Genomic DNA, 144,179 nt, shown 5'->3' on the forward strand with positions numbered 1-144,179 from the left:
AGGAAGTTTTATTTTACTTCCCTCTGGGAAATTTTTTTTTAAAAAGTAATTAAAAATATTTACCCTCGTTTGTTGCAAATGAACTTAGGAAAATTCTGATCATTCTATCATAAAAGTACCATAAAATTACAGATGCTGGTTCAGTGTGGATAAGAATGTTGATATGCCACCCAGCTTTAAGAAAACTCGCTCACAAGCAATCCATGGATTTTTTGTGTAATAGAATATTCAATCCTCTTTACAAAAGATATGCTTCAAGATTAACACCCTTTTAGGAATTATAAGCTTCATAAAAGCACAGGATGTGAGGAAGGGAGAATACCTTAAAATGATCAGATTTAACTTTCGGGTTGAATGGATAGAGAAATTGATTACTGAAGAGTTTAACTTCCTTTACCCAGCAATGCACATCAGGTATGGGCTAAGACTACAACATAAGAACTATTGTCTTTAAAAAAAATAAAAAAGAACTATTGTCTGACCTTGAATTCAAAGCTCTTCCTGGAAGGTTTTATGTGAGCTTTGTATGATTTTATTCAGATTCTAGCCTTTCCAACAGGCAATTCAATTAAACCAGCATTTCACAGGGCTCTGTGAGTATGAGTGATTGCTATTCACAAGGGGCTTTGGGAATGAATGGAAAAGACTTGAACCCAGACTTTCGCTGCAAGAGGCAATGTGATAAGTTCAGAATGGAGCAGCAGACCACTGGGTGGAAGATCACACAGTGGAGATAGGTTGATTTGGAGAAACAGCACGACAGACACAGCCCGTAAATGGTCTCCTTTAAGTGAAGGCTAGTGAGCAAGCAGTACTCTGAAACAAGAACAGTGTTCTTGATAGAGAAGGAGGAGTCCCAGTTGCAGAGATGATTTAATCTATGGACAGAGATGGGAAAATGGGCTTCCATTAGTTAACCGTGAATGACCTGGTTTTGCCTTATGCATACAAAGAGTAATGAGGAAAAATGATGGAGATGAAAACTAGGTGAGAAAGATTGTTAAGAAGTTTAACCTAGTCTGTTAACTCTTTATTCTACAACTAACTCAGAATAATGTGTATTAGTCTGTTCTCACACTGTTAATAAAGACATACCCAAGACTGGGCAATTATAATGAAAGAGGTTTAATTGGCTCACAGTTCCACAAGGCTGAGGAGGCCTCACAATCATGGTAGAAGGTAAGAAGGAGAAAGTCACATCTTACATGGTAGCAGGGAAGAGAGATAATTTGTGCAGAGGAACTCTCTTTATAAAACCATCAGATCTTGTGAGACTTATTCACTATCATGACAACAGCACAGGAAAGACCTGCCCTCATGATTCAATTACCTCCCCTCCACCCCTGTCCCTCCCACCACACGTGGGAATTGTGGGAGCTACAATTCAAGATGAGATTTGGCTGGGGACACAGCCAAACCGTATCATAATGACTATGTAAACTACTGGTTAAGGCTCTTGAATCATTCCTGAGGATGAGCTTGACTACAGAATTTAGGATGAATGGAAGAAAATAAAGTGCAATCAGAGTGAGTTTATTTGAAGCACTGGGGAACGCTCTCTCTTTTCTAGATTTCTAAGTCATGATCTTATATTTACATGGCTCTAGAAGCTGGTGAACTATCTTAATATTGAAAACAGGAAGCTGGGAAGGGAGATAGAAATAAAAGCAACACAAACAACAACAAAAAACTATTGGCTTTTTAAATAAACTACATTGTCAACAAACCTGCTTGTTCAAAGAAATATTAAGCATCAAGATTTTAAAAATGAGACTTTCGTCCTGTAAGAGCATCTAAACAAGAATCTATCTTTACCTTCAATGTAACAGAAATATAATTATAGTCAAGTGTTAGGAATTGTTTTCCACAAAATGAATACTATAAAAATCCAAGTTAAATGTTTTATGTTTTAGTCAAATAAGAAAGATTAATTGAATGCTGAATGTGGTGGCTCACACCTGTAATCTCAGCACTTTGGGAGGCCGAGGTGGGTGGATCACTTGAGGTCAGGAGTTTGAGACCAGACTGGCCAACATGGTAAAAATCCATCTCTACTAAAAGTACAAAAAAAAAAAAAAAAAAAAGAGATAAAAAAGAAAAGAAGAGAAAAGAAAAATTAGCCAGGTGTGGTGGCAGACACCTGTAATCCTAGCTAATTGGGAGGCTGAGGCAGGAGAATCACTTGAATCCATGAGGCAGAGGTTACAGTGAGCTGAGACCTTGTCACTGCACTCCAGCCTGGGTGACAGAGTGAGACTCTGTCTAAAAAGAAAAAAAAAAAAGTTAAAAAAAGAATGCAATGGCTAATTTGTAGTAAATCATTCTCAGTGTTTTGTGTGTGACTGGATATCAGAACTAATTATTTATATAATTCATATAATAAAATGTTTAAATATACTATACTGAATAGCTTGTATATCCTCTAGTTTATTATCCAAGATGTCTTCCTCTCATAGGTAACCAAATTCTTGAAATGCATACTTGCATTTATGTATGCATATGCACACGTATATATGTGTGCATGCATTCACACATACATATAGACATGCACATATATGTGTATATGTGTACAGGCATACATATGTATATGTATATGTACATGCATGTATAATTGCATATATCTATGCGTGGGTAAACACATGTGAAATGGAATGTGCATGTACTCTTGTTTACTTTATAAATTTTTTACTTTTAAAGGAACATTATACTCTATGTTCTCTTAGGAACTTTTTTACGGATTAACATGGTTGTTCATGTGCATTTATGTTTGCAAGTAGTCATGTAGTAATGATAATTTATTTTCAGTGTTTTATAATACTCCATTATACAAGTAAAACATAGACTATGTATTCATTATTTCAGATGCATTGAGGTTCCTCTAGGTTTTGTGCCAGTCTCTAATGTTACTAAATCATGTTTTTGCTACCTTTCTGGTACATATGACCAGAGATTTCTCATGAGTATATAACAAGGTCATAGTTTTGACAGGTGAATTCTTTGGGAATGCAGAAGGTGTTGGAATAATGCTTTTAAAGTGCTGAAGAAAATTTATGTTTTCTATAACCAGCAATAATATATTTGAAAGAGTGAATGGGAAACAAAGGTGCTCTTATATAAACACTGATGGAATTTTTCACTGGCAGACATCTATAAGAAAGGAAATAATAAAGAGAATTTTTGATAATAATTCTACATGGATATAGAAAAGCAGTAGAATACAAAGGAAAAGCAAAAGGCTAATAGATGCATATATGTCAACAACTATTAATTATAAAATAATAATTCTGGTGTTTTTGCACTTCAAATTTATTGAAACTAAAAATGAAAGGAAGATTAGCACCAAAAGAGGTAAAATAGGTAAATAAGTTTGGAGAGTGTGGGGTTTTAGCTGCATTGGGAAAATTGTAAATATAATATTTTATGTTAGAGGTTTACACATCTAGGATGTGGGCTGTAATCTTTAGATTAACTATAGATCATTTCAAATCTACAAAATGTTAAAAGAAAACACAAATAAAATAATAAAAAGGTATCTATATAAAAGATGTCTAAAAAGTGGGAGCAAAACAATATAAATTAGATGAACCAAATAAAAAAGAAGTTATATGATTTTACAGACAGAAAACAAAACAAAACCTCATCAGCAATTACACTAAATATAAATGGACTAAGAACTTCAAGCAAAATATTTAGTTTGTCAATCTGGATTTAAAAAGAACAGCAACAAAAAGTAAGACATTATACTGATTGAAAAAGTGTGTTTTAAAAATAAAGGCACAGTTTGAACGTAAAAGTGTAGGAAAACATATCATTAAATCCATAACCAAAAGCTAGTATCTAATAGGAAATTATGGTAATCCTGTATTTGTGTGCATCAAATTATGTAGCTCTGAAATATATACATAATAAATATTAAAACAAAATTTGAAAGTCACAAGTGTACAATCCAATGAGAAAAGGTACATAAAGTGTTCAGAGTTGTTTAGCCACAAAAGAAGCAAATAACAAATGACCAATATGTTCATGGGAGTAATTCACTTTTTATCACTGTATACTTTCCAAGGTGAGACAAAGTCACTGCAGTGTGCTGAAGGGAGACTGAAAAAAGCTAGATCTTCAGGTCAAGGAAGTAAAACATGAAAGTTCTTAGAAGAAAACAGAAAACAAGAACAGATAAACAGATCACTTCTCAGGAGGATAAACATGAACAGTTCTGGCAAAGATTTGTAATACATATGGTCTTATGATCAGACGTTTTTCACAACTGAATATTCTCTCTCTCTTTTTTTCTCTCCCTGTGTGTTTCTCTTTCCCTCGCTTCCTCTTTCTTTCTCTTTCTCCCATTCAGAAACAAAAGACAAATCTTTATAGAGGCAACATTATAAAGCCATATGTTAAGATGTATATGAATAAGAAACAGATATTTAAACAGATATGTGTCTTCTATGAAAAATATATACATGTATGCATATATACACACACATATGCACATATACTTATATGAATACAAGCAGATATTTGAACAACATATGTCCACTATGAAAAATATAATGTATATACTTGCATATATACATTTGTGTGTGTGTGTGTGTACTCCTTTGCTCAATTCTAATTCTGAATGTCTCCACATGAGCTTCATTTGAATTTTAAAGAGCCCATCACTCTAATGTAATAGTTGTTTAAAATAAATGATGAGAAAGTATGCAAAACAATAAAGGTGTCTTTGATGGTTTGGTGAGAATGGCTGCTTGTCTCCAGATGATTGAAATAAATAGGGAAATTTACTGTCATTTCCTAAGCAAATTTCCTCTCCTGCACTAAGCCTTAGGGATAGACTGATGCTGTGTAAAATACGTCTTTATTTTTTGTTAAGGCTTGGAAGCCTCTTAGGAATCTCACTTGCCTGTCCTGCACTGCCCACCACCTCGGCAGGGAGCCACAGTCCACCAAGAGAAGACCTGTTGTTTCTTCAAAGGATCTCAGAGCTATGTAGGCTTGCTTGACCTTAGAAGAACATCCTGTGGTTCTGGAATCCTGCCCTTCCTCCGTCCTGCAGTATATGCCACATATGCACTGGGTGATGCTCCAAGGGAAAAAAGTACTGGGAGCTGGTTGTCAATTTTCTGTATGGCTGTGGATGCTAGAGATGGTCATTCTTCACACCTGTCTTTGTGCTGTCATTCAAAATGTGTAGCATTAAGCTGTGTTTTCCGTAGCCCTAGCTGTGTCTGACTCCTTCACCATTTGCGGTTTTACGGCCACTGTCCCCTCTTTCCTAAGAAAAGTTTATGTACAGTTTGCTTCAGATTTTTTTTTCTTTTTTGCAATCTCTGCTCTCCAATAGGTTTAGCAAAGCTATCATGATAGAACTGATCAACTTGGAAGAACAAATGGCTACACAATTTTCTTTTCTTTTCTTTTCTTTTTTTTTTTGAGATGGAGTCTGGCTCTGTCGCCCAGGCTGGAGTGCAGGGGCCGGATCTCAGCTCACTGCAAGCTCCGCCTCCCGGGTTTACGCCATTCTCCTGCCTCAGCCTCCCGAGTAGCTGGGACTACAGGCGCCCGCCACCTCGCCCGGCTAGTTTTTTGTATTTTTTAGTAGAGACCGGGTTTCACCGTGTTAGCCGGGATGGTCTCGATCTCCTGACCTCGTGATCCGCCCGTCTCGGCCTCCCAAAGTGCTGGGATTACAGGCTTGAGCCACCGTGCCCGGCCCACACAATTTTCTATCTGAACAGGAGCCATCACTTCTGCAAGAGACATTCAATAAAAATATGTAACAAAATTTCTGTATATGTGATAATTGTATAAGTGTGTATGTATGTATGTATCTGTTTCTATGTATGTGTGTGTGCTTTTCACTGTATTTAAAGGTGTTAGAGGTGCTAAATACTTGGATAAAATCAATTTCGAATTTTGACTCAGTCAGTGCTCTTGAGCTAGTTCCAAAATTTCTCTAAACATAATTTCAATCTGCTCAATATATAGTTATTTTCAGAGATCTGCTGAGAGTTTAATATTTCATTTACTGGCATTTGGAGAGGATCTAGCTAATAGTAAGTCATCACATCAATTTAGCTATAATTATATCCTATGCTTATCATGGTAATCAATCACAATAGCTTTATTCATAAAGCTGAGATCATCATCCTATATGTAACATTCCAGATGTAATCCCAACAGAACAAAATTACTCAAATGTGAAAAATAACTCTTAAAAGTAATATGTTTTCAAGAGCAGACACAGTTTTCGGGTGTCTTATTGTAGACTAAGTAGAATACAGTGTTACAAAAGGCATTATAGATAGAATAAACTCACAACTTAAAGCTTTTAAACTGGGCTGACCCCAATGAAGATTAACCCTTTTATAGAGAGAAAAATCTGGATGCCTGCCATAATTTCTTGAAATTCCAAATCTTTACAACATTGCAATTATTTTTACACACACACATGCACAAATGTGAGGTGTTTTACCTACTGAAAGTAGTCTCATAATTTATATGATTCTCTCTTGATTCAAAATTACTTAATGTCTGTATATTTTCTATCCAAAATTTGAGACATCAGGGAAATTACATAACAGCAAAATAAATATTCTTTCTTTCTTTCTTTCTTTTTTTTTTTTTTTTTTTTGAGATGGAGTCTTGCTCTGTCGCCCAGGCTGGAATGTAGTGGCACAATCTCGGCTCACTGCAACATCTTCCTCCCTGGTTCAAGCAATTCTCCTGCCTCGATCTCCCGAGTAGCTGGGAGTACAGGCATGTGCTACCATGCCCGGCTAGTTTTTTGTATTTTTAGTAGAGACAGGGTTTCACTGTGTTAGCCAGGATGGTCTCGATCTGCTGATCTTGCGATCCGCCTGCCTCAGCCTCCCAAAGTGCTGAGACTACAGGTGTGAGCCACCATGCCCAGCCAATAAATATTCTTTCTTTAATATCAAGCCCTAGATGTTAATGAAATTTGTGATAGAGTTTGAGATAGACACAAAGTCGGTGAATCTGAATAATACATTAATTCTTGCAGTGGAAACTTTACTTTATTCTATAATGTAGAATTTTAAAAAATGATGTTTAAATAATTGTAGTTATTTTTATTTTGTGATTTCATTTAATATTCTTGATAACTGGGAAGGGATAATGGTTGCACTCTGTTGAATGAGCATGTTGGAAATTGAAAGTGTTGCCATCAGGTTTATCTAATTCTATCTGATTTTGTGGGAAAAAAATATTGTTACATGGGCACTTAACACTAAGCCCTTCAAATTATATGGAAAATGTATGCATGTTCAAAAGTACATTTTGGTAGACAGATAATATATAGGTTTCTTCTCACAGGGAATCTTAACACTCTCTCCCTGTGATGGTTAATACTGAGCGTCATCTTGGTTGGATTGAAGGAGGAAAAGTATTGTTCCTGGGTGTGTCTGTGAGGATGTTGCCAAAAAAGATTAACATTTGAGTCAGTGGCTGGAAAGGCAGACCCACCCTTAATCTGGGTGGGCACCATCTAATCAGCTGCCAGCTTGACCAGAATATAAACCAGGCAGAAAAATGGGAACAGACTACACTGGATTAGCCTCCCAGCCTACATCTTTCTACCATGCAGGATGCTTCCTGCCCTTGAACATCAAACTCCAAGGTCTTCAGCTTTGGGACTCAGACTGGCTTCCTTGTTCCTCATTGCAGATGGCCTGTTGTAGGAACTTGTGATAGTGTGAGTTAATATCCTCAATAAAATTTTATATATATATATATAATACAATGTATATATTTACATATATTATATATAATATATATAAAATATTATAGATATAATATATATATAAAACCCTCCCAAATATTAATGTTTAATAGCCTATGGCATCTTACAAATTTTTCTTTGTGTAAGAGGATCTAGTAGTAGGCCATATTGAATGAACTTAATTTTGAGACCATCTTACCACAAAAACAACAAAAATAGTCGAACTTTAAAGGTCTACTAGAAGGCAAGGTTTTACTTTTCTTTTTTAAGGAACTCTGTAATCATATATTCACTAAACAAAAATATAGCATTTTAACCAATCGGATGTTAAGAAAATGGAAGCAATACAATATCCCATGGTGAAACATGTTTATATTCCATTATATTTCTATGGCTACCTTTTTAAAACTTCACAGGGGAATATTAATATCGATTTGCAGCTGTATTGGCCTCTCTTTGTGGCATGGGATATTTTTGGGACCTTCAATTTGTTCTTAAATTTTATATCTGTATTCCAGTACAGTTTTGGAAGCCTGCATTGAGTACAAGCCACACCATCCAATTATCATTCCTTATGAAATGCAACACTACCTGTGCACGCACAAGTACCATGAGCAAAGCCAAATTAGTATGACATAAATAGACTCAAAAGGACTCTAGCAATCTTTTTTTCCATGGTAGTACCTACTGTTGGCTTCACAACCTCCCAGAGATTGTATATGGAGGCATACGATCTTTTACTTTATTTTTTAATGCATCAACATTTATATTGAAGTCCATTTTCTTAAAAAGAAATAGTTCTATGACTTCTAAAAGAAAAAACACTTTTTACTCTTACTTTTGGTATAATGAACTCTAACCAATACTGGTCTAAAATCCAACATTTTAAATCGTTGGTTTTTTCAAGTATGAAATTTCATCAACCATGTATTTTACTGTGGGTGATTGGGATAGAGAAGTCCAGTTGTTTCCTCCGACTTTTTAATTTAGGAAAACAGAGCGAAACAATATTAAAAAATCTTCTGTCTCTTTAAGCTACTGAAAATAGAGACTATTTTGTGTGTGCATGTGTCCCTGGAAGCTTGGTGTGGGTAGTTTCTGGACAATAAGATACTGGCAGAAAGGCTGTGTGAAGCCCCAGGGAAGCTCTTGAAGGGTTCTATGTGCAATCCACTCTGTATCAGCCATTTCCTTCCTGGCAAGAATATAGGCATGTTAGCGAGCATCTTACATCATGTATGAAGACAATTACAGTGTTGCAGTTTTGCCAATGCACCACAATGCAGCAGTCTCTCATGAGGTATCACCCAGAGTTATTTGTCTCATGGCAAAGAAAATTAAGAAGTGTGGACACAAAGGGTGAGGTTGGACAAAAGTTTAATGAGCAAAGAAGAAAGCTCTCCACAGCAGAGAGGGAGTCCTGAGTGGGTTGCCCACTGTGATGCTGGGGTCTGGGATTTTTTTTTTTTTTTTTTTTTGAGATGGAGTCTTGCTCTGTCACCCAGGCTAGAGTGCAGTGGCATGATCTCAACTCACTACAACCTCCGCCTCTTGGGTTCAAGCTATTCTCCTGCCTCAGCCTCCCGAGCAGCTGGGATTACAGGCACACGTCACCATGCCCGGCTAAGTTTTGTATTTTTAGTAGAGGCGGGGTTTAACCATGTTAGCCAGGCTGGTCTTGATCTCTTGACTTCGTGATCCGCCTGCCTGGGCCTCCCAAAGTGCTGGGATTATAGGTGTGAGCCACTGCACCTGGCTGGAGTCTGGGGTTTGTATGGACTGGGAAGGTAAGGAATGCGCTGATTGGCCTTGGAGAAAGCATTACTCAGCTTGGCCCAGGAGTAATCAGCAGCTGAAGTAATGACTCATAGAGGCTGTTCAGCTTGGCCTGGGACTTTGGCCCGGGACCAGTCGGGAGCTGAAGTGAAAGCTTAGCAGGAACTTGGCCTGGGACCAATCAGAGGCTACAGTGATGATTCATGGAGGCTTGTCTCACAGTCCAAAGCATGTTCAAAAAAGTAAAGGGAAGTGCTTACCAGAACCCACTGGAGCCACTGTGTATAGGCCTACAAAAGGAGAAGAGACTACTTCCTGTAAGCCTGCTGGTTATACAAAGGACAAAGGCGTTTCTATGTTGCATCTTTTTCCCTTATCAGTGTAGCTGGGGGCGTGTCTTAGGCACAAAGATCAAAGGCATTTCTATGTTGGGCCTCATTCCTTTATCTGAGTGGGCCAGAGATTTCTGCAAGTTTCCTACCTGTGCCTGCAGCCTGGTTTTACAGGCTGTTTCTCTGTTTAAAGGAGTTTTACCAAGGACCCACCCTAACTACTTAACTTTTCTCTCTCAACAGCTCAAGTTAAAGCTGAACAGCAATTCAGGAGAAAGCTGGATTCCAATGCCATGAATCTCCCACCTAAGTCTTGGAAACTTGCATAAGAAATAAAAGTCTTCTTATTTATTAAGGCATGTGTTCTTGGCAACTGCTAATTAGTGAAAACTATTCTTAACTTAAGGTTTCCAAATCTTTTTTTCACCATCTTAGCACATACAGTCAATGATAACATTTCTTCACCCCAAATGGTATAAACTGATGAGATTATGAATGTTCTCAGGCTCCTGGGATAGAGCCGATAGCCATACTACTCCCTGGCTTGTCATCACAAATATTCAAAGACTAAATAACCAATAACAAAGAGGATACATGACTCCCAGTGTGGCATGAATAGTGCTGAGGAAGCTATGTTCCAACTAATAGGATAGCTGTTATGAGAAATTACACACATATCAGTTAAGTTCTATAACCTTCATTAATTAGCAAAACCAAGATTGGAAAAATAGTCTGGATCTACATAAGGATAAATGTTGTTTTTGAATAACAGAAACATATTGAATAACTTTGACCAAGAGGCAAGGATGTTACAAAAAAATTATTTTAGGAATATTAAAGTCCTAATAGCATGAAGAAAGTATTTAAGGTGAGAAAGAATGAAGACTGTTGTGGGAGAATAGACAATAAGCATCAAGTGTCTAAATTAAAGCAGATATAAAAATGAAAGAAGAGATTTGAAAGACACTGTAAAGACTTTTTGATGGATAGGTTGTAAAAAGTGGCCAAGTTTTAAATGTTCATGTTTTATTCATGAATTACTAGGAGCATGAGTATAGCATTAAAAAACAAACAGTAAATACAAGGAAAATAGCTTGTTTAGAAGATAATGACTTCATTTAGAATCACTATTTGAGATGATTTCAAATTGTAGTATATCAAGAATGTCAATGGAAAGACATAAGTTCTCAAAGAACCAATGAATATTAATATATGTATTTTCACAGAGGCAAGAGTCAAAAGCACTAGAGAAAATTGAACACCAGAATCATGATTTCTTTGTTTTTTTCTTATATTACTTTGCTATAATTAACTGAAACTTCATAGAGAAAGCTCCACTTGAGCTGGTCCACTTAGACAGATATCGATAGAACTACATAAACTAAAGAGATGGTATGTATTTATATGTATGAGGAGATAGATGCCATGAGTAGATAAATAATTAATAGATAGATTGATAGGTAGATAGATAAAGTGGATAGATAGAAGATAGATCAATAGATAGATGTATAGATATGACAGATGAATAGATTGAAAATGGATAGATAGCAAGAAACATAAATAGATGGGTAGATAGGTAGATTAATAGATGATAGATGGTGATAGATGATAGATAGATAGATAGATAGATAGATAGATAGATAGACAGAAACATAAGAAAGATAAGTGGATAGCTGGATAATGAAAGAAAGAAACATAGATGAAATAGATGGATAGATAGATGATAGACAGATTTGGATAGACAGATTAGGATAAATAACAAATTCGTATAGTAAGTACAGATAAATTCGGATGATAGACGGACAGATAGATTCAGATAGATAATGGATAGATGTAGATAGATAGATAGATAGATAGATAGGATGGATGATTGGATAGATTCAGATTTATTTGGTAGATGACAGGTAGATAGCTAGATAGCTAGCTAGATAGAGACAGATGAGCAAATAGATTGACAGCATACTTAGGCAGATAGATAGGAATATGACAGGTAGAAGATGGAAAAGAATGTTAGATGTAGAGAATTAGATAAACAGCCTGAAGGAATGGACAGATCTCCAAATAAGAAGGTGAGTTACATCTCCAGGTTGACTGAACCAAAGTGCCATTTTCTAGATGTGGAGGTTTCAGGTCTCTGCTGTTGTTGTAGGTAAACAAGCTTATGGAAACATGAGGTTATGCAAAGGTAGTTTTAGTTTTCTAATTTTTTTAATCATATACACTCTTTTAAGAGGGTAATCAGTCATGACCACCTCAGAGATTTCTCCATCTGTGCCTATTCTCTGTATTACAGTTTGGATCTTCATTCTCCAGGTTCTACAAGTTTGAGAACTGTAAAGGAGGTTCTAACTTCCAACCTCACAGGCATTTGTTCCTCAGGTGGAGTATTTTTGTAATATTTTGATAATTATTTGAATAGATGGAGTCTAGAAATGCTCCTTTAGTCTTTCCAACAATTTTGTAAACAACAGATACCCTGCAGTAATTTCCTTCCTCCTTAAAATATTAAACTGTAACATATTTGTTGCTGTAAATTTTAATAACACAATATTTGTTATTGGTTATCTGTGCAGAAAACATATTTAAGGGCGCCCATGTGGAATATATTATCTGAGCTTTTAGCATTTGAAGGCTTTGCTGGGCTCGTAACCTTTGGATAAAAAGGAATACTTGAATTTCAAGACAAGTAGTAGCAAAACAGTTATTTGTTGAAAGAGTACAGTTGAAGATTTTTATATCATGGACTTATATAAAACAATGCACACCAAAAATTGGATATGCAATTACTTCCAAATGCTTGTAGGAAATTATGCTCCAAAAGCATTCATTCTGGAAAGCCTTATTGTCCTTATCTGAAAAGAAAGGACAATATTACTGTGAAAATGTAGTCAAAATTGCATACACAGCAAAATTAAAGGCATGAGATTTTATGAACATCTGTAAGGCAATAAATTTGAAATGAAGGCAAAATATTCTCAGAAATGTATAACTTTTAAAATTTATACCAAATATAAACAAAATTTGACTGGATCTACAACCTTTAAAATAGTTGACTTGTAATTTAAAATGTTCTTGCTGTGGCTGTAATATTATACTATTAAGCCCAGCTGAAACATTCAAGCTACACTTACCTTAAAATTATAGAAACTCTTCCACAAAATAGAAATTGGGCAACCCACCACAATTTCATGATTCTAGTGAAAGCTTTTTGCCTGCATACACCAGAATTTTATGCTTAAGAAAATTATACATCAGTCTCATTTTGACTGTACTTTGAGAGAGTGGTAAGTAAAATGTTAAATCACTGAAACAAACAGTGTGTGAAGTTAAGGTTATGACATAAATGACTGCTTCATCTGTACAAAATAGTTTTATTGCAGAGGTCTTCCTTTCCATTTTGCCTTTTACAAAATTGTTCAGTTCTCACTTCCATTTTTTTTTACATTATTTTTACATTATATGGTTTTCTAGGTATGAAAATACACTCCAGTATTATCACCTTGCAGGAGCTATGAGATTTTTGCCCTCAGTCACAGATGGTTTATTTACCTTACCTCACCATTGAAGCTAGTCATTAAGAATTTCTAATTACCCAGGGAGTTCCATGCCAATCCCTCCGCTTTGTCAGTGATAAAATCTGCAGCTCTCTCATCCCCACACCAGAAGCAGAAGATAAGTGGTGAGAGATGCAACAAAGAAATATTTTAAAATGTAAACTGTGGTCTAAGCCAAAGCACAGAATACTATGTAGTCATTAAAAGATACACTTTAAAGAATTCATGACTCTGTTACAGAAGCAGAATATAAAGTAGCCGGTACAATTTGCTCTCTCATTCTCACTGTCATCTGAAAAAAATCTCTCTCCTTTTTTTACTTTCTTTCTTTTTTTAAAGAAGGATCTTGCTCTGTCAACCAGACTAGAGTACAGTGGCATGATCACAGCTCACTGCAGTCTTGACCTTCAGAGCCCAGGTGACCCTCCCACCTTAGCCTCCCAAGTATCTGGGACTACAGGGATGGACCACCACACCTAACTAAATATTTAATTTTTTTGTGGAGATGGGGTCTGGCTATGTTGCCCAGTCTGTTCTCGGATGATCTTCCTGCTTCAGCCTCTCAAAGTGCTGGGATTACAGGTGTGAGCTACAGGTGTGTCCACCCTCCTCCTCTTTTCAGAGATCTTTCTATGCACACATGAACAGGAATTGTCTCCAGGTAGTGAGATGTGAGGTAACTATGATTTTTCTATTTATATTTCCCTAAATTTAAAAATGTTCTGAAATGTAACAGTATTTCAAAGTGTATTATAACATATAACGATAATATTCACATTAGAAAATGTTTAAGTTCATTCCCAATGAAATATTAGAGTTGACCCTACCAATATGGTAGTTGATATGGCGAGACTTTGTGTACCCACCCAAATCTCATCTTGAATTATAATCTCCATAATCCCTACAATCTTCATGTGTCAAGGAAGAGACCGGGTGGAGGTAATTGAATCATGGGTGCAGTTTCCCCCATGCTGTTCTCTTGATAATGAGTGAGTTCTCACGAGACCTGATGGTTTTGTAAGTGTTTGGTAGTTCCTCCTATGTTCATTCTCCTTCCTGCCGCCTTGTGAAGAAGGTAAGCTTCCCCTTTGTCTTCCACCATAATTGTAAGTTTCCTAAGGCCTCCCTAGTCATGCTGAACTGTGAGTCAATTAAATCTCTTTCTCTTATATATTACTCAGTCTTTGGGCAGTTCTTTATAGCACCACTAGTGCAATGGTAAAGTTGAACTTTTTGGTGATTTCCTAAACAAGCTTTATTTCATGCTAAATTATTTTCCTTAATCTCTTTAGTCAATCAAATACTTCACCGATATATTTATGTACTTATTTAACCAAACTCATTAGAAGTTTCTGAGCTATGAAGACATTAATTACATCTACTCAGAATAGCAATGACTTTGTCTGAATTTGATTTTAGTATCACATGGAACGGAGGATGGTCAGTGAGTCTAACAAAACGCAGGCTTCATCCGACACTTGGAATCTGACATTCACTCTATTCTAAGTATGGCATGACTGCTGTATGGGGTTTTCATCCTTTGAGTAGTATAAGCTGCAATTAGCTGTGTTTAGAATGTCTTTAAGACACTTTGCCAGTCATGGAGTGATACTGCTGTTATTTGTGAAGCATTCATTTCATTGTTGTGTAAATAAACGAAGACTACTGAAAGGACAAAGAGAGATCGTTTATTCCAGGTTTGCTAGAGCAAGAGAGGCACCCACCGTCACTTGCATATGGTATTCAAAGGCAGGCAGAGAAGGCGGAAAGTTTTACAGTGTGAAAACGAAAGGGCCCCGGTGTGCCCTAATTGGAGGCTGTTGGTGTTGGGAAGCCCTAGGTGGCTCACTAGAAAATGAAGCATCCTGTGTGATTGGTTGGAGATGCGTATCTGGCTTTCTGTGTTTCATCCTGCTTGAGGAGCAGGGGAGAAAACTAGGGAAGCTGTCAGTCATTAATCAAGCCCTGGTGGTTCGGGGCTGCTACAGAGATGAGGGTAAAATCAGCTCCTCAGAAATGGATGATGTTGAACTTTGCGGACTGATCACTGCAGATTGTGCTTCAGAATTCTTTTTTATATATGGTCAGGACATTGTCTCAATATTCAGTGTCTTCATTTTAAAGTGCAAAGTTCCACTGGTGTAGGAAGGAGACATGTACCCTGCAATGTGCTTTGAGTGGCATCATCACAACACAGCTATGAAACATTGGCATTCTTTCTGGACTGTGTTTTTATAGTCAGGACTGAGATATTAATATGGAATCATTTCATGGCCACACGCTCCAGTTATCTATCTCCAAATATAATACTGGGTCTGCTTATATCAGACATGATTTGGATGCTTAGAGAATTACAGATTTCTGGCCCTAATATTGGAAGGGTTCCATCATACTTGCATACCTCCACGTATTACTATATAAACTGCTTGAGACGCAATGCTATTATGAACTAGGCTCTAAAATTCAGCTATTAATACTAGTTCCTCAAATATAATTCTACTATTTACTAGGAGGTAGATTTTCCAAATTTTTTTTTCTTTTTTATTTTTATTTTTTGAGTCAAAGTCTCGCTTTGCCACCCAGGCTGTAGTGCAGTGGTGCAGTCTTGGCTCATGGCAACCTCCACCTCCTGGGTTCAAGTGATTCTCCTGCCTCAGCCTCCGGAGTAGCAGGATTACTGGTGCACACCATCATGCCCAGATAATTTGTATGTTTTTATTAGAGATGGGGCTTCACCATGTTGGCCAAACTGGTCTTGAACTCCTGACCTCAAGTGATCAACCTGACTCAGCCTCCCAAAGTGGTGGGATTACAGGCATGAGCCACCTTGCCCAGCCTTCTTCTTAAATGTTTTAAAACTGTCTTAGGATCTATCCCCTGTTATGAAAAATGGAGAAAATAATACTACTTACTTTTTTAGAATCCTTTTGAGGATTAAATGATATATGTGTTATAATCAGAATCTTTTAGAATTCAATATTGTAAAATGCTGAATTTCATGTTCACAAAGGGAAAATAAAATATAGTTATAAGAAAAGTTCCTTTTAAAAAATATGATTGATTATTGGTTAAAAACTAAAGACTCAATGTAGAAAAATTGAAAAGCATGGGAAAATAAAACTAAGCAATATATTCATTTGTAACACATAACATAGTATTTAGCCATTGCTAATATTTCACCACATTTTCTTTCATATATTTCTGTTTACATGGAGACACACACGTACAATTATAGATAACACTGCAGGAAGATGGTCCTGTATCATATCCACTAGCCATGCAAGTCTTTTGTCTCTCTACGTAGAATCAGTTTCCATCCAAGGCTGTTTAAAAAAAAAAATCAGATTCCATTGTCATTCAAGGTGAAAATCGACTCCTTTAAGACAAATACACCACACTGCTAGATAGAGCTAAAATATGGATGACTAAGATAAAATAGGAATGAATGAAGCCAACATCTTTGTTACACAGTCTCTCTCTCTCTTTTTGCATGCACGTGTGTGTGTGCGCGCGCGTGTGTCTTTCTCTTTGCTTTACTTCTTCTTTTGGTTTTTACCAATTAGTACTTCATGATCGACTCTTCGCTTCTACTTGGAAGTCATATGGCATCAAAAGAAACTTCTTGGGGAAGACTATCAGGACAATTTGCTCACAAGTTCATCTATTTTTGGCCAAAGAGGACAGCACCCATCACATGAGGTCCAGCTCAGGTCACGAAGGAAGGAGAGATACTTCTAGTCCACGATCTAGAAAGTGTGAAGATGGCTTTGTATAAAACAGAATCCATACTACTCATTTCTTCCTGAGGTTCTAGTCATTTGGTCCCAGCCATGGTTGGATTTCATCAACTCAGATGTTGGTCATGTCATTTTATTTTTTTAGTTCTAACAATTAATTATGTGTTAATTATTATGTGTTGATTGTTTTGTTTCAATCAGCAAAATTTCCAATGTATGGGTCATATTCTGAGTATAGGCAGTTCTATTTTGGCTTTAGACCATTAGAGTAACACCCTAGTTAATATCACTAGCTTAGATTATTTTAGATCCCAAGGCAGAGGCTATTCGTTCTCTTTGGAAGCCTAAAGAACACGAAGAGCGAATGACCGACCAAGATCTGTTACTCATGGGGAGACATGAAACAAACTTCATTATTCCAAAGAAATGAAGCATAGGCCGGGCGCGGTGGCTCAAGCCTGTAATCCCAGCACTTTGGGAGGCCGAGACGGGCGGATCACGAGGTCAGGAGATCGAGACCATCCTGGCTAACACAGTGAAACCCCGTCTCTACTAAAAATACAAAAACTAGCCGGGCGAGGTGGCGGGCGCCTGTAGTCCCAGCTACTCGGGAGGCTGAGGCAGGAGAATGGCATAAACCGGGAGGCGGAGCTTGCAGTGAGCTGAGATCCGGCCACAGCACTCCAGTCCGGGCGACAGAGCGAGACTCCGCCTCAAAAAAAAAAAAAAAAAAAAAAGAAATGAAGCATGAAGTGGAGAAGTGAAAAGACAGAGAAAAAATCACCAGCTCTATCAGGTATAGCTGGTTAAATGACTGTTGAGAAAAGAAAAAACAGTATGAATCAAACAGGAAATTGATGGTGTTTGTAAGGAATGAATGATGCGTTGTCAATGTTTGTAGACATGACATCTATTTTCTCTCCAGCCCCATCTCTTAAAGTACTCCAGTAAGTTCATCCTATCTCCACAATCTGGAAGAATTCCAATCCATTTATGGGGATAATGATTTATAACAGAATATATTTGACCAGAAAGATGAATATCAAGTGAGCACAGTGGCTCATGTCTGTAATTCCAGCTCTTTGGGAGGCCGAAGTGGGCTGATCACTTTAGGTAAAGAGTTAGAGACCAGCCTGGCCAAAATGGTGAAACCCCATCTCTACTAAAAATACAAAAATGAGGTGGGCAGGGTTGCACGTGCCTGTAACCCCAACTACTTGGGGGGCTGAGGCAGGAGAATTGCTTGAACCTGGGTGGTGGAGGTTGCAGTGCGCCAAGATCAGTGCACTACAGCCTGGACAACAGAGCAAGACTGCATCTCAAAAAACAAAAAACAAACAAACAAAAAAAAGAAAGGTGAGTATCAGTTTTTGGTCAAAACTGTAGAATCTGCAAAGAGATTAACAGAGTGATAGAAAGATCTCCTTGCTCAAATTCAGACAAGGGACTTGAATCTTTTCTATGAGTAAGGTGAAGTGACCTGGGCGCTATGTGCAACATTTCCTAGGATTGCAGGAATCTAGTGCTCAACAACAAAGATCATCATGGAAGAAAGAGATGATATTCTGAATGACTAAAAGATGACCAGGGGCTGGGCATGCTGGCTCACACCTGTAATCCCAGTGCTTTGGGAGGCTCAGGTAGGAGGACCCCTTGAGGCTAGAAGTTTAAGGCCAGCCTGGGCAACATAGGGAGACCCTATCTCTACAAAAGTAAAAATAAAAAAAAAAAAAAAAAAGTTAGGCAAATGCAGTGGTGTACCCCTGCAGTTCCAGCTACTCAAGAGGCTGAGGAGGGAGAATTTCTGGAGCCCCAGAGTTGGAGGATGCAGTAAGCCCTGATCATGCCACTGCACTCCAGCCTGGGTAACATAGTGAAAACTTGTGATGTGGTTTGACTGTGTACTCACCCAAATCTCATCCTTAATTATAGCTTCCATAACCCCCATGTGTCATCGGAGGGACCTGGTGGGAGGTAATGGAATGGTGGGGGTGGGTTTTCCCCAGGCTGTTCTCATGATAGTGCATAAGTCTCATGAGATCTGATGCTTTTATAAAGGGCAGTTCCCCTGCACATGCTCTCTTGCCTGCTATCATGTAAGACGTGCCTTGCTCCTCCTTCACCTTCCACCATGATTGCCAGGCCTTGCCAGCCATGTGGAGCTGTGAGGCTGTTAAACCTCTTTTTATTTATAAGTTACCCAGCCTTGGGTATTTCTTCATAGCAGTAAGAAAATGGAATAACACACTCTGTCTCCAAAAAGAAGGAAAGAAATATAGAAAGAAAGAGAAGGAAGGAAAGAAAAAGAAAGAAAGAAAGAAAGAAAGAAAGAAAGAAAGAGAAAGAAAGAGAGAGAGAGAAAGAGAGAGAGAGAGAAAGAAAGGAAGGAGGGAAGGAAGGAAAGAAGAAAGAAAGAAAAAAGAAAAAGAAAGAAAGAAAAAGAAAGAAAGAAAGAGAAAGAAAGAAAGAAAGGAAGGAAGGAAAGAAAGAAAGAAGAAAGGAAGGAAGAGGGAGGGAGGGAAGATGGAAGGAAGGAAGAAGAGAGGGAGGGAGGGAAGGAAAGGAATGGAGGAAGGAAGGAAGGAAGGAGAGAAAAGGAATGGAGGAAGGAAGGAAGGAAAGAAGGAAGGAAGGAAGGAAAGAAGGAAAGAGGAAGGAAGGAAAGAAGGGGGGGAGGGAGAGAGAGAAGGAAGGAACGAACGAAGGCAGGCAGGCAAGCAGGAAGGAAGGAAGAAGAGTTTAGAGACCACAGAAGAGATGAGCAAAGCCGGGATGAAGTTAAGAACTGGAAAATTTGTCAGATGAGAATATTTTGCGATTGCCTTTCTTTTAACTGAAAGCAAAACTTAGAATGAGTATTGTTTATGAATAAGCACATGTCTTTGCCCTTCTCAGGATTTCTAATTCTTCCATCCCTCAAGCTTATTTGGCTTTGCTAAATTAGACCTTCCTGAGCCCTTCTAGGCAGAAGCAAGGAAGAAGAGAAGAGAACTCTAAAAGGGGCAGTGGGAAATGCAAGATTGGATTCTCACTACGTCCCATCGTAAATAGTCCTCTCTGGCCAGTATGTAAGGCACCAGGTGCACAGATGGTAACAGTAGATTACTGAGAATGAAGCAAGATGGTTTCTTCAATTTGTTTCAACTGTACCTGATAGAGGGCATTCATAAGGATGAAGTAGAAGTTAGCAAATATATAAGTGGGTCAAATGCAACCTCTGCCTTTTATTTTTTGTAAATGAAGTTTTATTGACATACAGCCATATCCACTCATTAGCATTTTTCAGTGTCTGCTTCCTGCTTCAGTGTTAGAATTGAGTAGTTACAACAGAGATCTTATGGTTTACCAAATCTAAAATATTTACTATCTAGCCGTTTACAGAAAGCCTGGCACCAAGGCAAAGGACCTGATACCCCACTGTTCATATAGATAACATCTTTTATTTTTCTAACTCTGTGGTACAACCAAGCGTAATTTGGTCAGGCATCATCATTATATAATAACACTGGGAAGCAGTGCCTACTAAAAACTATGACACGGTATCAGGGAAAAGATTTTTCACAAACTAGGTGGATCAGGAATTTTCTGGCTCATCCCTGTAATCCCAGCACTTTGGGAGGCCGATGTTTGAAGATTGCTTGAGCCCAAGAGGTTGAGACTAGTCTGAGCAATACGGTGAGAGCCTGTGTCTACAAAAAGTTAAAAAAAAAATTAGCCAGATGTGGTGGTGAACACCTGTATCCCCAGCTACTTTGGACGGATAGGTAGGAGGATTGCTATAGCCCAGGAGTTCAAGGTTGCAGTGAGCTATGATAGCACCACGGCACTCCAGCCTGTTGGACAGAGTGAGACCCTGTTTCTTAAAATAATAATACTAATTTTCTGAGTCATGAGAAAAAGTCGTTTCTGTTTGGAAGGAATGACACTGCAACTTTCAACTGATGAACATGGGTTGTCAAGCATGACTTTTTAATTTCTTTGCCATAATTATATGGTAAAACCAAAGCTTTTACGTCCATTGATCAAATTAAATAAAAATAAGATGTATATAAACAATGAGTAGTCAGGGTGGAAAAATGTTTCGAAGAGCTGGATTGAAACTTCTAATTGACTAAACACATCTGAAGCTTACCGATCACAAAAGGAAGTCTCTTTGCCTATAGAAACATTAATACACTCAATTAAGTGCTGTCATCAACACATGCTGATAAAATGTTTAAAAAATGGTATGATGCGTTTAAAATATTTAATAACAGTGTATGATGAATTCATAGAAGAATATCAGAAAGGATATAGTAATGATTTACATGTTAATAAAGGAAATTTTTGTAACCCACTAAATGATAAAGAATCCATGTCTTGTTGATTTTTAGGCTGTTAGTAGGCTTATGGTTATTACATGAGACAACACAGAATCTGTTCTATGAAAAGTAATAAAAGGTAATCAGAGGAATATATGGCAAAAAGTTATGCATCTAGGATTGGGGGTGAATTGGTGAATAAGTACTTAAAGTGGATGACCCGAACAATTAGGTTGGTGCAAGAGTAATTGCGATTTTTGCCATTGCTTTTAATGGCAAAAACCACAATTACTCTTGCAACAACCTAAAAACTTTATGTAGCAGAAAGGCAGGTGACACAGGCTAATTTCCTTGCAAACACACTGCTCACTGTACCTCCCAATAAACAGATGCATTTACTTCCTAGGGCTGCTGTAACAAAGTACTGCACACTGGATCACATTAATCTGACATTCATTCTCTCTAGTTTTGGAGGCCAGATGTGTCCATCAAGGTGTAAGCCTATAAAGGCTCTAGGGGAGGATGCTCCTTGCCTCTTCCAGCTCCTGCTGGTTACAAGCAACCTTGGTGTTCCTTGATTTGTGGCTGCATGACTCCAACTCTGCCACCATCTTCACATTGCCTTCTCCCCACGGAGTTTCTGTGGCTTCATGTGGCATCTTCTTAGAAAGACACCAGCCATATTGCTCTGAGACCCCTCTCCCTCCATTATGACCTCATCTCAACCAATACCATCTGCAACAAATCCATCTCCCAATAATGTGCTGTTCTGAGATTCTGGGGTTTAGGACTTTAAGATATCATTATATCAACCTATAATGACATACTTAGGATCTTTGAGAGCATTCTTGTTTGTATAATTCCTTCCCAGATTATCCCTGGTTAAGAATTGCTTTAGCACATCAACCCAGAATGTATAAATTTATGAAGCATAGCTCTGTGGAAATATCTCATAAGCTTGGTTATAAAATGGGGATGTGCCATGCACTAAATGAACCCTTGCTGTCCAAGGTAACTCTGCAGTATGTTATTTATAGATGCCACTCATTCTTCTGATTCAGGGTGTATGGTCATTGTCAGAACAAAGACCAGGAGAACAATGTGGGATGCTCCAGCCTCTCTTTTCTTCATGGCATGTCCAGGTTGCTTCAACTCTTAACATTAGAAGGAAACGTCAATACCTGGGAAGCTCTCTGATCAATATTTGTGTCCTCTATGTTAGTCCGAAGGTGTGGCATTTACTCAGTTGAGAAATAGCAATGACTTGGAAAGGATGATGGAGAGGATGGTGAAGAGGAGCTAGACTTTAATGACATTTCACTCAGAGGTGGAGCTGAAGGGATGAGCAACTGTTTAGAATGCAGTATTGTATTAGTTTGCTAGATTTGGCATAACAACATGCTGTGGTCTGAATGCCTGTGTCCTCCCAAGTTCATAGGTATAAATCCTCACCCCCAAAGTGATGGTGTTAGGAGGTGGGGCCTTTGGGAGGTGATGAATCATGAAGGTGGAGCCTCATGAATGTGATTAGTGCCCTTCTAAAGGGACTCCAGAGAGCTCCCTCGCCCCTTCCACCCTGTGAGGAAATAGGAAGAAGGCGCCATCGATAAACCAGAAAGCGAGTCCTCACCAGATGCTAAATTCACCATGCTTTGATTTTGGACTCCCAGCCTCCAGAACTGTGAGACATAAATGTCTGTTGCTTACAAGCCTCTCAGTCTATGGTATTTTCTTATAGCAAATCAAATGAACTGAGACGCAAAGTACAGCAGGCAGGGTGGTTTACACGATAGAAGTTTGTTTGTTTGTTTGTTGATAGTTTGGAGGCTAGATGTCCAAGATCAAGATGTCGGGAGGGATGGTTTTTCCTGAGGCCTCTCTCCTGGCCTTGTGCTAGTTTTATGAGTGACAGGCAGCAGTTACCTGACTTGCAGGTCCCAGAGACATGCTTAGAGGACTGTTTTTAGAAAAGAACAGCTATGAAAAGAGACAGTGTGTTCTCTTTCATGTCATCCCTGAGCTTCTGAGAACCTGGGCGGAGATTCCAGCAGGGGAATGCAGCTACTCATATGCCCTTGACTGAAGATTGGTCTTCCTCTATTGGGGATGGTTGTCCTTTTCCATTAAGCATGCAGCTTTGGGAGGGAGGCAGACCCATGGAGTGGTGAGGGACAAAGAGGATAGCCACCTAGCCAACCACATCAGCTGAATCAACCCTGGAGATCAATGGGGTCACAGATGTTGCAGCCACATCACCCTTGCATCCATGCTTGGGCTTCTGAAAACCAACCTTCTGTCCATTTATACCATTTCAAAGGTGAACAATCTAGCAGCAACAGGATGTATGCGTATGTGTGTGTAGGTGAGTGTGTGCCTGTGTGTAGGAAGAATGGAGGAGGAGAGAGAAAGAATATCTGAAATAGTGTTTACCTGATGTTAACAATAGTAATTTTAGGGCAGTACATTATAGGGAAAAATTCTAAAGAACTTAAAAGTTTTATCTCTGTTATTGTGTGTTTGGACTTTATTATTTGTAGTAAGCTTGAATAAACAGAAAAAAAAACTACAGCATGTTCTTATTTACAAGTGGGAGCAAAGTAATGTGTCCACATGGACATAGGGAGTGTAATAATAAACATCAGAGATTTAGAAGGGTGTGGGGATGGGAGTGGGTGAGGAATGAGAAGTTACGTAATGGGTATCACCTGCATTATTTGGGTGGTGAATACACTAAAAGCCCAGACTTCACCACTATGTCATATATCCACATAGCAAAATTGCACTTGCACCCCATACATTTATACAAATAAAAATAAGAAAAATAACAGGCAAATGGAAGCAAGAATTCCTGCAAAAAATTTAGAAACTATTTTCAGTGTCTTATGTATCATCCCAACATTTCCTAGGAGCCACCTATGCCCCAGACATTAACCTACCTCGCAGGTACCATGGGTTGTGATTTTCCATAGGAAACTGTTGGAGGAATTCATCTTCCTTTCACTTAAAACCTAATTACTGCTGCTGGGTGCAACTTTCTATTCATCACAAGGGGTTTTGGGGGATGCCAAGGCTTAGTTTCAGTTCCTCCAAATGTACATCCCAGGTTCTATGGCTTGGAAAATACAAATAAGGGTTTCTAGTACCTAGGAGGTGAGTCTTTGTTATCTCGTGATTATCATTTTTTTCAAAGAGTCATGTACTGTTAAGCAGGCAGCATTCTTTTTTTTTTTTTTTTTTTTTTTTTTTTTTTTTTTTTTTTTTTTTTTTGAGGCGGAGTCTCGCTCTGCCGCCCAGGCTGGAGTGCAGTGGCCGGATCTCAGCTCACTGCAAGCTCCGCCTCCCGGGTTCACGCCATTCTCCTGCCTCAGCCTCCCAAGTAGCTGGGACTACAGGCGCCCGCCATCTCGCCCGGCTAGTTTTTTGTATTTTTTAGTAGAGACGGGGTTTCACCATGTTAGCCAGGATGGTCTCGATCTGCTGACCTCGTGATCCACCCGTCTCGGCCTCCCAAAGTGCTGGGATTACAGGCTTGAGCCACCGCGCCCGGCCAGCAGGCAGCATTCTTAAATTAAATATTTTATTCTTATAGATTTAGGAGTTATAAGCACACTTGTGTTATACAGCTATGTTACATAGTGGTGAAATCTGGGCTTTCAGTGGACTCATCACTTAGATAGTGTACTTTGGACCTAATGGGGCATTTTATCCCTCAAGCTCCTTCTACCCTCCCACATTTTGAAGTCTCCAGTGTCTACTATTCCACTCTCTATGTCCATGTGTACCCATTGTTTAGCTCCCAATTATGAGTGAGAACGTGAGGTATTTGACTTGCGGTTTCTGCATTATTTCACTTAACATACAGTTCTATCTGTGTGGCTGCAAAATACATGATTTCATTCTTTGTTTGTTTGTTTGTTTGAAATAGACTCCCTCTCCGCTGCCCAGGCTGGAGGGCAGTGATAAGATCTCGGCTCACTATAACCTCTGCGTCCTGGGTTCAAGAGATTCTCGTGCCTCAGCCTCCCGAGTAGCTGGGATTACAGGCAAGTGCCACCAAGCCCGGCTATCTTTTGTACTTTTAGTAGAGATGGGGTTTTACCATTTTGGCCAAGCCGGTCTGACACTCCTGACCTCAATTGATCTGCCCGCCTTGGCCTCCCAAAATGCTGGGATTACAGGTGTAAGCCACTGTGTCCAGCACAATTTCATCCTTTTAAATGGCTGAATTGTATTCCATTGTGGATGCACACCACAAAAATGTGGCACATATCCAAAATGGAATACTGTTGTCCATTGATGCTCACCCAGGTTGATTCTATCTCTTTGCTGTTGTGAATAGTGCTGTAATAAACATACTAGTGTAGGTATCTTTTTGATATAGTGATTTCTTTTCCTTTGTGTAAGTACCGAATAGTGTGGTCACTAGATCTAAGAACAGTTGTATTTTTAGTTCTTTGAGAAATGGTCATAGAATTTTCTGTAGAAGTTGTACTAATTTACATTCCCACCAACTGTGTATATATGTGTTCCTTTTTCTTCACAGCCTCATCAGCGTTTGCTGTTGTTTTATTCTTTTTTTCCTTTTTGATAATAGCCATTCTGACTGGCGTAGGGTGGTATCTCATTGTGGTTAACAGGCAGCATTCTAAAGATGGAAACAATTTACCTTGCTTTTAGTGTTGCAATTATTTTAATACAATGTGTTATTCTTGCTTTATTACCTTTTATTTCATATAGCTACATCATAGAAATTAATAAGAATGCATCCTCAGGTATCTGCAGTTTCCATTTTCCACGTTTCTCCCTTCACACCTCTCAAGAGTGTTCATCTGACTATGTAATGTATTCACTTATTATGTTCATTATCTATTGTCTGTCTCCCACTTGTAAAGTGTACACCGTTAAGAGTAAAGTGGTTTTTCCCACTCTGGTCATTGTTGAATGAATGACTATTCAGTTCTGAAAATATGGTTCATATGACACATTTTAATTATGTTCATTATAATATCTGTGAATAAACCATATAAGAATATGATCAAGCTAGCTAAGAAAATGTAGCAGACATTGGAATTTGTTTTTAAGTGGAGGCATGTCTTATGCCAGCTAACATGTTTTCGGAAATAATGATCATTGGTTTTCTAGTCAAACATTTCCAAATATCGTTTAAAAATTAACTTTATTTAAAGTCCCATTCCCTTAAGCCAGCATGTTGCTTCATTGGAGTGAGAGAAATAAGACTTTTTTCAGGGCAGAATTTCCAATAGGCCTTTTTAAAGAAATACCTACTTTTATGCAGCATTCGTGATCTCACATTTTTTAGAAGATTATTTCCAAATGTATAACTTTCTTTTACTGCTTCTACTCAACCAAAAATGTACATTAAAAGATACATTTTTCTGGGACACTTGTCCACATTTCCCATAGCCTTCACTGAAGCATAAACTTATAGGAATGAAAAACTCTCTTACCAAGCAAGCCTGAATTGGTAGGAAAGCATAGGAATTTCTGCTATTTATAGAAGAAAGAGCTTTCTCACAAGACAATTAGCCAATGTAAATATTTGCTTATGTAAATTGTCTGACCTTTCATTTACTCTTGGGGCCTAGACCTTTGAGTCTGAGTAGACTACCAGGAGAAATACAGATTTTATCTAAGCAGGAACTTAGATTTCCACCTTCTATCCTTTCCAAGTAGTTATATATACACGTGTGTATATATATGTGTGTGTTTATATATATAAAGGTATATATACACACATATATATACACACGTGTATATACACACATATACACACACACGTGTATATACACACATATACACACACACGTGTATATACACACATATACACACACACGTGTATATACACACATATACACACACACGTGTATATATACACACTATATACTATATATATGTTTATACAACATACATATGTATGTTGTATAAATTACCTACAAGTACCATTTCTATTTATTATTAACACTTAAAGATGTATTTAGAAATATTATTTTTGCATTCTTCATAGTCATAAGAATACAATACTTGAGGCTGGGTGTGGTGACTCATGCCTGTAATTCCAGCACTTTGGGAGGCCGAGGCCAGTGGATCACCTGAGGTCAGGAGTTTGAGACCAGCCTAGCCAACATGGCAAAACTCTGTCTCTACTAAAAATACAAAAAAATAAGCCGGGCATGGTGGTGGGCGCCTGTAATCCCAGCTACTTGGGAGGCTGAGGTAGGAGAATCGCTTGAACCCAGGAGGCGGAGGTTGCAGTGAGCCGAGATGGCACCATTGCACTCCAGCCTGGGCAACAAGAGTGAAACTCTGTCTCGAAAGAAAGAAAGAAAGAAAGAGAGAGAGAGAGAGAGAAAGAAAGAAAGAAAGAAAGAAAGGGAAAAAGAAAAAAGAATACAATTCTTGTCTAACAAACTGATAAAGAACCTAAGTTTTGTTTTTCGTTCTTTTTTTTTTAAAATAAAGTGAGAATAACCTACACGCAGTAAGGACAGCAGGTTGTATGGAAATCCATTAATGCTAGAATAGAATATGAAAGTTTTCCTAACTAAAGTTAAAGTGTAAAGTTCTGAAAGCTAACACAGCTCGCTTTATGTCTAAAGTTACAAAGTTCAGGGAGTGATCTTTATCATCTTCTGACTTGCCAGGGGGAAAATAAGAGAATTACATAAGAAAGAGTTCAAAGTGTAATGAGGTCATCCTCAATAAATGTTTTTCAGGCTAAACTTCAAGACATTCTTCAAGGTAAGATCTATTTGAGTGTGAAATTGCTTCCTGGGGACAGTGGAGAGAAGAGACCTAAATGATGTCATTTAAAACTATTGGAACTAGCCCTGGAGAGAAACCACTCTTAGGGGCTAATGGTCACTTATGTAAGGAACATTTCTGTTCTCCAGTGCTATGATTATCAAATCCCAAGCGTTTGACTATTAAACTGTGTAGAAAGTGCAGCATCAGTGAGCTGCATTCAATAGTGCAGAGGACAGGTTGCTAGGTAACTTTTTCTAAACATTTGAAATTGAAAGAGAAAGCAGAAAGGATGACCATTTTCTAATCACCAATGGCAAATAGGATTCATTGGTTCCAATTAGTACTCCTGAGTGTTTTAACATCTGGATTTCTATCGTTTCTGGGCTTGTCCACCATCTGGGAAGCCAACTGGAATCGTTTCATGTTTCAGTCTATCCACTGGGCTATTGGCTATGGATGCTGTCTAATTTTCCACTGTCAGGTTAAGAACCAAAAAAGAGGTTGAGATTGTCCTAACGATTTATAGGTGGTGATAGTGTGTGGCATCTAGTCCCCTCCCCTAGTGTCTCCTTTCCACCTGGCTGCATTTAGTTTTGCAATCATTTCTAAAATATTAGTCCTTTGCTATAGATGGTTAATTATTTGAAACCCAAGTTACCACTTAGATGTATACCATCTTTAAATGATTTGGGAAAAATGAAATTACTCTATGACTTCATAAAAAGATTTCTTTTTCTCCAAAATGGTCTCTGCTTCCTAAAAGACCCATCATTTTCTGGAATTTTGAAGGGTGAATAGGAATGACAAGCAAGAGTAAGAAAAATTCAGGTGTAGTGAATTTTCTTAGTAAGGGCTTTCAGAGAAAGAACATAATGAGAGAAAAGAAATTGGCCTAATTGCACTAATTGAGTACATCCAGGTGGGGACTGCCATATTGCTTTGTTGGGTTTCCATAGGTAGAGAGCAATGATATCGTCAATTTTAAATGTTAATTAAGCCCATTATTCATTACACACATACATACTCTTATAGCATTTTTCTTGCTGTTATTCATGTATTTTACTGATTTTCTGACTGATCTGATCTGTAGATAAGACTGTGTGTAGAAACAAGCTCTCCACCATTAATTTGAATGTCATCAGTTTTCTTTGAGTTTAGATATATTATTAATACATCTCTTCTCCATGCAATGTCATTCAAAAATATACTTATTGGTGATCTCAGGAAGAGAAAAAAAGTTTCTGTTATTAGTTCTACAAAACAATTGTGAGAATCTTAAAACATGAGGAAAAACTGTCTTGGTTTAAAATAGAATAAGAAAACATGAATTATTAATACAAAAAAGGAATTCTTAAGTAGATCTGTTTACCAAATCACATGGCCTGCTGATGGCCAAAGAAAGAAAGTAAGCTAATGACATAAAGTTAAAACAAGTAGGTCACTGAGTAAGCTTAAAAACTGGTCAATACATGTAGTCCCAGCTCGGGATGCTGAGGCAGGAGAATGGTGTGAACCTGGGAGGTGGAGCTTTCGGTGAGCCAAGATAGCACCACTGTACTCCAGCCTGGGCGACAGAGTGAGACTCTGTCTCAAAAAAAAAAAAAAAAAAGTCAATACAGAGAAGTTGGGGAGAAGTGGGGATGGCTAATGGGTACCAAAAAAAAAAAATAGAATGAATAAGATCTTGTATTTAATAACACAACTGGGTGACTATAGTCAATAATAATTTAATTGTACATTTTAAAATAACTCAAAGAATATAATTGGATTGTTCATAACACAAAGGATAAATGCTTGAGGGGATGGATACCCCATTTACCACGATGTGATTATTACGTATTGTATTCCTGTATCAAAATAACTCATATACCCCACAAATATATATATCTATATACCCACAAAAAAATAAAAATTAAAAAAACAGTAAATACAAAACATTTAGACAGTAAAACAAATTATGAGTAAATATATTGATTGTTTTCATAGTTTTAAATCTCTGGATGGAGGAAACAGGGTGAAGATATCATGTAATAAAAACAAGTTTCATATAATCCTTTGAATATGACGGAAATAACTTTGGAATAGTTACAAAACCTGGAGTGCAAGTCAATTCAAGCATGTGCTTAGTCTCTGTCATCTTTTTCTAGGCTATTGCAATAGGGAACATAGTGAAGTCAGCCCTGTCTTCAAAGCTCATCCCACTGTGTTCCACCCTCCATTAAGTTTTTAAAGCATATGTAAGAGTACATTACTTCCTACCACTCCAACTGTCTACCCAACTTAAAACCCTCTAATTATCTAACACTAGTTATCACCCAGAATACAAATCCAAGGATTTTTTAATTGGGCTTTATAACATGCATCATTTGGCCCCTACACAATAATGAGTTTATCTTATTAGAGTTGCTGCTGGATAAGCATGTAGCCATCTTCCTTCTTTTAGGGAAGGAGCCTAGGAGAGTCAGAGTAATGTCATATTAGTAGTTCTGCTCCATCTTAAGACTAGCAAGGAGCATTCCTTGCTAGTCATGACCCATGATCTTAAGATATTTATGGCTAAGAAAACAGCTTGGTAGTGCCAGCGAGAACAAACCTCCACAACAGAAAGTTCAGCTGTCCCCAAACCCATAACAATATATGCTTTCAAGATGATTATAGTTATGTTTTGCTGTACTTACATGTGAAAAAGTCAAGGATAGTTTTCCTTAAATCAATAGGATAATACATTTTGTCATGCTATCAGCCCACCTGCATGTTAGCACAGCTTAGTTTATTCTTTGCATAGACAAGACCCCTAGTTAAGAAAATCTTAAAACAAAGACAGGGCATTCCTCCACTTGTTTGCTGAAGAGGCCCTATTCTGTAATGCAGTACCTTTTAATAAGTCATTTCTTCTCACTGCACTCTGTTACTCACCTTGAATTCCTCTCTGCGTGAGACCCAAGAACCCTCTCTGGGAGTCTGGCTTGGGACTCCTTTTCTGGTAACGCTTCTACTTTTGGAAAACCCCCATCACCTGCTGTCATTTTCCTTTCAAATTTCATGATTGAATAATTTCAGCTCAAATGTCACTTTCTCAGACTTGCTTTGCCTGACTATCTGTTACAGAGTAACCCTTGCAGTCAATATCCCATTATACTCTCCTGTGTCTTATACAATATCACTGCCAGTCTCTGAAATCATCTTGTTTGTTTCCCAGCTGCACATCTAACCTGCATGAGAGTGGTGAGATTAAGAAGTATCTGTTGAATCATTCAAAAGTACATGCATAAAACATTGAAGATAGTATTTTGATTGAGATCGGATAATTGTGTCTTTCAAGAAATTGGTCAGTTTCACCTAAGTTTTTGAAGTATGAGATTTTTTGTAGTATTCCCTTGATTCTATGTTTAATATCTGGTTGGTCCTTAGTGATGTCCCCACTCTTCTTTCTGATAGTGATTTGTTTGTACTATTTTGTTATTGTTTCCTCATTGGTAATATTACATGGATAATTAACCATTTAATTGTGTTTTAGTTTTTTTATAGTGTCAATCTTTTAATATTATATCTTTTTGCTTTTGTGTTTATGTTTTTAATTTCTTTGGTTTCTTGCTTTTCTAATTATTGTTTCTTTCCATTTCTTTGCTTTGAGTTTAATTATTCTTCTTTCTCTAGTTTATACAGGTGAGATCTTTTTGCAGAACAGAAATTTTTTTTTCTGCCACGAATATTTTCACGTTGCTATAAAGAGCTGCTTGAGACTGGATAATTTATAAAACAAAGAAGTTTGATGGGCGCGTGGTTCTGCAGGCTGTACAGGAAGCATGGCTGGAGAGGCCTCGGGAAACTTATGATCATGACAGAAAGTGAAGGGGAAGCAGGCAGGTCCTACAAGGCCAGAGCAGGAGGAAGACAGGGAGGGAGGGTGGTGCTATCCACTTTTAAACAACAAGATCACCAGATAACTCACTCACCATCACAAGAACAACAAGGGGGAAATCTGCTTCCACGGTCCAAACACCTCCCACCGGAACCCTCTTTCAACACTGGGGGTTACAATTCAACATGAGATTTGGGTGGGGACACAAATTCATACCATATCAGTCTGTGTGTGTGTGTGTCTGTCTGTCTGTCCGTCTGGTGTTACAAAACAAACTAAACATGAAAAAGATAACTTAATTAGAATCTATATGATATTTTAGACATCCAGTATTTTAACAGAAAAATACTACATGCAAATCATCTGTCATTGATGCCAACATTTGCCATCTGGTTGCTGGATTTATTTCTGCTATATAGTCTGGTATACAGCAAATACATATATTGCAGAAAGATAAGTAGCACCCTCCCTGAATACTTCCTGTGACCTATTCCTTAAATCTTATGCTATCCCGACTAGGGGGTGCTCAAAAATGCCTGAAGGCCTGATATCTTCTTTCCTGTTCAACTTGACTTTTTTTTTTTTTTGGAGGTGGGGACAGCATCTCACTCTGTCATCCAGGCTGGAGTGCAGTGGCATGATCTCGGCTCACTGCCACCTCTGCATCCTGGGTTCAAGCTATTCTCATGCCTCAACCTCCCTGGGTCTACAGGCGCATGCCACCATGCCTAACAATTTTTTTGTATTTTTAGTAGAGAGGGGATTTCACCATGTAGGCCAGCCTGGTCTTGAACTCCTGACCTCAAGTGATCCACCCACCCGGGCCTCCCAAAGTGCTGGGATTACAGGCGTGAGCCACCGTGCCCGGCCCTCAGCTTGATTTTTAAGTAAATATAATTGTGCGTTTTCTTGTATACTTTACATCATTTGTAAATTTAATTTTTACTCACTACAGTAATATCTATTGGATATTTGTTATGTGTCTGACATGCATAAACCATTTATCTATATTATGTTTTTTATTTCTCACAACAATCCTTTGTACACATTAATTACTTTCCCCATATTCTGACAGAGGAAAATGAGGTGATTAAATAATGTGTCTACATCATAATACATAAAAGCAGGGTGAATTGGGAGTACAACTTGCACCTAAGCCATTGATCATGACATGAAAGGCAGGGAGAGAATAGCTAGGGGTAATAGTCTGGATTCAGTGTGATAAATTAGCTAGTAGAAATTCCTGTAGAGAATAAAAGATGTATACTGTGGATGTGGTCTGGAAACAAAGAGATGATGACTGAATACAGTTCATTACAAAGGGATCCTGATAAGATATTTCAACTGCATTAGGTGGCTTTTCCTGAACTTCCCATCACTCCTGGCAACTTTTATGTCTCTAATTTGTTACTAATGCACTTACTGTGTATCTATATCGACATAATGCACAAATTATCCAAAATATGTGTTAGACATCTTCCCACTGACAACACTCCAGATTAATGGCCAAATCCCTGTCTTCCTAAGATAAGCTACAGTTGTCTTTTATAATTATCTTTACAATAATAAGTTTTCTTTTTCTGATTTCTCCACTTTTTCTGATTTTTTCAATTTTCTGAGCTTCTCTTTTGAGTTCTTCAAAACAAAACAAAACAAAATGCATTCTTGCTTTACTTTTCCTTCCTTAATGTGTCTGCATCAGGATACTTTCTTCTTATTATTACTATTAAGATTAGTGTTTCAATTCCCAATGCAAAAAATTAATATGAAGAATGAAGTTAATCTTTCAAAATTAGTTCATAAAAATGTTTTTAAAAAAAGTAAAGTGGGAGTAGTTATTTCAACAGAACAATGAGACTCTGTCACTATGCCAGCCTCTGGTTAAAGTTGCAATAACTGAAAGCATTGATATTTTTAATCCAGACGAGAAAATTAAAGAGAAAAATCTAACTATAAGAGATTTGGCTGTGACAATAATGAGTTCGAATACTTCAAGCAAGCATGAGCAATTCTCGGAGACCATCTATCAGCTCTTTAAGTGTTAAGTGTTATAAACACAATATATTTTGACAGCAATTACCTTCTGCTCCCCCATCGTGTGTGAAAACGAAGTTGCATATTATCAAAACTGACACATCTAAGTATATGTGTGTGCTTAATTCTTATCTAAAATACTACTTTCAATATTATATTATTTTACTAGAAAATTGAAAGCCTAGTAACTGTCATTTTGTGTTTGCTTTTTATTCTATTTAATTAAAGTTAATGGTATTCCGATTTATTTTTGTTTAATATTAAAAATACATATGAGAGCATAAAACTCAGTTTGTTCTTTTAATGATATGAAAACGATTTAAATAGACTGGCAAATGTTTTCATCCACACTGAAATACAAAATACATTGTTTTCATCCATTTAAATACCTTCAGGCATACAGGGGAAGATAATCCGACGCAAAGCATTATTTGCTTTGCTGACTCCAAAGAGTGAAGAACATTCTTACTGGTGATGAATAATGACAGAATGACTAACAATAAATGATATGTTGAATTTCATCAACTGAAATGATTCTATGTCATTACTCACAGTTTCATTTATAAAATTCTGATTTGAGATTTAGGTAATATTATTATTACTATTACTTTTTTATAATTTAATAATAGCTTTTGAGATACTAGAAATGCCCTTAAAAATTTGTGAAGTCACTAAGTGTGTAAAATAATATTGGAATTTAAATAAAAATAAAGAAATCTAGATTTAGGGAAATGATACCTACTATGAGTTAGTAAAATGTTTTTGATCATAGTGAAGGGGGACTAGGTTGGAAATAAATAAGAGTAAAGAAAATAAGTAGGTGGACAAATAGATAAATGGATGTATTTACGTATTGACAGACAGGCAGATATGTTAAATATATAGATAACTGATAAGTTGATAAGTAGATATGTAGATGGATACATATATAGAGAAAGACAAACATAGATAGCTAGATAACAGATGACAGATATATAGACAATACATACATACATAGATCTATAGATACATAGATAGATACATAAATAGATAGATACATAGATAGGCACATAGAAAGATGAGATATATGATGATTAAGTAGATAGATATGGTAGGTGATAGCTAGCTAGCTAGGTTAATGGATGGATAGAAAAATGGACAGACAGATCTAAAGATGGATAGATAATTGATAGATAAGATAGATAATAGATATGATGGATGAACGAATAGATATAATAGATGGATAGCTAGATAGATTTATATTTAAAGAGAATAAATGGATAGATAGAATATGAATAGATAGGTATGATGTTTAGATAGATGATAGAGGCCCAGAGTTAGGGAGATAATAGAGAGATAGGTAGATAGATAGATAGATAGATAGATAGATAGATAGATACATACATACATACATAGATACATAGATAGATGCATAGATAGATACATAGATAGATAGACAGATATAGGGATTGATAGATTGAGAGATAAGCAGAAAGAGTATCTTTACCTACTTTACTTTTTGCTAATTTTCTTGCCTCCTCCACTAAAATATAATCTCTGTAAACGAAAGAATTATGCCTGTTTATTCACATCCATACTCGCAGACCATATGGCAGTGCCTGAGAATAGTTGGTGCTCAGTAAATACTTGTAAAATAGTTTAGTACATGGTAATCAAGAGTTAGTCAACAAGAGAGTGAGGGGTATTTGTGTCCCCTCACAGTTTGGGACACTGCCAATCTCTATGGATGCGAAACAAACATCTTTCTTAGGACTCAGAAGTTCCATTCCTAGGGATAGATCCAACACAACGAATGGAGAGTCCACTAAAAGATAAGTGCGCACCATACGCTGGGCAGAGATGGGCAATGGTTCTCTTCTGGTGCTTTGTTAAATACTGTATACGGCTCCTGTTCTCCTTCAGCCTTATTGATTGAATTTTGTATTCGAATATAGAGTATATCTCTCAGGTTCTTCAAGTCCTGCCCAGGCTCCGGTCCTTCCTGAGAGTCCATGTCTCAGTTTTCTTCTTCCCATTATGTTTGTTCACAATTACCCCTCAAGACTAAGGAACAGGTGACCGAAAATATTTAGGAGTTCTGTCTCTGTGCTCAATCTCCTGCTCTTCAGAGCTTTATGCAAAAATATTCCCCGTGACTTTCTTTATTTTGCTTCATTCGTACTTAGCATTTGGGGGATGTGTCAAATTGCTTCAGCTTTTGAAATTTGCATGTTCTCGTGTCTCCTTTTTTCTCTCTTTCTTCCTTTCTTTCCTTCCCTTTCCTTTGTTTCTTCCTTCATTCTTTTCTTTCTCTTCTTCCTTCCTCCCTTTCTTTTCTTTTTCCTTCCTTCCTTTCTTTCTTCCCCTTCCCCTTCCCCTTCCTTCCTTCCTTCCTTCCTTCCTTCCTTCCTTCCTTCCTTCCTTCCTTTCTTCCTTTTTACCTTCATTCTTTATTCCTTTCTTTGCACTGGATATCACTCTGTCACCCAGGATGGCATACAGTGGTGAGATTATAGCTCACTACAGCCTTGACCTCTTGAGCCCAAGTTGTCATCCTGCCTCAGCCTCCTGAGTAGGTGGGATTACAGGGACACATCATCACTCCTGGCTAATTTTTATTTTTTTACTTTTTGTAGAGATGGGGTTTTGATAATGTCAACCAGGTTCTCCCTCCTCAATTTCCCAAATTTCTGGGATTCCAGGCATGAGTCACCACACCCAGTCAAAATTTTCTTACTTTGAAAAAAATGACTCTTTGCCTGGTGATTTCCTTTGTTCTTGTTTTGTTGTTGTGTTGTTTGTTTGTTTGTTTTGTGTTTGTTTTTGTTTCTTGAGACAGAGTCTTGCTCAGTCACCCAGGCTGGAGTACAGTGGCATGATCTCGGCTCACTGCAAACTCCACCTCCTGAGCTCAAGCGATTCTCCTGCCTCAGCGTCCTGAGTAGCTGGGATTACAGGTGTGTGCCACCATGCTGGGCTAATTTTTGTATTTTCAGTAGAGACGGAGTTTCACCATGTTGGCCAGGCTGGTCTTGAACTCCTGGCCCCAAGTGATCTGCCTGCCTCGGCCTCCCAAAGTGCTGGGATTACAGGCATGAGCCACCACATCCAGCCTGTTGTTGTGTTGTTGTTTTCCTGGCCAGCGGATGGGCGAGCCTGAAGTCACCCAGGCAATTAATGTCATGGAAACAGCCCTCAATCCATGACAAACAGGGAGTTGGTAGATATACACCCCTATCTCCTTTGCTCCTCGGTTGAGTTAATTCCAAAGTTCATCTACACTGGATTCCAGAATTTCACAGACTGTGCTCCACCTACCCCAAGTGGATAAGAATATGAAAATGTACCTATTATTGACTTCACTTGAACTCCTGTGTCCCTCCACTGCAGCACTGATGGTGTTTCCTGGAGTGATTTTTCAAGCTACTTGTAAAAGAGATGCCTTGACTCAGGACGGTTTTCTGGGAAAAGTAAACTATGACTTTTCCACAAAACTCTCACTTTTCTATATTTCTATATTTTCTATATTTCGTCAATGGTAATTGATGAAAATAAACATCTCTCTTTGATTTAAGCATGCTTTGTAGAATATTTTTAGAAATATTCTGTATCTGACTCATTTATGTAAGCAGCAAAATATTGCTTTGTGTTCCTTCTGATTTCTCCAAATTTTAGTTAGGAACATGGGAAATACTGGTTTCTAACTTTAGGGAGATGTATTCAATAAAATAATCATAAATTTAAAATTGAAAAGCATGAACAAGTACCTATTTGCAATCTCAGCACAGAAATATTAACTTTTTACACAAGATATTCAACACTTTCTTATGAAATAGGCTTTGTGTTAGATGATTTTGTCTAACTGTAGGCTAATGTAAGTGTTCTGATAACATTTAAGGTAAGCTAGGCTACACTCTGATGTTCAGTGCAGTAGGTGTAACATATATGGTTGAGGACATATTTCATGCAATTATAGGAAGATGGCAGTGTCTTTACAGAAATATCTTGGAGAATTTTCTTGAAAATATGTTTAGCTCCATGTTAAGGGAACAGAGTGTTGGAAAGAAAAAGGAGGCCTGCTGATTACCTGCCTTGGTCAAGTGTTGGTATTTACATTTTGCATTGATAAATACATGCATACATATGCCACTGTCATTGCATAATCAAAAGAGAATAGTTTATCAGCAAATGTTTGGAAAATGTTCTTTAGAGATGGCAGTTAATTCCCTTCAGACTAATAGAGGCTTCCCAGAATATTAAAGTAAAAATAGAGGCAATTGTCATGAAAGCAGAGAATGTTCAAAGAAATCAAACACCAGCTTTATTCTGTAAATAAAAATTTAAATATTAAATAGAAAATGATTTGTTTGAACTGGGAAGGTCTACTGTGTGTATATTCCGCATTTAGAAAACTATTTTAATTTCCTTGCATTTCTACAAATTTGAGACAATTATTTCAGTTTAATTTAGAAAGCAGAGATGATGAACGGATTAATTATGCTGTGAAATAATCTTCTGGAAATTTATTTAAAGCAGCAAGCTTCCCTAAAATGTTTAGAATAACGCTAGGCTAGACTGTTCAGAAGGACTTTTTATTAGAACATCCTTGTACTCATCCAGAAGTGATGTGTCATTTGCTCCAGAGTTTTGCTCTATGCCTAAATTACCAGTTCAGTTTTTCTGTCACATGGGTGTCCATTGAGCTAGCTAACGTGTTTTGACTGTTAGTGTTTCAATTTAGTTTGAAAAACTTTCCTTTATAATGGATGCTGAATAATACTTTTTGTCATAGGTTGTTTTGCATAAAGAACGTATTACTGCTTGACTTTATAAGAATAGTTACATAGAGTCATTAAATGTATTCCTCAGCAAAGAACATTTTCTGTAAGTAAGAGTCTATATCAGCAGTGCTAATGCCTGTCAGCTTTACTGAGGTCACTACGAAAATCAGAAACTCTACATTTCTCATGCTGATTCAATGTGGAGGTTGTTTTCACACCAGCAGCTCTACAGGGTGGGGAACCTTAGGGTTATTCATGTGTGCTTATGAGATGGAAACAGCAAAGAAACTGTATTAGTCCACTTCACACTGTTATAAAGAACTACCCCTGCCTGAGACTGGTACTTTCTGTAAGTAAGAGTCAACACAAATTGTTATTTTAATTACATTTCAGAGGTGGTACTGAACTGATATTATTTAATATGTTTGATGGGTTTAATAATGATATTTCCTGAAATGAAGCAATATCAATTGTAAAAACTTTGTTTTCACTTCGTAGTCATTAAGAAATTACCCAGCTAAGGCAGTCAGTTATATCCGATAATCTTGGGGAAAAATTCATACATTAATTAAATCAAATGACATTCTTATCACTTTACAAATTCTTTAAAAATTTGATTTCCCTATTTCTTAAACCACGGCTTTTCAAAGTACAGTTTCTGAACCAGCAGTATACACAGCGCCTTCTGTCCTAAGTCTGTCCGGCTTTGTTTATCACCATCGACAAACATGCCCAGGTTGAACTGCCACACCAGTTAAGTTAGACAGATGCTAAAACAAGTTTTTGCACAAAAGCATAGGCTTTATAAATGAGACCTTAATTATATATGCCATGGAAAATTCCACCTTCTACAATGAAACTCACAAAAAATGATGAGTATGTGAGCTGGGGATTTGTGAATTAGCTTGATGTAATCATTCTACAGTGTAAATATACATCAACATATATTGTACACCATAAGTATATACAATTATGTTTGTCAATTGAAAAGAAAATATAGGAATGTTAAGAATTACTTTTATAATAGATTCAATGTCTGATGTTATTATATGATTTTACTGCCACAATTAGTAAATTGGAATGATTTGACTTTTTACTTTCTCTGTTAGATACTTAAATATAGATTACGCTGTTCTCAAAGAGCAGATCGCCCTGGGACTACTCCCGTGAACAACCAGAATTTCACTTTTTAGATAGATTTATAGACCAGCCCTATCACCTGGCGTTGCTCGCAGGAATCAAGGACCTTCAGGGAATGAATAGAATAGGAATGCAATAGAGAATGCAGGACTGGAACTCATTATTTCAAAATTGTAATGGCTTTTCATTTTGAGAAGTGGCTTCTGATATGGTTTGACTGTGTGTCCCCACCCCAGTCTCATCTTGAATTGTAATCCCTGTGTGTCCAGGGAGGAACCTGATGGGTGGTGATTGGATCATGGGGGTGGTTTCGCCCATGCTGTTTTCATGATAATGAGTGGGTTCTCGTAACATCTGATACTTTAAAAGTGGCACTTCCCCCTTCAGTCTCTCTCTCTCTCTTCTGCCACCATGTAAAACGTACCTTGCTTCCCCTTCACCTTCTGCCATGATTGTAAGTTTCCTGAGACCTTCCTAGCCGTGTGGAACTTTGAGTCAATGAAACCTTTTTTCTTTATAAATTACCCAGTCCCAGGTAGGGGTGGTTCTTTATAACAGTGTGAAGTGGACTAATACAGCTTCTTTGCTGTTTCCATCTCAGAAGCACACATGAATAACCCTAAGGTTCCCCACCCTGTAGAGCTGCTGGTGTGAAAACAACCTCCACATTGAATCAGCATGAGAAATGTAGAGTTTCTGATTTTCGTAGTGACCTCAGTAAAGCTGACAGTCATTAGCACTGCTGATATTTGAAAGTAAAAAGATAGCTCAAGAAAATCAGAAACATTTTGGTTAGAGATATTAATTTTCCACTACTGCACCTATTGAAATGCACAGTTATCACAGTTATTTTTCCTGAAGTTTGTTGCTATTGTTTTGATTTTGGACTCCCAGATACTGCAAAGGCTTTCAGATGCTCTGGGATCTTATTAATTCATTGCAATATCCCCTTACTATGGGAATGCCATTTAATCTTCGGTTTGCCTTTCTATATCTGGTGGTTAATAGAGACACATTTCCAAAACAGATTGTATCAATGATTTGAGTCTGTAGCAACACCAAATTGGGGCTTATCCCTAAACCAGGGTTGTGCTCCATGTCTATGTTTTCACTGTTCTTTATTATTGTATGCCTATGAGGGGATGTTCTGTCACTCAAATGTCAAGCATGAAATCACTATGAACAGCCCCATGCACTTCATGAGACCTCCCACTTCCATTGTTTATTGCCCACAATTGGGGAATTACAATGGATTGGTTTTCAATATTTTATGCATTCATTTGTATGTATGAAAGGTCATGTGAAATATATTCATTTGTATTTACAGATTCTCAAACATCTCCCTAGAAGAACATGCTTTAGTCAGGAATGTAATGTTTCATGAATATTTCATGACCCTATGTTCAGGATTTTTTAAATGAGTTAATCAGAGTTAATCAACGAACTTTAGCATAAATCATCTTGCTTTTCCATAAATTGCTGATGAAAATAATTGCAAATAAAGCTGGAGATCAAAAATCTTTTTTTTTTTGGACGGAGTTTTGCTCTTGTTGCCCAGGCTGGAGTGTAGTGGTGTGATCTTGGCTCACTGATGCCTCCACCTTCCGGGTTCAAGTGATTCTCCTGCCACAGCCTCCTGAGTAGCTGGGATTACAGGTGCACGCCACCATGCCCGGCTAATTTTTGTATTTTTAGTAGAGACGGGGTTTCACCATGTTGGCCAGGCTGGTCTCGAACTCCTGACCTCAGATGATCCACTCGCCTCAGCCTCCCAGAGTGCTGGGATTATAGGCGTGAGCCACTGTGCCCAGCCAGGAGCTCAAAATTCTATTCCAGACTTGATGTTCTCATGTCTGTCTTCTGAATGCCAAGGATTATTTTATAAATGGGCTTCTTCCCAAACATTATTATTGAAAATGTTGGAGCCTAGAAACTTATTCTCCAAAGTATGGCGTTTTGACATGCTGAAGCGAAGAAGCTTCAAAGTCTCTCTGACCTGTCCCCACACCCCTCGCTGTCTCTCCCAAAGAAGCCGAAGTTCCTTTGTCTGCCTAAGATTCAGAGCCACCAAAGAGAACAGTTGTTCTTTCTACACTTCTCTACTACTCATCATTTATTGCAGAAAGAAAGCCAAGGTGTGACCACACCTGAGGAAACCTTTTTATAATGACTATCTCTAAGATCATTTAAATTAGGTTACCCAAAGAGAAGTATTTATAAGTTATCTCTGTTCCCCATCAATCATATTCAATTATTCTCCCTAACAATCACTTATTTCCCCTCCACAGAATTCCTTTTCTCCCCTTCTCATAACCTTTTTAATATAGTTTGGCTGTGTCCTCACCCAAATCTCATCTTGAATTGTACCTCTCATAATTCCCATCTGCTGTGGGAGGGACTGGGTGGGAGATAATTGAATCATGGGGCCAGTTTCCCCCATATTGTTCTCATGGTAGTGAAAAAGTCTCACGAGATCTGATGTCTTGGTGAGACTTTTTAACTACTATGAGTCCATTAAACCTCTTTTCTTTATAATTACCCAGTCTTGGGTATATCTTTATCAGCAGTGTGAGAAAAGACTAATACACTGTTCTACCAGGATCCAAGCCCGCATTCTTTCTACAGCCTCAAGACTGTATTTAAGCTTCTGGACCTCTGTGGGATTTGAGGTCTTCATTCTGAAGGCTTCCATGTATACACATTAAACAAATTTGCATGTCTTTTCTCCTATTAATCAATCTACCTCATGCTGGTGATTTTTTAGCAAACCTTTTGGGGGCCAAGAGCCTATAGCCTACGCACACACACACACAAAAAACATGTTTACTGTTATCTCTGGCCCTGCTTTTGGGACCTGGATTTTATTGAAGATTTGAAAAATTGAAAATGTTATTTACATCAGAACCAAAAGTGTGCAAAGGAAAGATACTCAATGTCATTACCAACCAGATAGAGTAATTGAAGGCAACAGGACCCCAGGTTTGGTTATTGTGATTTCCTTAGAATTGTGCATTCTCTGTGACCAAGAACATTTTTTTAATAGAGAAAGGATTTTATGTGAAGTACACTCATATTTCAATTTATCCCCAAATGGTTTTTTGACCACATTAATCTTCCAACATTTTGCTTTAGTCAATGCAGAACATTAAAAGAGAGTGATTTTTTATAGACTCTATCAGACATTTTTTCTTTCAAGCATTCCATTTTGTTACTATAATATTTTGTTACAAAGATAAACTGTAATGAGATAACAACTACTTTGTAAAAAAATTAATTTAAAGATTAAAAGAAACATCTCAACCCTTTGACTAAATTCATCAGAGACAAATGTTAGAAACCATGTTTCTCAAATCAGAAAATTTGCTCTAATCAAAGAGCAGATTTTTACACAGAGAGTTAAATGAGAATATACAACCATGCGCTGAAGTTTCTGTCTGAGTCTGTTGGGGCTACAGTGACAAAATGGCATCTACTGGGTGGATTATAAGCAGCAGCAATATATTGCTTACAGTTATGGAGACTAGAAGTTCAGGGTCAAGGTGGGACAGATTCAGTGGCTGGTGGGGACCCACTTCCTGGTTCATAGATGGCATCTTCTTGCTGTCTCACAACACGGTGGAAGGGGCAAGGGAGCTCTCTGAGGTCCATTTTACAGGGACACTCATCCCATTCATGAGACTCCACCCTCATGACCTTATCTTCTTGCAGAGACCCCAGTCCCTAATACCATCCCCTTGGGGGTGAAGATTTCACCACAGGGATTTGGAGGGAGACAGACATTCAGTCCATATCAGTCCTGCTTCTCACATTTTCCCATTGGCTTAAGTTGTTTCAATTTCTTGGGGATGAATGATGCCTATGTGTGGTTTATAGGCACAACTGCTTTCACGTTAGTGCTTAGGGGTGACTTTAGCTACCTCAGCTCTGGTTTTAGGGGGTGGAGAGACTTGATGCTACTTCTCAGTTTTTTGCCTTTGTTGTTTTTGACATTTTTAGCTTTATGAAGTGTAAATAAAAAATAAGAATTGCATATTGTATTAGTCAGGGTTCTCTAGAGGAACAGAACTAATGGGATAGATGGATACATAAAGGGGAGTTTATTAAGGAGTATTGACTCACAAGATGATGACTTCACAAGGTGAAGTCCCACAATAGACCATCTGCAAGCTGAGGAGCAAGGAAGCCAGTCTGAGTCCCAAAACACCAAAAGCAAGGGAGCCGACAATGCAGCTCTCAGTCTGTGGTCAGAGGCCCAAGAGTCCAAAAGCTGAATAACTTGGAGTCCAATGTTTGAGAGCAGGAAGCATTCAGCATAGGAGAAAGATGTAGGCTGGGAGACTAAGCCAGTCTAGTCCTTCCACATTCTTCTGCCTGCTTTTATCCTAGCAACGTGGCCAGCTGATTAGATGGTGCCCACCAAGATTGTGGGTGGGTCTGCCTCTCCCAGTCCACTGATTCAAATGTTAATCTCCTTTGACAACACCCTCACAGACCCACCCAGGATCAATACTTTGCATCCTTCAATCCGATCAAGTTGACACTCAATATTAACCATCACACATATACTTACAGTACATGTTATGTTTTTATATATGTGTACATTGTGAAATGATTCCCACCATCAAGCTAATTAACATGTCCACCAGCTCACATACTTATCTGTGTGTGTGTGCGTGTGTGTGTGTGTGTGTGCATGTGCATGTGTGTGTGTATGTGATGAGAATATCTATTCCCTTAGCAAACTTCAAGTACGTAATATAGTGTTTAGGCAGGATAGGTAGTTAAGAAACTGACCATGTCCTAGGGATGCAGCAACTGTGGGGACTGTACAACCAACACAATAAGCCTCAGCATTGATACTGTGATTGAGCTCATTCAAGCAAAACTATCTTCAGTAGGGACTTTACCCTGTAGAGAGAACACCCACTTTGATTTTTCCTATCATCAAATGACCCTTGGCTCATTATAATAGTAAAATATATAACCATGGGTGGAGATTTAAGATGCTAATTAGACCTGCGATGAATGAACAAGCATGTACAGGTACTGGACATGTGCACTCAGAGGACCACTCGGAATATGCTTAGTGACAACACCTTTTCCCATCTTCTTATGAATCATCATGTAAGACTCCCATAAAGGGAGTTTCTCTAGCAATAACCAATACTCTCTCATCCTTAAGAGTAGCCCACCCTGAATCCTCTCTCTATCGGATGTATTGTCTATGCTGCACTTAACTTTCAAAATATCTTTTCCTTTGCAATAAATTACTCTATGCTGTATCTCCTTTGCTGTGTGTCACTTGTTTAAATTCTTTTCACTAAGAAGACAAGAACTGAGGTCTCACAGCGGCCATCAACAGTGTTATTAACCAGAGTCACCATGCAGTACATAGATCTCCGGAATTTATTCATTAGGATCTTTTGGCCAGCATCTCCCTAAGTCCCCCTCTCCCCCATAATCTCCATTCTTGATTCAGTCCAGTGAAATCCACTTTGACTTCTGGTCTTCAGAAGTCACTTCAGGGTCATCTCTTTTGCTTCCCATCCTCGAGGTGCAGAGTGTCCCTGTGTGATATGGTGGCAGCTGCAGCTGGAAACAAACACGGTGCTTCTCTTCTATTTTTTAGGCACCCTGCACCTGGAGACCCACTTATCGTGTGGCTTCAAGACTCTTTGCAAAGCCACAACCAGAAACACAATATGAGCCTTTGCAATGTGCTGTTTTACATCGCCCCTTGTCTCCTGTCCTCTGTCCTGACCCTAAAAACAGACAGAGAAAAAAGGAATAAACACACACTCACATGTTGAATGCAATAAAACAGTGATGACCACAGTCTTAGCTAGTTCAGACTGTTTTAACACAAAACCATAGACTCTGTGGATTATAAACAACAGAATTTATTGCTCACATGGATAACTTTACTTGGAAGGGATTCTAGCAGTATATGATTTTAGAGCAGAAAAGGGATTGTTGAAATGCATTTCAATCCCAGCAAGAGCCAAATAAACTAAAGGTCAAAGAAAACTGTCTGGCTCACAACAAGGGAGGAACAATTCAATCAAGGACTAATAATACCCAAGACTCTGTTTTTCATATACTATGATGTTTCTGTTCCTTACTAGGGATAAACGTCTTAATAAACATTGTCAGAATTATTAGTTTTGGGGGGACGAGGCAGGATCTCACTCTGTCATTCAGGCTAGAGCACATTGGCGTGATCATAGCTCACTGCAGCCTTGACCTTCTGGACTCAGGCAGTGCTCCTGCCTCAGCCTCCCAGTAACTGAGACTACAGGTGGGTGCCACCACCACTGCCTAATTTTTTAAAAAAATTGTTTACAGAAACAGAGTCCCACTGTGTTGCCCAGCTGGTCTCGACCTCCTGCTCAAGCAATTGTCTTGCCTTGGCCTCACCAAAGTGCTGTGATTATAGGAGCCACCATGCCCAGACTCAATGGCAGAATTATGCTGTTGCCCAAAATTGCTTAATTCTTTATCAGTTTATTATGAGAACGAAGTCCTTTCTCCATCTATCAATATTCTTTTCATGTATCTAAGGGGAGCCTTCTCAATTCTAAAACAATAGCACCTTCACATACAATAGTATAATCTCTTTTTGGTTAATATAGCATAATAAATCTTGCAAACATATTAAGCTACTGGAGTGAAGTCTTATGATTTTCATTATTTCTAGTAATTGAGTCCATATTGATCGCATACGTGAACACAATAATGACTTGTGGCCAAATAGGATAGTTGTTCTTTGCCTGAATTCTCCAATGCTGTTTATCTTTTTAAGACCTAATTTGAATAGCTCCCTTAAAGTCTAATTTATTCAGTGGAATGTTTTAAATGGGATTAAATATGAATTAAGTACTCTGCCAGAATTATGGGACATTTTAGGCTTACACAGTACAATGCTAATGAAGTAGTATTTTAAACCTTTCCCTTCTGGGTGCCGACTTATTTAAATTTGATATTGCATGTAACCATTATGAGATTAGATGCTATATTTTGAAATTAGCTCTGTTATTGTGGCAAATGAATATTGCTTGTAACTGAAAATTAGAGGTTCAGAGGTACACATTGATTAAACAATTTAAAACAATTAACAGTGGATCTTCAGAACATTGTAAGACTTAATTGCATTATGAAAATTAACCCATCTTGTATGCTAATATCTCACTTTATCAAATGATTATTGAATTTGGTACTCACCTTGTTGATCTTTTAAGTAATAGCTGTGAAGTGATGGCAGCAATTTACTGAAGTGATTGAAATTAGGGGTAGGTATTTTCAAGAAAAACGAATGCTTTTGGTCACCAGGAGGGTGCCTGCACGTCACACAGGCATGTTCATTACTCATGCTGGACATCACGTCCGAGGGCGATGATTGCTGTACACATGTGAACCCAAGACAGTGTGCTAAAATGACATTTTTATGCTTACACAGGAAGAAAATGAGTATATTTGGTGGTTTATTGGATTTATGGAACAAATGTTTTTTTATTCCGTAAGTGGAATGTTTTCACATGCATCACCTCATTGATTCCCATGCACATGTATGTGCATACATGCACACACACAACACACACAACACATTAGTAATGTGACCTACTCTTAAAAAACACATAATTCATGACAGACATAAATATGCATACATGATGGTTAAATTGAGATAATCATCATTTTCCAAAGGAATATTTAATTTTCATCTTAGGAAATATAGATAGATCTAGAAGTACATAAAAACACAAACAGGGAAGGTGAAGAAAAATATATATGTGTAGATACATCATCATCATTGGTAAATAGTTTCCAATTGAAACCTTTTATCTAAAACGCCTATGCCAAAATTGAATTTCAGTGAATTAAATTTTGTGGAGTGGACTATAGTAGGACACTCAGACAAAATCTTACTATATCTGAGAACCTTTCTTCTCTACCTATCTTATTTCTTAATTTTACTTTCAGATGAAAGGTTTAACTTGAATTTTCTCTGCACTGTTTATGCTAGCCTGCATCTATTCTTTTTTGTTTATTTTCTTATTATCTTTCTGTTTTGTGGTATCTTTGAGAATTTGTGGGGGAGACTTCTCTTCAGGTCAGCATAATTCTCAGTTTCTTTATTTGATTATAAGGATTATATTAATAAACTTATATTATGGAATTATATATCATCTTTTTTTGATGCTAGAATCTTTTAAACCTTTATGCTTTATATCAATTCATTAGATGTGAAAAACGGTACCTTTGTTCTACATTCTTTAACTGAAAATATCTAGAGGTGTTTTATCAGCTTTCATAGAAATACACACCAACAAATATGCACAAAGAATTATACTGAAGATTTAAAAAAAGCTCGTAGCTTTTGGCAAACTGTTATATATATATATGTTTGCAATTTGCCATTTCCATTGATTTACACACGTCTCCTAGTGCATAGCAGAGTTGCTTTGATTTTAAACTGGATGGGTTGAAACTCTTCGACACCTACTGTGAGTGGGCTGCGAGAGTGAGTAAGTAAGAGGAATGCGTAGAAAGAAAGAAAATGGTTACTAGCCCATGGGGAACATCCAAGAAACCTTAGCTTTTATTCTATATCTCCTTTCCCTCTTACTCTAACTGGTTCTCCTATCATCCTACGCAAAGTGTGGCAGAGTGTATTATTGCAAATATGACTTGACCCATCATTACCAGAAATTTCCCATGCAAGAATGATACTTCCCATCCCATTGAAGCCAGGCATGATCTTACTTACAGCTTGCTCTGGTCACTGAAATGTGAGTGCAAATGACCTACTCTGCTTCCAAGCAGATGTGCTGGGAGCCACTGCCTTAGTTCAGCCTACTTCTTACCGTTTGCTCTGCAAGAAGAATGGCCAGGTCAAAGATGTACACTCATCGTTCAGCCTGGGAAGGTAGCATGTGAAAGGCAAGACACAGGACAGGAGTTGACCTGTGGCTAACATGCATTCTGCAAGAGAATAAAATGCATTGTCCTGGGATACAGTGATTGCTTTCTAGCAGTTTTTAGTTATAGTGTAGTATTGAAGAGCTGGAAAATACAAGTGAATATTCTATATCACATCCCATGCTATAGCTTATGGAAACATTGTGCTATTTATGGGATTTTTAGACTTTTGTTCTGAATTCTTATTTGCTAAAATTGCTGGGCAATTTGCCTGCATAGACACTGCATTCATTTGTTCTCATGCTGCTAATAAAGACATGTCTGAGACTGGGTAATTTACAAAGGAAAGAGGTTTAATGGACTCACAGTTTCACATGGCTGGGGAGACCTCATAATCATGGCAGAAGCGCAAGGAACATCTTACATGGTAGCAGACAAGAGAGAGTGAGAACCAAGCAAAAGGGGAAACCCCGTACAGAACCATCAGATCTTTTGAGACTTATACACTACCAAGAGAACAGTACGAAGGAGACCGACCCCAGGATTCAATTATCTCCCACTGGGTCCCTCTCACAACATGTGCGAATTATGGGAGCTACAATTCAAGATGAGATATGGGTGGGGACACAGCAAAACCACTTCAGACATCTTTGAACTACAGTCATGGTATGTTGGTAGGGTATACAGCAGATCCTCGAATGCTCTTTTATTTAAATGTCATTTTATTATAACATTGATGAGAGGGGGAAGAAAGTTAATTACAGGTAGGGCCACTGTCCATGTGGGTTTTGCATGTTGACCCCATTCTTTGTGGGTTTTCTCCAAGTGTCCTGGTTTCCTCTTGTATCCCAAGGATGTGCACTTTAGGTTCATTGGTATGTCTACACGGTTCCATTGTGGATGTGGGTGCCTGTGAGTGTGCCCTGCAATGCAATTGCATCCTGTCCACGGCCGGTTCCCTCCTAGCACACTGAGCAGTTGGGAAAATCTCCAGCCACCTGAGACCCTGAACTGGAATAAGTAGATTGGAAAATAAATGAATGTATGAATACAAATTATTGTAAAATAAAATTTTTTAAGTCTGTGATAATCATCCAAATGGACAACAATTACCTCTGTGGTACAAAATGCTTGGTGAGCTGCTGTATTTGTGATCATTTGCTTTTGAACTGCGTGGTGGTGGAGGAAGAACCGCCTGACAATTTTCACTTGGCAAACATTTATTCCTTGAATTAACCCACCACACTAGGACCACCGTCACTCATTGGCTCACTAAAAATTGGGTGAATAATTATCTTTTTTATTAATCTTTCTTAAATGTATGTTTATCTCACATATATTTCAATGTTTCATATTACAAGTGTAAAAGGTCTTTATGTAGAAGTTTGGTGATGTTTTGGAGACCAGAAATATGCCTTAGGAACTGAACTCTTGCTTATATGAATTACCTTAAGATAAAATTGGTTTCTTTTTTCTTTCTTTTCCTTTTTTTGTGACAGGGTCTCACCATGTCACCCAGGCTGGAGTGCAGTGATACAATCTCAGCTCACTGCAGCCTCTACTTCCTGGGCTCAAGCGATCCTCCACCTCAGCCTCCCGAGTAGCTGGGACTACAGCTGTGCACAAAAAACATTTTTTGTAGAGATGAGGTCCCACCGTGTTGCTCACACTGGTCTCGAACTCCTAGGCTTGGCCTTCTAAAGTGCTGGGATGACAGGCATGAGCCACCACACCTGGTCAGAATTGGTTTCTTTATACATTGTTTGGCTTAAAGCCTCAGTTTCCAGGAACCTGTTCACAATTTTAAGTGAAGACTTCATTGTAACCCTGAAAGCAGAAAAGGAGAAAAAGCTGAAAGTATAAACAGAGCCAAGTGTATGCATTTTATAAATTTTGATAGATCTGCAGAAATATCCAAATATATTGCAAGCTGATAAGAATACCAAAGGGGGCCGGGCGCGGTGGCTCAAGCCTGTAATCCCAGCACTTTGGGAGGCCGAGACGGGCGGATCACGAGGTCAGGAGATCGAGACCATCCTGGCTGACACGGCGAAACCTCGTCTCTACTAAAAAAATACAAAAAAACTAGCCGGGCGAGGTGGCGGGCGCCTGTAGTCCCAGCTACTCGGGAGGCTGAGGCAGGAGAATGGCGTAAACCTGGGAGGCAGAGCTTGCAGTGAGCTGAGATCCGGCCACTGCACTCCAGCCCGGGCGACAGAGCGAGACTCCGCCTCAAAAAAAAAAAAAAAAAAAAAAAAGAATACCAAAGGATATGGAATTAACCTACTTCTTCCTACAGAATGGAACACACTCTCTGTTTACATTCCTGTTAGGTGTAGTCACCTTGAAACTTTCCTAGGGGTGTAATCACCATACACATAAATACAAAGGATGGAAATCATTCTCATGGGGCCATTTTCCAGGACATTCCTATGAAACATGATATCCAGGCACACTTAAGGCAGTTACGTGACTCTGTTGTGGTTTATTAAGATTATCAAAGCAATAGAAGATCAGAGAATAAAGTGTCCAATAAAATCACTGTTTTCACGAATAGCTTACCTCAGTATACTAGATTAAAATATGAAGAAGTCAGTGGCCACTTATATAGCGATTAAAGTAGTTGTATCATTAAAGTAAAAAGGTTTGGCCAGGTGCGGTGGCTCACACCTGTAATCCCAGGGCTTTGGGAGGCCGAGGCAGGCGGATCACGAGGTCAGGAGATTGAGACCATCCTGGCTAACACGGTGAAACCCCGTTTCTACTAAAAAACAGAAAAAATTAGCCAAGCGTGGTGGTGGGCGCCTGTAGTCCCAGGTACTTGGAGGCTGAGGCAGGAGAATGGCATGAACCCAGAAGGCAGAGCTTGCAGTGAGCCAAGTTTGTGCCACTGTACTCCAGCCTGGGCGACAGAGCAAGACTCCATCTCAAAAAAAAAAAAAACACACAGTAAAAAAAAATTAATTTGATATTAAGTTGGCTATTAACAGATATGAATTTGTGCTATTATAAATTATATATAAAAATTATAATATACAAATAAAATATACAGGCTATATTAATTCATGTATCAATATTTAATAATATAATGTAAATTAATATAGTATTGGGTTGGTGCAAAAGCCATGGCAGTTTTTGCATTACCTTTAATGACAAAAACCACAATGACCTTTGCACCAACCTAATAAAATATTGCAATTTTAATTAGATGTTACAAATTATGTATTGACATAATTTATCCTTTATTAAAATAATTAACTCTTAAACATCAATTTATTTCCATTTTATTATCCCACTTGTTTTAAAACCTTTTAAATGCCTTAAATTTCTAAGCCCACTATTCTGCAACAAATTTACTCCATAATAGATTAGAAATAACAAAACACAAATATGTATAAATACATGATGTGTGAGTGCATATACTGCAGGGGTGAGTTGTATCATTGGACATATTTTAGCAGTAGTTTATTTTCTTTCATTTATTTTTCTATCTTGAGACAGGCAGGGTCTTGCTCTGTTCCCCAGGCTGGAGTGCAGTGGTACAATCATAGCTCACTGTAGCCTCAACCTCCTGGGCTCAAGCAATCCTCTCTCCTCAGCCTCCTGAGTAGCTGGGACAATAGGTGCACACCAAGATGACTGGCCAATTTTTTAAATTTTTTGTAGACATGAGGTTTGGCCATGTTGCCCAGGCTGGTCTTGAACTCCTAGGCTCAAGTGAACCTCCTGCCTTGGCCTTGTCAGGTGCAGGTTTAGAGCATGAACCACCATGCCGGCCTAACAGCAATTTCTCTCTCTCTCTCTTTTTTTTTTTTTTTTTTTTTTTTGTTGAGACGGAGTCTCTCTCTGTCCCCCAGGCTGGAGTGCAATGGCATAGTCTCGGCCACTGCAACCTCTGCCTACCGGAGTCAGGTGATTCTCCTGCCTCAGCCTCCCAAGTAAATGGGACTTAGACAGGTGCGTGCCACCACACCCAGCTAATTTTTGTATTTTTAGTAAAGACGGGGTTTCACTATGTTGGCCAGGCTGGTCTTGAACTCTTGACCTCTTGATCCACCCACCTTGGCCTCCCAAAGTGCTGGGATTACAGGCGTGAGCCACTGCGCCCAGCCCCAGCAACTTCTTATATATCACACACCTTAAGTATCACCCAAGTATATATTACAAGAATATATAAAATTCAAAGGTATAATTAGTGAATACTAAAACACCTTATATATGTAAACCTCCACTATCTATTTATTTGTAAAATACATTCCATGATTAAGTAGTGGATATACAATAATCAGTGTGGAACTCAGCAAGGACTCCCAAAAATAAAATAATGAGAAAAAATGGTTTGCCATTCTTTGGGGTTAGGTTGAGGCATTTTCTTGACAATCACAGGAGCAGTGACTTCAAAATTAATGTTAGATACATGAGGCATCATATCAGGATTGGCTAAAATTTTAAATCGTAAATAATTATTTTATTAAATAATGCTCACATCTCACATTTTAAAGCTACATATCTTTGTGAGGTTCATAAAACTAAGTATGTTTGGGGTTTTTCGGCCTGCTTTAAAATTTTTAAGTATAATTCTTCAGTCATTCATATCCATTTAATCAAGAGGACCTTCTGGTTTAGGTCGATTAAATGATGCATTTGAAACAAAAACTGCTACACATTGACTAAAATGATTGATCGCCTAGTGAGTAGGGGAGCCAACATGTCAACCCTGCCATTTCTATTAATTGCTATCCCAAACCAGGAGTCATGTCACTTTGCTACGGCACATAAAGATCCTTAGACAATGAAAGACAATGGGTCCCAAATGCCCTGTAGCTGGAGAGAAGGAAGTCACTCAGCAATGACTGACATACCGAAAAGAAACATGATAGGAATCGAGCAATTCCCAAAGAGTCCAGATGCTCCAAAAAGATGTTGGAGGAGATGAATAACCCATTTTATGAACCAAGTCCCTGGGGTGCGTATTTTCTCCTTTTCACTGCTTACCAGAAATGGGTAATCTTAGCTAAATGTCAATAACACAATGTTATAGGGGAAATATGGTGATTTTCCTGGAAATATCCTGATTTTCCTTAGAACCCTCAAATTGCTTATGGATAAGTTTTAACACTGAAAATATCATTTATATATTTTATATACATTATAGTTTATATACAGATATATATTATTTATAGAAATGTTACATAAAAATATGTTACATAAAAAAAGTTACATAAAATATAAGTATTTTTACACAAAATTTTACATATTTTACCTAAAAATAGTTACATAAAAAAATGTTACATAAAATATAAGTATTCATATGTATTCACTATATATAAATATATGACATCTATAAATATATATTTACATATAGTTCACTATCTATAATATGTATAACATCTATAAATATATAAATAAAAATATATATACACATTTTTATACATAAATTTTCTATTTAAATGTATATATTTATAGATCTTATATATAAATGTGTAACATCTATAGATCTATAGATCTATAGGTGTTATAGATAGATAGATATAGATATAGATATCTATAGATCTATAGATGTTATAGATAGATATATATCTATCAATATATAATAGCTATAGATATTATATATAACTATATCTATCTATCCGTATCTATGTATAACATCTATAGATCTATAAATGTTATAGATATATCTATATACGATATATAACTATTATTATATATTTTTATGTATGATAAATATATTTACTATATAGATATATTTACAGTAAAATATACAAATGTTATATATAGTAAGGCTTATATATATGTAAGGAAAAATAAAATTTAAAGACCCCTCTAACCATCTGAATGGATCCCTCCTCTTGGCCAAGGTCACTCCAGAGTGACCTGAAAAACTGGTTCAAGCCATGATGGAAGAGGGGGTAGACATGCCTCATTATACCCCTCCAGCATCAACATCAACACAGATCTTAAGTTAAGAAACATATATAATCTACTCTATCTCTGAGGCCTGCTACCTGGAGGCTTCATCTGTATGACAAAACCTCGGTCTCTACAATCCCTTATCTTAACCCAGATATTCCTTTCTACTGATAATAACTCTTTCAACCAATTGCCAATCAGAAAAATGTTAAATCTACATATGACCTGGAAACCCCCACTTCCAGTTCTCCTGCCCTTGCAGATTGAACCAATGTACATCCTACACACATTGACTGATGTCTTATGTCTCCTTAAAATGTATAAAACCAATGTGTGCTCTAACCACCTTGGGCACACGTCATCAGGACTCCCTGAGGCTGTGTCACAGACATGTCCATAACCTTGGCAAAATACACTTTCTAAATTGACTGAGACCTGTCACAGATATTTTGGGTTCACTATACATGTATGTATAAATGCAATTCCTATAAGAAGGTATCACTAAATAGGGTATCAGAACATGATTTCCAAGAAGTATCCTCCATTAATATTGGTGTTCCAGCCACAACAATCATTCTAAAAAATGCCCAAGACTGTCTTCTATCAGTGGTGAGAGCTGAAGTTCTGCTACAGCACCTGCTTGGACATGTTGGCTTTCCAGCATAAAGAATCTTATTTTATGAATTTCTCACGACACATACAGTAAAATAGCCATATTAAGGATTAAAGGACATGTCTTTTTATTGCTCAAATTCTCTTCTACTTTGTCTTAGAATATAAAGCAATTCTGATATGCGAGTGAATTCCTAGCATTGCTGAGTAGGAATGAACTGTGTGTATTTTACTTGGAATCTCCATTTATTGAGTTCATATTGTATGTCCATCTCTTTAATGAACTTCCAGATAATCTAAATTGCTTTCCACAATCATTTTTGGAGTTAGTGCTATAATCTCTAATAAAGTAATGGGAAGACTTAAGGTCATGAAGATCCCAGCACCTAGCTTATTCCACATTTCCAGAAGTTTTAAGGCTGTTTTCAGTATACCTTTAATAATACCGTGATGGGGTATTGTTCTGTTTTAGTGATGGTCCATTTCTACCAATGTTTAGTCCTAGATTTTTAAACAGTGTGAATTCTGTACTTATTCCCAAATTCCCAGTCACTCTTGTTTTGTTGGTTTGTCATAGTTGTTGTTTTCTTCTGTCCATATTTCTCTTTTTGAAGGCAAATTGCACATGCAAACATGACATATTCATGTTTCAGACTGTGGCAATATTAACCGTAATTTTTACTCTCCCATTGAAGAGTGCATGATAAGGTTGCCAACAGTTATCAAAGAATTTGTCCAGCCATATTTTGTAAACAGTATCCACTGGTGGTTTATCCAATACAAAGAGAGTATGGATAGTGCCCTTCCATCAGAGACACTTAAGAGTTTATTAAAAACATTGACATATTCTGTTGAAACTCAGGCTGGAAGATTTGACTACTATAGCATTCTTAGAAATGGCCCAGGCGCGGTGGCTCAAGCCTGTAATCCCAGCACTTTGGGAGGCCGAGACGGGCAGATCACCAGGTCAGGAGTTCGAGACCATCCTGGCTAACACGGTGAAACCCCGTCTCTACTAAAAAATACAAAAAGCTAGCCGGGCGAGGTGGCTGGCGCCTGTAGTCCCAGCTACTCGGGAGGCTGAGGCAGGAGAATGGCGTAAACCCAGGAGGCGGAGCTTGCAGTGAGCTGAGATCCGGCCACTGCACTCCAGTCCGTGTGACAGAGCGAGACTCCGTCTCAAAAAAAAAAAAGAAATGGTCAAGTAGTCAAAGCTTTTGGAATGTTAAATATTGCAAGAGTATTTGGCCTTCTACAGTAAAACGTTTTATCATTCAACTCTCCAATGGAGGGTTCTCTGTTTAAATTGATTTATAATATTTACATGAGAAAGGCAAATTATGTATGTCAATGATCTGTTCTGATCCTTCACTCCAGAATTGTGCGTTATTTCTTTGCTCTATACATAAGTATTTGCAAACTCTATGTTATTGAAAGCAATTTTGGCATTTGTTCATTTAACCTCTCAAGTAGTAAAATCTCTGGCCTATTCTTTGGTAGTAATGAATTTGATTCTCTGAGTTTGGAAGATTAAAGGCAATCATTTGTATTTCAAATGCAAGGGAGCCCCTATTAGCTTCTCTTGACAAACACCAAAAAGGGCAATCTTACATCAAATGTCGTGGCCCTTCAGTTTAAATAGCAATCACAGAAAAAAAGCTGTTGATTTCATCTACAAATAGTGAAATCTCAATGTGGATTAATATTTCTGGTTGAAAATTGTGGCTTTTCTATTGGACCTATGACTGGTATCATTTTATTATAATAGATATGAGTTTTCAAAAACATGTTTTTAGAAAAAAGTACATTATTTTTCAATTTCACATTTCAAGACTGATTTACAAAATTCAGTACATGGATTTAGGAAGCAAAGTTATAAACATCAGATACTTCAATCTATACCAAACCATTAAATCTGTTAGTCTGTTTCAGTACATATTCAATTGTTTCCTAAACTATAGGTAACTTACACTGAACTTGACAGTTCAATGTTTCCTTCACCTTCTATTCAAGTTCCACCAGTGATGGATCAATGTTAAATAGATTTTAAATATAAAGTAGGTATTTTCAGAAAATAAAGATATAATCAAGATCTCTGTGCTTCACCTAATTCACGGCTAAGGTTGCTCATGGGTTCTGGGGCAAAACACACATAGCCCAAAAAATAAAAAGACTTTGAATAAAGAATGTAGTGAACAAGGTCTGTACCAACTGGCCACATGAAGCAAAAGAAAATAAAGTTATTTGACAGTAAGCTCTAGATTAAAGAAAGGAGACCAATTTCAGAGTGACAGCTTCCCACTGACATAGAATTTTAAAAATGCACAGGCTCAAGCCTTAAAGATATAATTAATATTTTTTCAAAGTTGTGTTTGGAGAATGTGATTTTTAAGTACAAGATGCTAAATAAAGAAGTATCCACAGTGGTAATGAAACAGAAGAAAATGGACATCACAGGAAACTAAATTATTCTAGAAGATTGAATGCAGGGATTATCATAAAACATAAGAAAAAATTATGTGTGCTATGAACAAGAAAACATGGATTGAAACATCAAAGGCAGAGACAGCAGAACCCAAAATGACATATAAAGTATAAATATTCCTGTAAAAGAAGCATAATCAGTTGGATCAGGAGTACAGCCAAAGATTTATAGAATAATACATTCCTGACCCTAAAAAGTCTTTCTGACTTTTCAGAAAAAGAAAAAAAAAAGATTGTGTGGAGACACCTGTCCACCTGTCTCTCTCTCTCTCTGTCTCTCTCTCTCTTTCTCTCTCCCTCTCTCTCTTTCTCGCATACACTTACATTAACAAATTCTAACAGCAGAGAAACCTTTGAAAGGAGTTAGTTAAAGATAGGGACACACACATACAAATTGGTGTTGAGAAGCACAACGGTGGAAGCTAAGAATCTCTGGAATCATCTTTTAAAATAGTTGAGGGTCAAAAATTAACAGCCAACAATATTAAAACCAATTAAGCAGGAGAAAATTAACACTTTTACACTGCTGGTGGGAGTATACATTAGTTCAACCATTATGGAAGACAGTTTGGCAACTCCTCAAATATCTAGAAGCAGAAATACCATTTGACCTAGAAATCCCATTACTGGGAATATGGGTATTCCATACATAGACACTTGGTTACAGCTGGTTTTAGACACTCCACAGTGGTTAAGAGGACAGGAAGCAGTAGTACTAGTGGCAAAGGGACAGACAGCCAAGGAAGAATCCCGCTGCACCCGCTGAGGGGAATCGGTTCCTAAAGTCCTGTCTGACCCTACATCAGAGGATTCATGGCAAGAAATGGCACCAGTAGCCCCCCGCCCCGGCTTTTACCAAGAAGGAAGGCCTCCCACTCCTGAGCCCACTGCGCCCAAGCTTCCACAAGGCCTACATACCCCTAGGCCACCCAGAGTAGAAAAGAAAGGATGCGAGACCTCAAGAGAAACCCCTCCTTAGGCAGCCTGTTTGAGGCCTAGAACTGGGATACAAATGCCCCTGAGAGAGCAATGGTATACTGGGGTAGACAAGGACGGGCATATGGTGGAAAGGCGTGCCTTTGTGTATCAACCGTTCACCTCTGCGGATCTCCTCAGTTGGAAAAACAATACCCCATCCTATACCGAAAAGCCTCAAGCTATAATTGATTTGCTCCAAACTATTATCTAGACCCACAACCCCACCTGGCCTGGTTGCCACCAGGTGCTGATGTACCTCTTTAACACAGATGAAAGGAGGAGAATGCTCCAAGCAGCAACTAAGTGGCTGGAAGAACATGTTCCAGCTGATTACCAAAACCCCCAAGAGTATGTGAGGATCCAATTATCAAGAACAGACCCCCCAGTGGAACCCAAATGAAAGACGAGGTACGCAAAGGCTAAACTGGTAAAGGGAAGCCCCTCTGGAAGGGTTAAAGAAGGTGGCTCAGAAGGCTACAAATGTTAACAAAGTCTCTGATGTCATTCAAGGAGAGGCTCCATGTGAGCCTCTCCAATTATGATAGCCCGGCACAATTCTATGAGAGACTATGTGAGGCCTACTGTGTGTGTACTCCCTTTGATCCCGATTGCCCTGAAAATCAGTGCATGATTAACATGACTTTAGTTAGTCAAAGCGCAGAAGACATTAGAAGAAAATTGCAGAAACAGGCTGGGTTTGCAGGCATGAATACATCACAGTTATTGGAGATAGCCAACCAAGTGCTTGTGTATAGAGATGCAGTAAACTGCAGAGAGAACCGCAGAAAGAGCGAATGCCAAGCCCAGTGAAATGCCAACCTGCTAGCTGCAGCTATGAGAGGGGTCCCCCCAAAGGGGCAAGAGAAGGGGGGCCCCAGGAAAAATACGCAGTCTGGCTGTCCATGCTTGCAGTGTCACCAGTGTGCTTACTGTAAGGAAACAGGACATTGAAAGGACAAGTTCCCCCAGTTGAAAGGGAAACAAGGTGACTCTGAGTAGGAGGCCTCAGAAAGGACAAAGAGGCCTTGTTCAATCTGGCAGAAGGGCTACTGGACTGAGGGGGACCGGGCTCATGTGCCCCCAAAGAGCTCGTGGTCAGGATGAAAGTCTGGGGCAAGGACATTGAGTTTCTTGTCAATACTGGTGCTGAACATTCAGTAGTAACCACCCCGGTTGCTCCCTTATCCAAAAGGACTATTGATAGAATCGCAGCTACAGGGGTTTCGGCAAAGCAAGCTTTCTGTTTGCCCTGGACCTGCAGTGTCGGGGGTGCAGGTCATGAAGTGATTCACCAGTTCCTGTACATGCCGGACTGCACCTTGCCTTTGCTAGCAAGGGACCTACTTAGCAAGCTGAGAAACACCATCTCTTTTACAAAGCAAGGCTCTTTACAGCTAAAGCTACCTGGAACATGAGTCATCATGGCCCTTACAGTTCCTTGGGAGGAGAAATGGAGACTCTTCTTAACTGAGCCAGGCCAAGAGATAGGACCAGCTCTGGCTAAGTGGTAGCCAAAGGTGTGGGTGGAAGACAACCCTCCAGGATTGGCAATCAACCAGGCCCCAGTACTCATAGAAGTTAAGCCGGGGGCCCATCCGGTCAGGCAAAAATCAGTACCTAGTCCCCAGAGAAGCTCTTGAAGTTATCCAGGTCCATCTCAAGCGCCTGAGGGCCTTTGGAATTATAGTCCCTTGTCAGTCTCCATGGAACACTCCCCTCCTGCCTGTTCCCAAGCCAGGGACCAAGGACTACAGGCTGGTACAGGATTTGTGCTTGGTCAACCAAGCTACACTGACTTTGCACTCAACGGTACCTAACCCGTACACGTTTTTGGGGTTGCTGCCAGCTGAGGACAGCTGGCTCACCTGCCTAGACCTGAAGGACGCTTTCTTTAGCATCAGACTAGCCCCTGAAAGCTAGAAACTGTTTGCCTTTCAGTGGGAGGATCTGGGGTCAGGTGTCACCACTCAGTACACTTGGAACTGGCTTCCCCAAGTATTCAAGAACTCCCCAACCATCTTCGGGGAGGCACTGGCTCGAGACCTACAGAAGTTTCCCACCAGAGACCTAGGCTGCGTGTTGCTCCAGTACGTCAACAACCTCCTGATGGGACACCCCACGGCAGTCAGGTGCGTCAAGGGAACGGATACCCTGCTCCAGCACCTGGAGGACTGTGGGTATAAGGTGTCCAAGAAGAAAGCTCAGATCTGCAGACAGCAGGTACATTACCTGGGACTTACTGTCTGACAGGGTGAGCGCAGCCTGGGATCAGAAAGAAAGCAGGTCATTTACAACCTACCGGAGCCTAAGACCAGAAGGCAGGTGAGAGAATTCTTAGGAGCTGTGGAGTTCTGCAGGTTATGGATCCCAAACTTTGCAGTACTGGCCAAGCCCCTGTACAGAGTCACAAAGGGAGGTGACAAGAAACCTTTCGAATTTGGGTCTCAACAGCAACAAGCTTTTCATGAGTTAAAAGAGAAACTCATGGCCAGGCGTGGTGGCTCACTCCTGTAATCCCAGCACTTTGGGAGGCCAAGGCAGGTGGATCACGAGGTCAGAAGATCGAGACCATCCTAGCTAACACAGTGAAACCCTGTCTCTACTAAAAATACAAAAAATTAGCCAGGCATGGTGGCGGGCACCTGTAGTCCCAGCTACTTGGGAGGCTGAGCCCAGAGAATGGCATGAACCTGGGAGGCGGAGCTTGCAGTGAGCTGAGATTGCGCCACTGCACTCCAGCCTGGGCGACAGAGCAAGACTCCGTCTCAGAAAAAGAAAGAGAGAAACTCATGTCGGTCCCAGCACTGGGGCTGCCTGACCTGACAAAGCCATTTACACTGTATGTGTCAGACAGAGAAAAGATGGCAGTTGGAGTTTTGACCCAGACTGTCGGGCCCTGGCTGAGTCTGGTGACCTACCTCTCTAAACAGTTAGACAGGGTTTCTAAAGGTTGGTCCCCCTGTTTGAGGGTCTTGGCAGCAACTGCCCTGCTAGCACAAGAGGCGGATAAGCTGACTTGGGCAAAACTTGAACATAAAGGCCCCCCGTGCTGTGGTGACTTTGATGAATGCCAAAGGACAGCATTGGCTAATGAATGCTAGACTAACTAGGTACCAGAGCTTGCTCTGTGAAAATCCCCGTATAACCATTGAAGTTTGCAAAACCTTGAACCCCGCCACTTTAGTCCTGGTATCAGACAGCCCAGCTGAACATAACTGTGTAGAGGTGTTGGACTTAGTTTATTCTAGCAGGCCGGACCTCCAAGACCATCCTTGGACATCAGTAGACTGGGATCTGTACTTGGACGGGAGCAGCTTCGTCAACCCACAAAGAGAGAGGTGTGGGGGATAAGCAGTGGTAACCCTGAAGGCTGTCACTGAAGCCAAATCATTGCCCCAGGGCACTTCAGCCCAGAAGGGCGAACTCATTGCTTTAATTGGGGCCGTAGAGCTAAGTGAAGGTAAGACTGTAAACATTTACACTGACTCTCAGTATGCCTTCTTAACCCTCCAAGTGCAAGGGGCATTATATAAAGAAAAAGGCCTGTTGAACTCTGGGGGAAAGGACATAAAGTATCAGCGAGAGGTCCTGCAATTATTAGAGGCAGTGTGGAAGCCCCAAAAGGAGGCAGTCACGCACTGCAGAGGACACCAGCGAGCTTCCACCTCCATTGCCTCGGGGAATTCCTAAGCTGACTCAGAGGCTTGAAAAGCAGCATCCAACCCCTACCGGGCATCAGTCAAGCAGCATCCAACCCCTACCAGGCATCAGTCACAGCCCCCTGCTCCCTCAGGCACCTGACCTTGTACCCACTTATTCTAAAGAAGAGAAGGACTTTCTCCAGGCAGAGGGAGGGCAGGTGATAGAAGAGGGATGGATCCGGTTATCAGATGGAAGAATAGCCAGCTGTGCCACAATCGCTAGGAGCCGCAGTCGTACTGGCTGTGCATGAGACCCCCCTACCTAGGCCAAGAGTCATTTGAAAAGTTGTTAGGCCAGTACTCCTACATCTTGCATCTGTCAGCCCTTACCAAAACAGTGGCACAGCAGTGTGTCACATGCCGGCAGCACAATGCCAGGCAAGGTCCAACCGTCCTGCCCAGCGTACAAGTTTATGGAGCAGCCCTCTTTGAAGATCTCCAAGTAATCATCACCAAGATGCCCAAATGTGGAGGTAACAAGTATTTGCTAGTTCTAGTGTGTGCATATTCTGGGTGGGTGGAGGCCTATCCAACACAAACTTGGAAAGCTTGTGAAGTAACCGATGTGCTTCTGCAAGATCTCATCCCTAGGTTTGCACTGCCCTCACAAATCAGCTCGGACAATGGGCCAGCATTTGTGGCTGACTTGGTACAGAAGACAGCAAAGGTATTGGGGATCACGTGGAAACTACATACCGCTTTCCGACCACAGAGTTCCGGAAAGGTGGAATGGATGAATCAGGCTATCAAAAATAATTTAGGGAAAGTGTGTCAAGAAACAGGATTAAAATGGGTACAGGCTCTCCTTATGGTATTGTTTAAGATCAGGTGTACCCCTTCTAAAAAAACAGGATATTCCCCTTATGAAATATTGTATCATAGGCCCCCTCCCATACTACGGGGACTCTCAGGCACGCCTCCAGAGCTAGGTGAAATTGAGTTACAGCGACAGCTACAGGCTTTAGGGAAAATTACACTAACAATTTCAGCCTGGGTAAATCAGTGGCTCCCTGTCAGCTTACTCTCCCCAGTTCACCCTTTCTCCCCAGGTGATCAGGTGTGGATCAAGGATTGCAACATAGCCCCCTTGCCTCCACGGTGGAAAGGGCCCCAGACCATCATCTTGACCACTCCCACAACTGTAAAGGTAGAGGGAATCTCAGCCTGGATCCACCAGAGCCGAGTAAAACCTGCAGCACCTGGGACCTGGGAAGTGAGACCAAGCCTGGACAACCCCTGCAAAGTGACTTTGAAGAAGACAACAAGCCCTGCTCCAGTTACACCCGGAAGCTGACTGGTCCATGCATGGCTGAAGCATGAGGAAACTCAGCGTGGGACTCATTTTCCTTAAATTTTGGACTTGCACAGTAAGGACTTCAACTGACTTTCCTCAGACTGAGGACTGTTCCCAATGACATCAAGTTACTGAGGTACAGCAAAAAGTTGAAACAGTCTTTCTGTTTTATAGTTATTATGAATATACTGGAACTCTAAAAGGGACTTGTTTGTATAATGCCACCCAGTACAAGGTATGCAGCCCAGGAAATGACCAGCTTGATGTGTGCTATAACCCATCTGAGCTCCCTATGACTACAGTTTTTGAAATAAGATTGAGGACTGGCAACTGGGGAAAAGCTGATACGAGTAAAGTAATAACTAGAACAGAAGAAAAAGGAGTCCCCAAACAAATTATCTTAAAATTTGATGCCTGTGCAGCAATCAACAGTGACCCATATGGAAATAGAATAAGATGTGGCTCTCTAGATTGGGAAAGAAGCTATATAGTAGAAAATAAGTATGTTTGTCATGAATTAGGACTGTATAGTGATGAATGTAGTTACTGGTCCTGTGTCATTTAGGCCCCCTGGAAAAAGATGAGAAGGACCCTGCCCGCCTTCAAAAAGGAAAGAGTAACTCTTCCTGCCCTAGTGGTCATTGTAACCTATTAGAACTACTAATTACCAATCCCCTTGGTCCCTGTTGGAAAACAGGAGAGTATGTAACTCTAGGAATCAATGGAACTGGACTAGATCCCTGAGTAAATATTTTAGTCCAAGGGGAGGTCCGCAGGCACTCTCCCAAACCAATGTTTCAGACTTTTTATGATGAGCTGAATGTACCAGCACTGGAGCTTAAACACACACACACACACACACACACACACACACACACGCAAAGAACTTGTTTCTCCAGTTAGCAGAAAATGTAGCTCATTCCCTCAATGTTACTTCCTGTTATGTGTGTGGGAGAACCACTATAGGAGACTGATGGCCTTAGGAAGCCCGAGAATTGGGGCCTACTGATCCAGTTCCAGTCCAGAAGGCCCAAACTAGCAACTTCTGGGTCTTGAAAACCTCAGTTATTGGAAAATACTGCATAGCTAGAGAAGGAAAAGACTTCACTATCCCTGTAGGAACACTCAATTGTCTAGGGCAGAAGCTGTATAATAGCACAACAGGGACAGTCACCTGGCGAGGTCTAAACCATCCTGAAAAGAATCCCTTCAGTAAATTTCCTAAAATACAGACTGCTTAGGTCCATCCAGAATCTCATCAAGACTGGACAGCTCCCGCTGGACTATACTGGATATGTAGGCACAGAGCCTACACTCAGTTACCTGATCAATAGGCAGGGAGTTGTGCCATTGGCACTGTTAAGAACCTGCAAGTTACTCCCCTGTATGTTACCCATATTTCTCCAGTTACTAAGAGGCTTCGTTACCACCTTAGTTCATCAAAAGACCTCAGCACAAGTGTATTACATGAATCACTATGAATCTGTCTCACAGGAAGACCTGGGTAGTGAAGATGAGAGTGAGAACTCCCACTAGTGCGTGAGGTTCTCAAAGCAGGGAATGAGGAGAGAGGCCCTTTCTCTTACTGTTTCCTGTCTCCGAAGAGAAGCAGGAAGTAAAAGCTGAAAAACAGCAGGAATGAAGTCAGTGACAAGACCAAGAGGCACCACTGACCAGACCTGAGGTTAAAGATTAATCCCCCACTCTAACCACATGTGCTATCTATAGATCTCAATCTATCACAACCCTTTCACGTGTACCCCTTAGAGTTGTAAGCCCTTAAAAGGGCCAGGAACTCTTTCTTCAGAGAGCTCAGTTCTTGAGATGCAAGTCTGCTGACGCTCCCGACTGAAAAAGCCTCTTCCGGTGTCTGAGACACCCTTCCAGCGTCTGAGGGGTTTTGTCTGTGGCTCGTCCTGCTACAATTCCTACTACTAAGCCATAAAAAGGAATAAAATAATGTCTTTTTTAACAACTTGGATGTCACTGGAGGCCATTATTCTAAGTGAAGTAGCTTAGGAATTGAAACCAGGTACTGCATGCTCTCACTTATAAGTGGGAGCTGAGGTATGGGGACGCAGAGGCAAACGTAGTGTTATAATGGACGCTAGAGACTCAGAAGCGGGAGGCTAGGAGGAACATGAGGGATCAAAACTACCTATTGGGTACAATGTACACTATTCTGGTGACAGGTCCGCTAAAATCCCAGGTTTCATCACCATATGATTCAGTCATGTAACCAAAAGCCTCTTGGAGTTCTAAATCTATTGAAATTAACACACACACACACACACAGAGAGAGAGAGAGAGAGAGAGAGAGAAGCAAAACAGGATGAAAGTGACATGCACACAAATGCCCCCAACTCCATGGTCTCACTCAACGCTTATCTCCTTCTTTACAAATTCATAAAAGGCTTCAGCTGTCTCATTTTCAGGACCAGCATCCAGGGGATGTGGCTTCTAGTCAGGTGTTCTTTATGTCAAAATATATAAGAAAAAATGTCCTTTAGGACTCATTATACTGGCATTGAGTCCTTGGGTGATAATTAGAGTAAGTAGGCATGACAGAAGAGGAACCAGGAAAGAAGTTATTGAAAGAACAGTCCAGTAGAAGAGGTTGGGATTTTCTTATTAAGAATTTTACAAAAATTGTGTTGTATTTGTATATATAATACACACAATAAAAATCCAGGTTGTTATTAGCACTGTAAAAAAATGCATTCATTCCACCTCAATCGTTGAAATGGTTGAGCCATATATCTGGTATATTATATTTTTAATATGAAAAGGATGAGACATATGTAATACATGAGTTCATAAATAACCATTTGTGATGTCGATTCTAGAAAAATAATACCTCTAACACAGCTTGATTCACCTGCACTCCAAGTTACAGCAACTCGACCCTCCTTGACTCAATGGCTGAAGCCCCCAGAAAGTTGTATATAAGTGAAGTTTGGATGTACTTGGAAGAGCAGCAAGGAAATTTACATGGAGTGCTCTCCTTCATGGATGCCATAAAGATGAAAAATGCAATTCCGGGGAATCTCAGGGTGAGGACAGAAAGTGGCAGATTATGGCTTGGAGATTTCCTCCAGAGATGCCGGAATGATGGAAAGTGAGTGAGCCTGACTTCTGTTATCCACAGACTTCCTCCAAGAACTTCCATAGGCTGCAGATAGTGTTCTCTATTGATTCATGGTCCCATGGTGCTTGAGATCATTTTACCTGTACCATCCAAGAAGGCACAGCCATTTAGAATACTCTAACGGCATAGCCTAAAATCCAGTGAGTCAACAAAAAAATGAGTTCTTCAAATCAGGAGACCCGGGAATCAGAAACACAGACGACGTTCCCAGCAAACCAAGCTGCTGCAGAAAACAGATGGCAAGTTGTACAAACAACAAAATGTTATTAGTAACAATAACATTAATATTAATAATAGCAACAGCATATAATAAACAACTATAGCACTTAAGGAAGTTCAGCCTAAAAGCTATTTTCTGAGTTAAATAAAAATATTCTAGGTTGGGCACAGTGGCTCACTCCTGTAATCCCAGAACTTTGGGAAGCTGAAGCAGGAGGATCACTTGAGCCTAGGAGTTTGAGACTAGCGTGGGCAATGTGGTGAGGCCCTGTCTCCACAAAATTTTAAAAAAAAAACAAAAACTATGTGTGCTGACACATGTCTGTGGTCCCAGCTACTCAGGAGGCTGAGGTGGGAGGATCACTTGAGCCCACAAGATTGAGGCTGCATTGACCTGAGATCACACCACTGCACTCCAGCCTGGGCAATGGAGCAAGACTCTGTCTCTAAAAAAAAAAAAAAAAATTCTAGTAAAAAAAGCACTGAACTAATTAAAAGGATTTTCATTGTTGACATCTAATTTAAAGGTCTGCAAAATCAAATGTGCACGTAGCTCAACAGAGAAAGAATGAAACCCTGGAGAATGATAAACCAAAATGGATAAGGTTATTATCTATGAATGTGTTATGTAATTGTCAAAATAAAGTTATTGGAAGCAAGAAATATACCATAAAGAAAATTATAAACCAGACAGGCTTTAATGCCCTAAACTGACTCATTGAAAATTTAGGAGTTGGCAGAAAAATAATTTAATTATATAAAACTAATTTTATGAATGAGAAAGACAATAGGAACTAAACAGTTTTAGAGACATTCAAACTATAGTGAGAAGTAGCTGGAATTGTATTTGCAAATAGTGTTAGAAAAATATATGTACTTGCATATGAAAGAAGTGCTATTGTTAAGAGATAGAAAAAAAGAATGGAATATGTTCAAATCCTACCTAAGTAAAAATAAAAATAAAAGAATAGGGTAACTTATACATTATCAAGAGAGAATATGGATTGAATAGTAATTGAGCCACAACAGCAAAATTGAGGAAGAAGAAAATGTTAGATTACATATGACAAGAAAACATGCTAAAATTACAATTAAGGAATCAATAAAGGCAATTAACCACTTGGAGAAAGTATAACCTATAACACCTACAAAAATTTGTCTGGCCAGGCTCAGTGACTCACACGTGTAATCCCAGCACTTTGGGAGGCCAAGTTAAGAGGATAACTTGAGCTCAGATCAGCTTGGGTAATATGGCAAAACCCCATGTCTACAAAAAATACAAGAACTAGCCAGGTGTGGTGGTGTGTGCCTGTAGTCTCAGCTATTTGGGAGGCTGAGGTAAGAGGATCACTTGAGCCAGGGTAGTTGAGGCTGCAGTGAGCTTTGATGGTGCCACTGCACTCCAAGTTGATTGACAGAGTCAGATCCTGTCTCAAAAACAAAAAAAGTGCCAAAAGTTTGCTAGTAGGATTCACTTTAAGAAATAATGGTTTTCCCAGAAATAAAAGATAAGATCTCCAGAAAAAAAATTTAATTCTCAGCACATTAAATAAAATAGACTCCCATCAGTACATCATGGTGAACTTTTGAAGCAAAGATAAATCATAAAATTTGTCAGGGAAAAAAATGACATCAAAAGATTGTACAGCTAAATGGCCTTACACTTCTGAAGAGCAACACAGAAATCAGGAATTCTTCAAGTCTTCACATTTCTGAGCACAATAACTGCTAAGCTAGAAATACTTACATACTTAAATGCTTTTAAATACATGGATTGATTAGAGCATTCTTTGTTCAAGAATCTAGTGAATATGCCATTATATTATAATAATCACTATAATATTATAATCACTATAATATTATATTCATTAAGCTGAGATTACTTGCTTATGATTATAAATTTACCTTTATTTTCTCCTAATGAATATTACAAGACTTTCAGAAAATTTATTCAGCATTAATTCTTTGAGCTGAGATTCTTTCTTTTGAGATATAAAAGTTATTCAACTGAGGTTTATAGTTATATAATAAATATATTATATATAATTAAATATAAATATATATAATATATTTAACTATGAATATAAGTGTATAACTATAAATCTCACTTGAATAACTTTTATATAATGAATAAATTTATAAGCATAAGCAAAGTAGTATTGTTGAGAGATTAGTTCTGTTTGTGATCACTTCTTGCAAAAAGAATAGCTAATTTACTAATTATTATATTTATGAAGAAATGAGATTAAAATGTTTTTATTAATTTCATGTTATGCATTAATAACTATTTTATCTTCTACAAAATATGATTAGAGTTTGTTTAATTGTGGAAACTGTTTAAGTAATATATAATATGATCTCCAGTGTACAAAAATTTATAAAGAAGGTCTGAGAAATTAATAAATTATAATATTCCCTCTTGATAATCTGTTTATGCATACATACAAAATAATTGAAAAATGAGTTTATTATCCAATCCACACTATGGCTCCAGTTTATAAGTTTATGTAGTAACTTTATATCTCTGTTGAAAAAATAAACACCCCTATTCTTTGCAACTTAATCTTCAATTGAAATGTAGATCCAGAATTCACAAGGAACTCAAATAACAAGAACTAAAAACCATATAACTCTATTAAAGAGTAGGCAAAGGACTTGAATAGCTATGTTTCAAAAGAAGATAATCAAATGCTTATAAGCATATGAAAAAATATTCTAATAATTAGAGAATGCAAGTTAAAACCACAATGGGATACCATCTCACACCAGTTAGAATGACTATTATTAAAGACAAAAAGTAACAGATACTGGTGAGGACACAAAGAAAAAAGAATGCTTACACTCAGTTGGTAGGAATGTAAATTAGTACAACCTCTATGGAGAACACTATGGAGAGTTCTCAAAGAATTAAAAATAGAACTAGCATTTGATCTAGCAATCCTACTACTGGGTATTTACCCAAGAGAAAGAAATCATTATATCAAAAACATACCTGTACTCATATGTTTATCACAGCACTATTCACAATAGAGAGGATATGGAAACAACCCAAAGGCCCATCAATAGCTGACTGCATAAAGAAAATGCATAAAAAAGAATAAAACCATGTTTTTTTACAGCAATACGGATGGAACTGGAAGTTGTTATCTCAGGTAAAACAACTCAGAAACAGAAAGATGAATACCACATGTTCTCACTTATAAGTAGCAGCTAAATAATGTGGAAACGTGGACATAGAATGAGGGGTCCCTAACCCCCAAGCCAGGAACCAGTCAGTACCAGTCTGTGACCTGTTAGAATTCGGGCCACATAGCAGCCAGAGAGTCAGCAAAACTTCATCTGTATTTACAGCCGCTCCCCATCACTTGCATTACCGCCCAAGCCCCACCTCCTGTCAGATCAGCAGCGGCATTAGATTCATAGGAAGGTTCACCCTATTGTGAACTGTGCATGTGAGGGATCTAGGTTGTGTCCTCCTTATGAGAATCTAATGCCTGCTATCTTAGCTGGAACAGTTTCATCCTGAAACCATCTCCACTCCCCCTACCGATCCATGGAAAAATTGTCTTCCACAAAGCCTGTCCCAGGTGGAACAAAGCCCCCAAAAAGGTTGGGGACCACTGGTGTAGAACGATGGACACTGGAGGCTTGACAGGGTGGGAAGGTGGGAGGTGGTGATGAATGAGAAATCACTTCATGGGTACAATGTACCTTATTCAGGTGGTGGCTACACTACAACGTCAGACTCCATCACTACTCAATATGTCCATGCAACAAAGTTGCACTTGTACCCCTTTAATTTATACAAATTAAAAATAAATGAAAATAGAAAAGCAAAAAAAGATATCCCAAAATACAGATGAAATATTTATTTCTGGTTATAAGAAAGCCAGGAATAGTTCCTCCAGTATAATAAATGTAAAGTGTCAAAGAGCTATGGCTATGTAAAGCCTACTTGTCAACAGGTGGTATCTGGATACTCTTAAAAGCAACAATTACCTCTCAAAGTTTATTTAGTATATCGGTTTCTGTATTTGTTGGTAATTGGAACGTAATGACATCTGTATAGATGTACCTTATACTATCTATTGGTTTACACTTCTTTTCTTTCTTTCTTTCTTTTTTTATTATTATACTTCAAGTTCTAAAAAATGTGGCACATATACACCATACAATACTATGCAGCCATAAAAAAGGATGAGTTTGAGTCCTTTGTAGGGACATGGATGCAGCTGGAAACCATCATTCTCAGCAAACTATGGCAAGAACAGAAAACCAAACACCACATGTTCTCACTCATAGGTGGGAACTGAACAATGAGATCACTTGGACTCGTGAAGGGGAACATCACACACCGGGGCCTATCACGGGCAGGGGGGAGGGGGGAGGGATTGCATTGGGAGTTATACTTGATGTAAATGACGAGTTGATGGGTGCTGACAAGTTGATGGGTGCAGCACAGCAACATGGCACAAGTATACATATGTAACAAACCTGCACGTTATGCACATGTACCCTAGAACTCTTCAGCAAAGTCTCAGGATACAAAATTAATGTGCAAAAATCACAAGCATTCTTATACACCAGTAACAGACAAACAGAGAGCCAAATCAGGAATGAACTTCCATTCACAATTGCTTCAAAGAGAATAAAATACCTAGGAATCCAACTCACAAGGGATGTAAAGGACCTCTTCAAGGAGAACTACAAACCACTGCTCAATGAAATCAAAGAGGACACAAACAAATGGAAGAACATACCATGCTCATGGATAGGAAGAATCAATATCGTGAAGATGGCCATACTGCCCAAGGTAATTTATAGATTCAATGCCATCCCCATCAAGCTACCAATGAGTTTCTTCACAGAACTGGAAAAAACTGCTTTAAAGTTCATATGGAACCAAAAAAAAAGCCTGCATTTCCAAGACAATCCTAAATCAAAAGAACAAAGCTGGAGGCATCACGCTACCTGACTTCAAACTATACTACAAGGCTACAGTAACCAAAACAGCATGGTACTGGTACCAAAACAGAGATATAGACCAATGGAACAGAACAGAGTCCTCAGAAATAATACCACACATCTACAGCCATCTGATCTTTGACAAACCTGAGAAAAACAAGAAATGGGGAAAGGATTCCCTATTTAATAAATGGTGCTGGGAAAATTGGCTAGCCATAAGTAGAAAGCTGAAACTGGATCCTTTCCTTACTCCTTATACGAAAATTAATTCAAGATGGATTAGAGACTTAAATGTTAGACCTAATACCATAAAAACCCTAGAAGAAAACCTAGGTAATACCATTCAGGACATAGGCATGGGCAAGGACTTCATGTCTAAAACTCAAAAGCAATGGCAACAAAAGCCAAAATTGACAAATGGGATCTAATTAAACTAAAGAACTTCCGCACAGCAAAAGAAACTACCATCAGAGTGAACAGGCAACCTACAGAATGGGAGAAAATTTTTGCAATCTACTCATCTGACAAAGGACTAATATCCAGAACCTACAAAGAACTCAAACAAATTTACAAGAAAAAAACAAACAATCCCATCAAAAAGTGGGCAAAGGATATGAACAGACATTTCTCAAAAGAAGACATTCACACAGCCAACAGACACATGAAAAAATGCTCATCATCACTGGCCATCAGAGAAATGCAAATCAAAACCACAATGCGATACCATCTCACACCAGTTAGAATGACAATCATTGAAAAGTCAGGAAACAACAGGTGTTGGAGAGGATGTGGAGAAATAGGAACACTTCTACACTGTTGGTGGGATTGTAAACTAGTTCAACTATTATGGAAAACAGTATGGCGATTCCTCAAGGATCTAGAACTAGAAGTACCATATGACCCAGCCATCCCATTACTGGGTATATACCCAAAGGATTACAAATCATGCTGCTATAAAGACACATGCACACGTATGTTTATTGCGGCACTATTCACAATAGCAAAAACTTGGAATCAACCCAAATGTCCATCAGTGACAGACTGGATTAAGAAAATGTGGTTTACACTTCTTTTCATTCAAGCCAGTGGTCTTATTTTTTTAAGTATTTAAAAATAAGTGGCAGATACCATTACATTCCATTGTCCAACACTTTAGCATGCATACTACTTATACTTGCTTATGGTTCTTCTTGTTTCATTTTAGGTTAAATTTGCATACCTAAGTAACATGCATTATCCTGGATATACCTGCCCAAAACTCTTGACAAAGGCATATACCTGTATAATTTAAACCTCTATGAAGGTGAAGAACTCACTCAGCTCTTTCCTGCAATACTCAAGTCAATTCTCACTCCCACCCAATTAGGGAACAACATTTTTTTTCACCCTAGATATTTTTTCTCTCATTTGTGTAAATAAAAATATGTGGTTTGTATTTTTGTGACTTCTTTCTTTCAACATCATTTTCTAAAGATTCGTCAATGTTATTGTATATATTAGCAGTCCATATTTTTCTTATGTGGATATCAGTAGTCCATACTAAATACGCCAAAGTTTTTCTTTCCTTCTCCTATGATGTCTGGAGTGTTTCTAGTATTGGGCTTTTATGAATCAACCTGCTACAGACGTTCTTACACAAATGTGGGTACATTTTCATTTTTCTCAGGTAAATATTTAGGAGTAGTTCTTCTAGGTCTTAGAGGGTGTGTGTTTGTAGGAGTATAAGACACTGACAATTTCTGTCATTAAAATGTGAAGATTATGTTGTAACTTTCTGTATTTATGTAACCTTCTATTATTCTATTATTATGCATAGTGTCCTTTCAAGTTAAACATTGTGCAATCTCTTATCAGATTTTTAATATTTATAATCCTCTAGTTCTTTTACTAGAAAATTCATTGTGACAGCCTGCTGGTCACTTCACAATCTGGATATATTTTAATTAACTTTCTGTTTGTTCATACACTTTCAGCCAGTTTTATTTCATGTGACATAATTTTATATACAAGCCAGTACATGCTTTTTACATCAGGGGACATATCAAGTTCATTTTGTTATGGGAAAAGATACTAAGTGTTCTAATTTAATACAAACTGCCTCACTTCCACCGTGTTCTGTTATGCCATTTACGAAGTTGAGTAAGTTTTGACAACCTTTTAACATAACTGTACTTGAAAGTATTGTTCCTAGGAAACTACTCAATTTATCAGCCAATGTTAGAGATGAAGCTTCTTTGAGACATCAATTTAGTATATTTTCTGCTAGATAACGAACTATTATGACGTGTGTGTTTGAGTGTGTGTGCACGCTTGTATGTGTAAGACCAAGAGAGACAGAGAGAGGAAGAGAAAGATCAATTACATGTGAGTGGTAACAGCTTTTGAATCCAGGAAAGTTCTCTTTTAAAAATTTTTAATTTTTAGTTTTTGTGGGTCCATAGTAGCTGTATGTAATTATGGGTACACGAGATATTTTTATATAGACACACAATGTGTACTAATTACATCAGGGTGAATGGGATATTCATCGCTTCAAGCATTTATGCATTGTGTTATAAACAATCAAATTATACTCTTAATTATTTTAAAGTATAAAATTAATTTTTTTTTACTATAGTCACCCTGTTGTGCTATCAAATACTAGGTCTTATTCATTCTTTCCAAGCATTTTTTTGTAGCCGTTAACCATCCCCACCTCTCCCTCCACCAGCTACTACCCTTTCCGGCCTCTGGCGACCACCATTCTACTCTCTGTCTCCATGAGTTCAATTGTTTTAATCTTTAGCTCCTACAAATAAGTGAGAATATGCGATGTTTGTCTTTCTGTGCCTGGGGTACTTCACTTAACAGAATGACCTCCACTTCCATCCACGTTGTTGCAAATGACAGAGTCTCATTTAGGAAGTTTCTCTTACACATCATTGTATTTCCAATGTTTGCACAGTGCCTAATTTGGTAAATATTTCTAAAAATCATATGATAACATGGCATAATTACCCTTCAAATCAGTTATCTTGAAAGATCGAATGAAGACAAATCATCATCAGTTATCGTCATGTAAGAAGCACTGAGAAGCCGTGTGGTCCAACCTTTGCTCATTCATTTCTCTCTCCCTCTATTTCTATTCTTTTTCTCCTCCTACTCATGTTCTCCTCTTCTATTCCTTCTCCTCCTCACCCTGCTCCTTCTTTTCATTCTCCTCTATGAGTAAAATATTCAGCAGGTGCTTCTGAAACTTTTCCTGTAACTTCAGGTACGCCTGAAGATTTGCCCCTTGCTCTATTTATTTTGCACCAGTAACTCCAGAAATTGTTGGGTATTTAGGCATAACATATTCAAGACAAATGAGAGTCCAGCTGAGGGCAACGGAGTGGACAAACACCTGTGTGTCCTTGATGAGATCAAGTTATGAGTAGTTGGCTTGAATGAGCTGACCTTATGACTGGGGTAATCACTTACACCCAGGGTGACTCCAGGAACATCTGGACATAAAAGATGAGGGTGCCCCACAGCTGATTTGGTAAATATTTCTGACTTCAGATCACCTGTATTGAGGTGGTGGTTTCATGCTTAGCTTAGTCTTTTGGGAATACACATGTCCCAGATGTGGAATGACGGGGATATTAAAAAGTTTCTATGAGCTGTCATGGCATTGCCACCTATGATAAGCTGATGCTGTTCACAATTGTTTTGTTCCCTTTTATATTTTGTTCACTTGTACTGGCTGAAGCCTATTGCATCTGTTGGGTTTTATCATAATGAAATCAAAAAGATTACTGCTGTTCAAGCAGAATGGACCCTGTACCAGACCAATAGGTTGTAAAACAATTAACCAATATTATATAATTTATATGTGGGGGGAGATAAATACAATAGAGTAATATAGAATAGACATCATGAGTCAAAGATCATTAGCTCCAAAAATAAAAGATGTGCATTCTTTTAAATAAAAATTTACAATGAGATATACTTTAACTACAGATATGAACATTATAGAAATGACAAAACTTGCTAACTTCATGCTAAAAAGAATAACACGGCAATATAAAAATCACAACAGAAAAACCATCTTATCATCACTATTTACCAGTGCATGTCTGTTTGTTGATACGTATATAATTTAGCCATAGTTTAAATGTAGGTACGCTTATGATTTAGGCAGTTTCCATCAGCAGCATACAGATATAAATTACGTCATGTACCACGTAACAATGTTTTGATGATAGAACACATAAATGATGGGATTATAATGAAGCTGGAAATTTCCTATAGCCTAGTGACATTCAGTCATTGCAACATCATAGAGCAACACATTACTTTTTCTGTTTAGATTTGCTTAAATACACAAATACCATTGAGTTACAGTTGCCTACAGTATTCAGTGGAGTAACAGGCTGTACAAGTGAGTACCCGGGTAGCAAATACGCCATACCATATAGCCTAGATGTGTGATTAGCTATGCTCTTCAGGTTTGTATAAGCATAGTCTATGATATTTGCACAAGAACCAAATTGTCTAAGGACACATTGTTAGGCAATTGTCAGAATGCCTATCTGCATTCTGTCCTTTAGTGATTGATCTCATTTTTAACCCCTATCTGGCTGAATTAGGTAACACTGCATTTCTTTTGTGAATTCATCCAACAGATATTCTGGCACACTGTCAATTTTCCTGTACTATTGAAAAGGCTAGTGAGAGAGTTGTGAACTCCAACTCTTTTTGACTGACAGCCTACTGCGGGGAGAGGTACATTAAAGAAGCAAATACATCCATCATCAAGCTAAGAAATTTGAAAGGAAAAAGTAACCCCTTAAAGATCCATTGGACCAAAGATGTTTGAACTCAGAACTGAAGAAAGAGAAGGAACTTGCTCTGGGAAAACCTGCAGGGAAAGCATTCCAGGCAGAGAAAACTGTTGCTATTCCCTGGTATCTAGGGAAGAGGAAAGGATTTGGCCTCCTCTGGTAACACACTATGGCATCATGCCAAGGGAAGGCTTGGGGCCACAGGGCAGCCACTATCTATTGCAAAGGGTAGGTCAGTTGCAGCCTAGTATCAAAGGATCGTCTCTTCAAAGGGAAACTCCCTTATGCACATGTGTAGTAGCAAGGAGAGTGCAGGTAGAATCTGTTCCCCCATGAATTGGCCAATTCCAGTGAACTGTAGAAAGAGCTCATTCTGCAATACCAAAGCAAGATGCTAGTAAATTGGGAAATGCAATGTTCACCTCCAAGCTTTGTAGATATTTATATTTCTGTGGGTAGAAAGGGAAAAAAATCAAAGAAGAAATGACTTCATATTGATAGTTTTTATTTAGTAATTATTTTACTTTCATGAATCTTTATTTATTAAATCTTTATTCAGACATAGGATAATAATCTACCAATAGTTTTGGTTCAGGTACATTATCTTCTACTATGCACTGGAGGGTTTGGGTTCTGTTCCTCCCCTACCCCTGCCAATAAACCCAGGATTCAGTACAATGAGGTCTAAGGGATGAAATTAAGGCATAGTCCATTGATCTGTTTATTTTCATGTATATCAGAATACTCAAATTTTTGAATTGCCATAGTTTGAAAATAAGATATAAAATATCCAGTACTAAATTAGTCTGAAAGACAATTAAGGACTATGTTTCTTCTTGGATAAAAGTAAGTACAACTGCAGCAGTGTTTCAGAAAACTTATAGCAAAAAATAATAAACCCATTATCTACCACTGTAATTAATCATTTCATTGAATTTCCCTTAATCAAGCATCAATATTGACCTTTGGTAGCTTTATCCTTATGGTTTGATCTATTACACTTGATATTTTCAAACATGCTTTCTGGAAAAACAAGCATTTATTTTATTTGCTAACGCATTAGGACTAGGTTTATGTGCTGAATTGTGATAGTTAATTTTAAGTGTCAACTCGACTGGATTGAGGGTTACCCAGATAGCTGGACAAGCATTATTTCTGAGTATGTCTGTGAGAGTGTCTCCAGAAGAGACTGACATTTAAATCAGGAGATTGAGTATGGAAGATCCACTCTCAGTGTGTGCCAACATCACCCAGTTGGCTGAGGGCTCAGATAGGAAAAAAAAAAAAGGCCAAGGAAAGTATAGTCAAACTCTCTCTCTCTCTCTCTCTCTCCCTCCCTCCCTCTCTCTCTCTCTCTCTCTCTCTCTCTCTCTCTCTCCCTCTCTCTCTCTCTCTCTCTCTCTCTCTCTCTCCTTCTCTGACGTCCTTCCAGAGCTGGAGCTGGGACACACTTCTCCTGCCTTCTCTTTCTCTCTCTCTCTCTCCCCTTCTCTGCCTTCCTTCCAGAGCTGGAGCTGGGACACACTTCTCCTGCCCTTGGACATGAGAACTCCAGGTTCTCTGGCTTTAGAACTCCAGGACTGTACAAGTGGCCTTGCAAGTTCTCAGGCCTTTGGCCTCAGAATGAGAGTTACACCATCAGCTCCCCTGGTTCTGAGATTTTCACAATTGTAATCAACCACACTCCTGGCCTTGCTGGTTCTCCAGCTTGCACATGACCTGTGGTGAGACTTCTCATTCTTTGTCATTGCATGAGCCATTTCCCCTTATAAGTTCCCTCTCATATTTCTATATCCATGCTTATCAATATCCATCTTCATCTATATCTGTAATCTATGTATCTTTTTTTTTTTTTTTTTGAAACAGGGTCTTGCTGTGTCACTCAGACTGGAGTTCAGTGGTGTGGTCTCGGCTCACTGCAGCCTCAACCTCCTGGGATCAAGCCATCCTTTCACTTCAGCCTCCCCAAGAACTGAGACTACAGGTTGCACCAACACACCTGGCTAATTTTGTAGAGACAGAGTTTCACCATGTTGCCCAGGCTGGTCTCCAACTCTTGGGTTCAAGAGATCCTCCTGCCTCAGCTTCCCAAAGTGTTGGGACTATAGGTATGAGTCATCACACCCAGCCTGTATCTTTATCTCTACTTCAGTATCTATCTACATATCTGTCCTTCTATATCTATATCTGTATCACCTATCTCTATATCCTATTGATTCTGTCTCTCTGGAGAACTCTCACTAATGGAATAAAGTAACATATTTACTAATATCTTTGTAAAATATTCCAATGCGTTCATTAATTTGAAGCTGTCCTTCAACCCTGCTCCAACTTTTTCACACTGTCAGACTCTTTATAAAACTCCTTTTGAGTCTTGTGACACCTGAATTTGCTTACCTTTTTCTTCTTTTTCTCCTTCCCAATGCTGTGTAAGTATCAGCACTCTTTTTAAATCTGCTATGGTTTGAATATTTGTCCACTCCAAAACTCATGTTAAAACTTAATCTCAGGCCAGGCACAGTGGCTCACGCCTGTAATCCCAACACTTTGGGAGGCCATGGTGAGAGGATCACTAGAGATCAAGAGTTCGAGACCAGCCTAACCAACATGGTAAAACACTGTCTGTACTACAAATACAAAAATTAGCCAGGCATGGTAGCAGGCACCTGTCATCCAAGCTACTCAGGAGGCTGAGGCAGAACTCAGGAGATGGAGGTTGCAGTGAGCCAAGATCATGCCACTGCACTCCAGCGTGGGCAAGAGAGAAAGACTCGAAGAAAAAAAAAAAAAAAAACGCCACCAACAAAAACCCTTAATCCTCAATGTGACATGGTTGAGAGATAGGGCCTTGAAGAGCTAATCGGTGTTGAGGGCTCCACCTTCAAGAAAGGATTGCTGATTTATGGATTCATGGGTTCATGGATTGTTGAGTTGTCACAGGGGTTAGGTGGGACTGTGGCTTTACAAGAGATGAAGAAAGTCCTGAGCCAGCACACTCAGCCCCCTCACCATGGAATGCTCTGCACTGCCTGGAAACTCTGCAGGAGAGTCCCCAACAGAAAGAAAGCTCTCACCAGATGCCACTCCTCAACCTGAAACTTCTTTGCCTCTATAACTGTAAGAAATAAATTATTCTTAAATATAAACACCCAGTTTCAGGTATTCCATTATAAGCAATAGAATATGGACTGGTGCACTCACCAACCATCATCTTTCAGGTGTGGAAAAATAAGGCACTGCTTACTCTCCAACCCAAATATTGCCTTCTGCCCAGGAGGCACATCTTTGATAGGCTCCCATCCAAGGTCGGGTGAGTCATGTCTAATTTAGGAGTAATTCTTTAGTACATGTATAGAATTGAAAACCATGTTGGCCAGGCATAGTGGCTCATGCCTATAATCCCTGCACTTTGGGAGGCTAAGGTGGGAGAATTGTTTGAGGCGAAGAGTTTGAGACCCAACTGGGCAACACAGTGATACCCCATCTCTAAAAAAAAATAGTAATTTTAAAATATTTTTTAAAATAAAATGTTTAATTGTAAAAGAACAAGCATTGGTGAGGCTGTGGATAAGTCAGAACACTTGTGCATCACTGGTGAGAACGTAAAATGCTTCAACCATTACAGGTAACAATATGATGGTTCCCGTCAAAATTAAAAGTAGAATTACCACATGACCCAGCAATTTCCCTATTCAAATTCGGGTGAAAAGAATTAAAAACAGGGACTCAAACAGAAAATGATACAAGAGTATTCATGGAAGCATTCTTTAAATAGCTACAAAGTGGAAACAACTCAGGTGTCCATCAGCAGATGAGTGGCCAAACTGTGGCCTATCCATACAGTGGAATATTATTCAACCTAAAAAAGGAAGGAGTCTCTGACACATGCTACCATGTAGATGAACACTTTATTATGCTAAATGGGGGAGTCATTGCTTAGTAGCTACAGCATTTCTCTCTGGGGTAATGAAAGTCGTTTTAAAATAGTCTTGATGGTTGAGCAGTATTGTAAATGTAATTATTACCACTGAATTGTATACTTAAAATGGTTGAAATAGCAAATTTAGGGTATAAGTATATTTAGCACAATAAAATGTTTAATTATCCTTAGCAATAAACAATCTTAGTGAGATCACATTTTCCCAGTTGTTCATGCATTATCATCTAGATTCCACATTTAAAAGTTTTGTAGCTTAAAACAAAGGAATATTTCTTTGTAATTTTTCTAATATAAGTGACTCAGGTTTTTATTATTACACTTATTTTTGTGACTGGTCCATCTCACAGCTACAATGCATCTTAAAATATTGTTTAAAATGACATGTCAGCTTTCTTAAAAATATTTTTAATATTTTATCTTCCCTCTTTTAAGAGATGTGTATTATTTTAGGCATCATTACAAAAAGTAATTTCTGCATATTTCTGACAGCAGGCCATTTAATATCACATTCTTCTTTTTGTCTGTCTTATCACTTGAGCACAATAGATCAGGATTCTAGTCTGTGGATATTCGAGATGAAGGGAAAATATCATTTCTGAGGAAAGATAAAATGTTAGCACCATAAATATTTTCATCACAATACCATCTTTCTGCATTCACCTACATTGTGATTAATGTATAACATACCTGATTATAAAAATACATTTATTAAATTCAAATAATAACTACCATCCTTTCAAGAAAGGTTTATACTTTAGAATTTAATATTCTTAACTATACTACTGATACATTCTAAATGCAAAAGATAAAAAATAAACAGTGAAATTCAATACATTGCAGATGCCTTTTAATATTAGCATAATAATCTTATATGTTCACTTCCATTATTTGAGTAAGAGTATTGTTTTTCTCTTATTTATTCCTAATTAAAGAAGAAACACTAGATTACTACAACATTTTTAAGGAATGGATGGATATTGAGAATTGTTTAAATGATGTATTTACAGTATCTCCTGTAAATAATACATTGGGATTATTGGACCTTGTATTATTCTTAGGGCTACTGTAACAAAGGAAGACAAATTAAGCAGCTTAAAGAACAGACATTCATCCTCCTAGAGCTCTGGAGGCTGGAAGTCCGAGATCAAGGTGTGGGCAGGGCTGGTTCCTCCTGAGGCCTCTGTCATCTTGGAGACACTGTCTTCTCCCTGTGTCCTCACAGGGTTGTCCCTCTGTGTGTCTGTGTCCCCATCTCCTCTTCTTATGAGGTGCCTTAGTCAATTGCAGTCTGCTAGAAAAGAATACCATAGACTGGGTGGCTTATAAACAACAGACATTGATTCTCTCACAGCCCTGGAGGTGGGAAGACTGAGATCAAGCAGGGCTGGTTCTTCCTGCGGCCTCTCTCCTGGGCTTGTAGATGTCGTCTTCTCCCTGTGTCCTCACCTGATGGTACCTCTGTGTGTCTGTATCCTCATCTCCTCTTCTTACAAGGAGACCAGTCCTATTGGATCAGAGCTCACCCTAGTGACCTCCTTGTACTTTCATCACCTCTTTAAAGACCCTGTCTTCAGCCTGACCAACATGGAGAAACCCCACCTCTACTAAAAATACAAAATTAGCCAGGCATGGTGGTGGGTGCCTATAATCCCAGCTACTTGGGAGGCTGAGGCAGGAGAATCGCTTGAATCCAGGAGGTTGAGGTTGCTGTGAGCCGAGATTGCGCCATTGCACTCCAGCCTGGGCAACAAGAGCGAAACTCTGTCTCAAAGAAAAAAAAATACCCTGTCTTTAAATATAGTCACATTCTGAGGTCCTAGAGGGTTAAAGCTTGGACATACAAATTTTGAGGGGGTAGGCAGAATTCAGACCATAACAAAGATAAATCCACACATTATAAATAATTTGTAGAATGACAAGATTATAATATGATCTTTTTGAGTTGATTTGCAGGGATGTCACAGAGACACATAAGTTTGTGTATGCACACACACACTGACACACATACATATAATTCGTGCACATGCACACACACGTTCATATCATCCATGCAGTGCTACAAAATTTTGCTTTTTCATTTTCGTATACAACAAGCAAAGGATATTCATGTTCAGCTATTTTTGATGGACTGTCTGTCCAATGCTGCTGTGCACTTTAAAAGCACACACAGGGAGTGCAATTTGAGGTTCTCAGATGCTTGACCCATTTCTACTCACTAGGATGGACTCATCTGTAGATGTTGCAGAACTGTTGTGCATAGCACTACATGAGCACACCACTCGAATCTTTTATCTCTACTCTCTGAGCCCATGTGCTCATGACGTCATCCTTGGTGCATTTCACAAGCCACTTCCAAAGTATTCCCCTGATCCAGGGGTCCAAGAAATATGTACTGGGTCCTTCTGCGGTTCTGTGCCATGCACTGTGTTGTAGCTGAGTGATTTATTGACTTAAAACTTTAAATAAAATCACCATCTTCATAGCTAAGCCATGTTATTTATCACTATTTTCTAGCGAACTTTAACATAGACCATGTTCTAGATTTTCCTCAGCATCTCAACCATCAGTTGTTTTTGTACAAATTCAAAAGCAGACACTAAATTGGTGGACAGTGGGAAAACACGTCTCTTTTGCAACATATTGATTTCTGACATCAACAAAATAAAATAAACAAAACATCTATTAAGTCATAAGGAACTGGATCCACACATTTTATCTCTGCACATTTCAACCACACAAAATGTCTATCCATCATCTATCTATCTAGCATTTTTGTTTTATTTTTTAAGGAAAAGAGAAACACATTTTATTTTACTTATTTATTTTTCTTTTAACTTTCATTTTAGGTTCAGGGGTACATGTGCATGTTTATTATATAGGGAAACTCTGGGGCATACCCAAGATTGGAGGGTGGGAGGAAGGAAATATCTAGTATCTTTCTGTCTATTAAGTTTATTTTACCAAGTTCTAACAATTATCAGGATTTTGCCAGTTTTATTCCATCTTTTCCATCTGTTTCCGTCTCCCGCAACCTAACTCCGCAAGTATATTAAGGTAATATATGTATTTAATATTACATCTGAGCCACACATCACTTCACCTGCGTATAATGCACAGCGAATCTGCAATAGAGGTGATGTTGTTGTCTTTTGAACAACATCGCCATCTACAGGCAGGGTCAATATCCATTGTATAAGATAGAAAAATCATCCCTCAAATCAGAATTTTAAGTGCGTTATTTAAACATTTAATAATCACCGTCACATCATTGCATGCTGCTTACTCAGTCCTGTGAAGGAGCAAAAATGGTCTCTAATTGTCTATAATTAAATGACCAAGCCAAGGACGTTCCTGCTCTGGGTGATTCTCTGCTTCCTAAATTGGCAGAGCCATTAAATACATGGCACACACTGAGGGTGCAAAAAAGCTGTGGACTGCTCCTGAAACACGCAAAAATGGGATGCTGTCCAAACACAGCGATTCGAACCTGCTATTTGTTTGCGTTTCTTTTTTTCTTTTTTTTCTCTTTTGCTAAAGCATTCTTTTTTTTTGTTAAGTATGTAAATGCCATGTATTTGTATATAATAGTTGGAGTAATCCAAGCCCATGGGCTCAGCTATCTTTTGTGGTGGACTTGGATTACTCCAACTATTATATACAAATACATCGCATTTACATTTGAGGTTTTACAAATATTAACGGAATTTGTGGACAAGCAATTTGGGATCATTTGGGAAAATTTATCATAATAACTCTAGATAAATGACTTGAAAACCAGAGAGATGCAGTTTCTCTGCCTGAGATGTGCAAAGAACAGATATCTATAATTCCTGCAATTTTACTAATAATTTGGTGATTTGTATGTTTTTGACTCCTATATCCTAGATGAAGAGACAATTGTAATAATCATGCCTAATGGTGAGGAGGAAAATTATCAACAGTGGTTACTTTTCATTCTGTCTGTAAAGTTTTGTTGTTTGTTTGTTTGTTTTGAGACGGTCTTGCTCTGTGGCCCAGACTGGAGTGCAATGGCCCGATCTCAACTCACTGTAGCCTCCACTTCCTGGGTTCAAGTGATTCTCCTGCCTCAGCCTCCTGAGTAGCTGAGATTATAGGCACACACCACTCCACCTAGCTAGCTTTTTGTGTTTTTTAGTAGAGACGGGGTTTCACCATGTTGGCCAGGCTGCTCTCCAGCTCCTGACCAGCGGTGATACACCCACCTGGGCCGCCCAAAGTGTTGAGATTACAGGCATGTGCCACCGTGCTGAGCCTTCTCCGCAAAGTTTTAAAGTAAAACTTTAAAACTTGGACAATTTTTTAAAACAGTGTAAGCTGCAGGATACTACAATAGATGTAATCAGAATCTATATCATTGAGTTTTCTGTGGTAATTAAATAAACAAAAAGTATGCACAAAAGGCATGTATTTCTGATATCAAAACCAGTATGAATACTATGCAGCCATACAAAAGAACAAGACCATGCTCTTTGCAGGAGTGTGCCTGGAGCCGGAGGCCATTATCCTTATGCAGCCATAAAAAAGAAGGAGATCATATCCTTTGTAGGAACATGGATGGAGCCTGTAAACCATTATCCTTAGCAAAGTAACACAGGAACAGAAAACCAAATTCTGCATGTTCTCACTGATAAGTGGGAGCTAAATAATGAGAACACATGGAAACATAGAGGGGAACAACAGACACTGGGGCCTAATGGAACGTGGAGAGTGGGAGGAGGGAGAGGATCAGGAAAAACAACTAATGTGTACTAAGCTTAATACCTGAGTGATGAAATAATCTGTTTAACAAACCCCCATAACACATGTTTACCTGTGTAACAAATCTGCACATGCACCCCTGAACTTCAAAGTTAAACAAAAAGTACTACATTGTTAGTGAGAACACATGTATTTCCTATTTCCCAAATTCTGTTTCGTGAAAAATGATGTTAAATATTACATGATACTGAGATTAATTCGCCAATGGTGATACAGCAATTTTTTAAAAGTTTTTACATGAAGGTCTCCATTTATAACTCGTTCATTGGCGTTTAGAAGGCCATTCCCACTGAAAACCCACCTCTGGACCTGTCCTAATCCTGCTGACACAGAACTTAAACTGGGAAATAGAAAGTGTCCAAATATTTCTTTCTCTATTGTGGAATTTGCAATGGGTTGGTTACAGAATTGAAAGTACATTGGAAACTAGCACATGGAAAGTTTAGTAAAGCATTTGACAATGAACAATGGAAGTTTGAAATGGGGAGTCTGGGAGCAGATAGTGAAGGATTGAAAGGAGGGAGGATGGGCATGGATGGGCCTTCTCTACTTGTTAGAAAAGATTTGTGTTCAATTATATTATTTTGGTAATAACGCTAAAAGTAGATATGATCTGGGGAAAGATATGGAAACATGCAAACAGGATGAAGGAGAAAATATTACTACCAACATCATAAAAATAAGTGAAGTCTGCTGTTGAGCTTTACTTACTAAAAGTTGTTAAAATAGGAAAAAACTTAAAAATAAAATTTATATTGTACATTTTCTTTCTTTTTTTTTACTTGTAAGTTCACGGGTACATGTGTGCGTTTGTTCCACAGGTAAACGTGTGTCATGGGGTTTGTTGTGCAGATTATTTCATCAGCCACGTATCACCCTAGTACCCACTACTAGCCTGAGCCTCTCCCTCCTCCACCCTCCACCCTCCGATGGCCCCAGTGTGGGTTGCTCCTCACCATGTGTCCATGTGTTCTCATCATTCAGCTCCCACTTAAAAGTGAAAACATGCAACATTTGGTTTTCCGTTCCTGTGTTAGTTTGCTGAGGATGATGGCCTCCAGCTCCATCCATGTTTCTGCAAAGGATATGATCTCATTCTTTTTTATGGCTGCATAGTGTTCCATGGTGTGTGTGTGGTGTGTGTGTGTGTATATGTGTATGTGTAGCTAACCCATGCTGTTTGATAAAAATGTTGGCATTTCACCAATTGTTTGGCATTAGTTTGCTTTCATTTGCATGTGAGCAGTGTTTACACAAAATACTCATATTAAAGTCCTAACCCCCAGTGCCTCAGAAAGTGACTGTATTTGGAGATAGGGCCCTTAAAGTGGCAATTAAAGTACAATGAGATCATTAGGGTGGGCCCTGGTCCAATAGGACTTATAAGGAGTGATTAGGACACAGACACACAGAAAGACAACCACGTGAGGACACAGGGAGCAGACAGCGTCTACAAGCCAAGGAGAACAGCCTCAGGAGGGATCAGCCTTGTGACACCTTGGTCTCAAATTTCTGGCCTCCAGGATGGTGGGGAAATAAATGTCTGTTGTTTAGGCTGCACAGTCTGCGGGACTTTGTTATGGCAGCCCTAGCAAACTCATATAGCTAGGTTCTAAGTTCTATTACTATTTTATTTCCAAAGTTTGGCCAGTATTGATCTCCACTGGCCACCATTGATGGCGGTCTGTGAAATCAGTTTGTTTGAAAGATCTGCATGAAGGTGCATACTGAAAACAGAGCACTATGATGTACTCCAGCCACATCCACCAGGTGTTTGGGGAAATCATCCCCGCTCATGTCTCCCTAGTGGATTCAATTCAAGCATTTGGTTGACCAAAACTTTCTTTATTTTAATTTGACATAATAAGTTAATTTAGCGATTATCAATAGATGAAGTAGGCAGATGGGGTGTGTGTGTGTGTGTGTGTGTGTGTAGAAATCAGTTGCCGTGTTTTACTTTTTCAAGGCAGTTGCCATTTTTTCTGTGGTTTTTCAATGACCTTGGGTCTATCTTTTTCTATATTCAGACCATGCAGATGGTGTGACCTGAACAAATGTCAAGCCAGAAAGAAGAGGTCATTGTTGTTTCCATTGCTTGTTTATTTCACAAACATACCTAGGACTGTAAAAATGTTAAAGATTTTTCAATATTCAAACTACTTGAAGACTGGATTTCAGCAATCATTTCTACAAGTAGTGGAGAGTTATTATGAATGGAAAAGTAGTATAAGTTCTAAATAATCCAACAAAAATTACGTAAATAAGTCCTTTGTATGTCTCCATTTTTATGGACTTTGAAACCTTCCAAATCAGTGCATAACATGACTTAAAAAAAAGTCGTGTCCCAAGTCAATATGTATGTCATGTCAAAATTCTGAGCTTCAGAAAAAGGTTAAGAAAATGATTTCTCAAGGAGAGTGCCTAAGGATATTCAGAAATTCCTTCCTCTGCCCTGTAGAATCCCAATTGCAATGTCAAAAAGGCATAAATCTTCCACTTCGTCCTTTTTAGATGAGAACTTGAAAGTCTTACTTAAAAAGGATGTGATGAATAGACAGATTATGTTTTGCTAAAATACAATCTATTGTGAGCCAAAAATGTGGAAGAAGCAATTTGAGTGAAAACAACGGATTGGCCGAAGAAAGTGAGGCATTAGTCTGTGTCTATAGATTTAGCAAGCTGATCTAGTCATGTTGTGGCATAAGCTAATATTTAGTGCATTTGCCGTGGTATTAATCTCTAAGGCTTAACTTTTTAACAAGAAATATGACTTAGTCCTCATTCTCTTAATCCGAGTGTGGTTTGCAGCTCAGCAGAGTAATAAACCCAGGGATATGTTAGAAATTAAATGTATGTGAAATGTAAAGACATCAGACTCTTAGAAGTGGAGAAAACAATGTCAATTTTGGAGGCTGGGGTGGGGGAAATGAAAGCTTTGGTGAAAGCATACAAACTCTCAGATAGATAGAAGGAATCTTTTCCCCTTTTTTGAGTTCTACTAATATGACAAAGTGTGGTGAATATAGTTAATGATGGAGTATTTTACACTTCAAAATCAACAAAAGAGAAAACTGTAAATGTTTTCACTACAAACATATTAAGATATACTAACTGGTTTGATTTATATATTCTACATTGAACGATACTTCGTGTGTCATCCATTTATATAATTACAAATTATCAATTTACAACAAAATAAAACAAACGTAAAATAAAATGTATGGACCCAACCTAGACCTTCTGCATCAGAAGGTTTTGTAGAAATCCATGTATTAAAAAGCTTTCCATAATGTTCTTACCCACACTAACATTTGAGAATCAGTATTCTAGTGAGTTAACTCTAAAATGTAGAGGGTATCTAAAGAGTGGTAAACGAAATATACTATAGATAATGGAAAAGAAAAAGTACAGACTTGGCAAGGTTCCTGTTTGGCGTCTTACTTCATTTCTCAATCAGCTCCTGACATTCGTAAGAAACTTCAAAAGGTAGAGGATGGTCCTCAGACACCAATACAAGACCTGGTTAAATTCGCCTTTAAGGTCTATAACTCCAGAGAGGAGACGGCAGGCTCGCCTTGAACAGAAGTTACAGCTCCTAGCAGCGGCTTTACAGCCCAGTCGTAACCCCAGGCCAGAGAGCACACACTCCGCAGACTCCAAGGCTACGAAAGGAGCCTGCTGTAAGTGCGGCAAGGCAGGACACTATGCCAACAGGCGTCCGCAAGGTCCCCGAGCCCCAACGCAGCCTTGCTATAAGTGCAAGGCATCCGGACATTGGGCCAGTGAATGTCCTAACCCTCGTCCACCAGCAGCCCCCTGCCCTGCTTGCCAGCAGGGAGGACACTGGAAGTCTGATTGCCCCACCTGAGAACAGGTGCTGCGTCTCCACGTGACCCCCTTTCCCAGGATCCTGGGAGCTCCTTCCAGCTCCTACATCTGGACGACGACGACAACTGAAGGTGCCGAGACTCGGGGACCCCCATCACCCTCGCCGAGCCGCGGGTAACTCTCCTGGTAGCGGGTAAGACAATTTTTTAATCAACAGCGAGGCTACCTATTCTGTTTTGCCGTCCTTCTCTGGACCTAGCCTTCCATCCATATCTCTGTAGTAGGAGTAAGCGGAAAGCCATCCACTCCACAAAAACCCCACTCCTTAATTGCTGCCTGGCCAACTACTCTGCGCACTTGTCCTCATTCCCAGCTAAAAAGGGCCCCTACCGAAAGCAATCAGTGGAAATCAATTTGGCTTTCCCCCACTCGCCTCAAACTTACTAAATTTTCTTAACTATCTCATACTCCTCAACCTTGCTGGGACCTTCCTTCTGGGTTTTGCCCCTATTCCAACAAATACTTCCATTCCTCATTCCTGTACTAATACTGTGCCTTATTTTATTCTTCATCCGTACGTCCAAATGCCAACCATGGGCCCCGACCTTAACGACACCCCTTAACAGCAGGAAGTAGCCAGACAGAAAGTAGCCAGACAGACCACGGCGCCCCTTATCACTATTACCAATAAAAGGTTGGACTGTTTGGACGAACGGAGGCAAGATGGTGCACTTCTGGGTTCTTCTTCACCAACTTTTCCCGCGCGCGCGAAAATGCAGCCGGCGCCCGGGAAGGTGCAGACCAACTGGGCATGCGCCAGGTGACGTCAATCCGAAGAGACCAAGATTTACCTGGTCGCACCTGCGGAACGCCCCCCGACACGCCCGTGCCCCGCCTATTGCCCTCCCACTCCTAGAAAAGCCGCTCCGGAGGGACCCCACGCGCGGCCTTCCTCAGTCCTTCACTCCTGTCGGGATGTCAGGACTCCAGGAACTCCGTTCGAGAGCCCCACCGGGGGATCTGTCGGCCTTCTTTGCCGGAGGCCGACAGACCTCTTCCCCACACCTTAGGTAACCAAAATAAACTTGCAGTTTTGCTCCTACCCTTGCCTAGTCACTGGTTCTTTTGTGCCCGCTCTGGTGGTCTTAGAAAAACAAGTCAGTTCCTTCCAGAAAGGTCCATAAAAATTGAGACCGAAAGTTGAGATTTGGGGATTGCAGTTTGCTTGTTTAATCACACTGTTCTCCAAAAGACAATGTGTTTTTATTTAAAGTGCATTTTTAAATATAAAAAAAAATGCGAACTCAAATTGCTCAACCTTCACTTTAATAAAATAGAGGCAGAGCCTATCCCACAGGATACAACTATGGAGACAGTCTGGTGAATATTATTCTTTGTACGTGCATGGGCTCATACTTCACAAAACATTAGTAAAAATTAAAAGGAATTGGGGATAGGCAATTTGCTTGTCCACCTTGACTCATTCTATAAATAAACGTAAATAACAGCATTTCAACTCTTTGAGAAAAATTATCCAATCAAGACAATGGGAAAATTAAACAGGATTGTTTGCAAATTCAGAAAGTACAGACAAGTTAAAACACATGGGCACACAGGCATACTCGCCAATCCCCATGTCCTCACTAAGGTGAATTAATTTGTGCAGGAAGATAGTAGCGTATGTTGGAGTTTTAGCACCTAGTATTTATGGATAGTGAAGAAGTTTGGAATATAAAAAATTAACCACCATTTGTAAAAATTTGAAATAGGAAATGAATGGCCCTATTGAATAATTTTAATGTGCAGATGTAGAAATAATATTTGAATTCAAATATAAAAACAGTTAGAACTAGAATGATGCTTAAAATTTGCCATGTAGTAAACATGACTATAAAGTTATTATAAATATTAGAATCTGTAATCTATATATTTATCATTTGGCATATTTAATTGTTTGTCAACAAATCTTAATACATTTTTAGGGATTGAGCTCTGGATTTCGAGTGATGCTATGTATAATTAATTGTTCTATCTCCTTTAATATATGAATCTATGGCTGTGTGGATGCCTTATTAAAAGCCATGAGGCTGATCTTCCAGAATAAATTATTTAATCGTCACCAACTATATATTAGTCAACCAGCCACTCAATTATAGAGAACACATCGCAGTCTGACATACTGATACATTTAAGGCTGGTAAGAAATCTATGCATACTTTCTAGATAGATATTTTTATATTTAAAATTATGATATAAGGTTAATTTTTATTTAAGAGGATTTTTATTTTTAAAAACCCCATGGATCAGCCTGAGCAACACAGTGAAACCACATTTCTGTAAAAAATAAAAAAATATTGGTCAGGCATGGTGGTGTGTGCCTCTGGTCCCAGCTACTCAGAAAGCTGAGATGGGAGGATTGCTTGAGCCCAGGAGTTTGAAGCTGCAGTGAGCCACAATGGTGCCACCTGACTCCAGCCTGGGTGACAGAGCAAGACCCTGTTTCAAAACCAGCCAACCAACCAACAACAACAACACAACCCTAACACAAACAAACAGACAACCCCACGGATGATTTGACACTTGGGCATATTATGCAAATGTAGAGTCCTGACATCTACGTTATTGTAACATTTCTTATTACGCAGGCATTCACCTGCTGGGTGCAATTGACAGTATGTTCCCACTCTATAAACTCACTTGCTAAAGACGAACATAGAAAATAAAAATAGCCACCTGCGTTAAAAAAAAAGATCTATTAGGTAGAACAGGTCACGATTTCTCACATGAATATTTGAATGTAACAATTAAACTCAGAGAGTAACCAGCCCTGGGTTGACTATTGATTCATTAGCTTCCACATTCCTGTAATTGACAGGCAACTGAACCTACCTGGTGTCTGCAGATAATAAAATGTTAACGCAGGAACATTATTTTCATGCTCTGTTGCTTTAGATCTTGAAATAAATACTATCGCACAGGGTCCATTAGGTTTCTTCTCCTTCTGCATGAAGTGTAGCCTCATTGTACTAAAAGCGACCGTTGAGATCATCTTATTTTCCAGGAAAATGAGGCCTTAAAAAGATAAAGAACTTGTCCAAGGTCATCAATTTAGCACTGCGGCCGTGCAAGCATTCTGTGTACTACTTTAAAATGAGGTTTCCAAAAGACTTTAAGATATTTTTTCCTCTTGCCGTGCATGATCTTGTCAAGTAAAGACAAGAACAATGTATCATTCTGGAAATGAAAAAAAATAAACTAATGATTATATTCAAGATTTCCTTCTTATTGGAATCTTAACAGAAAACATCCAATTCTGTATTTATTCATGATAATTTTGTTTAAAAATGATACATATGTAAAAAATTGACAGATTGCTGTATTTTGTGTGGAATACTGATAAAACTCATTCAGTGAAACTGATAATAGGAATCCAGTGCCTTGTAAAAATTGTTTAAATGCATAAACTTATTTAAATAATTTTTAAATGAACTTTAAGAATGAGGTTTTTTGGCCGGGCGCGGTGGCTCAAGCCTGTAATCCCAGCACTTTGGGAGGCCGAGACGGGTGGATCACGAGGTCAGGAGATCGAGACCATCCTGGCTAACACGGTGAAACCCCGTCTCTACTAAAAATACAAAAACTAGCTGGGCGAGGTGGTGGGCGCCTGTAGTCCCAGCTACTCGGGAGGCTGAGGCAGGAGAATGGCGTAAACCCGGGAGGCGGAGCTTGCAGTGAGCTGAGATCCGGCCACTGCACTCCAGTCCGGGAGACAGAGCGAGACTCCGCCTCAAAAAAAAAAAAAAAAAAAAAAAAAAAAGAATGAGGTTTTTTTCAAATTTGGTACTGTATTGCAACTTGTTTGATTTTGTCATGCCATGATCACTTACGACATCATGATTTTAATTGAAAAGATAATTAAAATGGACATTATTAAGAAAATAGCTCTTGGGAAATTGTTCATGATCTCAGAGTATTATAGCCCAAGATATTAATGCAATGATTTATTGTGCCATCTGTACAGACACACTAGTTACCTTGCTGTAAGTACATAACATCTGACCTAGAAAAAAGTCTACTTTTCTTATTTTAATAGATTGTAATATCAAAAAGCACTTTTTACTAAGCTCCAATAAGACAGAACCATGCCCATGAAACTATGTCCCTAAGTTGCACTGAATTTTAGCTTTTGATCACTGCTGATTGAAAGTACTATAGGAGTGCTGAGAGCAGAGTTAACAACAAAGACATCATTTTCTTTAATCAGCTCATGCTTCAGAGATGAGTGATCTCTGTCTTTGGGACTGTGAACCTGGGAGCAGCTCAGTATACAGTGTGGCTGGTCAGAGAAGTTTCCAAAGGAGATGATTGACTCATCTTTCAAAAGAATTCTGTGAGTAATGAATTTGAAAGATAAACTTTTTGTACATGTGTACTTGAGGATTTGTTTATAGTCCACTGTAGTTTACTGTGATTTAAATGATTTAACTCACTGAATTTGGTTTTGTGGGCAACGTGATGAAACAGCATCAAACAAAACTAACAATAGGTATTACATTCACTCCTTTTTGGCTGGATGACAGAGTGAGATATTTCAGTTCTCTGTTAATTTAGTTTTCTATGAAATAATTAATGGCATAAATTGGACTAATTTTAATATCAATTATTGCTCTTAGTTTTATGAACTTCAGTCCTCTACTGCCTACTGGCCTATCTCAGTAAACAAAGCTACACTGCTTCACAAGTGAAGAAACTAACACTAATGGGACATTTCAAAATTACCTTTGACATGTAGTTGTGGCATTGAGTGGCATAACTGTCACACTAAGCAAGATTTTCCCCTTCTCATAAATAAATTTTTTGGTTCAATATCCATTGGCTAGTAATATGTAGTATATGACAATATGATGATGATGATGATGATGATAATGATGATGATGATGGTGGAGGTAGTGATGATAGTGTTGATGATAATGAGAATGATGATGGTGATGGTGATATGATAATGATGGTAATGATGGTCATGATGATGTTGATGGTGATGATGATAATGATGATGATTGTGGTGATGGTGATGACAGTGACGATGATGGTGATAATGGTGATGATGATTATGATGAAGATGATGATAATGGTAGTGATAGTGATGATGAATATGATAATGATGTTGGTGATGAGGGTGTTGATGATGATGATGATGGTGGTGATGGTGATGAAGATTATGATGATGATGTAATGATGGTGTTGATTATGGTGATGATGATGATGGTGATGATGAAGGCGATGTTGATAGTGGTGGTGATAATGATGATGATCTTTATCATCATGATCATAGTGATGATTAAGATGATGACAATGATGATGATGATATGTCATGTTACATAGACACTCAAGAAAATGTACCCTCATATTATTTAATAAATTGGAAAAAACATTCCATGATCATGGATAGGAAGAATCAATATCGTTAAAATGGCCACATTTCCCAAAGCAATTTGTAGATTCAATGCTATTCCTATTAAACTACCATTGACATTCTTCACCGAATTAGAAAAAACTATTTTAAAATTAATATGGAACCAAAACAGAGCCCATATAGCCAAGACAATCCTAAGCAAAAAGAACAAAGCTGGAGGCATCACACTACTGGACTTCAAATTTATGCTGTCTTGTTTGAAAATCAGGTTTAGGGATATATGTCATATTTTGTTCATATAAATATTGCATTTTCTTTGACTAGGATTTTTTACAGGGAATATTGGGATTGTCAATTATTTGAAGATTTGGAGTAAATCTACAAAACCATTCAGCCAATTGCCTTTTTGGAGGATAACTTGCTTGAAATTTTTCTATGATTTAAATGAAATTATTTTGTTGAAGGATGCTTTTTGTACATGATTTGCATTTGGTAAATAGCTACTCTTTGTTAGACATTTCATGCAAGTTTTCAAGTATATTTGCAGTAAGTTATACAAATCCATCTCTCATGATGTCTCAATTTTCTGTTTGTTTCAGTAGTCTTTTTTCTACTTGCTCTTTCTTATTTTTGTATTTGTACCTTATTCCTATTTTTAAAAATTTAACTGTTTGTCCATATTTTTCATTGTTTCCAGGTGCCAACAGTTACTTTGTTGTATAGTACATGGCTTAACTGCTCTCATCAATTTCTGCTTTAATTGTGATGTAAGAAAAGATAAAATTTAGGTTCCAAAACACCAGTGATAAAAGGAAATAAGTGTAATACTAAAGCTTCCAATTAACACTAAAGACGTATTTATGAATATCTATGCTTTAAGTAAGAGGGCAACTAATTTTCAATATACAAATATTTAAGATATGCAAGGAGAAAGAGATAGATTCATATTATCAAAGGGACAAAATGATACAAAAAGAAACAAATAATCTATTTATCAGCAAGATGTCCTTATGGGTATATAGAAAATGCACACTTCAATAATGGGTAATATACTCAATCTGCAATTGCATTTTAAAAGTTATGAAAATTGATGATGATCAAGTTAATCTGTATTAATTCCAAAGGAATAAAAGTTACAAAAATACTTGTGTTGTTTTTTGTGATATTGAGTGGGTGGTATTGGTTATAACTAATACTTTTTTTCTCCATGGAGTTTTTGTTTATATGTTTTATCTATGCACTTCTAATCAAGAAACACTTGAGGAAAGAACCATTATTGGTATTATTGTTCTGTGCCAAAGTTTTTCTTTATTTTGTTGGGTACCATGTGAAGCATCCTCTTAACTAAAAATTTTTGAGTTTTAGTTTGGTTTTTATTTTAATAGTAGTTTCCAGTGAATTCTTTTTTTTTCCTGCTTATTTTTCAGTGTGCAATTTTCCTGTAGTATCAGGAAAATTGTGTTTTGACTTATAAGGGACTGGTGAGGGGCTATTTGTGGCTTACCAGGTTTTTCAATTCACGGACACCCTCTCGTGTCCATATAATTAAGTTTCCCTAGGAGACGGCTTTTTTTGGTTTATTTTATTGTGTTGTGTTCTCTTCTGTTCTGTTTTGTTTTGTTTTATAAAGAAAGCACCAATTCTGGCATGCTCTTTTGGTTTTGTAGAACTGACACTTTTTACTTCTTGTTTTTTCAGTTCATTTCTTTGCTTTCAGTGACAAATCCCAAAGGATGTCCACTCTTACCAGGTATCTGTCTCCCCTACCCCAAGTAAAAATTCCTTCCTCAAAGTGCTCCCTCTACTACATTATAGTCCATATTGATAATCACTTGCATTTTGATATGATAATGTAATTGAACGAAAAAAGCCATCATTTGCATTAGAAAACAAAAAGAAAATATATAGTATCTCGGAATAGTTCTTTGACCATTAGTGGAAGATTTTATTTTCCTCCCTCCATAGAGAAAATGTTAGCATGGAATGAAGGATGCTGACGTAATTGTTTAAAGAAATGACTCATAGAAATGCTCTCCAACACCAGATTCCTGGGGATCTCTGATGTTTGAGGGTCTTCAGAGGGATTTTGACTTCCATTATGGTTTTTCCTATGGACACGGCTAGTTGTTAAAAGATAATTTATTGATAAGGGCACCAAGCACATCTCTGAGAAGAAGGTGATATATTCGAGCTCCTGGCGATACCATTAGTAGAGTCAAGTTCTGGAGTTGAAACCTAGTCATGTGCAAAGGGAATATCTGTTGGATGAGGATGAAGCTGGAGATGGGAGATAATGAATGAGGATCAGAGAAAATGCAGTCAGCACAGCTGAGGTGCAAGTCCCAAATCTCACCCCAGGTTCCTCTCATCTAGAAGCATCCTTTGTAATTCTAAAGCATCTTCAGCCTTACAATTGTGAAGAATCTTTCCCCAGGTCAATTTCTAGTCCAGACATAAAAATGGTGAGGATATGTCACAGTACTGTGTTTTCAGTCTCAGAAACAAAGAGGTAGGATGCAGAACTCAACTCTAGAGGAAGGGCTTAGACACCAAACCAAACTGAGGTCTGGTTAAAACAGGAACGAGGTGGAAACAGCTCTCCATCAGACATGTCCACCAGTGTGCCTGTCAGTTTATCATTGCCATAACAACACCCAGGAGTTACCACTCCTTTCCATGGCAACAACCCTACAACCTGAGAGTTACCACCCTTTTTCTAGAAATTTCTGCATAAATTCCCCTTAATTTGGATGTTATTAAGAGTGGGTATAAGTACAACTGCAGAATGGCCTCTGAGCTGTTACTGTGGGCACACTGCCTACGGGGTAGCCCTGCTCTGCAAGAAGCAGTACTTCTGCTGCTGCAGCACACTGCCACCTCAAAATAATTGCTGTCTAACACCACTGGCTCATCTTTGAATTCTTTCCTGGACAAAGCCAAGAACCTTCCCAGGCTAAGTCCCAAATTAGGGGGTTGCCTGCATCTATCTTTCTTTCTTTCTTTTTCTTCTTTCTTCCTTCCTTCCTTCCTTCCTTCCTTCGTGCTTCTTTTGAGGTAAGGTCTCACTCTGTCACTGAGGGCTAGAGTGTAATGGCATGATCTCAGCTCACTGCAACCTCTACCTCCTGGGCCCAAGCTATCCTCCTACCTTAACCTCCCAAGTAGCTGGGACTACAGGTGTGCACCAACACACCTGGCTAATTGTTGTATTTTTTGTAGAAACACGGTTTCTCCATCAGGAATTCCTGAGCTCCAGAGATCCACCCACCTTGGCCTCCCAAAGGGTTGGGATTATAGGTGTGAGCCACTGTGCCCAGCCCATCAGTTTCATTAAAAGCATAAACATATACACTATTTAAATGGTACAGCATTGCTAATTTATATTATTAGTATTAAAGAATGAAACAAATGAGTTAAAGGAAAAACATAAACTGGTAGAGAGTTGAAGATATTTTATATTATGCTGAGTTCTATATATTTTTGCCAAATACAGTTCTTGTAGATGAACAAGAAGGACACATTGCACATTGCCTTCTGTTAGGATGTTTCTACTGCTCCTAGCTGTCGGCTTCCTAGAGAGAAAACACCATATTTTGAGATATAAATATAGATGGAAAATGAAAAATGCAAACTGTCACCCTGACATTGTCAAATATTTTATCACATTGGTGCTTACATTACAAATAACTCTACTGAGTTTTCATATTCAGTGTGTTTTTAAATAAATTCAAGAGAGCATTTGTGGTTGGTATGAGTTTATACTCTGAATGCAGGTGTCATTGCTATGACTGAGTGTGGAGATCAGTGTGCTCCAAAGAAGTTCATACTGTATTCATTGGTTACTTTTAATAAGAACTTTAGTGATAAGAAATGCATGATTAAGATTGTTTCTGTAAACTTAGGAGACATAGAAATCTGATAGTGAAAACAAAGATGATAATAATGTCATGCAAGATATACTTTAAAGATCTATTCCACAATTTATGCTTATATGTAGGTTGTGAACTAGACGATAGTGTTTTTTTTTTTGGATAAGGCATGGATATCTTTTAAATTTACATGCTTATTCCTTTGATCGGTTTTAAAATATATGTTCTTTTATACAGAATTTTCTGTAATTGAAAGTAGAGGCTTTCATTTTTCCAGGCTTTCCATTTTGATCTAATAATTTTCTTAAAATTAACTATCAGGAGATGCTATTCTACATTCAATATGTTGAGTTTATTTACAGCACAGTTCACAAAACAACTTAACATGTTTTGTTCACGTAGATCTAACATTAACTGGAAGGGGTGTGTGCGTGTGTGTGTGTAAAAGCAAATATGTAATATAGATTTTGTTTGAAGTGTACTATTTCTTATGTATTGATTACACAGATGAGTGGCCAAAATATGAATGGATATTAAAAAAGATTAAAGACAATAATTTTCCTCATATGGTCTATAAACAAGTCTCATCCAAGGTTATTGCCATTCAGAACGATTTGCTTTGGCAAAACAAATATGCATAAAGCATTCCATTCTCAACACAAGTATTTACCTAAAATTACTGATGTATAACATCCACATGCAGAAACCATTTAATTTAATCAATGCTCTTGACACGTGGTTTAGGATCTTGTCCTTAATATGTTTTTTTTTTCTCACTGAAGTTACCTATCTGAAAAGAAATTTTAAAAAGTTTTGTTTTTATTTATTTTCTTTTATTAGTGTGTTAGTCAATTAGGATTTTTTGAAAAGGACAAGAAGTACAATTAGGCATTAAGGAAAAGCAATATAGAAAGGTAAATAATGGGCCACATATATAATGAATGTTATCAATTTTATCACAGAAATACTTTAGCCACTTTGTTTTTTTATTCACAGAAAAGCAAGTCTTCATGCTGTACAAACACAACACATAGAGTCGTATATGAAGATATAGGGCTTATTTACAAATACAAATCCCTCTCTGTCTCTCTCTTTTTGCATAACAGCTAATTTATCACAATGTAATCCACACCTTAATTCCCATCTGTCTACTAAGCTGATACTGACTCATGAAAATGACTGAGACTCACAACACCTTGGGCTCTATCTAAGAGACGGGATCACTCGGAGAATCTGGCTGTGCTCATGGTCATCTTGTTTTCAGGAGAAACCCCAGGCCTGCTGGAGGTCCTGAGTCACTGCCTATTGTGACTTCCTCCCTGATGAGGAAACATGACCTGAGAACTGTGATGCTTTACGTTGGGGCCACTGGCCATTTGCCACAAGCAGGGACTCCCCAATTGGGCTCCCACTTGGTGTGTGCGTGTGTGTGTGTGTGATTATTCTCCTAATGAGGTTTGTTAGAGAAGGTACAGCCTTGTACAGATGGAAGGTGGTGAAAAAGGCACAAATTGGCTATTCAGGGCTGATTTTCTGAGACAGAATCATAGATGTGTCTGTCTAAATTTCAGTGGTGAAAGTCTTGCTTTAATTGTGACCGTGGATTCTTAGGAGGAGAAGTTTGGACAAGGTGCAGGGAGCGGGTGATTTGTTTCTCGTGAGGCCGAGGTCAACAGGTAGAGGATGGAACAGCACTCAGTATAGAACCTCTTGGTGTGTATTCAGGATGGCTTCTTTGCTCACGTGCCTTGCTGACTGTCTGGACAAAGTCATCTGAAACCGGGGCTCAGTTGGGGTGGTGGACCAGATACCAACGTGTGGCTTCGCCATGGGGCTTGGATTTCTCAGGGAATGAAGGCTGGATGACTGCACACCAAGAGAAAGCACCCCAAAAGCATGTGGCCCAAGAAAGTAATGTTGCATTTGTAAAATTTAAAACATTTCGTAAATCTATGGTAGTTTAGCTCTGTTGCTTATTCAAACGGATGACTCCTTAATAATAGTTTATTTATCGAAGCTTCTCCTGTCTGATTTCTTACATCTGCCTCTTGCTTTGCTGGATTTTATTGAGTAAATTTTGCTATAAATAAAACCAGGGACTCGCTATGGCCACAAAGCATCATTTCTGACCTACTCAACTGGTTCCGGCAACCACAGTTCATTCCTGATTCAAGGGGAGGAAATTGAAACCCTCAACTTTTAAATAATTAATTTATTAATTTTTAATCGACAAAAATTATATTATATATTTATGTTGTGCAACATGATGTTTTGAAATATGTATCCACTGTGGAATGGTCAAATAAGCTAGTTAACATATGCATCACCTCACATCCTTTTTTTTGTGTTGAGAACACTTCAAATCTACTGTTTTTAGTGATTTTCAAGTACTCTCTACATTGTTATTAACTATAGTCACCATGATGTACAAAAGATCTCTTGAAATTATCTTTTAATTTCTGATGTGATGCATGTCAAGAATTTGCAGCCTCTTTGTAAAACTGCTGCGTATAGACACATTCACTGGATTGCCTGACAATGGTTTAATACCACAGCAAATAAAAGAGAACATCAGCATTGCTTACATAGGAATATACGTGTGTATATATATCTTTATATCTATCTATATCTATATCTATATCTATATATGAATAGGTGGATAGATATAAAGTCACAGTATAATATAGGTGGTCAGCACAAGATACAGGTTATAAAGACCGTGCCGATAAAACAGGTTGTAGTAAAGAAGCCAGGCAAATCCCACCAAAACCAAGATGGCCAGGGGAGTGACCTCTGATTCCAGAGTTTTGTGTGGCTGGAATAATGACCAGCTTCTTGTTTCACTCTGGAGATCAACTGAGTGTGCCGTGCCTTCAGTCCACTTCAGGGCTTCCGACTAGGTTGTAGATGATGAAATGCCGCCTTGGCACAGGGGATATAGCACCAGGTCTCTCCCAGATGACCAACGTCCCTCTTAGCTTCTTGGCGCCTTCAGATCACCTTGCTTCGTGGCTTCCTGAGCGTCCGATATTGTAATCTTAGCTTTTCAGGGAAATGGAAACCCCCAATGAGGTTTTTGGAGGGTTATTTCAGAGCCTTCTCTGGCAAATCAGTGTAAGACTCTCTTAGCTATAAAGGGCGCTGTGTCATGAATCCACTGCGGCTTGGAGTGTCCACTTTCATATCTTTTAGGTTTGTTGTTATTAAGGGGCTATAGAGAAAGTATGGGAGAAAATTACATGGCTTTATTTTTTCCTTTTTCTTTAGAATGTTTCTCAATCTTGGGTGTTATATTTATGGCAGCAGTAAGTGGGGGGAGTATAAATTGTAATTCATATGTAAATATTAAACTGCAAGGCTTCTTTTTAAAAACTTCAATAGCTTTTGGAGTACAAGTGGTTTCTGCTTACCTGGATACATTGTATAGTGGCGAATCTGAGATTTCAGTGCACTCTTCACTGGAGTAGTGTATTTGGTACCTAATATGTAGTGAGCTTTTTTTTGTTTTTTGTTTTTGAGACATAGTCTCGCTCTGTCGCCCAGACTTGAGTGCAGTGGCACAATTTCAGCTCTGCCCCTGGATTCAAACGATTCTTGTACCTCAGCCTCCCGAGTAGCTGGGACTACAGGCACACGCCACCATGCCTGACTACTTTTTATATTTTCAGTAGAGATGGGGTTTTGCCATGTTGGACAGGCTGGTCTCTAACTCCTGATCTCAGGTGATCCGCCTGCGTTGGCCTTCCAAAGTGCTGGGCTTACAGGCCTGAGCCACCATACCCAGCCCCTAATATGCAGTTTTTTATCCCTCACTCTCTCTCGTCTTTCCCCCTTGAGTCCCTAATGTCTGTTATATCTGTATACCTTTGTGTACCTATGGCTTAGCCCCCAATTATAAGTGAGAATATATTGTATGTGGTTTTCCATTCCTGAGTTACTTCACTTAGAACAATATCCTCCAGCTCCATCCAAGTTGCTGCAAAATATATTAATTCACTTTTTACAGCTAAATAATATTCCATGGTGTATAGATCCCACGTTTTCTTTATCTACGTGTCAGTTGATGGGCACTTAGGTTGGTTCCACATCTTTGCAATTGTGAATTGTGCTGCAATAAACATAAAAACTTCAATGCTTCTTTTTATCATTTTATTTTTCTAACAGCAGCAAACAACAAATAGAACGTGAAATTCCACTGATTCCGTCTCAATGGCACTGTAATAAATATATTCCGAGGGAGCTCACTAAGACTATACCTCAAAGAACTCACGGCTCAAAAAAATGCTTCCTGGTATGAATCACACTTTTAAATTAGATAGCAAGGTCTATTTCTAAGCTTTAATAAGATGTTTGTGTATGTGTTCCCTTTGACCATTTAATATTTGCCTGAAATTTGTCCTCTAGAAAGGTCCACAACAAAATGTCATGATTATGTTATTCTTTGCGTTTTTTGTTTCTTGTTGCTTTAAATACTATTTTCCTGTTATCTTTACACCAAGAGAGCTAAAGATGCAAAATTTTGAGATACGTACAAAATCCAAAAACTTCGGGTGCTGGTTGCAAAAACGTTTGGTTCTCACTCCATTTCTTGGGTTTTGTTGTATTCACTTTCAGGTGGCAATGGATATTACCAAAGAACAAAGCACTGATGTATATAAATCACCCTAATTTTTTGCCAAGGATACTTATACCCTGGTTTATTTTTTTCTTTAATTATAGCTGATTAAGTATTCGTGACACAACTTGAGTCTTTTCAGAGATGGATTTCAGCTGTTATGTTATTTTGGACACCTTTGTCTGAATTTCATTGGTAATGTTTGATTGGTGGCTTGGTTCTGTTTTCTGGACACCAATCCTTTTTTATGCCTTTAAATTGTATTGCACTTATTTTTGCTACATCTATGCCTCCTGTTGTTCTTCATACTTTCCCTACAGATTTTATTCTTTCTACCTGTTCTTCACCATCCTCATTTCTATGATTGGTGTTCTTTCTTCTTTACTAGGTTTTGTTAGCTTATGATCCACATTCTGCTGTTTTGTCATCATTGCTTTTCTCAGTTATTGTATTTTGATGTTATTTTCTTCTTTTATAGAAGTGGACTGCTGCTGTGAACCTTTTAGACTGCTTTAAAAAGTCATGTATACAATTCATTGTTTTTAAGAAACTTTAGCTCTTTTTTTGTATAAGTCGAGATCCTCTTTGTGAAGAAGACAAGGAGTTACACCTGTACACTTTCTTTAGACTTTAGGATATTAAGTCCTCTTTGTTGTTTATAATTCTCTTCTGCCTCTTGTCCTTGTGGTTTATTACTACGGTAATTACTCTAAGATTACTGGAATTATCCAATACAGTCAGAGTTCACAGACCCCTCGATATGGTTTGGCTGTGTCCCACCCAAATCTCATCTTGAACTGTGGCTCCCATAATCCCCACGTGTCATGGGAGGGACCTGGTGGGAGGTAATTGAATCATGGAGTGGTTACCTCCATGCTGTTCTCATGATAGTGAGTTCTCACCAGACCTGATGGTTTTATAGGGGACTTTTTCTGCACTTTTCCTTGCTGCCACCATGTGAGGAAGGATGTGTTTGCTTCTTGTTCCATTTCCTGACATGCTGAACTGTGAGTCAATTAAACCTCTTTCCTTTATAAATTACCCAATCTTCGGTATGTCTTTATTAGCAGCGTGAGAACAAACTAATAGATACCTCATTATGAAACTGACGGAAGTTATGATTCAAAGGCCAAAATTTAACTGGATATTTTGACAATTTTCTGGTCATCTTGGTGGTCAACGTTAGTTCAGTGTGAATTAGGGGTAGACTAGTTCATAGGAAACGAGATCATTTGCAGGATTCGTCTAGCTTTCACTTAATTGATTGAATTTCAGTTTAAAAAAAATTTTTATAGAGAGACCTGGTCTTGCTCTGTTACCCAGGCTGAAGTGCAGTGGCATGATCGTAGCTCACTGCAGTCTTGAAATGCTGGGTACAAGTGATCCTCCCACCTCAGCCTCCTGAGTACCTGGGACTACAGGTGTACCACCATGCTCAGATAATTTTTCATTTTTTATAGAGGCAGGGTCTCACTATGTTGCCCAGGCTGATCTGAATGCCTGGCCTTAAGGGATCCTCCCATCTTGGCATCTCAAAGTGCTGGGATGACAGGTGTAAGCCACCGCACCCACCTGAATTTCACTTTTATGGGAACTATCTGGGTACATTTTTCACTCCCAATACTCCAAAGTTTGGTGTGGTTTACCAACTCAGGTGCAATAATAATGTGAAGTTCCTCTACTTCATTTTCCTGATTCACAATAGTAATTATAATGCACAGTTTTATCCCAGGTAAAAGGCACAGCTTATTAATATCATCCAATGTTAAATAAAATGTGAGTGCTTATACCAGACAAAGCATTCTTTCAAGTGGGAAGGCCCACGTGAGAAATTTGACATGTTCAGGGTTTTTTCCCCTCAAGGATCACAATCAAGTGCTGGAAAAAAAATATGATTTGATTACAATACTGATACATTTTTATGCATGATGCATGAAAGGACACTAACTCAGAGAAAAAGTGTAAGGGGATATTTGTGAAAGAGATTTCATCTGACCTGACTCTGTGGGGATGACAAGGCATTAACCAGGGAAGTGGACTGATGCTTTGTGGCAGAGAGGGAGTGATGTGTTCCTTGGCATGAGAATTCGAGACAGCAGATCTCATTAGCATAGCTGGTGATAACTCAGGGGACCCAGTGTGAGCCAGGGCATGCCATAAGCGAACACACACAGTGAACAGAGGCAAGACAGTCACCACAGCCATATGCCTTGCAAAGAGATTCACAATATATCTAGAATATTTTAGAGTGATTGAAAATGATAAGGCAAGAGTATGAATTGGAACATAGACGGAAACAATTTGTAATTTTGCCAAGAGATGTTTCACTTGTGAGACAGGTGAAGAGGTGTGTTTTTAAGAGAGTTAAGGATTGAATGAGCCACAAGGAAGTTGAGACAGGAGATGTTTCAACTCGGAAAGATGAGCTGTTAAGGAAAAGAAGGAGAATGATCAAATGTAAGATTTATGCTAGAACAAAGTGTATTGTTGATAGTGCATCCTTTGTCTTTTTTAAGTTGTGAGAGGCCTGAAAGTAGACATGATTTAAGGAAACAAATCTGAGGGAAAATTGGTGAAGTGAGGTCTCTGAGAATTTGGAAAGGTGATAGAATCTAGATGACAGAGATTAATTCTGAAATTACAGATAAAGGTAATTTAAGAGTAGATATAATGTTAAATATAGAACTGAAAAATGAACTTGGTCATTAGAACTCAAATACTGGTTTTGAAGGGTTAGTAGAAGTGAAATGTTGACATCCTGCCCTATGTGCAAGGGTCAAACTGTCAGATTAAATTTGTAGAAAGAAGGTCATTCTTTTCTAATTTGATCAACAGTCTGAAAGCAATGGTGATGAGAGTTGACAGTTTTAAATCTTAGGATATAATGTATTCAGACATCATTCTATATTTTGAAATACGTGAGTGTTTGAGAAAATAAGAGTAAAAAATTCGAACCAAAACATTACAAGTGAATTGGGTTAAAGATTAGGTAGATAGAAAAGAGAGAGAGAGAAGGAGAGAGAGAGATGCATAATGGATGGATGGAGAGATAGGATGATAGAGAGACAGATGATAGATAATAGATGATATATAACAGATAAATAGGATGATAGAAAGACAACAGAAGATATATATGTATTTATAGGTGATAGAGATAGATAATGGATAAATGATAGATGCATAGATAGATAATAGATGGATGAATAATAGATGATGGAGAGAGACATAAAACACAAAAATGTTTTTAAAATCTGCAAAAGTTGAGAAGACTGAGAGATCTACCATGCTTTCTTGATTGGAAGAATCCAATTCAGAGATTGCCAATTAATACATCAATTATTGCTGGTTGGAACAGACTGAAAGTATGCACACATTTTTAAATTAATTACTGTATAACCCAGTAATTCTTTTTCTTGATACTTACTCAAAAAAAAAAAAAGAAAGAAAACATAATGGCACACAAATATTTATTCAAGTACCCCCAAATCACCTTAAACTGAAAAGAAAGCAGATGTCCAACAAAATAGATTAAAATGAATAGATTAAAAATGTAGTATATACCTGCAACCAGATTAGGACTTATCTGTAGAAAAGAACAGAGGTATGAAAGCCTCAAAACAATATATTGAGCCAAGGAAGATAAACACACACAGGTACATTTTGTATGATTCCATATATTTGACATTCTGGAAAGTGCTACATAAATTACATTGGTTGAAAACAGATCATTGGTTGCCAGGGGCCCCAGGAATGGATGGGGTTTGACTGGAAAAGGGAATGAGGGAATGTTTTGAAATTATAGAAGTGTTCTGCATATTTATTGCAGTAAGCGTGTGGTTATGCTAATGTACACATCTTTCCACACTCATTAAACAATACATTTTAAATGGTTGCAGTTCACTGTATATATTATGCCTCAGTAAATTAGATGAAAATATGAATGACCTAAACACTTTATTATATGGATGCAATAAACAGACTAAATAAAAATAAAAATCCAACAACATGCTATTTACAAGAGATGTATATTGATGACGAGAATCCATTAGGTTCTAAGTAAGTTGACTGGCAAGATACACTATGTAAACACTAGCAGTAAGAAATCTGAGGTAGCTATATTAAAATCTGACAAGATAGACTGCAAAAAACAAAATAGGGAATCCCAAACATAAAATAGGATATTCTCTAATGAGAAAGGAGCCAATGCATCAAGAAAGCATGCAAATATGAAACATGTATGAACACAATAATAGAGATTCAAAATACACAGAGCACAATTCTAACAGGGCTAGAGTTGAAAACAGGCAAATCCAAAATTACAGGATCAGATTGTAGTCTCCCTTTCTCACTACTTGATATAAGAAATACAACATCAGTACAGGTAGAGATGTCTCAAGTAATCTTATCAAAAAAGTTGAAATAGTTGACATCTATAGAGCATTCATCCCAAATTGTAGAATGCATCTTATTATCAAGTACACATGAAGGATCCACAAAGATAGATTATATTCTGGGCCACAAAATAAATGATACATTTTAAAAATTCAAAACCTTAGCAAGGATATTGGTTGATCAATTAAGTCAAATACCAATAAAAAGAAGTACACAGAAAATGTTTGAATATTTGACAATTTAAGGAAAATATTTAATAGCTCAAGGGTCGTAGAAAAAAGTGCAGGAAGCTTTCAACATTCAACTTATTAAAATATGTGGGATGCAGCTAAAGCAGTACCTTGAGGAATGTTTACAGCTTTACAGGCTTTTTGATTGGCTTTTTGATTATTGTAAAGATTTAAAGTCAAGGTTCTTTCTTTTTCAGAAGCCAGCAAAAGAAAGAGCAAATTAAGCCCAACATTAAATCAAGGAAGCAAATAATAAATATATGAAAATAATTCACTGAAAGAAATCAGTGGAGAATATGTTTTCAGAGTAATTTCTAAAGTGCTTTGTATTTTCCTTTGAGGAAACCTAAGACCTGGAAAGTTAATTTGTAATTTTAGCAGAAATAGAGAGATACTCAAAAATTATGGAAAAAGACAAGAGCTTCAGAGTCAAGAGGCAGGATGAAGATTTAGAAGATGGAAGAATAGATGGAGACATGACCTTTCTCAGCAACCCACATCATTGGTAATATTCCTGAGAAATCTACGGGAGGAGACTTTTTTGTATAAATTTCTGGGGCACAAGTGCAATTTTGTTACATGCTCGGATTATACAGTGGTCAGGTCAGGGCTCTAGCTTGCCCATTGCTGGAATAACATACATCGTAGCCATTAACTAATTTCACATCATCCTCTCTCTTCCTACCCTCTCAACCTTCCTAGTCTCCAATGTCTATCATTCCAGTCTCTCTGTCCATGTGTACACATTATTTAGCTCCCACTGATAACTGAGACCATATGGCATTTGACTTTCTGTTTCTGCATTATTTCACTTAACATAATGACCTGCAGTTCCATGTTCCTACAAAAGACATGATTTCATTATTTTTTATGGCTGAATAGTATTTCATTTTGTATATGTACATTTTCTTCATCCAATCATCTATTGATGGACACAGGTTGTATTCTGTATCTTTGCTATCGTGAATAGTGCTGTGATAAACATACAGCTGCAGGTATCTTCCTGATAAATTGATTTATTTTCTTTTGGAAATGGACTTGCTGGATTGCATCATGGGAGGGGACGTCTTTTGTATCATGAGGAGGGTGCGACGACTGCATGCAGTCATTCTGCAAATGCGGATTGGGCGCTTTGATAGGCACCGGGCGGAAAGTGCGGAGAAAGCTTAGAAGCCCCTTCTCCTATGGAGTTTCCCATTTGCATAGGAAAAGGTCAACAAACAGGTAAATAACAAAATGTATCCTATGTCAGGTGTCAACCAGTGGGCTGTGAAAAATAAAGGAGAGAGAACAGTGCTAAGAAAGAGACGGGTGACAATGGAGGAAGCCTTAATTGAGGGAAGATTACTCCAGGCAGAGAAAAGAATAGCAACAAATGTCCCGGATAAATGTATCTCTCTCCTGTATGGAGGCAGCAGGCCGAGCGTATCTCTCTTTTGTGTGGATGCAGCAGGCCGAGTGTATCTCTCTCCTGTATGGATGCAGCAGGCTGAGTATATCTCTCTCCTGTATGGATGCAACTGAGTTGTGTGCTGCAAGTGGAATGGGTAGAATGGACAATGGGAACAGGTCCGGTCAGGGAGGGTGGGAAGACCAGGTCAGCTGTGGCCTTACAGGATTCACATGGATTTTGGCATTTCCTGTGACTGAGACAAAAGACAATGAAGAACCATGAGCCCATTCGCGCTTTAGAAAGAATTGCTGCTTTGCTTAGAAGGATTCGTGGGGCAACAGAGATAAAGAGAGGCCACTTACCAAGGCATTGTGGTCATTCAAATGCTAAACCACCTGGGGTGAAACAAGGTGAACAGGCAGACAGAGCTGGTAGCAGTTAATGATGGAGGAGGGCGGAGGGGAGGGACAGAGGCGTGGAGGGTGATGTTAGACACGAAGGATCTAATCCGATCTCCAGAGAAAGAAGATGGGCAGAGGGGAGGAGGAGCCCCTGGGAACACTTCTGAATTCATAGTGATGCTGACCATGGCAAAATGTGCGTATCTTCAGTGGTCATGGTGAATGGTGTGTTTGGAATATGTGTGTACAGCAAACAATTTAAAATAGGAATACCTTGGAAATGATTGCACAGTCCCCAAAAGATAGATGTGATTGCTTTTACATTTTAGCCTGTGCCAAAACGTTGCATTAATATTTTATGCAGCCCTCAGGGAAAATTACATTTAGTTTATTTTAAACAAAATGTTAAGAGCCAAAGCTGAAATATTTATTTAAAAATTAACATGGGACTTTTTTTTCTTCCTACTTTTTATAAAATAAATGAGTGTTTTCAACCAATGGCTCTCTCCTTTGAAACTACTGTATTAGAAACTACTGTATTAGCTATTTACTCTCTCTCTCTCATTAAAACTGTGTTATAAATAAAAAGATACCATAGTATTTAAACTGGACTTGCAATTTGGACTTATTTATCTTTTCCATATTCATCTCTAGTCTACAAATGCTAAAACCTCAACTCTACAAGGAAAATTGAACATAGTTTCTCCTTCTTGGATATTAAAATTTAAAATATGAATGAGTGGTTAAGGTCATTGGAATTTCGATGTAATACCCTTCTTTTTCCCAGTCAGTACATGAAAATGCATTTAAAGTTAGACTTTTTAAAAACAGATAAATAAATAAAGTTAGGCCTTTGAATTCTGTCCCTTGTAATTATCACTAAACATACCTGAAAGTGAAGCAAAAATAAATGGTTCATTGTTAAACTACTTGTTACAGGGAGTTGTTTACAGGAAATTTTCATACTTTCATGGAGTTTCACGAAAAATATATATATTCTTGAATGTATACAGAGCATTCAAGAGTACTTATGCAATGAAGACAGTCATCAAAAATGCAACTTTTAATAGAATGAAAAGGAAATAGCATAAAAATGCCCATTTTTGGCTTCTGAAGGAAAGATGATTTGAAAACTATTTGAATTACAATGAGAAGTTATTATTTTTTTTAAGTAAAAATAAGCCCAACAAGCATTTGGTATGTTTTTAAGAAATTCTGAAAAGGTGGAAGAAGATGTATTGAATGAAGTTTGGGGAGTGAACTCATTTGAATAAAACTTCTTGTCTCAGGAGTGAGATTTAAAATAGCTGCCTCTTACTGTGTTTTCTCTGGTATTGGCAGTTGAGTGAGGTGAGACTTAAACATTATTTCATTAAAGATTTTTCATATTCAATGTAATCTATATATTGCAGGGAAAACTTGGAATATTTTGAAGGGGTATGAGCAGTGCCATATTCTCCACTGAGTGTTGTTTAAATCCTATAGTCCATCCCCAGAGCTGTGGACATAATTATGACAAGATAGAGTGCTATTTCTATGTATATATGTACACAAGGATGGAAATGTTGAAAGAGTTCTTTGATTGTGTGGGAGAGTTGAATACTAAGGCCTCCTGATCCAAAGCAAAACATAGTTGCTTGTTCTTAATGTCCAACACCAAATCAGTCTCAGGGATTTTAAAGTTCCCCTTTGTCAAATTAGTTTAGCCTTGGTCTTGCTTTCAAAGATAGTTTCAATCCATGCATTCACGTCCTGTTGTTTGTAGAAGTTTGCTATGAAGTTAGCATGCATGTACTCAAATAAGACCTAACATCATTGTACTCTTAACCAGAATCAGAGTGACAAAACAGACTGAAATGTACATTTAGTGGGTAAATGGTCTATTTCCCATTGAAATTAGGAACTCTTCATAGGTTTCATGGGAGAGAAACTATCTTATGGCTTTGAAGCCAACAACCTCATCTAAGACAACATATTGTTACCAGGATAATTTGTTACACATACAACTGGTCACTCTTTACTTACTTCTCCACAATCTAGTATTTCTATGCCAACTTCATAATTCATATGGTCTGGGTAGAGAAACAACAATGAAAGGAAAGTTCATAGTGTTTTTTATTATTTATTTATTTATTTATTTATTTTGAAACAGAGTGTCACTCTTTCACCCAGGCTGGAGTACAGTGGTACCATCATAGCTCACTGCAGCCTTGAACTTCTGGTCCCATGTGATCCCCCCCACCAATATTTAATAGTATTTCAACCATGATATATCAACCATGATATATCTATATAGTACTATTCAGTGATAAATGGGAATGAATGCTGCAAACCACAACATAGCTAAATATCAAAATTATTACTCTGAACAAAAAAATCCAGGAAAGCAAACCACACATACACTCAGATTCCATTTTTGTAAAATCCCACAGAGTACCAATGTATCTATAGTGTCAAAAAACGGATGAGTCAGTTCCTGGTACAGGAAAGTGGGGTAGTTGGAGTGTAAGGATACCTTGGAAATGGAGGGACATGTTCAATGTGCTGAACGGGAAAAAGTCTCACAGGTGACTACGTGTGTCAAAGCTTATCACTAGTCCCCTTTGAATATGTAAACATTTTTGTACGTTATTTATATCCCAGTTAAGATTTTAAAAATGTATCTTTCAGTTTAGTTATAGGCTTGTATTCAGTTACAGAGGTTCAGTTCAGTTTCCATCTTTATTTTATATACGGAATCATTACACTTTCATCTGCTTTTTTATAATTAACATGATCTCCTCAGTGAGGGCTGGTGTATACTGATAGCAAATTGTCTGATTGGGTATTATTTTGAGCATGATTGTCCATGGTTTCTCTAATCTAGGTTGGCTATGAGATGGACAGTTTAAGAGGGTGGCTAGAAAGAACATGAATCAATATCAGAAACTAGAAGCCAGGCAGAACTCTCATAAATTGGATTGAGATTACAATCAAATCTTATATATGTGATTGTATATACATGGCAAAATTAAATTATAGATGTAGACTTGGAAGGGATTCTTGAGTAAAGTAGGAGGTAAGAATTTGCTCTTGTTGAAACGTTTTGTCAAATTTAAATATAAACTTTTCTGAGATATTCCTTGATAACTGTTTCATGGTATAGATGCCACATTTTAATGTTGTTAAACCACAAGAACGTCTTTAGTTTTAGAAAGTTAGTTTAAGGCCGGGCACCATGGCTCACGCCTGTAATCCCAGCACTTTGGGAAGGCAAGGCAGGTGGATCGCCCGAGGTCAGGAGTTCAAGACCAACCTGGCAAACGTGGGGAAACCCCATCTCTACTAAAAATACAAAAATTAGCCAAGCGTGGTGGCATGCACCTGCAAGCTCAATAAATAAAGAAGAAGCACTTGACAAAATTCAACATGTTAATTTTTAAAAGTCTAACAGAAAAAAACCTGCAGAACTTTATCTGGTTACCAAATAAGATCCTAAATCTAACATCCAAATTAATGGGGAAAGGCTATGCTTTTGTTCATGAATCAGGAACAAAATAAAGATGCCCGTTTATGTTACTTTTAGACAAATTTTGCTAGAGCTATTAGCAGTACCAAAAGGAGGAAAAGGGGTTAAAAAGGGAACATAGATTAGAAAGACCTAAAACTCCATCTATTCATGCACAACACGATCATTTATAAAGAATATATCAAGTTATCTACAAAATAACAGGAAAATGAGTTCAGCAAGTTTCCAAGGAACAAGTTAAATAAACAAAATTAATTTTTATACTTGTGCTATAAGCATTTGGAAAGGAAAATTAAAACAATGTGTAATGCTCAAAAGCAGCAGAAAATATGACACGCTTAGGATAAGTTTACTAAAGCATATAATATTCGTACACTAAAAAGAAATCATTAATAAAATTAATGAAATAAAACATAAATTAGCACAGTAAATCATCAAGATTTAAAAGAAAATATAGACAACCTTAGATTTGGCATTGACTTTTGAGGTATAATACATAGGTAATTTCTTTCTATTTCTGAATATTATTTGTATCACAAGTTCAATTTATCACTTTTTTCATATTTCATATTCACTTTTTTATAATCTATGAAAAAAGTGATATATTGAACTTCATTAAAATGGAAAACTTATGCTGTGCAAAATATACTGTTAATAGAATGATGAAACAAGTCATAGACAGGGATAAGTCATTTTTGAAACACGTATCTGATAAAGACTTGTATCCAAAATATACAAAAAACACTTAAAGTTCGAGGATAAGAAACAAAAAAAAAAACCCAATTAAAAAGTCAGCCAAAGATCTGAACAAATATCTCCTCAAAAAAGATAGGCACAGGTTTGATAAACATATAAAAGAGGCTCAACATCATATGCCTTTAAATAATTAAAAAATAAAATAATGAGAGACCACTAGACACTTTTTAGAGTAGCTAAAATCCAAATACTGAAAACACTAAAGGATGACAAGGATGTGGAACAACAGGAATTCTCATTCATTGCTGATGGGAACGCAAAATGGTACAGCCACTTTGGAAGGCAATTTGATGGTTTCTTACAGAACTAAACACATTAATCCAACAGTATCAATATTACTTTAAGTTTAATCTTACCATAGGGTCCAGCAATTGTGCACCTTGATGTTTACCTAAATGAGTTGAAAACTTGCATCCGCACGAAAAATCTGCACTTGGATGTTTATAGCAGCTTCACTCATAATTGATCAAACTTAGAAACAAACAAGATGTTCTTAATTGGGTCAATGAATCAGCAAACACTGGTGCATCAGAGGATGGAATACTGTTCAGGAATAGAAGCAAATGAGCTATCAAGCTACAAAAAAACATGAAGGAACCGTAAGTGCATATTTGTAAGAAAGGGAGTCTGAACGACCACGTACCGCATGGTTCCAAATATATGACATCTCAAAAAAGACAAAACTACAGAGACAGTAAAAAGATCAGTGGCTATCAGGAGCTTGGAGGGGAGAGAAGAGGAATAAAAAGGTGTAGCTTACAGAGAAATTTTAGGGCAGTGAAACTATTCTATCTGACACTGTATGGTAAATGGCACTCAACATTTTTCAACACCCCAAAAATCTGTACAACACCAAATGTAACCCCTACTGTAAACTAAGTACTTTAGTTTACAATAGTGTATCAATGAAGGTTCATTAATTCTATCTAATGCACAACACTGATACAGGATGTTAGTAACAGGGGAAACTGTCTTCAGAGGGAGAGGGTGTATATGGTAACGGAGTGTACTTTCTCCTCAACTCTTCTGTAAACCTAAAAGTGCCATAAAATAGTATTTTAAATACAAGAAGTAAAACAACTACTGAACTTCAGAATTACATTCATGAGTCTCTGAAACATTATGCTGAATTAACTAAGCCAGACACAATGGGATATATGGTACATGATCCATTCATCTAAAATTCTAAGAAATAAATCTAATCTAAAGGGACAAACTTAGGCCAACATTTGGCTGCTGCTGGATGACCGGAATAGTGACTATAATGGGAAATAGGTAAATATTGGAGATATAGAAACTGTCTGTACCTTCCTCTGGTGGTGCTTGCATAGTATATATATCTCACATTTGTATTTACTTTAAGTTATTATAAATTAATAAAGGGGAAATTAAAATGCAAATTATGATCCATGAAATACTTAAAATGCTGAGAACCTTGGTATCCAATTTGCGGGCTATGGACAGAGTCTAATTAAATAATATTTAATCCATTCCCAATTAATTTTTTTAAAGTAACTTTTCATGAAGGATAATTAATTTTATGCATTTCCTTATCTTTTTCTTGTTCCTCCCTCAAATTTAGTAGAATTACCTTAAAGGTATAACATTTTATAAGACTAAATATGTGACAAGAAATTCCGCTGAAGGCGATGGCAAAAGGATTTGTAATGGACGGTATTTTTCCTGGCAACACTAAGCAAAACTATACATACACACAAACACACACACACACAAAGATACACAAACATTAGTTATGTAAAGCTATAATAAACATATATAGTTTTATATAACTATATATAATAGATCTAATATTATAGTATGTAATATATGTAAGTAAATAAGTTTATATAGTTTATATATATAGGTTTATGTGTAAATAAACTTTTTTTGAGTCCAAGTTTCACTATTGTTGCCCAGGCTGGAGTGCAGTGGTGTGATTATAAATACAATTATTTTATATAATATATAGACTGTATAACTATATATTTATATGTGTTTATATATATTCATAAGTTTATATATTATTAACTTATTAACCTTATATAATTGAACTTATTAAAGTTAACTTATTAAAACCTGTATGAACTTATTTTTATATAAACTTCTTTATAAATATAATATATAACTATATAAATATATAATGTAATGTAAGGTTATAGTTATATAACTATATATACTGGTATAGTTACATAAAACTATTTTATATATGGTTATATAGAACTATATATAAACCATTATTTATATATAATATATAGTATATATAGAAATATACATAAACTATATTCAGTTTTATATATACATAGTTTAACCTAACTATATATAGTTTATATAAAAATTATATAGAGATGTATTTATTTATTTCTGAAGGTCACTAGAATGCAATGAAAGTCAAGTATACATTTGAGGTGTCAACACCCTTGTGTAAAGAGCAAAAACAGCAGGTGAGACTTGTATATAACTGAGAGTCCTATGAGGGCACTTAATTTGCAAAGTACACGGAAAGAACATGTGAAGAAATAGCTGTTTGACGGGTTTGGGGAGTCAGATTTACATTCAATAGTGCACATGAATTTGTAAATCAAAGTTGACTATATAGAATGGTAGAGATCACAATGCGCTGAGTCCCTAAATCTGTATGAATTTCCTTCAAATCCTTGCCTAACAACTCATTTCAAATATTCAGTGTGAGACTCAAAGGATCCCCACAGAGAGCAATCAATTCAGGCTAAAAGAGCTGAGGAGAGATTTTCTCAGCTTCTTGTTGCTGGGGAGACACGGGTTGAAGGTCAAATTCAGCTCAGTTAAAATAGTTGGGTCAAAATCCTGGGATTATGCTAAAACCCTACAAGGGCTGGATGCAAAGCAAAAAGGCCATGTTCTAGGAATAAGGGCTAAGTGAAAATAAAGAGAAACTCATTTTTTAAAAGAATTTAGCCAACTGTCTGCAGAATCAGTGGAAGCTGATAGTAGTGTAATTTCCTGAAAGACCTCAACCTTCTTTAGCGGAAGACAGCAAATTCAAGAGTCTCTAGACCTTGCCTTTCAGAAGGAAAAACATGCTATAGAAAATAACTAAATCTGTAAAGAACAGGAAAAGAGTTAATATCACCCGGTCTAAAGGAAAGATACATATTTGACTCATGAAACAAAGACATAAAATATCTCTTATAATTGTGTTGCAGTCTTTACATTAAAAGGTGTATAGAATCTGTGAAAAGAATGGGAATAACAAGAGAGAAATACTTTTATTAAATGAAAATGTCATTCTTTAATATCATTAAAAATATATTTTAAAAGGTATAATAAAAATGTACATAAGATTGAGAAGAATGCAAAAATGTTAATTTTCACCACTTTTACAAATCATTGTGCTGGAGGCTTGAGACAGTACATTATGCAAAGAAAAAGGAAAAAAAGTACATAGACTGAGAAAAAAGTTATTTTTTTCTTTATTTACAGATTGTTACAGGAAAAATCCCAAGGCTTCTACAAAAACAAATTCTAAAACTAATAAATATGTCTAGCAAGGTTTCAGGATACAAGTTCAATGTACAGAAATTAAATCTATTTTTATTTTCTAGTAGGAAACAATCTAACATTTAAAAAAGTCATTCAATATAGTATAAGGACTATTTTGCAAAATGTGTGACAAAAATGTGATATTCATGGCTTATAATTTTATATACGAGGACTAAACTCTGACTTTTTTTTTTTATCTTGCCCTAATTCCTATCTAAGGGGTCTGGGGAGTCATGACCTACAAATCATAAATTCTCATCAGATGAGTTTTATTTGATCCTATATATTGCGACTTACTTTTCAATCTGACTCTGGCATAACATTATGAGACAAGGAAAAAATATTTAACCCCAAAATATGTTTCCTTGCCATACCTTGAAATTCCCCTGCAAAGTCTCTTGTGGAAAAAACCCACATCCTATAGAGAAGCCCCTTTCCCCTTTGTTTTCTTTCCTTTCTTTCCAGATCTGGGAAATAATCAACTAAAAGTCAGGCATCCTTTTAAGTCCCATAAGAAACATTTTACAACCTGCTCTCTCTGAATCTGCAATCTGAGAACTTCCTCTGCACAATGAAACTTGGTCTCCACAATCTTTTATCTTAACCTGAACATTTCCTTTCTATTGATTCTAGGTCTTCAAATAAACTCAACCAATCGTCAACCAGAAAATGTTTAAATTTACCTATAGCCTGGAAGCCTCCCCTTTGAGTTGTCCCACCTTTCTGAACCAATCCAATGTATTTCTTAAATGTATTTGATTGATGTTTCATGCCTTCATAAAATATATAAAACCAAGCTGTAACCCGATCACCCTGGACACGTTTTCAGGATCTCCTGAGGGCTGTGTCACAGGCCATGGTCACTCATATTTGGCTCAGAATAAATCTCTTAAAATATTTTAAGGAGTTTGACTCTTTTAGTCAACACACACACACACACACACACACACACACACATATTTTCCAGAGATGAGGAACTAAGGAATGCCTGAATAAATGAAGTGATAGACTATACTCATGAACTGGAAGTTGCATACTGCTGAGGTATTAATTATTCCAATTTGGGTTCATAGACTCATTGTCCTCTCAATCTATATCCTAGACAAATACTGTGCAAGAATTAAAAGGCCCATTCTATAACTTATTAAAATGCAAAGCCCTGCAAAAGATAAAAAAGAAGAAAAGAAGAACGTCATGCACTATGACTTGAAGATATTGCCTGAATCTACTGATATCAAAAAAAGTTTGATAGTGGCCAGAGAAGAGAGACATAGATTGAAGGAAGAAAATATGGAATGGATTGAAATGGAATGGAATATGGAAAGGAATTGAATGGAATAAGAATGGAAAGGAATAGAACGGAATGCAATGCAAAATGGAATGGAAAGGAAAGGATTATGGAAAGGAATGGAACGGAATGGAATGGAATAAAGAACGGAATGGAATAGAATATGGAATGGAATGGAATATGGAATGGAATGGAATGGAATGGAATATGGAATGGATAGAATGGAATGGAATGGAATATGGAACGGACTGGAATGGAACAGAATGGAAAGGAATGGAATGGAATACGGAATGGAATGGAAATTGGAAGGGAAAGAAATATGAAATGAAATGAAATGGAACAGAAGGGAATGGAATGGAAATGAATATGGAATGGAATGGAATATGGAATGGAATGGAATATGGAATGGAATGGAATGGAATGGTATATGGAATGGAATGGAATATGGAATGGAATGGAATGGAATATGGAATGGAATGGAATGGAATGAAATGGAATATGGAATGGAATGAAACGGAATATTGAATGGAATGGAATATGGAATGGAATGGAATGGAATGGAATAAGGAATGGAATGGAATGGAACATGGAATGGAATGGAATACGGAATGGAATGGAATATGGAACGGAACGGAATGGAATATGGAATGGAATGGAGTATGGAATGAAATCGAATGGAATATGGAATGGAATGGAATGGAATATGGGATGGAATGGAATATGGATTGGAATGGAATAGGAATGGAATGGAATGGAATGGAATGGAATGGAATGGAATATGGAATCGAATAGAATGGAATGGAATATGGAATGGATTGGAAGATGGAAAGGAATATAGAATGGAATGGAATATGGAATAGAATAGAACTGAATGGAGTGGAACGTAACGGAATTGAATGGAATATGAAATGGAATGGAAGGGAACGGAATGGAAAGGAATGCAATGGAATATGGAATGGAATGGAATATGGAATGGAATGCCATGGAATGGAATACGGAATAGAATGGAATATGGAATGGAATGGAATGGAATATGGATTGGAATGGAATAGGGAATGGAATGCAATATGGAATGCAATGGAATGGAATATGGAATGGAATGGAATATGGAATGCAGTGGAATGGAATGGAATATGGAATGGAATTGAATGGAATAAGAATGGAAGGGAATGGAATGGAATGCAATGCAATATGGAATAGAATGGAAAGGATTATGGAATGGAATGGAATATGGAATGGAATGGAATGGAATGGAATATGGAATGGAATGGAATGGAATATGGAATGGAATGGCATAGAATATGGAATGGAATGGAATATGGAATGGAATGGAATATGGAATGGAATAGAATGGAAAATAATGGAATGCAATGCAATGGAATGGAATATGGAATGGAATGGAATGGAATATGGAATGGAATGGAATATGGAATTGAATGGAATGGAACGGAACGGAATGGAATGGAACAGAACGGAATATGGAATGGAATGGAATGGAATATGGAATGGAATGGAATGGAACGTAATGGAATGGAATATGGAATGGAATGGAATGGAACAGAATGGAATGGAAAGGAATGGAATATAAAATGGAATGGAATGGAATGGAATATGGAAAAGAATGCAATTGAATATGGAATGGAATGAAATATGGAATGAAATGGAATGAAATGGAATAAGGAATGGAAAGTAATGGAATATGGAATGTAACGGAATATGGAATGGGATGGAATGGAAAGGACTGGAATGAATGGAATGGAATATGCAATGGGATGGAATGGAATGGAATGGATGAAATGCAATGGAATATCGAACGGAATGGAATGGAATGGAAAGGAATGGTATATGGAATAAAATGGAATATGGAACGGAATGGAATGGAATGGAATGGAGTGGAATGTGGAATGGAATAGAATGGAATGGAATATGGAATGGAATGGAATATGGAACAGAATGGAATGGAATGTAATGGAATACAATATGGAAAGGAATAGAATGGAATGGAGTGGAATGGAATGGAATATGAAATGGAATGAAATGTAAAGAAATGGAATGGAATATGAATGGAATGAAATGTAAAGAAATGGAATGGAATATGGAATGGAATGAAATGTAAAGAAATGGAATGGAATATGGAATGGAATGGAAAGGAATGGAATCGAATGGAATGGAATGGAATACGGAATGGAAGAGAATGGAATGGAATGGAATATGGAAGGAATGGAGTGGAATGGAACGGCACGGAGTGGAACGAAATGGAATATGGAATGGAATGGAGATTGGAATGTAATAATATATGGAAGGGAATGGAATGGAATTGACTAGCATGTAATATGGAATGCAATGGAATATGGAAAGGAATGTAACATGGAATGGAACGGAATATGGAATGGAATGCAATATGGAATGGAATGGATTGGGATATGCAATGGAATTAAATGGAGTGGAATGGAATGGAATAGAATGGAATGGAATGGAATGGAATTGAATATGGAATGGAATTGAATATGGAATGGAATGGAATGGAATATGGAATGCAATGGAATGGAATGGAATATGGAATGGAATTAAATGGAGTGGAACGGAATGGAATAGAATGGAATGGAATGGAATGGAATTGAATATGGAATGGAATTGAATATGGAATGGAATGGAATGGAATATGGAATGCAATGGAATGGAATGGAATATGGAATGGAATGGAATGGAATGGAAAGGAATGGAATATGGAATGGAATGGAGTGGAATGGAATATGGAATGGAATGGAATGCAGAAAGGTAAATGGAATGGAATGGAATATGGAATGGAATGGAAGGGAGTGGAATGGAATGGAACAGAATGTGGAATGGAATGGAATGGAATAGAATGCAATGGAATGGAATGAAAGGGAATGGAATGAAATATGGAATGGAATGAAATGGATCGAAATGGAATGGAATGGAATATGGAATGGAATGGAATATGGAATGGTATGGAATATAAAATGGAATGGAATATGGAATGGAAGGAACATGGAATGCAATGGAATGGAATGGAATGGAATATAGAATGGAATGGAATGGAATGGAATAGAATGGAATATGGAATCGAATGGAATGGAATGGAATGGAATATGGAATGGAATGGAATGAAATGGAATATGGAATGGAATGGAATGGAATGGAATGGAATAGAATGGAATGTGTAATCGAATGGAATGGGATAGAACGGAAAGGAATGGAATGGAAGGGAATGGAAAATGGAATGGAATGTGGAATTGAATGAAATGGAATGGAATGGAATATGGAATGGAATGGAATATAAAATGGAATGAAATATGGAATGGAATTGAATGGAATACGGAATGGAATGGAAACGAATGGAATACGGAACGGAATGGAAAGGTATGGAATATGGAATGGAATGGAATATGGAATGAAACGGAATGGAATGGAATATACAGTGGAATGGAATGAAATGGAATATGGAGTGGAATGCAATATAGAATGGAATGGAATATAAAATGAATGGAATATGGAATGGAATGGAATATGGAATGGAATGGAATGGAATGGAATATTGAATCAAATGGAATGGATGGAATATGGAATGGAATGGAATGGAATGGAATATACAGTGTAATGTAATGGAATGGAATATGGAATGGAATGGAACATGGAATGGAATGGAACGAAATGGAATATACAATGTAATGGAATGGAATGGAATATGGAATGGAATGGAATAAGGAATGGAATGGAATGGAATTGAATATGGAATGGAATGAATGGAATAAGGAATGAATGGAATGGAATTGAATATGGAATGGAATGGAATGGAATGCAATATGAAATGGAATGGAATGGAATAAGGAATGGAATGGAATGAAATTGAATATGGAATGGAATGGAAAATGGAATGGAATGGAATGGAATATGGAATGGAATATGGAATGGAATGGAATGAAATGGAACGAAATTGAATGGAATGGAATGGAATATGGAATGGAATGGAATTGAATGGAATATGGAATGGAATGGAATATGGAATGGAATGGAATGGAATACGGAATGGAATGGAATATGGAACGGAATTGAAAGGAATGGAATATGGAATGGAATAGAATATGGAATGGAATGGAATATGGAATGGAATGGAATATGGAATGGAATGGAATATGGAACAGAATGGAATGGAATGGAATATGGAATGGAATGGAATTTAATGGAATATGGAATGAAATGGAATGGAATGGAATAGCGAATGGAATGGAATATGGAATGGAATGGAAAGAAATGGTATGGAATATGGCACGGAATGGAATATGAAATGAAATGGAATGGAATGGAAAACACAGTGAAATGGAATGGAATTGAATATGGAATGATGTGGAACATGGAATGGAATGGAATAAGAAACGGAATGGAATGGAATTGAATATGGAATGGAATGGAATGGAATAAGGAATGGAATGGAATGGAATTGAATATGGAATGGAATGGAATGGAATGGAATGGAATATGGAATGGAATAGAATGGAATGGAATATGGAATGGAATGGAATGGAATGGAATATGGAATGGAATGGAATTGAATGGAATGGAATATGGAATAGAATGGAATGGAATGGAATATGGAATGGAATGGAACGGAATTGAATATGGAATTTAATGCAGTATGGAATGCAATGGAATGGAATGGAATGGAAATTAATATGGAATGGAATTGAATATGGAATGGAATGGAATCGAATGGAATGGAATGGAATATGGAATGGAATGGAATGGAATGGAATGGAATATGAATGGAATGGAATGGAATGGAATATGGAATGGAATGGAATGAAATGGAATGGAATGGAGTATGGAATGGAATGGAATGGAATGAAATGGAGTGGAATGGAATACGGAATGGAATGGAATGGAATGGAATATGGAATGGAATGGAATGGAATATTGAATGGAATGGAATCGAGTGGAATGGAATGGAATGGATGTGGAATGGAATGGAATAGAATGGAATGGAATGGAAGGGAAGGAATGGTATATGGAATGGAATGGAATATGGAATTGAATGAAATGGAATGAAATTGAATGGATTGGAAGGGAATGGAATATGGAATGGAATGGAATGTGGAATGGAATGGAATATAAAATGGAATGAAATATGGGATGGAATGGAATGGAATGGAATATGTAAAGGAATGGAATGGAATGGATATGGAATGGTATGGAATGGAATGGAATATGGAATGGAATGGAATATGGAATGGAATGGAATATGGAATGGAATGGAATGGAATATGGAATGGAGTGGAATGGAGTGGAATGGAATGGAATGGAATGTGGAATGGAATGGAATGAAATAGAATGGAACGGAATGGAATGGAAGGGAATGGAATATGTAATGGAATGGAATATGCAAAGGATGAAATGGAACGAATTGAATGGAATGGAATGGAATATGGAATGGAATGGAATTGAATGGAATATGGAATGGAATGGAATATGGAATGGAATGGAATGGAATACGGAATGGAATGGAATATGGAACGGAATTGAAAGGAATGGAATATGGAATGGAATAGAATATGGAATGGAATGGAATATGGATGGAATGGAATATGGAATGGAATGGAATAGGAATGGAATGGAATGGAATGAAATGGAATGGAATGGAATTTAATGGAATATGGAATGAAATGGAATGGAATGGAATAGCGAATGGAATGGAATATGGAATGGAATGGAAAGAAATGGTATGGAATATGGCACGGAATGGAATATGAAATGAAATGGAATGAATGGAATGGAAAACACAGTGAAATGGAATGGAATTGAATATGGAATGATGTGGAACATGGAATGGAATGGAATAAGAAACGGAATGGATGGAATTGAATATGGAATGGAATGGAATGGAATAAGGAATGGAATGGAATGGAATTGAATATGGAATGGAATGGAATGGAATGGAATGGAATATGGAATGGAATAGAATGGAATGAATATGGAATGGAAGGGAATGGAATGGAATATGGAATGGAAGGGAAGGAATGGTATATGGAATGGAATGGAATAGAATGGAATGGAATGGAATATGGAATGGAATGGAACGGAATTGAATATGGAATTTAATGCAGTATGGAATGCAATGGAATGGAATGGAATGGAAATTAATATGGAATGAATTGAATATGGAATGGAATGAATCGAATGGAATGGAATGGAATATGGAATGGAATGGAATGGAATGGAATGGAATATGGAATGGAATGGAATGAATGGAATATGGAATGGAATGGAATGAAATGGAATGGAATGGAGTATGGAATGGAAGGAATGGAATGAAATGGAGTGGAATGGAATACGGAATGGAATGGAATGGAATGGATATGGAATGGAATGGAATGGAATATTGAATGGAATGGAATCGAGTGGAATGGAATGGAATGGAATGTGGAATGGAATGGAATAGAATGGAATGGAATGGAAGGGAAGGAATGGTATATGGAATGGAAGGAATATGGAATTGAATGAAATGGAATGAATTGAATGGATTGGAAGGGAATGGAATATGGAATGGAATGGAATGTGGAATGGAATGGAATATAAAATGGAATGAAATATGGGATGGAATGGAATGGAATGGAATATGTAAAGGAATGGAATGGAATGGAATATGGAATGGTATGGAATGGAATGGAATATGGAATGGAATGGAATATGGAATGGAATGGAATATGGAATGGAATGGAATGGAATATGGAATGGAGTGGAATGGAGTGGAATGGAATGGAATGGAATGTGAATGGAATGGAATGAAATAGAATGGAACGGAATGGAATGGAAGGGAATGGAATATGTAATGGAATGGAATATGCAAAGGAATGAAATGGAACGAAATTGAATGGAATGGAAAATGGAATGGAATGGAATATGGAATGGAATGGAATATGCAATGGATTGGAATATAAAACGGAATGGAATATGGAATGGAATGGAATGGAATATGCAATAAAATGGAATGGAATGGAATATGGAACGGATGGAAAGGAATGGAATATGAAATGGAATGGAATATGAAATGAAATGGAAGGAAAGGGAATATGGAATGGAATGGAACATGGAATGGGATAGAAAGGAATGGAATATGGAATGGAATGGAATATGGAATGGAATTGAATGGAATGGAATGCAATATGGAATGGAATGGAATGGAATGGAATGGAATGGCATATGGAATGGAATGGAATGGAATGGAATACGGAATGGAATGGAATATGGAATGGTAAATGGAGTGGAACGGAATGGAATATGGAATGGAATGGAATGGAGTGGAATGGAATGGAAGGGAATGTGGAATGGAATGGAATGGAATAGAATGGAATGGAATGGAATGGAAGGGAAGGGAATGGAAGGGAATGGAATATGGAATGGAATGGAATATGGAATGGAGTGGAATGGAGTGGAATGGAATGGAATGTGGAATGGAATGGAACGGAATAGAATGGAACGGAATGGAATGGAAGGGAATGGAATATGTAATGGAATGGAATATGGAATAGAATGAAATGGAACGAAATTGAAGGGAATGGAATGGAATATGGAATGGAATGGAATGGAACATGGAATTCAATGGAATGGAATGGAATGAATATGGGACGGATGGAAAGTAATGGAATATGAAATGGAATGGAATACGGAATGAAATGAAATGGAATGGAATATGGAATGGAATGGAATATGGAATGGAATTGAAAGGAATGGAATATGGAATGGAATGGAACGGAATGGAATGGAATAGAATGGAATATGGCATGGAATGGAATGGAATGGAATGCAATATGGAATGGAATGGAACGGAATGGAATGGAATTGAATTTAATATGAAATGGAATGGAATGGAATGGAATGAAATGGAATATGGAATGGAATGGAATATGGGATGGAATGGAATATGGAATGGAATGGAATATGGAATGGTAAATGGAATGGAAAGGAATGGAATATGGAATGGAATGGAATGGAGTGGAATGGAAGGGAATGCAATGTGGAATGGATTGGAATGGAATATAATGGAATCGAGTGGAATGGAAGGAATGCAATGTGGAATGGATTGGAATGGAATATAATGGAATCGAGTGGAATGGAAGGGATGGAATATGGAATGGAATAGAATATGGAATAGAACGAAATGGAACGAAATTCATGGAATGGAATGGAATGGAATATGGAATGGAATGGAATGGAATATGGAATGGAATGGAATGGAATGGAATATGGAACAGAATGGAAAGGAATGGAATATGGAATGGAATGCAATATGGAATGGGCTGGAATATGGAATGAAATGGAATGGAATGGAATATACAGTGGAATGGAATGGAATTCAATATGGAATGGAAAGGAATATGGAATGGAATGAAATGGAATGTGGAATGGAATGGAATGGAGTGGAATGGAATGGAATGGAATGGAATGGAATATGGAATGGAATGGAATGGAATATGGAATGGAAAGGACTGCGGAATGGAATGGAATATGAAATGGAATGGTCATGGAATGGAATGGAATGGAATATGGAATGGAATGGAATGAAGTGGAATGGAATGGAATGGAATGTGGAATGGAATGGAATGGAATAGAATGGAATGGAATGGAAGGGAATGGAATATGGAATGGAATGGAATATGGAATGTAATGAAGTGGAACGAAATTGAATGGAATGGAATGGAATATGGAATGGAATCGAATATAAAATGGCATGTAATATGGAATGGAATGGAATGGAATGGAATATGGAATGCAATGGAATGGAATATGGAATGGAATGGAATGGAATGGAATATGGAACGGAATGAAAAGGAATGGAATACGGAATGGAATGGAATATGGAATGGAATGGAATATGGAATGGAATGGAATATGGAATGAAATGGAATGGAATGGAATGGAATATACAGTGGAATGGAATGGAATTGAATACGGAATGGAATGGAATATGGAATGCAATAGAATGGAATGGAATGTGGAATGGAAAGGAATGGAGTGTATTGGAATGGAATGGAATGGAATATGCAATGGAATGGAATGGTATATGGAATGGAAAGGAATGCGGAATGGAATGGGATATGAAATGGAATGGAATATGGAATAAAATGGAATGGAATGTAATATGGAATGGATTTGAATATGGAACGGAATGGAATATGGAATGGAATCGAATGGAATATGGAATGGATTGGAATGGAATGGAATAGTATATGGAATGAAATGGAATAAGGAATGGAATGGAATGGAACATGGAATGGAATGGAATGAAATGGAATGGAATGGAATAAGGAATGGAATGAATGGAATATGGAATGTAATGAAGTGGAACGAAATTGAATGGAATGGAATATGGAAATGAACGCAATGGAACGGAACGGAACAAAAAGGAACAGGATGGAATATGGATGGAATATGGAATGGAATGGAATATGGAGTGCAATGTAATGGAATATGGAATGGAATGGAAGATGGAATGGGATGGAATGGAATGGAATGCAATGCAATATGGAACGGAATGGAATGGAATGGAATAGAATGGAATTGAATGGAATGGAACATGGAATGGATGGAATATGGAAATGAACGCAATGGAACGGAACGGAACAAAAAGGAACAGGATGGAATATGGAATGGAATATGGAATGGAATGGAATATGGAGTGCAATGTAATGGAATATGGAATGGAATGGAAGATGGAATGGGATGGAATGGAATGGAATGCAATGCAATATGGACGGAATGGAATGGAATGGAATGGAATGGAATAGAATGGAATTGAATGGAATGGAACATGGAATGGAATGGAATGGAATGGAATAGAATGGAATGGAATGAAATATGCAAGGGAATGGAATAAGGAATGCAATTGAATGGAATGTAATATGGAATGGAGTGGAATGGAATTGAATATGGAATGGAATGGAATATGGAATGGGATGGAATGGAATGGAATATGGAATGGAATGGAATGGAATGGAATGGAATGGAATATGGAATGGAATGGAATGGAATATGGAATGGAATGCAGTGGAATGGAATGGAATAGAATGCAGTGGAATGGAATATGGAATGGAATGGAAAGGAATGGAATGGAATATGGAATGGAATCGAATGGAATTGAATATGGAATGGAATGGAATGGAATATGGAATGGAATGAAATGGAACGAAATTGAATGGAATGGAATGGAATATGGAATGGAATGGAATGGAATGGAATATGGAATGGAATGGAATGGAACGGGATATGGAATGGAACGGAAGGGAATGGAATGCAATGGAATATGAAATGGATTGGAATAGAATATGGAATGGAATGGAATCGAATGGAATATGGAATGGAATGGAATATGGAATGGAATGGAATGGAATATGGAATGGAATGGAATGGAATATGGAATGGAATGGAATGGAATGGAATATGGAAGGGAATGGAATATGGAATGGAATATGGAATCGAATGGAAAGGAATATGGAATGGAATGGAATGCAGTGGAATGGAATGGAATGGAATGGAATAGAACGGAATGGAATGGAATGGAATATGGAATGGAATGGAATATGGAATGGAATGAAATGGAACGAAATTGAATGGAATGGAATGGAATGGAATATGGAATGAAATGGAATATGGAATGGAATGGAATATAAAATGGAATGGAATATGGAATGGAAGCGAATATGGAATGGAATGGAATATGGAATGGAATGGAATATGGAATGGATTTGAAACGAATGGAATATGGAATGGAATGGAATATGGAATGAAATGGAAAGGAATGGAATATACAATGGAATGGAATATGGAATGGAAAGGAATATGGAATGGATTGAATATGGAATGGAATGGAATATGGAATGGAATGGAATGGAATATGGAATGGAATGGAATGGAATATGAAATGGAATGGAATGGAAAGTGGAATGGAATGTAATATGGAATGTTAAATGGAATGGAATGGAATGGAATATGGAATGGAATGGAATGGAGTGGAATGGAATGGAACGGAATGTGGAATGGAATGGAATAGAATGGAATGGAATGGAATGAAACGGAATGGAATATGGAATGGAATGAAATATGGAATGGAATGAAATATGGAATGGAATGAAATGTAACGAAATTGAATGCAATGGAATGGAATGGAATATGAAATGAATGGAATATGAAATCGTATGGAATATAATATGGAATGGAATATGGAATGCAATGGAATAGAATGGAATATGGAATGGAATGCAATGGAATGGATTGGAATGGAATATGGAATGGAATGGAAAGGAATGGAATATGGAATGGAATGGAATGTGGAATGGAATGGAATAGAATGGAATATGGAATGGAATGGAATATGGAATGGAATGGAATTGATTGGAATGCAATGGAATGGAATATGGAATGGAATGGAATGGAATATGGAATGGAATGGAATATGGAACGGAAAATGGAATGGAATGCAATGGAATATGGAATGGAATGGAATGGAATGCAATGGAGTGGAATGGAATGTGGAATGGAATGGAATGGAATAGAATGGAATGGAATGGAATGGAATGGAAGGAATGGAATATGGAATGGAATGGAATGGAATGGAATATGGAATTGAATGAAATGGAATGAATTGAATGGAATATGGAATTGAATGGAATATGGAATGGAATGGAATATGGAATCGAATGGAATATGGAATGGAATGGAATATAAAATGGAATGAAATATGGAATGGAATGGAATGGATTGGAATATGCAATGCAATGGAATGGAATGGAATATGGAACGGAATGGAAAGGAGTGCAATATGGAATGGAATGGAATATGGAATGAAATGGAATGGAATGGAATATACAGTGGAATGGAATGGAATTGAACATGGAATGGAATGGAATATGGAATGGAATGGAATGGAATGGAATGTGGAATGGGATGGAATGGAGTGGAATGGAATGGAAAGGAATGGAATGGAATGGAATATGGAATGGACTGGAATGGAATGGAATATGGAATGGAATGGCTTGGAATGGAATGGAATGGAATATGGAATGGAATGGAATGGAATATGGAATGGAATGGAATGCGATGGAATATGGAATGGAAAGGAATACGGAATGGAATGGAATATGAAATGGAATGGAATATGGAATAAAATGGAATGGAATGGAATATGGAATGGATTTGAATATGGAATGGAATGGAATATGGAACGTAATGGAATGGATTATGGAATGTAATGGAATGCCATGGAATAGTATATGGAATGAAATGTAATAAGGAGTGGAATGGAATGGAATGGAATGGAATAAGGAATGGAATGGAATGGAAAATGGAATGGAATAGAATGGTTGGAATATGGAATGGAATGGAATATGGAAATGAATGCAATGGAACGGAACGGAACAAAATGGAACAGGATGGAATATGAATGGAATGAAATGGAGTGGAATGGAATGAATGTGGAATGGAATGGAATGGAATAGAACGGAATGGAATGGAATGGAAGGGAATGGATTATGTAATGGAATGGAATATGGAATGGAATGAAATGGAACGAAATGGAATGGAATGGAATATGGAATGGAATGGAATATGGAATGAAATGGAATATAAAATGGAATGGAATATGGAATTGAATGGAATATGGAATGGAATGGAATGGAATGAAATGGAATATGGAATGGAATGGAATATGGAATTGAATGGAATGGAACGGAACCGAATGGAATGGAACGGAACGGAATATGGAATGTAATGGCATGGAATCTGGAATGGAATGGAATATGGAATGGAATGGCATACAGAATGGAAAGGAATATGGAATGGAATGCAATGGAATGGAATGGAACGAAATGGAATGGCAAGGAATGGAATATTTAATGGAATGAAATGGCATGGAATGGAATGGAATATGAAAAGAAATGGAATGGAATATGGAATGGAATGGAATATGGAATGGAATGTAATGGAATATGGAGTGCAATGTAATGGAATATGGAATGGAATGGAATATGGAATGGAATGGAATGGAATGGAATGGAATGCATGGAATATGGAACGGAATGAAGTGGAATGGAATGGAATATGGTATGGAATGGAATGGAATGGAATAGAATGGAATGGAATGGAATACGGATCGGATTGCAATGGAATGGAATGAAATGGGATATAAAATGGAATATAATGGAATGGAATATGGAATGAAATGGAATATGGAATGGAATGGAATGGAATATGGGATGGAATAGAATGGAATGGAATGGAATATGGAATGGAATTAAATGGAATGGAATGGAATAGAATACGGAATGGAATGGAATGGTATGGAATAGAATGGAATGGAAAGGAATGGAATATGGAATGGAACGAAACGGAATGGAATGGAGCGGAACGAAATATGAAATGAAGTGGAATGGAACAGAAGGGAATGGAATGGAATGGAAAGGAATATGAAATGGAATGGAATATGGAATGGAACGGAATATGGAATGGAATGGAATGGAATATGGAATGGAATGAAATGGAATGGAATAGAATACAGAATGGAATGGAATGGTATGGAATAGAATGGAATGGAATGGAATGGAATATGGAATTGAATGGAATACGCAATGGAACGGAACAGAATGGAACGGAACGAAATATGAAGTGAAATGGAATGGAACGGAAGGGAATGGAATGGGAAGGAATATGGAATGGAATGTAACATGGAATTGAACGGAATATGGAATGGAATGGAATATGGAATGGAATGGAGAATGGAATGGAATGGAATGGAATGGAGAATGGATTGGGATGGAGTAGAATGGAAAGGAATATGGAATGGAATGGAATCGAATCGAATATGGAATGGAATGGAATAGGAATGGAATGGAATGGAATATCGAATTGAATGGAATATGCGATGGAATGGAATATGGAATGGAATATGGAATGGAATGGAATGGATATGGAATGGAGTGGAGTGGAATGGAGTGGAATATGGAATGGAATGGAATATGGAATTGAATGGAATGGAACGGAACGGAATGGAACGGAACGGAATATGGAATGAAATGGAATATGGAATGTATTGGAATATCTATTGGAATGGAATATGGAATGGAAAGGAATATGGAATGGAATGGAATATGGAATGGAATGTGGAATGGAATGGAATGGAATATGGAATGTTATGGAATGGAATGGAATGGAGTGGAATGAAATATGGAATGGAATGGAATATGGAATTGAAATGAATGGAACGGAACGTAACGGAATGGAACGGAATGGAATATGGAATGGAATTGAATGGAATGGAATGAAGTATGGAATGGAATGGAATATGGAATGGATGGAATGGAATGGAATGCAAAGGAATGGATATGGAGAGGAATGGAATGAAATATGGAATGGAATGTAATATGGAATGGATGGAATGGAATGGAATATGGAATGGAATGGAATGGAATATGCAATGGAATGGAATATGGAATGGAATAGAATGGAATGGAATATGGAATGGAAGGGAATATGGAACGGAGTGGAGTGGAATATAATGGAATGGAATATTGAATGAAATAGAATGGAATGGCATGGAATATGGAATGGAATGGAATGGAATGGAATGGAATATGGAATGGAATGGAGTGGAATGGAATAGAATGGAATAGAATGGAAAGGAATGGAATATGATATGGAATGGAATGGAATATGGAATGGAACGAAACGGAACGGTACAGAATGGAACGGAATGAAATATGAAATGAAACTGAACGAACGGAAGGGAATGGAAAGGAATATGGAATGGAATGGAATATGGAATGGAGTGGAATATGGAATGAAAGGGAATGGAATGGAATGGAATACGGAATGGAATGGAATGGAACAGAATTGAATGGAATATGGAGTGGAATGGAATGAATGAAATGGAATATTGAATGGAATGGAATGGAATATGGAATGGAAATGAATATGGAATGGAATGGTATGGAGTAGAATGGAATGGAAATGAATATGGAATGGAATGGTATGGAGTAGAATGGAATGGAATGGAATATGGAATGGAATGGAATATGCAATGGAATGGAATATGGAGCGGAATGGTATGGAATATGGGATGGAATGGAATGGAATATGGAATGGAATGGAATATGGAATGGAATGGAATATTGAATTGAATGGAATGGGATATGAAATGGAATGGAATGGATTGGAATATGGAATGGAATGGAATATGGAATGGAATGGAATTGGAATGGAATGGAATGGAATATGGAATGAATGGAATATGGAATGGAATGGAATATGGAATATGGAATGGAATGGAATGGAATGGAATATGGAATGGAATGGAATATTGAATGGAATGGAATGGAAGATGGAATGGAATGGAATGGAATGGAATATGGAATGGTATGGAATATGGAATGGAATGGAATGGAATACGAAATGGAATGGAATATGGAATGGAATGGAATATTCAGTGGAATGGAATGGAATGGAAAATAATCTCCAAACAGTGGCATGTTCTCAAAGCAAAGGTTCTTGTGTCAATGCTTTGGGTATATTCATGTGACACAGACAGTTTTCATCAAACAACCATTGTTGTCTCTTCCTGAGGGTAAGTAGTGTTCTTTAAGATAATTTACTGGTCAAGTTAAGTAAAATGCTTTCCTTTAAGATCAATTACTGTGTCCCAAACTAAATAAATCCAAAGATATTAAAGTATACTGGAAGACAATGTTACCTGGTGGTTTATAAGACCTTTTTGCAAAGCTGGATTTGTAGACAGGGAGATAATGTTTTGTTTAACTTCTAAGATGTTGGGTTACTGAGCTCTGTCCACATTCCTTTTGTGCAAAATTGCTTAAATTCATAACAAAATGATGACTCCATGCCATGTGGCCTGAAGATGAGTCGTGTTCAGATTATACATATTATATCTCAGCAGTTTTCTGGTGATGGTGTGGTGTGTTTTATTCTCCATACCCACTGCTTCTGATTCCCAGACCTTGTAGAAGATGTGTGCATTACCACAATGGCTTTCAGCTTGGTTTTGACAAAAGCGCTCCTTACTTTAATGATTCATCCTGCCCTTTGAGATCAGATGGCATAGCTAAGCTCATCTGTCTTTTGCTTAAAATAAGTTTTATCCTAACCATATGACTAAAAACTCTTAGCTATTTCTCTGTCTATGTAAAACTCTACAGGTAGACATTTTCCACTTTTCAGAAAAATAAAAACATTAAATAATTTAAATTTATGGCTCTAGCTATATGGTTAAAATTAAAATTGCAGAGGGGTGACGGGGAGGAGGGAGAGGAGCAGAAAAGATCACCATTGAGTACTGGGCTTCATACCTAGGTATTGAAATAATCTGTATACCAAACCCTGTGACACATCTTTACCTATATAAAAAACCTTCACATGTACCCTTAAACCTAAAATAAAAGTGAAAAAATGAAATCAGTAAATAAAATTACTTAAGGGAAAAAAGTGACAAAAATTCTATACATTTCAGTGAAAGCCTTCTTTTCATAATAGTCACATTGAGCGAGTGTGTATTTGATTCAGTGTTGCTGGTGTTGCTAAGAACATTGTTGGATTTTTTAAAAAATGATTCTAGAATCCGTTAGTACATTTATATTTTTAGTCTGCACTCTTATTAGTTATATGATTAAATTCCCATGGAAAAGATTGCAGTGTTACAGAATTTATTCCCTGCCCTCCCCAGTCCTACTCCTCTCTTCGGAGTGAGTCATCATCAACATTTCAGTGTCCATCCTCACATTCTGTGTATCATCCCCTCCTGTGTATCAATATGCAATACATTTCTATCTAAAAAAAATGATTGGGATCATATTATGTCCAAAGTGTGACTTGCAGTTTTCCATGTCTGCTCATATAAATTTGTCAGATCTTCTGATTACCTAGTTTTCCATTGTATGAATGACACAATTTTCTTTTTGATTCTTTTTTTTTTGTTTTTGTTTTTAATACAGGGTCTTGCTACATCACCCCTGCCAGAGTGCAGTGGTAAGAATCATAGCTAACTGCAACCTTGACCTCTTGGGCTCAAGCAATTCTCTCACTTCTGCCTCCTGAGTAGCTTGGGACCACATATGCATGCCACCACACACGACTAGTGTTTTATTTTTAATTTTCTGTAGAGGTGAGACTTTGCTCTGTAGCCTAGGCTGGTCTCAAACTCCTGGAGTCAAGTGATCCTCTTGCCTCAGCCTCCCAAAGTGCTGAGATTAGAGGTGTGAACCACCATGACTTGCCAATGGTCACTCCTGAGCTTCTAGTCTAAATAGTATGATACCATAGACATAACATGTTATATGATGGTAGCATATCCAGGAGCCCAGGCCCTTGCTATAAGGCAGAGAAGACAATGCATTAGGGAAGAGAGACTAAATGTCAACCGATTTATCTTCCAACTGACAGAAACTCTTTCATTCTTCATCCTATAAGAAATAGAAAATAATACATTCCACCAAGCAATGATTGCATACCATGTAACTAAGCCTATGTTCATCTGTGTTCAGAGAAACAAAATACCAAATCTAGTACAAAAGTTGTAATTACAGCTAGTATTTGTTTGAATTTGCCTAGTCCATGGCCATCCTGTAGATTTATCTGACTTTTACACTACAGGAAATACGAGATAAATGGGAATATGAGGACTACAACCTGTGAATCCTTCAGGTCTTTAAGAATGTCATGTATTAGTCCATGCTGGTGGCTCACGCCTGTAATCCCAGCACTTTGGGAGGCCAAGGTGAGAGAATAGCTTGAGTCTAGGAGTTTGAGACCAGCCTGGGCAACATAGGGAACTCCATCCCTGTTTAAAAAAAAAAAAAAAAAAAGGATAAATTTTTTTAAATGGCATGTATCTATAAAACTCTCCCAAAGATGTATTGGTGCATCTATTCACAAATTTGGCAGTGTATAGTAATGCTTTAGAAAAGATAGCATTTCAATAATCAAAAGTAAGCTTAAAAATTAGTTTGGTTGAAATTGTCTCAGACTCAGTACTCACTAGATAAACTGACCTATTACATCCTGCCTTGTTATCAGTAGTATTAAACTTACTATGCAATGAGATTGGATTATGTGGATAAAATACGATAATAAATAAAAATTTTCCAAAATGATGCTGAAATAGACTGGATTTAAGAATACTTACATAATTACTTAAGAGATATTCTGAGGGTTTTGTTTTGTTTTACTTTGAATCTAAAGACAACACAATTTTGTATCCTTTAACAAATCTGTCCCTCTCTCCCCTGTCTGTCTTCTCTTCCTCTAGTAACCATCATGTCACTCCAATACTATAAGATCTTCTTTAGCATCCACATATAAGTGACAAAATTGGCATTTATCTTTTTGTGCCTGGCTTATTTTACTTAACATAATGTCCTCTAGGCTTATTCAGGCTGCTACAAATGACAGAATTTTGTTCTTTTTTAATAGCTGAATAGTATTCCATGGTGTATGTACACCACATATTCTTTCTCCATTCAATCATCGATGGACACGGACACTCAGATTGATTTTGTATCTTGACTATTGTGGATAGTGCTACAATTAACATGGGATGCAATTACCCCTTTTATACAGTGATTTTTTTTTCTCCTTTGGGTATTTACACACTAGTGGGATTGCTGGATTATAGGGTAGTCAATTTGTAGTTTTTTGAGGCACTTCCATACTGTTCTCCATAGTGGTTGTACTAGCTTACATTCCCAGTAACAGTGTATAACAGTTTGCTTTTCTCTGCAATGTCCTACTGTTATGTAAACTGTCATTATTAGTCAAAAGTGTATAATGGTTTCACAGAATCTCTCTATACTGTTTTTGCAAATCTGTCATCTGTGTTATTTCAATATGAATAAAATGTTTAAAATGTTATAACCATTCAGAAAGCATAGTGATCACTTTTATCTTTTTACAAATGTTTTCACTTGTTTCTTTTCTTTCACAGAAAGCTGTGAAATAATATTGATTATGTGAATGAAATGATAATCACAGTGTTGCCTGTCTTTTGTAGAAAGTAATTAAACCTGCTGGCTTCCAAGGTAGTAAAGGAAACAAAAAGTTTACTCCAAAATACACTTCACTGATATATGTCAAGATGACTAGTCAGAAGTGCTGGAAACACAAGAATAGCAGAAAAGCTGTTTTTTGTGGAGGAGGTTTGCATCTGTGGAGAAAGTGTGCATTGAGGCAGCCAGCCAGGCTTTCTTTGACGGACTCCCTTGTCAGGATTTAGGAAACAGGAACTGAGAGACTGACATCTATAAAGGTCTGAAAGAGACATTTACCATCTATTCCCTCTAAGAGCTGCTACCTGGGAGATTTCATCTGCATAACAAGACCACCTTTGCTGGCCAGACCTTCTATTCTCTCCTCTTATAACCTGTGTTGCCAGGACCCAAGCCCCCATCCTTTCTGTAAACTCAAGATGGTATGAAAGCAACAACCATTTGGCCATTTCTTTGAGATATTCTATTTCATAAGAGTTATGTGCACCATAATAAATTTGTGTGTCTTTTCTGCTGTTACTCTGCCTTTTGTCAGTGATTGTCAGTGAACCTTCAGATAGTAAAGAGGCATTTTCTTCTTTGTCTTTGCAATAGATACAATATCTTCAAAACTTAACATGTTCTGTACTTCTCAATAACATTAATAGAAGAGGTACTGAGTTGCATATTAGCACGGGTTTTATTTTGTTGTTACTGTTGTTGATGTTTTCCTATAATCAATTTTTGGGGCTTTATTGGCCAAGAGGCCACAAACTCTTCCAGTGTAGCATGAAAGCAGCCATAGACAAAGAGTTAAAACAACAAGCATGGCTACAAGAAGAGATCCTATGTCTATGAAAAATACAAACATTAGCCAGTCATGGTGGAGGCTGCAATGAACTATGGTTGTGCCACTGCACTGTAGCCTGGGTGACAGAGCAAGACCCTATCCTCCCCCACCAAAATAATAACAGAAAATAAAAAGAAGGATCTTCTATGTCAAAAGTGTCAATTTTGCACTCATGTGATTTGGAAATTTTTCATCATGCAGACATTTTTGTTTCATGCTGAGGAAAGAAGTAAACATCCTTTGCCTTATATTGGGCAAGAAATAAATAAGGAACATGCACATATAAAAATATGTCTTAAAATTGCTGTTTCTTTCTTCTTTCCAACTTCTATCTACCCAACAGCATCTATAGAGACAGGGGAAATGTTTTCCTCCTTTTAACTTTCAAAAATTAGGGGAGGAGGCAATGACATTTCTTTCTACAGTTGTTCGGATGAAAAGTTGAGTCAATGAATAGTGTATTACAGATTACAGATTCTCATACACATGTTAAGGAAAGAGAAACAGCCACAGAATTCGATGGTCTATCTCAGTAACTTCCAACAAAGCATTTGAGCATATGGACATGGTGTCATCTTAGTGACTCCAAAGAGGCTACTTTAGAGGAAGAAAGGGAATTTTACTGTGTTTGCACAGGGGCCGTTAGAATAAATACCCCAAGATACATAGGAAAATGTCCATTTTTAGAAATTTAGACTGTTATGAATGAAAGACACAAGAAGTGAAATTTCTGAGCAGATTAGTCTAAGAAGTTGGTTATTAGAACCTGCTAATTTTGTTTTGTTTTGCCTGTTGTTGTTTAAAACAAAGGTCCTTTGCTCTTAGAGACACTATTCCAATATCCTTCACCTAGATTCGAGTTCTTTCCTGATACTTAATATTTGTCAAAGCATGAGTAAACAGTGATTGATAGAGGCTTTGTTCTTTCAATGAGCTTGGAAGGATAAATAGTAAGCTTAGAGTGTAAGAAAATCTACTTCCATGCTTTCCAGAAATAAATTTGCTCCTTTTATGAATGATCTGCTAGTTCTTGTAATAGATAATTCAATAGCAAATATATTATTGTTGGAGGTTAGAAAACAAGACCCAAATACAGGCCACAGAAGCAGTTATCTCTGATCTTCTTCTGCTCTCCTGTCTCTTGGTTGCATTTTCCCTTGAGGCGCCATAAAAACTAGAATCCTACTACCTCAAGGTGAGTCCTAAAAACCAGAACCCCATTTCCCCAAAGCCAGCCATAAAACCTAGAAACATGACCCTAACTTTCTGTGTAGAAACTGGCCACAAAGAATTCCCAGACCTACCTTGTTTGACTGTAGGTCATAAGACCCCCCCATTCCAGAGAGGGTCCTGCCCCACACCCAGAAGGAAGGAGCGCTGCTCAGAGAGGCCAAAAACAATCTAGACAGACAGGCCTGGCTGGATTTCCCCACTCCGTCCATTAGCTTTAGAGCAGGCCCTTTTTGTCCAATCTTATTTCAAAAAATGGACATTTTCCTATGTATCTTGGGGTATTTATTCTAAAGGCCCCTGTGCATACACATTAAATAAATGTGCATGCCTTTTCTCTGATTAATCTGCGTTTTGTCAGTTGACTTTCAGTGAACTTCAGAAACTCTTTAGAGACCAAGAAGTTTGCCCTTGGTCTCCAAAGACTTTACATAGCATTTTCTCTCTACCAAGCATATGAGCTATGTATAAGCATATAAAGTACATTATATACATGCATGTAAAACATATATATGTTGACACATGCACCTTTAAACAAATTTTAGAAAACCAGACTTGGAGTCCAATTAAAAAAAAAGAATAAACAGAAGCAGGGGTAAACAAGATAGTTGAACATATTCAGGTTGTTCAAACATTGTCTCCAGTGAGGTCTTCAGAGCCACATACTCTTTGGCATTTCCCATTCCCTCTCCTCCCTCCCCTCCTTTTTTTTTTTTTTTTTTGAGACAGGGTTTTACTCCTATTGCCCAGGTTGGGGTGCAATGGTGCGATCTTAGCTCACTTCACCCTCAAACTCCTGGGGTTCAAGCGATTCTCCTGCCTCAGTCTCCCAAGTAGCTGGAACTACAGGCGTGCACCACCATGCCCAGCTCCCATTCCCTTTTGATCTCGGGGCATAACCGGAAATTAGATACTGACTCCCAGCATCTTGGGAAACTATTATGGATCAGTGGATTATCTGTTCTATCTGTTGCTAAGAAAGAAACACAAAGAACTTGGATTGAGGCAGACTCTCATTTGCCCTAGATGGTTTTGTTATTTGCCTTAAGATCTTTGTCTCTAAAATAAGTGTGAGAGTAGGTTTTGCTTTATTTTTTTTTAATGGTATGTGCTCACCCTGCTGAAAAGCACTGAGCAATGAGCAGGAAAAGTGGGTGCCCCTAAGAAATGCAGTCATTCCCAGTTCAGAAGCCCATTCTTCTGTGAGACACTAGGCAACAGATGCACAAAGTTAGAAACCTGCAAAAGTCACCTGACTGAGTGTATCTGAGGTGGACTCACTCACACTTGTGCTGCTGGGCTCTAAGGTCAGTTTAATGTGTCTCAGATTCCAAATCATTTGGATGCCATAAGTGCACCCATACAATCAGTGATTTGGCATCAACCGGAAAAGCTGTTAAACTTCTAGAACAGGGTTTCTCAGCCTCATCATCATCAGCATTTGAAACCAATATATACTTTTTAAATTTTAGATTCAGGGATTACATGTGCAGGTTTGTTGCAAGGGTTTATCGCTCAATACTGAGGTTTTGGGCTTCTACAGATCCTGTCACCCAAAAAGTGAACATAGCACCCAATAAGTAGTTTTTTTGTTTGTTCATTTTGTTTGTTTGTTTGTTTTTCAAATGACGCTCCCCTCCTTCTCTCCCTGCTTTTGGAATCCCTAGTGTCTATTGTTCCCATCTTTGTGTTCATGTGTGCTCAATGTTCAGCTCTCACTTATTGGTGAGAACACGCGGTATTTGATTTTCCATTTTTCACATTAATTCACTTAGAATAATGGCTTCCAGCTGCATCCTTCTTGCTACAAAGGACATGATTTCATTCTTTTTTATTGAAGCGGATATGCCTTGGTGGGGGCTGTGCTGGGCAATGTAGGATGTTTAGCAGCATCTGTGGCCTCAACCAACAAGATGCTAGTAGGACCTACTCCATCTTTTTTACTGACAACAAAAAATGTTTCCAGACATTGTCAAATGTCCCCTGGTAGGGGGCGGGGGCACAATAGGCCCCACTTGAGGACCACTGCTCTAATGCCCATCTACTCTGGTGGTCCACATTGTGCTGAATTCCTGAGTGAATAAAGTACTAGAAAGCAAAGTAAAAAAACATAAAATCTTTCTTAATGGAAAAAGAAAATTAATGTCAAGTATCGATTCTGTGATGCGAATGAGAGCATGGACCACACATGGCTGCATCGGAGTTATGTCTCTGCCTTTCAGAGGATGCAGCCACTTCACTTTCCTTGCTGTCTTTGAGTCTTAAGGCGGCTGTGGTTTGGGCTGAAGAATTTCCCTGGTGGGATTCCAGTAATAATGGATGGCTGATGCTGCCTTTCTTGTCTACCCATCTCAAAATACTGTCAAAAGCAGTCATGACTCCATACTCACTCACTCTGACTGCAGACATTCATTATCTCTGCATTGCACTATTGCCTCCACAATGGCTTTTGTGGACAACCTTTTCAATTTCTATCATTGATCCTGTTCTGATTCTTGTGGTGTTACTCACCTAGTATGGTTTGTTGTTTGTTTGTTTGTTTGTTTTTGAGACAGGACTTTGCTCTGTTGTCCAGGCTGGAGTGCAGTGGTATAATCTCAGCTCACTGTGGCCTGAAACTTCCTGGCCCAAGCCACCCTTGTGCCTCAGCCTCCTGAGTAGTTGGGACTACAAGTGCTCACCATCACACCTGGTTAATTTTAAAAATGTTTTGTAGAAGCAGAGTATCACTATGTTGCCCAGACTGGTTTCAGATTCCTGGCCTCAAGTGCTCCTCCTGCCTTTCCCTCCCAAAGTGCTGTAATTACAGGTTTGAGCCACCACGCTTCGCCTCACACTAGTATCTTTTAAGCTGCTCACTTTCAAAAGAAAATAGAAAGAAAGCAAACAAACAAATAAAAGCCCCAAAATTCCATTTGGATGCTGGTTGTGGAAATGGTAATTTTTAGACGTTTTTATACAGAACACGCCAGCATTGAGATCTTTCTGCTTTCAGATACATTATAGATGCTGCAAAAAATATACCTGAACACAGCACAACAGATGTGTCTCAGTGCCTTGAAATGCTTCCTGTGTAAGTCTTTCTTCTTGTCGTCAGTACCCCAGAAGAATTTATTCTCTATTGTTTAAAACCCACTTAATTGAGTCACAGTCTCCATTACTATAACTACTCAAAAAGGCCTAATTAAATTTTACTTCCTCTCTTTCTTCATTCCATCCTTTTAAACTCTACTTTTAATTATATAATCTATTACCATGAGTATTTGAATCCCAACATAAACACCAACAAATAATGTTCAACCAGCAACTACTCAATGTCTCAACTAGTCAATGTCCATAATCATATAACCTGCACCTGGCTGGGCGCGGTGGCTCATGCCTGTACTCCCAGCACTTTGGGAGGCCGAGGCAGGCGGATCATGAGGTCAGGAGATCGAGACCAATTATCAACTGTAGTGCATCAATACTACATTAGGGATGTAAACCTAATGGTTTAGGGTAAACCTATCCCACACGAATACTAACCAGTACTAAAAATCCTTAATATTACTTAGTACATTCATTCATTCATTGGACATAGCACATTCCAGTCAAATATACCCTCGTCAACTTTTCCACTCTGAGTATCTCCTGACCCATTCACCAGGCTTTGTTCTGTTGCCCAGGCTGGAGTGCAGTGGTGCAATCATAGCTTACTGCAACCTCGATCTCCTGGGCTCAAGCAATCCTCCTGCCTCAGCCTCACCAGTAGCTGGGACTACAGGTACACACCACCATGCCTGGCTAAATTTTTTAATGTTTAGTAGAAACAGAGTAGAGACCATGTAGCCCAGTCTGGTCTCAAATTCTTGAGCTCAAGAAACCTTCCTGCCTCAGCCTCCCAAACTGCTGAGATTATAGGTGTGAGTCACTGCACCTGGCCTATCACTTTTTTTTTTTAATTTTACACCTTCAGTGAGCTTCATGTCTGCCCCAACATGATCATAATAGTTATTACTATGTATTACATTTATTAATTTACATGTATCTCTACCCCATAGTCAGTAACCATCTGCTATAGGCCTAGTTCCACACACATCAGGCTAAACCATGGATAC

Source organism: Trachypithecus francoisi, unplaced genomic scaffold, assembly GCF_009764315.1.
Source record: "Trachypithecus francoisi isolate TF-2019V2 unplaced genomic scaffold, Tfra_2.0 Lachesis_group6, whole genome shotgun sequence".
NCBI lineage: Eukaryota > Metazoa > Chordata > Mammalia > Primates > Cercopithecidae > Trachypithecus > Trachypithecus francoisi.